Source organism: Lithobates pipiens, unplaced genomic scaffold (genome assembly GCF_037356315.1).
Source record: "Lithobates pipiens isolate NorthernLeopardFrog02 unplaced genomic scaffold, aLitPip1_a1.2 Scaffold_3, whole genome shotgun sequence".
NCBI classification, from domain to species: Eukaryota; Metazoa; Chordata; class Amphibia; order Anura; family Ranidae; genus Lithobates; species Lithobates pipiens.
In genome coordinates, this window is record NW_027507790.1 from 85,318,870 (window position 1) to 85,463,048 (window position 144,179).

Here is a 144,179-nt window from a genome sequence, read left to right on the forward strand (position 1 = left end):
TCTTGTCCCATGAAGACAGAAGGAAGAAGTGAAGGTCTCTTGAGTGGAGCTGTGCCTAGACTATGGCTGGTATACCTGCCGACATCAGACCTAGGGTTCTTAACACCTCCCTTCTAGAGCGTGATGGGGTTTTTATCAAATCCCCCACTGAGGAAGCTAATTTTGCCACCTTGTCCTCTGGCAAGAAGAGCTTCTGCAGCCTGGTGTCCACCCTGTAACCAAGAAAGGTCTTGACCTGTTCTGGTTTGAGAGAGGATTTTTCCATGTTGATTATCAAGCCCAGATTTCTTAGAACCGACTTTTGCTTTGTTGGTGTCTGAACTGACCTGAGTGGCTGAAGGCCCGGAAATCAGTAATTTGTCCAGGTATGGAATTAGGGATATACCCTGAAGATGTAGGAAGGCTATTGATTCGGCTAGAATTTCTGTAAAAAATCCTTGGGCTTGCTGTTAACCCAAATGGAAGGGCCACAAACTGCCAGTGAAAAATCTCTCCTCCCACTGCTACTGCAAACCTCAGGAATGCCTGATGATCCACATGAATTGGAACATTCAGGTAGGCATCCCTGAGATCCAGAGTCGTCATGAAGGCCTCCTTCATAAGGTTTTTTCGTACATAGTAGATACTCTCCATAGCAAACCTTTTGTATTCCAGAAACCTGTTCAGGTTTTTTAAGTTTACTATCAGCCGATACTTTCCTGACAGCTTGCGAATGACAAATACGTGGGAGTAGAAGCCCTGGTATTGTTGTTCCTTTGGTACTGGCACCACCACTCGCAGTTCCACCAATTCCTGGATACCCTCCAGGAGGGCAGCTTGTTTCAGGACATCTCTGGGGGGGGATGAGTTAGGGTAATCATATGGGGGGGGGGGGGTTTTGCCGAGAGCTCCAAGCGATAACCTTCTCGCAGGGTCTGGCAGATGTAACTGCTGTCCGATATTTTTTTCCCACTGAGGGACAAAGTGAGACAGCCGTCCGCCTACCCTGATCTTGGCGTCACTTGGTTTCTTTGGTTCCAACCTTGGGGGGAAGAAAACAACACACTGTTCCTTTGTTTTTCCCTTCCATAGCCCAACCTCTTATTAAGGCCACACAGTCTACCCTTTGACATGACATCTCCTTCCCAAGCCTTAATCCAAATAGCTCTCCTAGCTGAGTTGATTAATGAGGCTGTTTTCGCCAAGGGCCTTGCAGACTCGACTGCAGCATCTCCAAGGTAAGCTACAGCTTTTCCTATCACTGATAGGGAGTCAAGGATGTCACCCATTTTGGGTTCCTGAGCTAGGTGTTTTGTCAATTTCTTTACCCAAAAATCTGCATTCCTAGCGACGCAGGCTGCTGCTAAGGCTGGACCCATGGCTGATGTATTAGCCTCCCAAGCTTTTCTGAGAAGGGATTCTGCACTACGGTCCATCAGATCCTTGATACTCCCTGTGTCCTCAAAGGAGAGGTCAGACAGCTTGGTGACTTGAGACAGTGCGGCATCCAATCTTGGGAGCTTAAAAAATGTCTCTTCATCAGTCTGATTAAAGGAAAACCTTCTTTTCTAGGTTTTCTGTCTGGGGATTGATGGAGTGGAAACACCCTGGATTGAGCCTTGCTCAGCCTTCTGTATACCTTGTCTTGTCACTCGAGGGGCTTCTGAAATCTGCTCAATAGCATATATTGCCTGTAGGAGTCCGTCCAGATCCTCTACTGTAAACAGGTGTCTCCTTAGCCTGGACTCTTCCTGAGTAGGTCTGGATCCAGCTCTCCATCTGCCTATCTGGGCAAGAGGGAGTGACTGTGAGGGTAGGAGAAGGGCACTTGGTCCCCCTCCAGAGTGGCTTTCCTGGGAGGATGTGCCCTCTCTAGGGGTGAGCTCCTCTGTCTCAGGGTCCTGGGCTACTGACTGCCCGGTGGCATCACGGAAGGCTTTAACTGTTGCCAGCATTTCCGTTTGCATAGATGAGAGAAATTTTTTCATCAATGCCAAAGCCTCTTTTCTAGAGGTCGACCGATATATCGGCCGATATTTGCCGTTTTTTAATTAATCGGCAACGGCTGATTGAGCTGATAAAAAGGCCGATTTAGAACAGCAGGACTTGGAAATGACTTCTGTAATAGAAGTCAGTGTAAGTTGCCTGAGTCGTCATAGAAACGTCTTTCCTCCTCTCTGGGCAGGCTGCCAAGAAAAGAACAGAAAGATACAATGTTTACACTTGAATGAATGAAATCATCTCAGTGTGTAGAAGTTCTCAGTTTAACCATTTAAAGGCGAAATCTTTTCTGACACTTGTTGCTTACAAATAAAAATCCAGTATTTTCTGCCAGAAAATCACTTAGACCCCCCAAAAAGTATATATATTTTTTTAGCAGACATCCTAGGGAATAAAATAGCGGTTGTTGCAACATTTTATGTCACACGGCATTTGCGCAGAGGTCTTTCAAATGCATTTTTTTGGGGGGAAAAAAAAATACACTTAAAGCGGGAGTCCGCGTTTTTTTTTGTTTTTTTAAAAGCCAGCAGCTACAAATACTGCAGCTGCTGACTTTTAAAATAGTGACACTTACCTGTCCAGCGTGCCCCCGATGTCGGCACCCGAAGCCGATTTCTCGATCGTCTCTCGGGTGCTGCCGCCGCCATCTTGGGTATGGAAATCAGGAAGTGGAGCCTTTCGGCTTCATTTCCCGATTCCCTACTGTGCATGCGCGAGTCGCGCTGCGCAATAAGGATGGACCCGCTGCCTCTGGGATCTGTGTGTTTCCCAGCAGGCAGCGGGGGACTTTCGGAAAGGGGCGTAATCTACGCCTCTTTCCGCAGAGAGCTATCCCGGAAGTGGGTGCAGATACCTGTACTGTACAGATACCTGTACTGGAGGATTCCAATGAGCGGAAGGTCCACTTTAGGGTGGACCTCCGCTTTAATGATTTAAAAAAAAAAAACTAAAACAGTAAAGTTAGTCCATTTTTTTTTTCGTCCAAAACTTTTGAGTACTTGTTTTTATTTTATAGGCTGCTTGCACACTGGAGCGGGCAGGCGTTGATGGTAAAATGTTGCTAGTTTTAGCAGTGCTTTACCATAATTTTAGCGGTGCTATTCGGCTGCTAGTGGGGCGCATATAATCCTAGCTAGCGGCCGAAGAAGAGGTTAAATGCGCCCGTGAAGCACCGCTGCCAAATCGCATTGCATACGCTTGGGCAGTGGTGCCCATTAAAATCAATGGGCAGGAGTGGTGGAGAAGCGGTATACACCACTCCAAACGTGCTGCTTGCATCGCCTCAGTGTGAAAGCACTCCGTCTTTCACACAGACTGCAGGGGAGCCGTTTTGCAGGCACTTTACAGTCGCTATTTTTAGCCCAAAAGTGCCTAAAAAAACGCCCCAATGGGAAAGGTGTCTGTTAGGTCTTATGAGATGAAGGGGGATAAAAGAATAAAATAAAAATAAAATAAAAAAATCGGCCTAACATATCGGCATCATATATCGGCCATCGGCCGCCATGATTTCTAAATATTGGCATCGGCATCGGCCAGAGAAAAACCCATATCGGTCGACCTCTACTCTTTTCCTGCTAATTTATTTATGCATTTATAGCAGAAGAGCTTTGAGTGGGACTTGGGGAGTTTGTCCTTACAGTACCCACACTTTGAGGAGCTATGCCCTGTAGCGGCAGGAAGGTGTTTATCTGAGGCCTCCTGGGTTCCGCTGGGGGACTCTGTAAGATAAGAGACACAATATGCAACATTATATGCTTTCCCCCAAACTGCAGGCTTGTACTGGGGAGGGAGGAAGGGTAAGGTAAAGCTCAGCCTGTCCTGACTCTTCCCAGATTCCTGTCACCAAGAATCTGGGATTTCTTACCTCTTCCCCACCTCCCTTTCCAAGGGGGGTTGTACTCACCAGGCCCCGACCTGGATCTGCCCGCAGTAGTCACTTTCCCTTCCTCTTGTTCCATGAGGAGGTTAGCAGGGTCCTGGGCTGCTGGTACCGCTGGAGGGGCAGGTACAGCCGGCCAACCGCTTCTCATCGCCTTGCTCTGCTCTCCACTCTTCTCCCCGCCTTCTTAATACTTCCAGGTTGTGCTGTGACCCGGCTCCGCCCACTTCCCGTAATGCGGTCATGCTTCAGAGCGAGGCTTGGAAGGCAGGACTTTATGAAACTCAGCAATGAGGAGAGTGGCTGACGGTGGAGGTTCAAACAGCCTCAGAGATGGCTTGCATTCCCTGTGCCCAGAGTGCTGGTTCTAACTTGGAGGCGACCTGTTAGAGAGGACAAGCCTGCAAGTTAGTTCAGCTTCTCTAAAACCTGTCTCAACAGGGAACCATTAGACCCTCCCCGGTCATTCGGTCTTGCAAAAAAACATGCTGCTGTGTTCTGGAGAAACACAATCAATACTGAGGATCAAAGGGAAGGGTGGGAACATATAACAAAGCTGTCAAGTGATTGTGTTTCCTGTGGGGAGGAGCTCTCATCTCTCAGGTGTGCTGTCCTGGAAGGTGATAGAATGTCTGTTTGGGGGAGGTTTTGAGAGTTCAAGGTGATACCCCCTACTTACAATTCTAAGGCTGGATTCACACCTATGCATTTTTAGTGCATTTTGCAGATTTGTGCTACAGTCCATTTAACATTGTTTCCTATGGAACACGTTCTGTAGTGCAAATCTGCAAAATGCAATAAGCGCTAAAAATGCACAGGTGTGAATCCAGTCTAAGACTAAAATTACTAGAGGAGATTGCTTCCCACTGTGGGAGAAAAGACCCCCAATCTTCCTCCCAACATGGACAAACTGACTTGTACTTTCTAAATATTGCAGGACTAAAGAAAGATCCCACACAGGAAAGGGGGAGATTCTGACTGGCCTCTGTCTACACAAGGCCTTAAAAAACCTCCCTATAAATGGATCTGTCGCTAGCTGTTTTTCTACAAAAACACTTAAAGCAGATACCTGTCCTTTCAGGGTACTAAGGACTAGGCTTTTATCTGCCCCTGCCTGCAGAAATTCCAAAACTGCTTCAGAGCTGTGTACATCAAAGGAGCTTTCTGAGCACCAACTATTGAAACGCTTCCACACCTTCCAGTAGGTAGCCTGCATTTCACTCTTTGTAAAAAATGCAGCCTAAGCCTCCCCAGCTGACCAGGCTTTGGTTCCTTAGCGGAGTCTCCCTGGAGGAAACACCATAACTGAGGGGCCGGCAGGAGGATGAGGCTTAAATCTTGGATTGAAGGCGGTGTTTCCTAAGAGGGGAGGAGCCAGGGTCTCTCTATGGTGGCTGTCCTGAAAGACAGATTTGGGAAAATTGCTCTTCCTATGCCCTAGATGTCAGGAAGCGATTTTGAACCCACAAACTTTTCTTAGCTTAATTGGTAATTACTTTTTTCCGTCTGCTGTAGGATCAAGTACTGTTTCTAGCCCCGGACCGAAAAGTAAGTCCCCTGTGAGAGGGATAACGCATAACTTGGTTTTGGACGTGCTGCCACTGCCAAGTTTTGAGCCATAAAACCCTCCTGACGGAATTGGCTGGAACCGAGGACCTTACAGCCATCCAGACTGACTCAGCTGATGTGTCTGCGATGTAAGCAATGCCCTGAAAGACATAGGGAAGGAAGATAGAACGGATTCCTTTGATGCTCGTTCCTCAAAGTGGGTCTGTGATTGAGTCAGCCACCATTGCGGGCCACCACTGTCACCACCATGGCCAGCTTCAAACTCTCCACAGTGGAATCCCAGGACTTTTTCAAAAGAGAATCCATTCTCGTGTCCATAGCATCTGACAAGACCCCCATATCCTCGAATGCTAGGTCAGTATGCCTAGATACCTGGGAGAAGGCTGTGTCTACTTTTGGATTTTTATTCCAAACTAACACTGGATAATTTGAAAAGGGAAACCTGCACTTCAGTGTCCTCGAGAAGAACGGTTTCCATTCAGGCTCGCGCCATTCTTTTTTGATTGCCTCCACCAACACCTCATGGACTGGGAACATCCTTCTCTTCTGTTCTCCTAGGCCCTGGTAAATTTGGTCATGGAGTGATAAGGGTTTTTTATCTGCTTAGATCCCCAAGGTAGTATAAATAGCTCCCAGGAAACCCCCCACTTCTTCAAAGGAGAGTTTGTATTGAGAGGGTTTACTCGAATGACCTTCCAGCCCTTCTCCCTCCGATTCTGCCTGGAAGCCCGATGCCCCACTGTCCAGCTGATCCTCGGGTTCTTTCCTGGAGTGCTCCACTCATAGATGGAAACACCAGTGTTGCTGGTGCCAGGCCCTGCTGTACTGGAAGAGGAGCAGCCTGAGGCTGTGGAGCCTGAAACCTTGCAAAAAGCATTTTTAAGGACTCAAAAGGTGCTAGCAAGTTCTTTAACCAATGCCACTAGATCACTACACTGTGCTGTGGGTCCACAGTGCAAAGGTTTATCAACCAAAAGGAAGATGCTAGCAATAAAACATTCACAAGAAAATCTTAAAGCAATTAGCACCAGTGGTGCTTACTCAAACTCCATCAAGCAATGGGTGAACTGTGAATCAGATATTTTCGCATCACTATTTTAACAGTCCTTTACTGGATAAAAATCACCAATGCCAGGATCACAAATAATGTATCATTTCCCAAAGAGACAAAAGCTGAATACAGTGGCTTAGTGGTAAGCATTCCTGCCTTGCAACACTGAGGACCTCGAGCAGGACACGACCTGCATGGAGATTGCATGCTCTCCCTGTGCTTGTGTGGATTTCCACAGGTACTTTTTTCCTTAAATCCAAAGTCATGTTGGTAGGTTAATTGGCTTCTATCTAAATTGGCTCTAGTGTGTGTGTTACAAGGACCTTACATTGTAAGTTCCTTGAGGACAGGGACTGATTGAATGTACAGTATATAAATTGCTGGTGCTATATACAGTGGTGTGAAAAAGTGTTTGCCCCCTTCCTCATTTCCTGTTCCTTTGCATGTTTGTCACACTTAAGTGTTTCGGAACATCAAACCAATTTAAACAATAGTGAAGGACAACACAAGTAAACACAAAATGCAATTTGTAAATGAAGGTGTTTATTATTAAAGGTGAAAAAAATCCAAACCATCATGGCCCTGTGTGAAAAAGTGATTGTCCCCTAAACCTATAAACTGGTTGGGCCACCCTTAGCAGCAACAACTGCAACCAAGCGTTTGCGATAACGTGCAATGAGGCTTTTACAGCGTCCTGGAGGAATTTTGGCCCACTCATCTTTGCAGAATTGTCCTAATTCAGTTACATTAGAGGGTTTTCGAGCATGAACGGCCTTTTTAAGGTCATACCACAACATCTCAATAGGATTCAGGTCAGGACTTTGGCTAGGCCACTCCAAAGTCTTCATTTTGTTTTTCTTCAGCCATTCGGTGGTGGACTTGCTGGTGTGTTTAGGATCATTGTCCTGCTGCAGAACCCAAGTTCGTTTCAGCTTGAGTACACGAACAGATGGTCGGACATTCTCCTTCAGGATCTCTTGGTAGACAGCAGAATTCATAGTTCCTTTTATCACGGCAAGTCTTCCAGGTCCTGAAGCAGCAAAACAGCCCCAGACCATCACACTACCACCACCATATTTTACTGTTGGTATAATGTTCTTTTTATGAAATGCAGTGTTCCTTCTACGCCAGATATACTTGGACACACACCTTCCAAAGAGTTCCACTTTTGTCTCATCGATCCACAGAATGTTGTCCCAAAAGTCTTGGGGATCATCAAGATGTGTTGTGGAGAAATTGAGACGAGCTTTGATGTTCTTTTTGCTCAGCAGTGGTTTTCTCCTTGGAACTCTGCCATGCAGGCCATTTTTGCCCAGTCTTTTCCTGATGGTGGAGGCATGAACGCTGACCTTAACTGAGGCAAGTGAGGCCTGCAGTTCCTTGGACGTTGTTGTGGGGTCTTTTGTGACCTCTTGGATGAGTCGTCGCTGCGCTCTTGGGGTAATTTTGGGCGGCCGGCCACTCCTGGGAAGGTTCACCACTGTTCCATGTCTTAGCCATTTGTGGATAATGGCTCTCACTGTGGTTCGCTGGATTCCCAAAGCTTTGGAAATGGCTTTATAACCCTTTCCAGACTGATAGATCTCAATTACTTTCTTTCTCAATTGTTCCTGAATTTCTTTGGGTCTCGGCATGATGTGTAGCTTTTAAGGATCTTCTGGTGGACCTTACTGTGTCAAGCAGCTCCTATTTAAGTGATGCCTTGATTGTGAACAGGTGTGGCAATAATCAGGCCTGGGTGTGGCTAGAGAAATTGAACTCAGGTGTGGACAACCACAGTTATAGTATGTTTTAACAAGGGGGGCAATCACTTTTTCACACAGGGCCATGATGGTTTGGATTTTTTTTCACCTTTAATAATAAACACCTTCATTTACAAATTGCATTTTGTGTTTACTTGTGTTGTCCTTGACTATTGTTTAAATTGGTTTGATGTTCCGAAACACTTAAGTGTGACAAACATGCAAAAGGAACAGGAAATGAGGAAGGGGGCAAACACTTTTTCACACCACTGTATGCCTGTAACAAATATGTGCCAAGGTGTACAGACAAGAAGAGTAGCCATGCTGGGGTTACTGTTTGCTACATATGAGGTACCTACTTTCTACTAAAGTACATAATAGTTAAAGACTGTCATATATTGTTTTTAGCCATCTGCATCCATTGGAGAGATTTCCATTTACAGCCTATTACTAGGTCATGACAGTAGGCATAACAGTAAGTGAGTGGAAATTTCTCAAAGTGAGGAAAAATCTCCTGTTGGGGCTCGTTCACATTAGATCATTTATCCAAAAAGGGAATAAACTGCTTGCTGTAAATGTTTTTAAAGTGTTAGCTGGAGTTTGGCTTCAATTTGTTAGTGTATTTAAATTTGCTAGTCCATCTAAATGCCCCTCCTCCCAGACTGACAGTGTTGCTGTCTCAAATGTGCCCCCTGTGCTCATCCATCCAGAGTGGGAGCATGCTAATACAGGTGTTGTGATACTGGCCAGATAACCAGGTGAAAACCGAGTGGGGAAAACCCCAATACATCCACATCTAATGATTGGTAAGCTGCAATAGATTACATTTTTGGTTTGGAATTTAAAGTAAAAGTAAAGGGAGAAGGTTTTTTTTATCTTGATGAGGACTGGGGACTTCTTCCAGGCCTTGACAATGCTTTGTTTTGCTGCTAAAAACAAATACATAGCCAATTTTTTCTGGTATAGGGAAAAGCCCGGGATTGAAAAGAGCCATCTGGGCATCTTTGGGAACAAAAGAGTTTGGGGAGACAAAACTCTGGACAAGAGCGCTGTAAGTTTAGGGCAGGGCCATCATAAGAGGGGTCTTCAAAAGGTTTCTTCACTTTTTTTATCTTTAGAGTTATAAAAAAAAAGTGTGGAAGCTTTTTGAATAACCCTTGTATTGGATGAGTGCTGTATCACCCTAAAGATTGCATCCCTTAAAGCATCTGTCATTGTAAGTTAGATTGGCACGGGAAATCTGGACCAATAAAACATTTAACATTAGACACACTTCAATGCAGTGGAGAAACACTGCCTTACTGCAGACCAATGCCATAGCGGCAACAGCCAGTCTTAGTGCAGACCTGTGCCATTCATAGCAACCAGCCTTGGTGCAGATCCGTACCACAGAAGCTAGTATTGGTGTAGACCCGTACCACTGAAGCCAGCCTTGGTGCAGACCCGTACCACTGAAGCCAGCCTTGGTGCAGACCCGTACCACTGAAGCCAGCCTTGGTGCAGACCCGTACCACTGAAGCCAGCCTTGGTGCAGACCCGTACCACAGGAGCCAGCCTTGGTGCAGACCCGTACCATAGAAGTCAGCCTTGGGGCAGACCGGTAGCACTGAAGCCAGCCTCGGTGCAGACCCGTACCATAGAAGCCAGCCTTGGGGCACACCCGTACCACTGAAGCCAGCCTTGGGGCACACCCGTACCACTGAAGCCAGCCTTGGGGCACACCCGTACCACTGAAGCCAGCCTTGGTGCAGACCTGTACCACTGAAGCCAGCCTTGGTGCAGACCTGTACCACAGAAGCCAGCCTTGGTGCATACCTGTACCACAGAAGCCAGCCTTGGTGCAGACCTGTACCACAGAAGCCAGCCTTGGTGCAGACCAGTACCACAGAAGCCAGCCTTGGTGCAGACCAGTACCACAGAAACCAGGCTTGGTGCAGACCAGTACCATAGAAGCCAGCCTTGGTGCAGACCCGTACCATAGAAGCCAGCCTTGGTGCAGACCCGTACCATAGAAGCCAGCCTTGGTGCAGACCCGTACCATAGAAGCCAGCCTTTGTGCAGACCAGTACCATAGAAGCCAGGCTTGGTGCAGACCAGTACCATAGAAGCCAGGCTTGGTGCAGACCAGTACCATAGAAGCCAGGCTTGGTGCAGACCCGTACCATAGAAGCCAGGCTTGGTGCAGACCCGTACCATAGAAGCCAGGCTTGGTGCAGACCCGTACCATAGAAGCCAGGCTTGGTGCAGACCAGTACCATAGAAGCCAGGCTTGGTGCAGACCAGTACCATAGAAGCCAGGCTTGGTGCAGACCAGTACCATAGAAGCCAGGCTTGGTGCAGACCAGTACCATAGAAGCCAGGCTTGGTGCAGACCAGTACCATAGAAGCCAGGCTTGGTGCAGACCAGTACCATAGAAGCCAGGCTTGGTGCAGACCCGTACCATAGAAGCCAGGCTTGGTGCAGACCAGTACCATAGAAGCCAGGCTTGGTGCAGACCCGTACCATAGAAGCCAGGCTTGGTGCAGACCAGTACCATAGAAGCCAGGCTTGGTGCAGACCCGTACCATAGAAGCCAGGCTTGGTGCAGACCAGTACCATAGAAGTCAGCCTTGGTGCAGACCAGTACCATAGAAGCCAGGCTTGGTGCAGACCCGTACCATAGAAGCCAGCCTTGGTGCAGACCCGTACCATAGAAGCCAGGCTTGGTGCAGACCAGTACCATAGAAGCCAGGCTTGGTGCAGACCCGTACCACAGAAGCCAGGCTTGGTGCAGACCAGTACCATAGAAGTCAGCCTTGGTGCAGACCAGTACCATAGAAGCCAGGCTTGGTGCAGACCCGTACCATAGAAGCCAGGCTTGGTGCAGACCAGTACTATAGAAGTCAGCCTTGGTGCAGACCAGTACCATAGAAGCCAGCCTTGGTGCAGACCCGTACCATAGAAGCCAGGCTTGGTGCAGACCAGTACCATAGAAGCCAGGCTTGGTGCAGACCCGTACCACAGAAGCCAGGCTTGGTGCAGACCCGTACCATAGAAGCCAGGCTTGGTGCAGACCCGTACCATAGAAGTCAGGCTTGGTGCAGACCCGTACCATAGAAGTCAGGCTTGGTGCAGACCCGTACCATAGAAGCCAGGCTTGGTGCAGACCCGTACCATAGAAGTCAGCCTTGGTGCAGACCCGTACCATAGAAGCCAGCCTTGGTGCAGACCCGTACCATAGAAGCCAGGCTTGGTGCAGACCAGTACCATAGAAGCCAGGCTTGGTGCAGACCCGTACCATAGAAGCCAGGCTTGGTGCAGACCCGTACCATAGAAGCCAGGCTTGGTGCAGACCCGTACCATAGAAGCCAGCCTTGGTGCAGACCCGTACCATAGAAGCCAGGCTTGGGGCAGACCCGTACCACAGAAGCCGGGTACATATTGCCGTCCCAGCAGCCGGCGTGTCACGACCATGCAGCACAAGAAGAAAGCTCAGGCAATGCAGCGACAAGCAGCTCTCACAAACCCCGCCCCTCCAGCCTCAGCTGAGCGTAGGCCGAGCTCCCCCACTGGGACATTTCGAGCTACGTCATCGTGATCCTGGATCCTGCCGGGGAAAATAGGCGTGGCCCGGTGACGCTCCTTGCCACCAATCAGAGTCGTCCACATGCAGCGACCGTGAGCCTGGGGCAGCCTCGGAATAAAATGCTATAGCGGCTGTGTCCTGCTGCCACACTAGAAGCAGGAGCTGCGCAGGAGGAGACGGCCAGGTGTGCGACACGGCACAGACACAAGAAAGCGAGGCCCGGAGACAACGCTTCCTACGAGGAACCCCCTGACCGGGCGCTGTGCCGTCTCTTATCTCCCTATATATATATATATATATATTTGTGTGGTGGAGCCAGCCTTGGCCAGTCCCGGGCGCTGAGGTGCGTCCAGTCCCGGCAGAGTAGAACGGTGTGGAACGGCCCGGCCTCGCCAGCTGTGAGGAATTCGGGGTGGTAGGAGAAGGTTCTATCGGAGGAGGCGCCATCCTCTATCCAGAGACCGTAGCGGTGAGGGGCTCCTCGTATGGACAGTGAGCTGTGAGGAGGACACGGCCCGGGCCTATTGTGTGGACTGATCACCAAGGAGGAGGAGGGGAGCCAGGAGCCGGCCATGGAGAACGCACACACCAAGACGGTGGAGGAGGTTCTGGCCCATTTCAACGTGAATGAGAGCACAGGGCTGGGCCTGGAGCAGGTCAAGAAGCAGAAGGAGAGATGGGGCCCCAATGGTACGTCAGCTCAGGGGCCCCTCCATCACCTGATACGAGGGGGGAGGGGGATGATCAGGGTGTGATGGGCTCTGATCGGTTGCTGCCGCCAATGGATCTCCCCATTCATGTTACAATCTCCTCTCTCTGATCATCCACACATGGACCGGGATCAGAATGATCTATAGAGATTGTAAAGTGTATGGAGAAGGTTAGAAGGCTGGAGCAGCTGTGCATAGCGACCAATCTGCTTCTACCTTTCATTATTTTTTCATTTTTTTTTTTTTTTTAAGCTTAACTGGAAAGCCGGAAGTTAGAAGCTGATTGGCTGCCAAGCACAGCTGATCCAGTTTTGATGAGTCCCCTCACCCTGGGTGTTTGGATTTTTAGGTGGTTACTCCATCTACCTACCCAGGTTGCCAACTGTCAGTAAATATATAGGGGCAGCTTATAAAAGCAATCAATTTTATATCCCTCCATCAATGGTCGTAACAGATATGCAGTCTGCATGTCCCTAATGGCCCTAACACACGATCCGAATGTCGTATGACCGTTTTCGGTTAATAGTCGCGTATAGAAATTGAATAGCTAAATAAAGTCACAAAAATTCTCGTACGATAGAAAAAAAATCGGATGTGATGTCATGTGTTTGTAATGTATTTGTATTGAATTTTCAGACAACTATACTAACCAAAAACCGTATGATCTGGAATCGTACGAGGAAATTTTTTTTGTGAATGCCCGATCGGATGAACGGTCCTGATCGGCTGTTGAAAGTAGTGCACACAATCCAAAAATCTTACGATCTTTCCTCGGGCGACCATTTTCGTACAATATTCGGATCGTGTGTACGGGCCATAAGACTTGTATGGACAGATGTGAAAGTCACAGATTTTACAAGCTGCCCATGAATTTACTGACTGTTGGCAGCCTTGGTACCTACCTGTAGGAAAATGTAGGCCTCATGCACACCGCAGTTAACAAAAAAAAAAAAAAACCTTGTAAGTGCATTATTTATTTTTTATTTTTTTGTTACTGATCTGAACACAGTCGCATTGTTTTCAATAGAAACAGTCACACAGGTGCATAAAACGTGTACTGCGTTCAGATCCGTAACCAAAAATCTCGACTTGCGTATTGGAGATAAAAATCGGGATACGTTCATGCAAGTATTTACTGATCTTTTACATGCATAATAATAAGATCTGTTACATTTTTACAGCCATGTGAATGTAGCTAGGTTGTTTGTGTGTGTGATGGAGCAGCCAGGGCTGAATTACTGATGATTAAATCATCTTCTACCACCAGCTACAGGGAGAGATGGGGACAAAAGGCAAATTCAGCCACTCATCATTACCAAAGATTTGTACACGCCAGCGGTGCTAATCAGCAGCTGTTTGTGGTGTTGCCAGGCGACTGATTAAAAGATCACACAACTTTATTTGTATACTAGGGATCAGATGTTGTGTTTTATCCTTTGTGTGAGAGGGGGCCCGGGCTGCTCCAGGACACTGACGTGGTGCACCGGCTTCTCTGTGGGGGGAAACGCATCAAAAGAGATAATGTCAGCACTTCCTGTAAGGGCCTATCCCGGCATCTCAATGGGAGCCTAGTATCACATCAGCAGAAGATGGCTGCCTGGATGGAACCTCGTGTGTGAGAGAGATCGAGTACCAGAACCGGTTTCACCACTTCCCTGACATCTGCCGATTGCTGATCTTGGCTTTAATCCCTGTGCCTTTTCTTAAGAGTTGCACAACATCCTGTCTTCTCTTATGTAGGCGGTGAATGTAGAATTGGCAGACCCGGGTGAATAAGCGTATATACTTGTTGGCGAACATGCCAAATAAAGATAATAATTTTTCAGTACAGATTTTTGTTGGTCACTGTTGGAGGGATAACCTATTTTTCGTGTGTGTTGTATACTGTAGCCAAAAGCTGTGGTATGCCTGCAGGTTTCTAACATTGTTATTTTTTAGGATTCCTTTTGTGTACGTTTTCATTGAGGTTGTCATTGTTTGTTTTTAAATAGTGTGTGTGTGTGTATATATATACACACACTGTGTGTGTGTGTGTGTGTGTGTGTGTGTGTGTGTATATATATATATATATATATATATATATATATATATATATATATATATATATATATATATATATATATATATATATATATATATATATATATAATTATTCTAAAAAATGTTTTTTTATAAAGCTACTGCAGGTACCAACAAAAAAATATGAAGCTTTTAAAGGTACACTAAGACCTTGTTTGACCTAACTATATAGTACCGTGAGTTTAGAAACCTACTAGGTTAGTAATGAGATATTTCTATTACTAGCTGAGGACATATAGTTGTAGCCTGGAAAAAAGCAGGCAAGTAGACATACCTGGTGAAGATCACCTGGGACTTTGCTCATTTACATAATTGACCTAATATTTTTTTAACTTATTTTTATTTTATTTTTCCCTGTGCTCCTTGAACCATTTCGGGAACAGAGCTACCTGCAGAGGAAGGTAGGTGTTTATTTCTCAGCTATGTTTTATTTGTGCTTCTGTGTTGTCCTTAAGTCATGGTGACAAGTGTTTATCTTTCTCCATAGGGAAAACATTATGGGAGTTGGTGATTGAACAGTTTGAAGATTTATTAGTTAGAATATTGCTACTCGCTGCCTGTATATCGTTTGTAAGTATATTGAGAAAATAAAATCTTGGCATCTTGTATTGTTGGATGTGCACTGATGAGATAAAAAGTGGCAACACTAGAATTGAAAAGCTAAATCTTTCCAGAATGTTCTAGAAATGCTGTGTGGTGTTCGTTCTTTACTTTTTTTTTTTTTTTTTCCCCCTCCTCTTCTGGGAATGTTTGATCAGTGAGTGTTCTAGGCTGAATTACACTTGGTGGCAGAGTGGATGATTTGTTGACTTTTTTTTTTTATGTATTCCTTTTGAGCCAAAACAGAATTACTACTAGAATGTGTACTCCTATAATTCCTTTTCCATGTATGCTTGTACTACAAATGAACAGAGAGGTTGTTTTAATGAATGATCAAGAGATAAGTATAGCAGGTACAGGAAGTGTTTTTTGTTTTCATTGGAAAGCTTTTTTAGGAGCCCTGGGCTTTTTGGGCTCATGCACGCCAACATTGTGCAGTAATCTTAGATTGCTGTGTAATAATATAGGCTTGTGCCAGATTATACAGTGTCTTGTATTCCGAATATTGGCTAAATTCAGAGTTTTATAAGGATCTGTTCAATTGAGTAGGAATAATCTTGCTCATCAAGAACCCTCCTTCACCTACCAGGCCATGTGTTGTGAAGCAGTATATAGTGGCATGGATATATCAGCACAGATGAATTGTAGTTGGTGAAACACCTTCCGGTTCAGTAGGTCCCCATGTAGTACCAATGCTAGTCTCCCTGTGTCAGTTTGATTGTAAGTGTCCTGTACACAGTGAGATTTACTATAGATTTTACCAAAACTATCACAAAGAGAAATATCCTGTGTTAAATTTGTCATAAACCAATTAAAAATTTAATGTATAAGTAATCCCAATCAAAAAGACAGTCTGTATCCCACATAGTAATACAAAATAGCATGTATGAAGAGAAATAAATAGTCCCGTAATTCATAAAGTTACCAAAACCATGAAAAATCGGTCCCATTGCTGGGGTAAAAAGGTGCTTTACTTGTGCACCAAAACATCAAAAAATCTTCTGCTTCAAGTGATCACCAAGATGTTCTCCACAAAGAGGGATCTTGGAATTCCTCTTAGTGGCGTACATTGGTGATCACTTAAAGCACAAGATTTTTTATGTGTTTGGCGCACAAGTAGAGCACCTTGTTTTTCCCACCACCTTCATTGTGACTGAATTTACACTGTTTTATGAACTTAATGAATTAGGGAATATTTTATTTATCTTCATGTATCAAGAATGATTGGTTTTAAGGGCTTCAGTACAAAAACCTGTTGATTCCTCCCCCCCCCCCCCCCCCCCACTAAGCAGGCAGATGATAGTTCCGTATCCACTCACTGTGCATACCCAGACCTGTCGGAGCCCTACTCTCCTCTATGGGAAGATTGGATGAAAAAGGACTGCCTGCTTTCCCCATTTTTGTCTGATCCACCAGATGGATGGAAAATAGGGTCTCCATCTGTCTGGATTTCAGACAGGATCGGATAGCAGTGGGTGTAAGTGGACATGGCGCCACTGACATCTACCTATCCATAGGGGTGAATGGGTGCTCCAATCTGGTCCACCTGAAAAACTGATGGGTGGACCTGATCGGAAAGTCTGTTTGAAAAGGGGCCTTACTAAAACTGGAGGGGGCAATATCTGGTGTAGCTGTGCATGGTAGCTAATTGGCTTCTAACTTCAGCTTTCAATTAAGCCTTGACACCTAAATCTTAGAAGCTGATTGGTTCCCCTATGTAGAGCTGCACCAGATTTTTCACTCTCTAGTTTTAGTAAATCCCAGTGTCTATTTATTTTTATTTTTTTACAGGGATCTATGCACGATGCAAACATTAGTTACAATCTGTGATGCAAGGGCAGTTTGCTGCCATTTGTTACGAAACTTGGGATAAATGCCTAGTTACAACCATTTTTAATAGTGCAAGTTTGCTTAACTACACAAAGAGAGACCTAGCATGTTTTTGAGTATGGATCAATCTTGGTTTACCTACTAAGTTTAGGTTCACACTATTGCAGGTTTTGCGTGCCGCATTTGCGTGGGTACACCAGCCCATTGTTTGACGCTGTACATGTAGGGAACTTCCCCACGATACACAAGGATAGCGGCATGATTGACACGTTTTACGGAAAAAAAATTGCTTAATCGTCTATAATAGCGTTTTTTTTTTTTTTCTTGTAAAATGTCAACCATGCTGCTGTCCTTCTGTATCGTGAGAGTGTGTGATGTTTGTTGATTTTACACAATAAAGCTGTTTCTCAAGTCTGGAGTGTGTTCACCCTTTTTTGTGAATATTGCCTGTCACGCCCATACCAAGTACTGGACCAGCACCTTGTTCTTCAGAGAGGCGATTGTCTCACCTGGAGCGGTGTTGCTCTCTCATTACTGCCAGAATTATAGGCACCCCCACGCATCTGCTAAGTTGTAGCCTATTTTGGCCGCAGGTACTTGTGCGTTTTACATGTGCTTTGGCACTTGCAATGGTGTGTACCTAGGCTAAGAATACATTTTTGTTATGGTAACCATTTAATCCTACTTGTACAGTTTTGTAAACTGAGGTTACCATACTTTGAAGGAAAACAAATGTTCTAATCCTGTCCTATGTTTTAAAAGGTACACTTCGGGATGCTTACCCACAGCTTTTTGCAGCTGGGCTTCTGTTCTCTGACTTCTAGAAGCAGTGCTAGTCACCAGACATAAAACATCTCTTCAGGGTCACAGACCATAATCTGTTTACACCCCAAGCTTGCACTTCTACAAGGCCATTGCAGTCTCCAGTGCTAGATGTGAGCATTGGATATGCAGGTTTACACCTGTTTTTTGAATACTTTCCTGTAAACCATTTATAAATTTTATGTCTACTTTCATAAAACTGGTTTAATTTTCTCAGTTAAATCCAACCTGCTATAGTTTAGGTTGCTACACACTTCCTTTTTAAAGGAGCACAAGCGACTGTGTCTAAATGTGTGAGGGTTATTTTTAATTTTTTTGTATGGCCAAAGCTTGCTTGCACTCCTGTGACCCACAGTCAGCAGTCAGTGGACTAAAACTCACTGTCAGCTGACGTCACAGAGCTGCTTCAGTCACTTGATGTATCTCAACAATAATGTCTAGATCCTCCTAAATGCCTGACCAGCAGCTGGCCCAGCCTCTAAATGACCCACTGAGAGCCTGAGCCAGCCGCTCCAGTGAGAATTGGAAGAACAGAGCAGAGAGCTGGTGACTGATGGAAACCATTCTAGGCTTTAAAGTGGGGTACCCCTAAAAAAAAAAAAAAAAAAAAAAAAAAAAAATGAAAAGGCGGCAGCTACAAATACTGCAGCTGTTGACTTTTAATAATCGGACACTTACCTGTCCCAGGGTTCAGCGATGCGGGGGAACAAAGCACCCCCTTGTTCCCCCCTCCGCTCGCGGCGCCGTTATTCATACTGTGGGCACCCAGCTGTGGCTTCACAGCCGGGAACACACACTGCGCATGCGGTGCAGGGCGCCGTGATATGCTGCACAGTCATCTGGGACATGTGACAGGTCCCAGATGACTGTGCGGTGCGAAGGGAAGTGAAGTCACCAGCCCGGGCAAGGAAGAAGGCAGACTACGAGGGACCCCCAAGCAACAGATATTTAGAGGTGAGTAAAACAATGTTTTTTTTTTTTGGGTGGCAACACCACTTTAAGTGAGTCTAAGAAATCAGCGGTCACATGGTCGTTCAGTTCTCAGGCTTATAGCCAGCAAGGGAGAGCCAATGCTGCAGCCCTGTAGATTAGTATGTGTGCTTTGTTTTTGTTTTTTTTGTTTTTTTTCACGTGCCACATTTTTGCTTTAAAAGGATATTAAAGTCATCGTGTTTTTGTTTTTTATTATTATTTATTTATTTTTATTGCTGGACCGCAATTGCACATTGCATGACTCCACTGTGACTGCAGCGCTGTTTATCTCAGTGGGCAAGTTTGAAAGGTGTGCCACTTGCCAGTGCAGCTCAGCTGTCTGGTGTGTGTGTGTGTGTGTTTGTTTTTTTTTTTTTCCTTGCATCTCTCTAGCGGTGGCGGTGCGTCCATAAGGGCACATGGGCGCCACACCCTCTATGACCAATGAATAGATTCATGCATCGCTGCCACCCCCCATTCGGGCGCCTGACCCCTTTTCGGGAGTCCGAATTACAGTAGCGGGGTTTACTTTTTTGAAGCGCCTGATTAGAGCCATTGGTGCTCGCAGTTCACCCAGCTATGGTAGAAAAGCAAATGAATATTCTCTTTTCTAACACTGAACTGCCTCTGTTACCTGTCACCTGATTGGCTGAAATTACAGGTGCTGCGATTGGATGCCTGTCAGGTAATTTATTACCTTGCATGTTTGTTCTGAATCTACATTTTGTTCCTTCTATAACTAAATGGTTCTTGTCAGATGGCTTTAGCTATGTTGATCATGTAACCTGCTGTGGACTGTTATACAGTATATGTAAACTTAAAAAAAAAAAAAAAAAAAAAAAAAAATCCATGGCCTGATATGCATTAGAATGTTCTACCGTGTCCAACTCCAGCAAAAAGTGTTTTTTGTGGATAGCAGGGAAGGGTTAGAGCCTCCTGTCATGTTTTGATTGCTCTGCATGAAAGGGCCCGGAAGTGATGAAGAAATCGAACTAGGACAATGACTGCAAAAAAATCTATTTATATTTAGCTTGGTGGGAGTGACAACGCTCTAGCCCTATGCACAATGGTGTTTTAACTTTTTTTTGTGTCAAATTTCAAAGGCTGTGACAGGTTGAAATGTGCTGCAATTTGATGCACAGGGGATAAATATCCAGTATACATGAAGCCACCTCCACTCTATTTAAAAATGTTTTTAAAAAAATTGACTGGACTCCACGAATGTGTGCATGTGGCAAATGCTACAATGAAGTGTGTGTGTGTGTGTGTGTGTGTGTGTGTGTGTGTTTTTCTTCTGCTTGTTAGAAGGTCTGAAAATCGAATGCAAAATAAAATGGGCACTAACAGTATCATAAATATCCCACAGTTTAAACTATGTCAACAAATTTTAATGTCTTAAAAGCTAGCAAAGACCATGCCTGCTGCATTCTCAATTTGTGCTAATGTTTTTCTGTCTTTATTTCAGGTGTTGGCATGGTTTGAGGAAGGTGAAGAAACCATCACAGCCTTTGTAGAACCTTTTGTAATTTTACTTATTTTAGTAGCAAACGCCATTGTGGGAGTGTGGCAGGTAAGAAAATATTTGTTAAAAATAAAAAACTTTGTTTTTGCATCCTGTTAGCTTTTGAAAAATTAGTAATTAATATTGGATTCCAGGCCTAAACAAGGCACTCAACCGAAAAAAATAAATAAAAATAAATCGGTGAAGCTAAGTGAGATCTCCTCTGCCAAAAATACACTTGCCTACCTGTTCCCAATCCCCTGAATAATGTACACTGAGCTGCACAAAATATCTACACATCTAAACTTTTTTTTGAAGGTTTCAAATGTGGAACCTTATTGTTGAATTGTTTTTGGTGCAAAGTTTTCGAGTTTCAAGGCAAGCATCCTGATGCTTGCTTTAAGATGAATGTGTGACTTTCTTGGACAAGCATGCAGAATGGGAATGAAGATTTTGGTGGTTGAATCCTTGTCCTAGTTCAGTGACTTTAAGTCAGTGGTCATCAACCCTGTCCTCAGGGCCCACTAAGGCTGGATTCACACCTATACATTGTTAGGGCTTTTTGCAGATTTGCACAACAGAACGTGTTCCATATGAAACCATGTTAAATGGACTGTAGTACAAATAAGCAAAAAGCACTAAAAATGCATAGGTGTGAGTCCAGCCTGACAGGCCAGGTTTGCAAGATAACTGAAATGCATCACAGGTGTTATCTTGCAAACCTGGCCTGTCAGGCTGGATTCACACCTATGCATTTTTAGTGCTTTTTGCATATTTGTACTACAGTCCATTTAACATGGTTTCATATGGAACATGTTCTGTTATGCAAATCTGCAAAAAGCGCTAAAAATGCATAGGTTTGAGTCCAGCCTGACAGGCCAGGTTTGCAAGATAACTGAAATGCATCACAGGTGTTATCATTTGCTGCTCAGTGAAATCAGTATTCTAGTCTGCATCTCCCCAAGGTAACGCATAAACCTGGAAAGGTAATGCATGAAGCTGGCCTGTTAATGGGCCCTGAGGACAGGGTTGATGACCACTTATTGTAACACAAATGGAACGGAAACCTTGTGGCTTGAAAATCTAAAATTACAGCAGTAGTAGCTTCCATTTCTCTTAAATATAGTTTTAAGGTATAAAGCTAACATAATCAAGCACATGTAATGGCTGTAAAGGATTATCAGTTCAGAAGTCAGAACGTTTTTCAGTGTAGTGCTTACAATGACAGCTACTTTCTGTTGATCTTACATTTTCCATCAAATGATGTAACTTCCTCATACTAAAGTGTTTTGCAATCGGCCATGTTATAAAACCGTATTTTTTTTTTTCCTGTCTCTAATGGTGCCGCCCCCCCAAATAAACATACAGTATATTGTAATAAAGTGTACTTATTGCATGTTAACCCCCCTTTCCCCAGATGAAGGTTTGTCAAAAAAAGATTAACAGTAGTCTGTATTTTCAAGTCTAGCAGCCATTCACTATTGTGGTTAGCTATGTCACACTGCATAAACAATTTCAAGCGAGAATCTGCTGGAATAATTTTGTGTTTGAGTGGAAAATACAACATTATTTATGATTATCCTACTGTATTTGGCTCAGAGTGACAAAGTTTTACATGATTGGTCACATAGTCTTGGCACAATGTAAATTAAAATGATGCTTTTAAGTCCACAAATGTGTATGACTATCATTACAGATAACAACATTCAGGTACCTTTTTTTTTTTTTTTTTTTTTTTTTTTTTTACTTGTCTTTATATTGGTCTCTAGGGAGTACCCTGGGTCCTAAACTCAGGCTAAATGCATAATCTTGACTTTCATCTAAGTTGAGATGTTAAACCACTTTAATGCTTGCCCCATCACCAAACCATTTCTACTCTTCCCCCCCCTTGCTTCCAAACCTCTCTGTTCAAAGAAACACAGTACTTCCAGGAATTGGGCAGCTTCTGACTCGGTCTTCTTCCTCTCATGTAATGCACTGGTGCTTCACACTTGGCCATTCAGGTACCCAGCTTGCTGTCACATAGGACAGGGTCCTCTAGCCCTGTATACGCTGAAACTTGCAGCTTATACAGGAATTCCTCTTTTCACTTTTGGTGGCTAAACAGATCAGTAGAAGAGCAAAGGAAAGGTACATGTGTGCAGATAGTCGGGCAAGGTATTAAAGTAAAATTGCATATACAAAGCACTGGACTCACTTTAGATCCTGCCACCTGTCATTGGTTGCCAGTGGCGAGCCCATTTGACTGTTGACTGACAGATGGTGGGGCTAAGGCCCAATAGCAGTGGATCTTAAAAGAGAAGTTGAGAATTAATTCATTAAAAAAAAAAGTTCACCTAGATCAATGCAGCAATGGTCCCCCTGCCCCCTCTAAGACCAAGAATTGAGCACTCAAAGACCACTGATTGCTCAGTTCTTGGTCTTCACTGAGCAGAGAATCGGTGACTGTCAGTCACTGGCTCTCTGCTCTGCCCCTCCAGCACTTGCAGTGCAGGGGGCAGGAGCAGCTGGCTCCAGGGTCTCAGCAGCTAGCTGTGGATCCCAACATTAAAGTTAGGGTCTCTCCGGGGTCTGGACTGCCTGGGAAACGCCCGCTGTGAACTGAATATGCGTCACAGGAGTGCAGAACGAAGGTCTTCATCTTCGTTCTGAAGCCTGAACCTTTTTTTACCTAAATGCATTCCCTGCATTAAGGTAAAAAATATTTAGGTAGTAGAATTGCAAGAATTAGGATGGGGCACTTAAGAGGATCAAGAAACACTGGCAAGGGACCCAAGAAGAGGATATTCTGAGCTGCTCTGTGAAATTCCATTGCACAGAGAAGAGGAGTATGAACCTGTTTATTTAAAAAAAAAAAAAAAAGACTTTGGAACCTCCCAAGGCACAAAGGAGTGTGTAAGGGGGAGGTTGCTATAAATTAGCAGTTGGCTTGCCATCTAAGAGCAGACCTCTGCACAATGCCTTCTTCCTTTTGCCTATGAGGAGAGTGAGTGTGTTCCTTTCCTCCAATCGGCTTTCTTTTCTGTATGCCAATAATCCACTCCCAGTGCTAACCAAGAAGAGAAACTTTAACACAAAGAGCACTTTCTAAAAGATATATACAGATGAAGACAGCAGATATACATCCAAAACTTTTTATATAGAGAGATTTGTTTCATCTTTAGAATGGTCTTGTGTAAAATATGCTCGGTCTATTTGCATACATTTTCAGCAGTGTTGAAAACTGGGAACGTTCTGCATGTCCAATCTTTGTAGTAATACAATGGGGGGGGGGGGGGGGTTAACAAGTATTTGATCCCTTGCTGATTTTGTATGTTTGGCCACTGACATAGAAATGATCAGTCTATAATTTTAATGGTAGGTTTATTTTAACAGTGAGACAGAATAACAAAATCCAGAAAAACTCATTTCAAAAGTTATAAATCGATTTGCATTTTATTGAGTGAAATAAGTATTTGATCCCTCTATCAATCAGCAAGGTTTCTGGCTCCCAGGTGTTTTCTATACAGGTAACAAGCTGAGATTAGGAGCATTGAAACCTTAATGAATTGGAGAGGATCTGCAAAGAGTGGGACAAAATCCCTCCTGAGATGTGTGCAGGACTAGTGGCCAATCACAAGAAACCTCTGACGTCTGTGATTGCCAACAAGGGTTTCGACACCAAGTCTTGTTTTGCAAAGGGGTCAAATTCTTATTTTGCTCTAAACTTTGAAATGCGGTTTTCTGGATTTTATTTATTTTTATTTTTTGTCTCTCACTGCTAAAATAAACCTACCATTAAAATTTTATAGACTGATCATTTCTTTGTCAGGTGGCAAATGTACAAAATTCCCCCCCCCCACCCCCCACCCCCACATACATGCACTGAAAATGATGTGATGTTTATGGCCTCCCTTGAATATCCCCTTAATCTTAGTTGACCCCCGACTGGTTTATACACTTTGGGCAGAGCATGTTCTCTTTAACATAATAGTAAGATGCCCACCGTTGGATTTCATGTAAAAATATCTTCTTTCAGGAAAGAAATGCTGAAAATGCAATTGAAGCACTCAAGGAGTATGAGCCTGAAATGGGTAAAGTGTATCGACAGGACCGAAAAAGTGTCCAGAGGATTAAAGCCAGAGATCTTGTTCCTGGGGACATTGTTGAAGTTGCAGGTGAGGTTTCACTTTGGTAAAGGGAGGAATTGCACCTAAAAGGGGGCTTGTTAGTAAGAGCTTCTCAAGTAACAAACCAAATGGCATAATTACGCTGCAGTTTGTTTTTTGAAAACTTTTTTTTTTTGTTAGCTGAATTGCATGTTTTCCTGTATATTACTTCATCTTCAATGCTTCTATTTAGAACTGACTGTTTTGGTGCTCTGATCCCTATGTACACTTTGAATTTGGTAAATTTATTGCTTGAAGCTAAGCATTCTGCATGCCTGAAGCTTTAATATGTCTATAAATGTCAGATTGCTTTTAAGAGCAGACGTTGCTACGATTTATTTAATGTCTGCCACACTCACGTTAAGTTGCTGATGTATGTGGAGTGTATTGCTAATACCTTTTATGCTTAGTATTGTATGGACTTTGCCATAGAATTTGTGGAGAGATGTCCATGTAGGGAAATGGAGCACCTCACACAGGGATGCATATCTTGAAATGAAATTCTAGGCCGTATGCCAATGACATTTGTATGTCGAAACCTGTTTGCCTTCTGTGACAGTGGTGAAAATGACTGACGGTCATAGATTTGTTTTATGATGATCACAAGAAAGCTCTTTGGGTGTCGCATGTGTGTGGGGTTTTTTTTTTGGGGGGAATATATATATATATATATATATATATATATATGGTCATATTAAGTAATTTACTGTAGTTCTGAACACATGGCTAATGTTAGTGGTGCAGGACTTAAAAAAAATAAAAATAAAAAAAAACGCTATTCTGTAACACTAGCCTTTTTATAAGAAGGTTGCTTTAAGGACCGATTACTTAGAAAAAATGTATAATGTTTGGGGATTCTAACGCCATGGAGAATAAAATGGCGGTCATTGCAATACTTTGTCAAACCGTAGTTGCGCAGCGGTCTTACAAGTGCCCTTTTTTTTGGGGGGGGATTGACTTTTTTGAATAATAAAAAAAAAAAAAAATAAGACAACAGTAAAGTTAGCCCAATTTTTTTTATATTGTGAAAGCTAAATTTACGCTGAGTAAATTGATACCCAACATGCACGTTGCGCATAAAATTGCGCCCGCTCGTGGAATGGCGTCAAACTTTTACCCTTAATCTCCATAGGTGACGTTTAAAAAAAAAAAATCTACCAGTTGCATGTTTTGAGTTAGAGAAGGTCTAGGGCTAGAATTATTGCTCTCGCTCGAACAATCGCACCAATATCTCACATGTGGTTTGAACACCGTTTTCATATGCAGCGCTACTCATGTATGCATTCGCTTCTGCGCCTGAGCTCGTCGGGATGGAAAATTGTAATTATTAATATTATTTTTATGTTTTTTATTTCTCGTGTGCTTGGTAGTTTCCTGATTCTGCCAGTGCTACTGTGTAGCCTTTTATCTTCTCTACCAGGCTTGCCCTTGTTCCTGAATTTGCAGCAAAATTGTCTGCCACATCTAATTTAGCCCCCCCCACCGCCCCCATCCCATATTAATGACGTCCTTACGCCAGCGGTATGGCTCCCTGGGCATTGTTAGCTCGAGAATGGTTCTTTGTATGCAGGATATGTCCACCTGCTGCAGAGGACCAGTTTTTAATGTTTGGGTGCAGATTTTTAAAGCTGAATTTCTAAATATACAAAAAAATGCTGTGCGCATTTTTATGCTGATTTTTGGTGTCATTTGTGTATTAATGCAGATGTGTACCGTTACCCGGCATGCAATGACTACTGCATCTGGCCTATGTGCAGGGATTTCCGCTCATTGGTTTGCCACTGATACTTTTTGTGCCCGCCCCCTGTGGTAGGACTTGCCAGGTCCCTGTCCCAACTCTACTGTATGCACAGGATATATGCAGCACAGTCATGATTTCACTGCTACTTTTTACAAAGAAATATCTGGGGTTTCAAAGGAAATTGTTGCACACAAAGTGGCTATAGAGGAATATATTTTAAATTTTGCTGCCTGTAATTTATCTTTAAAGTAAAACTAAAGGCACAACTTTTTTCCATTTTGGCTATAGTAAGGGCTTGTTTACACCTGCTTTGCTCTCTAAAGAGTGATCAACGTTCAGGTCACTTTTCAGAAAATATGACAGCTAGTGAGGTGTCTATTTTAACCCCCTGATTACCATATCACAGGGCTCGACAAAGCCCAGGCGCCAGGTCGCCAATGCGACCAGAAATCGCAACCTGGCGCCTAAGCTGCCACCAGCCCACTCACTATTGATGTCCCAGACCTGCAGCAGCATTAACACTGACTGCCGTCCTCCTCCCTCCTCCACACTCAGCGGCGCCATGCTAAGTAGGTGAAACTGACAACCAACGGAGAGAGGAGGATCTGTCAGATTTCGGGGTGGGCGGGACCCATCAGCTTTCAAACACCAGCCAATGGTATCTGGGCGGGCTGCTACGTTTATGTGGCCCTGCCCCTTTTCTTAAGCAGTCCAATAGTTGGCTGGTGTTTGATAGCTGCTGAGTCCCGCCCACCGGCCGGGCCGCGCCCACCCCGACACCAGGCTCAAATCTGACAGATCAGCCTCTCTGTTACTTGTCAGTTTCACACCCTGGCTGGGTCCCACCCATTCCGACATTAAGCTCAATTCTGACAGCTCCTCTGTTACATTTCAGTAACAGAGTGCTCCGTGTGAAACCTGCCACCGCCAATCGGTGCCACCTGCCAGTGTCAGTAGTGTCACCTGCAGGTTCCAACCAGTGTCACCTGCCAATGCCAACCAGTGTCACCTGCCAGTGCCATCTGGCAGTTCCACGTGCCACCTGTTGCCAGCCTTACTCTTTCTGGTCAGCCCATAACCCTGATGTAACAGCGTTTCATTGGAGTTATTGACTGGGTGCTCCATTGTGAGTTAGGGATAGGGGATGAAAATGAGTGACCTTACCCCGGGAGATGACAATCCATACCACTTTAAGAGAAAAAAAAACCTGGCTCCTAACTTTTTTTAACTGGCTCCTAAATTCAAAGCAAATTTGTCAACCCCTGCCATATCGCCATGTATGCTGTGTGCAGTTGCAGGACTGTTGCTGTGCAAACCCATTCAGTACTGCCCAATGAACATGATGGGAGTACAATTCCTGGCACAGGCATGAAGCAAAGCATCACAGCCACGGTATGTATACAGCCCCAACTGCTGGGTAGTAGTTTAAGGGTGGTTAAAAATGTCTCAACGCAGGGTTTTACCACCCTCAGTCGCAAGTGTAAACAAGCCATAGGGGAGGGATCCTAGCCCCTGTCAAGTGTGTTTGTGTGTGTGTTTGTGTGTTTGTGTGTGTTTGTGTGTGTGTTTGTGTGTGTTTGTGTGTGTGTGTGTGTGTGTGTTTGTGTGTGTTTGTGTGTTTGTTTGTCTTTTAAAATTGGGAAAATTTGTTTTTGTGCATCCATGCTAATGTCCCTAAGGTATTTATTTTACAAAAATGTAGCTAGACAGGTTTTGGTGGGGAGACTAAAAGGAACCAAAAAGGCCTACTAAATCAGTGTGAAGTACAGTAAAACCTAAATCGAAAAGGGTTTATTCCATATTGTGGTATAGTTGTTGGACCCATGCAAATTTTATTCTTCTTTTGGCAGCTGTGTACCCAGAACCTCTGTTCTGTAGCACAGGTGGAGCCTAATATTCTACATAAACTTGGACTGAGAAATAAGGCTACAATTGCTGACCTTTCCTTTTTAAAGAGGAGCTCCAGGCTCCTTCTGAAAAAAACTAAGTCAGCAGCTACTAATATTGTAGCTGCTGACTTTTAATATAAGGACAATTGCATGTTCAGGGGTCCTGCAATGTTCCCACGCAAGCAGATTCTTCAATCTGCTTTAGGTGCAGGAGCCAGCATCTGTCGTAAGGGAAACCGTAAGTAAAGCCTTGCAACTATGCTTCCTTCTGCCTATGTGGGAGTCGTGCTGCACCTTGCGATTAGTCCCATAGTCTTCTGGGACCTGTGGCTTTTAATATAGGGACACTTTCCTGTCCTGGGATCCAGCAATGTCCCCACCCAAGCTGATTCTTCAAACACCTGGGTGTAGACACCGGCATCTCTCTAGTAAGGGAAACGTGGTGTGAAGCTTTCTAGCTTCACAGCCTGTTTCCTACTGCGCAAGTTGCACTGTGCTTTGTGAAAGGATCTGTAGTCTTTTGGGAACTGTAACGTGTCGCAGAAGACTGCTGGAGTGGGGCGAATTTCTAACTCGCTGTGGAAATCTGAGCCAGAAGTGGAGCTGGTACCTATCAAAACTAGGTAGGTTATACCAGGGGTTGACAAATTTGCTTTGAATTTAGGAGCCAGTTAAAAGAGTTAGGAGCCATTTTTTTTTTCAGCTCCCGGGGTAAGGCCACTCATTTTTACCCCCTATCCCTAACTCACGATGGAGCACCCAGTCAATAACTCCATTGAAACGCTGTTACATCAGGGGTATGGGCTGACCAGAAAGAGTAAGGCTGGCAACAGATGGAACTGACTGGCACTGGCAGGTGGCACTGGTTGCCACTGGAAGGCACATGGAACTGCCAGATGGCACTGACAGGTGGCCCTGGTTTGGAAGTGGCAGGTGGCCCTGGTTTGGAAGTGGCAGGTGGCCCTGGTTTGGAAGTGGCAGGTGGCCCTGGTTTGGAAGTGGCAGGTGGCCCTGGTTTGGAAGTGGCAGGTGGCACGCATTGGCAGGTGGCACTGGCAGGTGCCACTGGCGGTGGCAGGTGGCACTGGGTGGTGGTTGCAGGTGGTATTGATTGGCGGTGGCACTGGTTGGCACTAGCAGGTGGCACTGATTTGTGGTGGCACTGGCGCTGGCAGATGGCACTGGTTGCCGCTGGCAGATGGCACTGATTGGTGGTGGCACTGGCAGGTGCCATTGGTTGGCACTGGTAAGTGGCACTGGTTGGTAGCAGGTGGCACTGGTTGGTGATGGCAGGTGGTATTTATTGGCAGTGGCACTGGTTGGCACTAGTAGGTGGCACTGATTGCCGGTGGCACTGGCAGGTGGCGCTGGTTGGCGGTGGCAGGTGGCACTGGTTGGTGGTTGCAGGTGGTATTGATTGGAGGTGGCACTGGTTGGCACTAGCAGGTGTCACTGATTGGTGGCAGGTGGCACTGATTGGCAGTGGCACTGGTTGGCACTGTCAGGTTTCACACGGAGCACTCTGTTACTGAAATGTAACAGAGGAGCTGTCAGAATTGAGCTTAATGTCGGAATGGGCGGGACCCTGCCGGGGTGTGAAACTGACAAACAGAGGCGGATATGTCAGATTTCAGCCTGATGTCGGGGTGGGCGGGACTCGGACGGGTTGGGTGGGGCCCGGGCCAGGGTGGGCGGGACTCGGCAGCTATCAAACATCAGTCAACGATTGGGCTGCTTAAGAAAAGGGGCGGGCCACATACACGTAGCGGACCGCCCAGATCCCATTGGATGGTGTTTGATAGCTGCTGGGTCCCGCCCCCTACCCCGGCCGGGTCCTGCCCACCCCGACATCAGGCTGACAGATCCTCCTCTCTCCATTGCTTGTCAGTTTCACACACTCAGCGCGGCGCTGCTGAGTGTGGAGGAGGGAGGACGACGGCAGTCAGTGTTAATGCTGCTGCATGTCTGGGGCATCTATAGTGAGTGGGCTGGTGGCAGCTTAGGCGCCAGGTCGCGATTTCTGGTCGCATTGGCGACCTGGCGCCTGGGGTTTGTCTAGCCCTGGGTTATACTGCTAGTTGACTGCTTGTGTAATCCCTGTTCCTGACATATATACCAAGCATTCAGATTAGGAATTCTTAATTAAAGTGGAATGCTGCTGTATCTGAGCACCACAAGCAGAGAACGCCATTTCAAGTGGAATTAAACCCAAAACCAAAAATGTTTTATATTGCAGCTTATCCTTAGATTTTTTTCCCTTCAGTTTTCACCTGGTTATTAGTAACACCTCTCCTGTATTACAGTGCCCCTACTTTGGATGAATGAGCACAGGGAGCATCTTTGGACAGCAGCACTGTTGGTCTGGGGGAAGAGCAGTGTAGGATCCTAGTACAAACCCATGTGAGCAGGCCCTCCAGGAAACTCTCTCACCTATACTGGACCAATCATCTGCAGCCAATGGGTGTGTATACATGTGGCTGCAGGACAGAAAATGCCTCGACACAGGTGATTGGCCCAGTACAGTGACCGTTTTCCTGGTGGGTTGGGACTAGGATTTAAACACACCCTGTACTCCTCCATAATCACGGGACTCATTTTTTAGGTGGAACAAAACCTTCCTATCCTTTTTACCTCCTGTTTCATTTGTAACTGACATGTTGCGGCACGTGATCAGCTATGACAACGGCCATTTATTGGTTTGTCCGTTTTGTTTGCAAGCGCAAGCAAAAATGACAGTTGTTGTTCCTGGCATGCCAGGAATGTAACTGGTTTTGAAACTGTTAAATTGATTGGTTTAGTTCTGCTTTAAAGAAGACAAAACCTGATTGGGAACTAAAACATGCCACCGCTATATAAAAAGTTATTGAAGAATTTGACAAGTAGAATTTTTGTTGGCTTGTAGGGTATGGCTTTACTTTGATACTGTGCCATAGAGTTCAGCCAAATACGGATTTTTGCAAGTGATTAAGTATCTATTTTACATTATATGCATTGCCTGAGGTAATTGGGCATATTTTGGTAATGGCCTTTGTGTGATTTGTTGATTATTGCTGACATCGTAATGGGTAAAATGTGCCGATGGAATTGGAAAGAATGCAATTTGGATAACCCGCTGAACTCTCATCTTATATCGCTGAGGCCCCGTCTAGTGGGAAAATGCACCACATGTTCATTTTTAATGGTACCTAAATATGGTGCGGTTGCCGTGTAATTGCATTGCGTGAAGCTTGTCACCCAAAAAAGGTGCAGGAGCTTCTTTTGGGCTACAAGCTTCGTGTAATGCAGTTTGCGATTGCCCCGCAATTGTGCAAAATCACAATGTGATTAGGTGCCATTAAAAATAAATGCACATGGTTCGTTTTGCCACTATTGTAATGCGCTTTGGAATTTGTGGGCAGAATTGCAACGATTCTGCTGATGATCCCAAACCATGAGCTCTGAACAGGGCCTGAAGACCATCTTTCCTGTCTTTGGGCACTCTAAGCAAAAACTTTCTTGTGTGGTTATCAAGAGGAAGCTGAGTGTGTGCAGAAAAACATCCTTCATTCAACATTTGGTTCATAAGTCTATTACATGGTTAGGCAGCAGAATTCTGCATGTGTGATTTATAGTGCTAGTGAAGACCAGAGCTGAAAAACACTCAACTATATTAAGCTGTGGAGTCGCTTTCACCCTCCACTGGCTGCTTTAAGCTGTATTGCAAATCTTGAATCGGCAAGTTTACGTTTTTGCTCTCTGCGTTACACAAATGGTGTGTACAGTTTAGTCACATAATAGGCCTTTGTTGCAAGCTTTTCATTTAAATATTTGCTAGAGGGTTTGTGATTTATAGATATGCATGGAGTTGAAGAGAAAACATAGTTACAGTGAGGGAAAAGAGTATTTGCTCCCATGCAGATTTGCCCACTGACAAATGATCAGTCTATAATTTTAATGGTAGGTTTATTTTCTGTTTTCAATATTTTTATTGAGGTTTTCACAAAAGAGAATACAAACTTTATTAGGAACAAGTAGAGTATAAAATCTATATGGATATCCAAATGTGCAAACATGTAGCTACACCTACAGTGTCCGTTCTTTTAAGTATAGATCTTTACTGTCTCTAAAAATTATACTGTAAACAAAGAAAGGAACTACCAATGGGTCAAATTTTGGTGAGGCAGTCCCATCCCTATTAGACTCTACGAAGAAAAATTCCCCCTAAATGGGTGGGATTTTAAATGACCACCAACACCAGACAAAGGTTCACAATGTATACAAAATTTTATTAATAATTACAAAAAATACATAGTACCACCAGAGGGGCAGATAAACTAGAGCATGTCCCAATGGCGTATTGACAGATGGACAATTACATAAACGAAACAAATCCAAAAATTTTTTTTTAAATGATTAAAATACATGTGGGTGATATTAGAAGCGTTTTTTTAATCATTTAAAAAATGTTTTGTTTTTTGTTTTTGATTTTTCGTTTATGTAATTGTCCATCTGTCAATACGTCATTGGGACATGCTCTAGTTTGGATGCCCCTCTGGTGGTACTATGTATTTTTTGTAATTATTAATAAAATTTTGTATACACTGTGAACCTTTGTCTGGTGTTGGTGGTCATTTAAAATCCCACCCATTTAGGGGGAATTTTTTCTTCGTAGACTAAAAATTTTACTAGCTCATCCGTATGAGGTATCCGCAATTCTCGTTTAGAACTTCAGATGTGACCTAAATATAATACATTGCAAGTGACCTTCCGCTTGTGACTTTGTATGTTGTAGATGCACTTATTGTCCACTGTATGTATTAACCAAAGGGGGTGAACATCTGCATATTGAGGATACCACATCCATTGGCTCCCCAAGGTCAGATTTCATTCCGAAGAAGTAGTCTCTGTTCAGGGGTTATAAGAATTAGGCCAGGCTACCCTCCTAAAACTACAGCAAAGACCAAGAGAAAAAAAAAAAAAAGTGGGAAGGAGGAGAGAAAGGAAAGTAGGAAAGGACCCCGTGCTCCAATTTCTACCATCAACAGCTCTAATCGGGTATAGATGGGGATCTCCCGTCTAAATATTTGACCCCTGGGTCCCAGACTTTATCAAACATGTGCATTTTATCTTGTAAAATCGATGTCATTCGCTCATTAAGTGTAATCCATGAATGTTTGTGCTTTTAGTTGTGTGACTGGCAAGGCAGCCGTTTTTCAGGATTTTGCAATAATAATTTTTGCTGATATAAATGTGATGAGACGTCTCTGGGATTTCAACGCTATCTCCACCTTACTGCCCAGCAATGCCTGTCTCTGGGATTTAACGAGGTTCACTTGAGTGAGGGTGTCGATGAAATTATACACCCTAATCCAATAGCGCCTTACCTTAGGGCACTACCACGACACATGGTTCCTTCCTTTCTGCATCCGCGGAAAAACAAAAGGGATTCTGCTGGAACCATGTACCTTCTCAGAAGCACTTTATAATTGGCTTTTATTATTGAAGCATTTAGAAGCGACCTTGAGGCCCCTTAGGCTATAATATGCCATTCATCTAATTCAATAGTCTCCTGGAGGTCCACCTCCCATTTTTCCATGTAGCCCTGTTTAATAAAGAAATCGGCCAAGATGGTAGTATACATTTCTGAAATATGTCCTCCGATTTTGTCGAAATTCTGACACAGGTATTCCATCAGGGACATGGTTGTCAGAATATCAGAATTTCGTGATCTAGTGCTTTAAAAAGTGCATTATCTGTGTGTATCTGAAGTATTTCCGAGACTGGCATTTGATATTTCTCCATAAAGATTTTTCTTGTTAATATTCCCTTTATGATCGCATAGGTCAGCTATACGTAGGAGTCCTTTGTTGGTCCGCCAATCAAATGTTCTGGGGGTGAGGCCTGGGGTGAAATAACTATATTTCCAAGAATAGGTTCAAGTGGGGTATGCTTATCAAAAAAAAGCTTCCCCCTGAGTGGGTGGGATTTTAAATGACCATCAACTCCGGACACAAATGGACACAATAATATACAATTTTTATTCATAAATTACACAATGTACATAATATTACCAGGAAGTGCAAATGGGCTAAACAATGTCCTCCTGGTATATTAATAAATAAACAAACATGTATACAGAACAAAATATGATTAAAACAATGCTTGTCCTATATCGCCCACACCCGACGTGTTTCCAGTTGCTGATAATTCAGAACCTTCATCAGGGGTGAACAAACTTGATGATATAGCAATCTAGTGAGGCGTAAGTTCGAGGATCAAAATACCTGCCATTTAGAAAAATATAAGTATGTCTGAAGAGTACTTCAAATACTATTGAGATGTCAACCAAGTACAGGATATCCTGCAAATTTACTTCCAGATCAGTTAGAAGGATTCTATGGCAAGGGGGGTTTTTGTTTCTATGTGGAACATTAATTGGAACAAAAAATGGCTATCTGGATGTTTCAAGTCCACCTTCATGTGTGTGTCAAGCTGAATTAGCATGTATATGACTTGCACCCAGGGTTGCCTTGTCCCATTCCCAGGAAATAAGCCCATAAGGAAAACTGGAAGCTGTAGTCCAACCACAAATTACAAACGGCAAAGCAGTCCTCTATGTGCAGCGTATGGATGGCACTGTGGGGTATGCTGGGATTTAATACCATCAGATTTTGTTAACCAATCCCAAATATTCGAGGAGAGTGCAGGGCATAGAATTGGGGGGGGGGGGGTGCATTCCTTAGGTGATAACCATAGGTGATAACCATAGGATATATCGCCCTTCACCTGCATCCATATAGGGTGGGACTGCGTAGAGTGAAACCTGGCTAATTGGAGCAACTGTGCTGCATATTATTGCAAATCCAGGGTCCCTCAACCCACCTTTCCTCTTAGGGGTGAATAATGTACCCTTGTTCACCCTAAGCCTCTTATCCCCCCCCCCAGATAAGATACAAGTTTTTTATTCTGAAATGCCAAGTTTCGATTGGACAATCGCTACTGGTAGCGTACAAAATAAGTACAATATTTCTGGAAGAGCATTGATCTTTACAGAATGCAGTTGCCAAACCACGACAGTGGGTGAAGCAGCCATCTGGCTAAATCAGGTGTTAACCGTTGGTATAGTGCAGGGCAACTTTTGGCGTATAAAGTCGGATAATGTCGGAATGAGATTAATGCCCAAATATGGGAGGGCCTCTGTGCCATATGAAATTATAAAATTGTTTAAGCGTATTTTCCTTTGAGAGATGTCCATGGCCTGTGACTTGTCTTGATTTATTTTAAGACCTGAGGTTGCTGTAAGTGGTTTGAGTATTGCATATAAGTTGGGGAGGGTGGTGACCGGCGACGAGACATCAAGATGTCAGATGAAGATGGGGCTGGCCGATCTCTGGAAATGATACCCGGCTGCAATAGCAAATCTACCTCCTCATGGTGGGATTTGCGCTGATCAGTAAAGAATAGCCAAAATGGGAAAGACTGCAGTCATATTTTTATCTGGCGGTTCAGTATCTGCTGTAAGAGGTTTCATATTTCAGCGTTTTTGCACTGTGGAAGGGGCAAGATCTGCAAACAGCTGAATGGGAGTCCCAAATAGTGTCAAATCCTGGCGTTTCCTTGAGGCCGTCATTAATTTCTCTTTAATCTTGTAGTGTGGCTTCATTATTGTAGCTCGCCGAAGTCCATCTGACCTGGGGGCAGTCAGGGCCCTATGAACCCTATCCATCTCCAACTGATGAGGTGAGATGTCTGGGATCAGTTCTTTCACGTGAGCGTGCATAGCTCCTTCCAGGTCTGTGTGGGTTTCTGGTACACCTCAGACCCGTACGTTCTATCAGTGAGACCTATTTTCCAGGTCTATTTTTGAGTGGGCCTCATCTAATTGTTCCTGGAGCTCTGCAGCGACTGACATTTTTGATTTGACTCTGGCTACTGTTCCTTCCACTTTTTGGTTTCAGTAGTGTTTAATCTGAGACCAAATGTATATCCTGCTTAATGTCAATAGTTATGATGTTATGAGTCTCCTGCATAGGGAACAGGTTGGGGTGAGGATTCCCCATGAGCAGGACTAAATTGGCTGAAGATTGAGTTAGCTAGCTCTGCCACGTTTTGGTCCATGGAGGAGCCTGGATGCTCTGATAGCTCCTGTTTTGGGGAACGAAGGCAGGGAGATAGTCTCACTCCAAGAGTCCCCATCCTGAGCCTCTGAGGAGTGAGAGGAAAAGGAGTCTCGTATGTCTGCCCTGGGAGAAATATCTGCAGCCTGTGATGAGCGGGCTGTCTGCTGTGCTTGGCCATGTGTGTCTGGCTTACCCGGCACCATCTTGCGTGAAAATGTTGGCTCAGGGAGTGAGGGCCAAGCCGGTCCCTGACGGTTATTCTATGTGTTTTAGGGGGAGGTCCCCCCAGGCAGTCTGGTGACCTGCTGCTCGTCTTGGGATGTCTCCCGTTCCTCCTGCGCTAATTTTAGCCTAGATTTGGTCGGCAGTGTGCGGAGCGCACTTTTTTTGGTAGGTTTATTTTAGCATTGAGTGACCAGAATAACAAAAATATCCAGAAAAATCTATTTTAAAAAAGTTTTATAAATGGATTTGCAATTTAGTGAGTGAAATAAGTATTTGATCCCTTATCAATTAGCAAGTTTCCTGGCTTCCAGGTATGTTCTATACAGGTAACAAGCTGAGATTAGGAGCGCTCCTAATCTCAGTATAAGACACCTGTCCATAGAAGGAATCGTCACATTTCAAAATCTCTCCACCATGGCCAAGACCAAAGAGCTGTTCATGGATATCGGGGACAAGATTGTAGGCCTACACAAGGTTGGAATGGGCTACAAGATCATCTCAGTTTGGTGAGAAGGTGACAACAGTTGGTGTGATTATTACCAAATGGAATAAACAAATTAAACTAAACTAAATTTTTCTCAGTCTGGTGCTCCATGCAAGATCTCACCTTTTGTGGAGTGTCAATGATCATGAGAGCAATGAGGAATCGGGAGAATCTTGTCAATGATCTCAAGGCATCTGAGACCATGGTCTCCAAGAAAACCATTGGTAAGAAAGTATGCCTTGAAGGACTGAAATCCTGCAGGTCCCCCTGCTCAGGAAAGCACATGTACAGACCCGTCTAAAGTTTGATAATGAACATTTGAATGATTCAGAGGAGAACTGGGTGAAAATGTTGTTGTTTGAGACAAAAATCGAGCTCTTTGGCATCAACTCGCTTTGTTTGGAGATGACGGAATGCTGCCTATGACCCCAAGAACATCATCCCCACCGTCAATCAAGGAGGTGGAAACCTTTTGCTTTGGGGGTGTTTTTCTGCTAAGGGGACAGAGCAACTTCAACGCATCAGAGGGACAGTGGGCGGGGCCATGTACCATTTATATTGTAAAGCGCTGAGTAAATTGCTGGTGCTATATAAATCCTGAATAATTATAATTATCTTGGATGAGAACCTCCTTCACTCAGGGCAATAAAATGGGTTGTGGATGGGTATTCCAGCATGACAGCGACACAACACATGGCCAAGGCAACAAAGGAGTGGCTCAAGAAGAAGCGCATTCAGGTTCTGGAGTGGCCTAGCCAGTTCCCAGACCTAAATCCCATAGAAAATATATGGAGGAAGCTGAAGGTGGTTGCCAAATGTCAGTCTCGAAACCTTACTGACTTGGAGAGGATCTGCAAAGAGAAGTGGGACAAAATCCCGAGATGTGTCCCAACTTGGTGGACCAACTACAGAAACTTATGACCTCTGACTGCCAACAAGGGTTTTGCCACCAAGTACAAAGTCATGTTTTGCAAAAGGATCAAATACTTATTTTGCTAATTAAAATGCAAATCAATTTATAACTTTTTTTTTTTTTAAATGCGTTTTTCTGGATTTCATCTTATTTTTATTTTTGTTCTGTCTCTCATTGTTTAAAGCAGAGTTCCACCCATTTAAAAGTAAGCGGCTACAAAAAGTGTAGCTGCTGCCTTTTTAATAATCTGACACTCACCTGTCCCATGGTCCCAGCGATGCAGGCACAGTCTTGCTCCTCTCTACAGCACCGGCCATCTGTCTGCGCCCAGCTGTGGCTTCACATCCGGGCACGCACTGCACGCTGTGAATGGATGGGCAATCTTCTGGGACCTGTGACATGTCCCAGAAGATTGCAGGGAGGGATTATTGGGGGGGGGGGGGTGAGCTTCCTTCTGGAGCCAGAGGAGGAAGTGGGAGCTTGGCTTGTCATTTGTCAGTGGGCAATTAATACACATGGGCTACTAGATGATGGGTATAACCTGGAAAGTTATTGCAGGTGTTTAAAGTGGTTCTAAACTCGGGGGGGGGGGGGGGGGGGGGACCTGAAAGACAAATAATGAGCTATTATGCATCGTATGCTAGCTTATTATGAAATACTTGCCTTTAGATAAAAGCCCCCGCAGCAGTCCCATCACACTGCTGTGACTGGCGACATGTCTCCCGGCGTTCTTTCTGGGCTTGCGGGCTCTGGCGCTGTGGCCAGAGCTGCGATAACGTCACTCTCACGAGTGTGCCGTTTCTTCAGTGTGTATGTGCTGATGACGTCCACACAAATGCGGATACAGTGACTATCTCCTAAACTGTGCAAGGTCACAAGGTTTACGGTACCTACAGGTAAGCCTTATTGTATGCAAATCTCAAAATAAGCTATTACTTGTAATTGCATAAGGACTCCCTAGGGACTGCTTGTACTACAGGGACACGGTGTAGAGAAGTTTGCTTTTTAATGTGGGGTCATTTATCTCTCATAGTAGAGTTGTTTGTTTTGTTTTTGTTTGTTTTTTTGTAGATATTTATTTTTTGATCTATGATGTTACAAAATGTAGGTTCTGTTTTGGTTCTGTTTCAAAACTGGTGCGAAGTAAAAACTCTTGAATTCTTGGGCAACTTATTTAGTGCTTGAAAGGAAGTGGTTGGATGATTTGATTAGTATGAGTAAATTTCAAGGAAACAACAAATTGTGCAGTACTAATGCTGTAGCGCTCACATTTTGTCTGTGGTTTTTATACATGCTGCGCCAGAAATCTTTAGATAACCCTCTAAACCTACAACATCCCCAGCATACCCGTCCTAGAGAATTAAAAAATGACACCTGCCTGGAGCAAAGCAGAGGGATCCTATCAATCAGATTTTACTGGCGTGATGGTTACAAATTACAGCTGCAGTACAGTGTAAATGAAGGCACCCATAGAATCCACTCATTCATTTCTGATCACGGCCATTTAATTTGGAGTGTTGGAAGAGTAGCAGATTATCTCTGTAGGAAGTGATCTGGTTAGTAGGTTTATTCACTTAAGCCGAGTAAACTGCACTTTGCAAGTGCAGTTGCTCCAGAATTTAATAAATGAGGTAAAGCTCCACTTTGTAAAGCATACCCAATCACGTGCCAGGAAAATAGAAAAACAGTATTTTTGCTTGCACATGATTGGGTGAGCAAAGCTTCTGCTCACTTACTAGGCTCTGAAGCAACTACACTTTCAGAGTGCACAGTCTACTTGCCTTTTAGTAAATCAACCCCAATCCCTTTTACTCCCGGTGAACTATTTTTAAATCTCTGTCTTTTGTCTTTTTTTTTTTTTTTTTTTAAGTTTCTTTACTTTCAAACCTGATGCTGCTGGTCTGTGGAGTTGTTGTGCTCAGACCTCTTTTGACCACTGTGATGCTTTGAAACTGCATTTTGCCTGCCTTAAAAATGCCCACATTGGAAACCAGTAGTTTTGTAAAAGTGGACTGATATCGAAAGTTTTTTTCTGCTTATTTACAGTAGGATGCAAACATAGATGGTTATTTGTTTCTCTTAAAGGCTTACGTTTTTGGGCCCCACTGCCTTGCAGCCCAAGTCAGTGACTTGTTGCAACTAGCCTAAAATGTTGAGCGACTGTTCATTTTCCTATTTTATGGAGTCGGTGCTAGGGGTGAATGATAAACCTCAACAATACATAATGCATAAAAGATAAAATCCATTGGTGTGTATGGGCTTAGAAGTTGAGGACCTCGACAAATTGTTCTTGCACTTTTTTTTATTGATGCGTTTAGTATGGGCTTCCTTAACTTAACGCACGTTAAAACTTGTCAGCGCACTGCAAGTGTGAACCCAGTCTAATGCTGGCCATACGCTACGAAAAATTGGCCGGAATTCAGTCATTCGTTTTTCGGCCAGCTAATGGGCACAAAATCGCTAATCGTTTTTGAGCCGAAAAAAAACAAAGGACAAGTTTGGAAATGTCCCACTAAATGAACGCTAAATTGAAAGATTAATGTTTCCCATCTGAACTGTTTACACTAGGTATATGTAAAAAAAAAAAAAAAAAATGTATTAATCTTATGTCCACTGAATTATTTATCGGTCATTACATGATGGTACTATCGTTTTAAATGTCAAAAGGACAAACTTTTGCTAAAGTGGAGAAAAGGGAGGGAAGAAATCTTTATTATACAGGATTGATATAGCGCCATCAATTTGCGCAGCACTTTACAACATGAGGGCAGACAGTACAATTCAATACAGGAGGAATCGGAGGGCCCTGCTTGTTAGAGTTTACACTCTAGGAGGGAAGGTCAAGTGATAGAAAAGGTAATAGCTGTGGGGGATGATCTGATGGAGAAAGTAAAAGTACAGTTGTTAGGTGGGGGCCGGATAGGCTTCTGTGAAGAGAAGGGCTTTCAGGGATTGTCTAAAAGCAAGCAAAGTAGGAGATAAGTCTGACAGATTAGGGTAGGGAGTTCCAGAGGATGTTGGAGGCTCTGGAAAAGTCCTGGAGGTGAGCATGTGAGGAGGCAACGAGGGAACTAGAGAGCAGGATGTCTTTGGAGGAATGAAGGGAATGAGTAGGTTGGTGTTTTTGAGACTAGGTCAGTGATGTAGCTGGGGGCTGAGTTGTGGATGGCTTTGTAAGTTATTAGAATTTAGAATTTTAATTTGTTGGGCGAGTGGAAGCCAGTGGAGGGATTGACGGGTAGCAGACACTGAGCGGTTAGTAAGGGGGATGGGCCTGGCAGCAGCATTCATGATGGGTTGAAGGGGGGATCGCCTGTGTAAAAGTAATCCCATGAGCAGGGAGTTGCACTAGTCGGGGACATGGGATATGACCTGGGAGTTTTGTGGTGTCATTGGTTAGGAGGGGACATGTTTTGGAGATGTTGCGGAGGTTGAGATGGCAAGATCTTGAAAGTGTTTGGCTGTGGGACCGAAAGGATGGCAATGTTTTCTTACTCAGAGCTATGATTAAGCACTTTTTATAGTGTGAAACGCGTCAATTTTCTTGTATTGCTTTGCTGTGGTTTGTACTGTGTGATCCCAAGTTTTAAATAAAAGGCACAAGAAATTTTCTCTGGAGTGCGGCTGTCCTGAGGGTTTTTTTTTTTTTTTTTTTTTTTTTTTTTTTTCCCGCTCATCCTCTTCTGTATATGCACTAGCCAGCAGCTGGGGCTCTTTGTCTCTAGAGAAGTATTTGTCTGGATGGATCTGCCCGGAGCGGTGGTGTTTCTCTTTCCTTATGGAGACCAAAGGCGTGGAGGGTTGTGTGGGGTTTTTTATTTTATTATTTTTTTTTTGAGGAGGAGGAGGACCAGGCGTTGTAGCTGACAGAGAAGTATAACAATAGACCAAAGGAGGCTAAACAGATCAGTGCTGCCAAAGCGCAGAAAGAGAAGGAAATTGCTAAATCTATTAAGGGAGATGAAACCTTCTTTAGGTACATTAGTGATGAAAGGAAAAAATACGAGATTGCTAAAATATAAACTGGGTACAACACATATGTTGAGGGAGACCTGTATGTAGCAAACCATTACTTATGTTCAATCTGCTCAGAAATAAATTTTACGAACAATAACAAGTTGGGGAATCGTATTGGTTCTAGTAATGACGGTTAATTTTTCGGATTTCTGGAGCCAGAGGTAGCAGAGGAACTGGCTCGATTAAAGCTTAGAAAAAGTAATGGGTCTTGATATTCCGGAGTTCTAGAACTTTGAGATATTGTTGTTGGACCATTTGCAGATCTTTTTAATCAATCTCTTCTAACAGGAGAAGTTCCCCATAACTAGCAGACCGCTAATATTATGCCTATCTACAAGAAGGGCAGTAAGGTAGAACCTGACAATTACAGGCCAGTGAGTTAAACGTCAGTTGTAGGCAGGTTTTTTCCTCTGAAAATCGAGGACAAACCGCACCTGTGTGTTATAAGCCAATATCTATCTTTAACCAACTGGGGGAGGGGATGTCATGCTGGCCATCCCTTCTCTCCTGGCCCTGGGACAGCCTGACGAGTTTTTGTATTCTAAAGATTTAAAAAAATCACTGCCGTCTCTTCACATAGATCCTTTTGAAATGTCATAGTAAGTGTTATAGTAAACTGAAGCCCGCAAATACCTAATCTTCCCTTCCTCCTTCCCTCCTTCCCTCCCTTCCTTCCCTCCTTCCCTCCCTCCTTCCTTCCTTCCCTCCCTCCTTCCTTCCTTCCTTCCTTTCCTTCCCTCCCTCCTTCCCTCCCTCCTTCCCTCCCTCCTTCCTTCCCTCCCTCCTTCCCTCCTTCCTTCCTTCCTTCCTTCCTTCCCTCCTTCCCTCCTTCCTTCGCTCCCTTTCCTCGCTCCCTCCCCTCGCTCACTCCCTGTGACCAGCTGGAAAGAATGTAGTATTTTCAGGCTTTGGTTTACAATGACAGTTACACAGTGTAGGCAGAATCTATAAGCAGGGACAGGTAGTGATTTTTCTTTAAACTTTAGAGTACGCTGGCAGTGCTGTCTCAGGAGACTAGGGTCTCCTGGGAGTGCAGGGGGCTGTGTAATGTACAGGGGGGGGGGGGGGGGCTTTGGAATGTAAAAGGGCCTGTGGAAAGTGTGTGTGTGGTTTTTTTTTTTTTTTTTTTTTTTTTTTTTTTTTTTTTTTCCTTTGGGGGGGGGGGGGGTACATTGTTAGCCAGCACTACAGAGGAAGAAGATTTGGGGGTTCTCATTTTAGATGATTGCAAAATGAGCATACGGTGACCAGTCAGTGGGAAAAGTGAATAGAATTCTATGATGCATTACTAGAGGGATCACCAACAGGAGGAAAGAGGTCCCGATTCTCCAATGTAGATCTTTAATAAGAAAACCCTATATAGCTCTTTAATGAGACCTCATTTAGAATACAGTGTTAATTTTTGAAGCCCTTATTGATAAAATAGAACGAGTCCAGAGATGGGTAACAAAAATGGTAAAAGGTTTGGGGGTCAAAACAACATTGAGAGCGACTTCAGGAAAATAATGGCTACAAGTGTGGAAGAAAGACGAGAAAGGGGAGACATGATTAAAACAGTTAAATACATCAAGGGGGGTGAATAAGGTTCAGGAGGGTGTGGTGTGGGGTATTTTTTATTTTTTTTTTCCCCCAAATTTGAAACCATGATCAAGAACACGGGAACAATACCTCTAACTGGAGGAAAGTTCAAAACTAATCTTGGAAAGTATTATTTTACTGAAAGGGTAGTTGATTCTTAAGGCCCATACACACGATCAGACTTTTTAACAAACATGCAAATTAGCTGTTTTGGAGCAACATCTGACTGTGTGTACGCTCCATCGGACAAACTTTTTTGGTTTTCATCTGACTTTTGTTGGCTGTGCGAACGGACAAACTTTCTGGCAACAAAAGTCAGATGGAGCAAAGTCTGATCGTGTGTACAGAAAACCATAGGACTTTTGTACAAAGTACAAACAGGCATGCTCAGAACCAATGCAAAAGATCAGACAACAATACACAAGTTGACCAAAGGTGGCGGTAAAGAGCAGAAAAACTACATGATTTGGTGAAAGTTGCCTGAAAAAGTCCTGCTGTATGTATGCAATACAAGTTCAGGGCCGACGCCCTTTGTACAAAAATCCAAGGGAAAGTTTGTACAAAGTCCTATCGTGTGTATGAGGCTTTAGAATGATCTACCAGCAGAGGTAGTAAGATAGCCGACAGAAAAAGGCTTCAAACATGTTTGGGACAAACATAGATTTATACTCGGACAAAAAAGTTAACGGGTATAATAGGAATTGTTTTTCCCTTATGTAGTCTTGGGGGTTACACTTTAATTTCACATTTCTGCAAAAATTCTGCCATGTTACAACAGTATCAAAATTAGATTTTATAATGGTGCTTTTTTTATCTTTTAAAAAATCAGTCCTTGACCTCCAGTAAAGTGACTTTCCCCTAGGGCCTAGGCCAAGATGATACTATTGGTATGCTGCAAGCAGGAGGAAACATTTACCAATGCTCCTCTCTCCTAGTAAACGGACTGCAATATTGTACCTGTGCAGCAAGCATTGTTTCATTTATATCGAAGCCCTGTCCTTCAGTGGACATACAAAAATAAAAACATTTTAAGTATGTGTTGTGAATTTATGAAATGCAATTCAAATTAATGCTAAATTCTTTAATTCTTTTTTTTTTTTTTCTCCCTCTTTTTAGTTGGTGATAAAGTCCCGGCAGACATAAGGCTAACTTCTATCAAGTCTACAACTTTAAGAGTAGATCAATCAATCCTAACTGGTATGTAGGATGAGGTGTTTGTGTGGGGGGTGGGGTTTTATTTATCTTTTTTTATTTTATTTTTTTGCATTCCTTTTGAAGTCTGGGGCCCAAAGTGCTTGAAGATCGTGTACTTTTTCAAGCTTCAAGTCACACTGCTCTGATGTGAACAGGCAAAGATGAAAACCATGGGCTTTTTTTTTTTTTTTTTTTTTTGAGTGTTTTGGAGCTTGGCGCTATAAACCACCCAAGTATGAATGGGACTTGACAGAAGAAATATACTGATTGATTAAAAAGATACTAGCTTTTGTGGAAAATCTTGTATTAATACTTTCTTTAGGTGACTGAAAATGTTCCCTTATGTTCTAGGCGAGTCTGTGTCTGTTATCAAACACACTGACCCTGTCCCTGATCCACGTGCCGTTAATCAGGACAAAAAGAACATGCTCTTTTCTGTAAGTACATACAGCTGTTGTCCTCAGTAGATAAACGTGAACCTCTAAACTTCTTCAGGTGCAAAATTGGTCTTATTTTTCGGTCCATGACCCCATTTGCTGCACTTTATTTTATTTTTTGTAAAAAAATTATTATTTTTTTTTTTTCTTCTCAGGGTACAAATATTGCTGCTGGCAAAGCAATTGGAGTAGTTATAGCAACAGGAGTCAACACTGAAATTGGGAAGATTCGAGATGAAATGGTAGCAACTGAGCAAGAGAGGACTCCATTGCAGCAGAAGTTGGATGAATTTGGGGAGCAGCTCTCCAAAGTTATCTCTCTAATTTGTATCGCTGTCTGGATGATCAATATTGGACACTTTAATGATCCAGTTCATGGAGGCTCTTGGATCAGAGGAGCCATCTACTACTTCAAAATTGCAGTTGCCCTTGCTGTTGCTGCTATCCCTGAAGGTTTGCCTGCGGTTATTACTACTTGTTTGGCTCTGGGTACTAGAAGAATGGCCAAGAAAAATGCTATTGTCAGAAGCTTGCCATCTGTTGAAACCTTAGGTTGTACATCGGTCATCTGCTCTGACAAGACGGGAACTCTAACCACTAACCAGATGTCTGTGTGTAGGGTAAGAGGATATCCATATAATATTAAACCTCAATGTATGTGATGGTGTTGCATCTGCACTTTCTTTTGATATTTTGGGGGAAAATGTGTTTCCATTACTATGAATGCGACACTGGCATGATTTTTTTTTTTCCTGCACTGTCAAGGTCACCTTGAATGTAAGCTGTATTTCTTAGGTGGGGGGATTGAGTGAGGAAAAAAAAATCCAATCGTACTGTGCCAATCAGCCAAGCCTGTGGTGCATTGTCTTGTTAAGTGAGTCATGGATGACTGGTCAATTTTATGGTTCTATCCCTCACAGCATTCTAAACAGATGAGGATGTGACCAAGCTATTGTGAGACACATAGCATTTAACATTTTGTTTTTTTTGCTCGGAGGGGCAAACCCTGGCAGAATAGTTGGAAATAATGGATGTGATTTTTAGCTTCTATTCAATGCTCTGCTTTTATACTCTGGCTCAGAATTTTGATCATAAACAACAAATGTTTAGTGTAGTAGGTTACATAATTGCATTTCAATTCTGATGTGCTGTTTTGTTTGACTTAATCCATTGTAAGCAAAAAAGGTTACCTTTCCTCACAAGAGTAAATGCTGATCAGTATTCAAGAAGAGACTAGTTGCAGTGTTTCATAACTGCTCTAGTCAGACTTGCAGGGCTCTGTGTTTCCGAGGAATGAAGCCAAGAGACCTTGGCAATTAAGTATTAGATCCTGTTGGGCTTAATTTGTGTCTCTTGCTGTTTTAAAGGAGTAGGCTGCATACTTTTGGTGAAGAAAAATAATATTCATGGTTTTTTGAGAAGTAATGTTTTGGAACTACTTTGGGATTGTTGGTGAAAATGACTTTATTCACTTTCTTCTCGCAAATCATGTCTTTACTAACACAAAGTTAAGTCTTGTTGGGAATTTTTTTATGCAGTTTTACGTGTTGGATTTGTCAAGAATCTTGGAGATGGGCATTATTTAAGACTTGTAAAAACTTTTGGTGTACTTTTACATTTGCCGTTCACTGTCTGATGCTAGCAACAGTTTAACCACTTAAGCCCGAAGGGATTTGCCCCCTTAATGACCAGAATTTTTTTTTTTTGCAGTACTGCGCTGCCTTACCTAACAATTGTGCCGTCATGCAATGCCACAAATAGAACTTTTTTGCATTTAATTTTATTTATTTATTTTTGTGGTGGTGGTATTTGATCACACTTGCAGTTTATTTTTTTCGCTATAAGCAAAACAGAGTGACAGCTTTTTGTTTAAAAAATTCCATTCTGCTATAATACATAAAAAAAAAAAAAAAATGAAATTATTCATCAGTTTATGCTGATATGCTTTTACATATTTTTGGTAAAAAAAAATAAAAAAATCGCATTAGGTGTATATTGATTGGTTTGCACAAAAGTTATCGCCTCTACAAACTACTGGATAGATTTAGGGACTTTAATTATTATTTTTATTTTATTTTTTAATAAAATGCTTTCAGAGTAAAAAAATAAATAAAACCGAAATCTATCGTTAGATTTATTTTAAGATGCATTAATAATTTAGTTTATTCCGCATTAAATGGTACTTGGTTTGGTTATGTGCCACGAGGCTGTATATTCTGCAATATTTAAGTTTTTGGTAAAAGGATCAGTTCACACCAGATGCAGTTCCGTGCGCTTTTTTTTTTTTTTTCCTCCTGCACTAAAAAATGCATGCACAGTGTTTTCTATGTATTCCAATGGCTCTAGTTCACACCATGCAGTCAGTTTCTGGTGCAGAAAGCGACCGGAAACTGACCAGAACTGACTGTATTGGTGCAGAAAAAAAAAAAACTGAATGGAGCTGCATCTGGTGTGAATTGGCCCTCAATGAATCGAAGCTCTGCAAGCTGAGATACCATGCACTGGCAATTTTATTGTTTTAATTAAAGACAATAATTTTGAGTAGTTCTCCAACTATAGGTTAATAAGGCTAAAATCTGTTCCGATATCGCTGTTTCACTAACCTGACGGCTTATTATTCTAAACCTTTATTTTGTTTGTAAATATTAAAGATTCCAACTATCAGCGAGAGTTAGTCCTCACATTTTAACCACTTGAGGTCCAGGCCATGGCCAAATGACGGCTACCGCGCGGACCTCAATTTCCGGGAGGCCGTCATAGGACGTCCTCCCCTGTAGCGCGCAGGGATTGCGCTGTAATCGGAGTCACTGAGACTCGGGTGATCACCGATCCGAGTAAGGGGCCGGCCCCTTACCATGTGATCAGCTGTCAACCAACTGATTACATGATGTAAACAAAAGCTCGGTAATTGTGTTTTTTTTTTTGTTGTGTGTGTGTGGGGTTTTTTTTTTTCCTCACACTGACAGCGTGAGGGGAAATAAAAGCCGATCACTGGCTTACTTTAAAGGGACATCAGTCCTGAAGAGGAAGCATCACAGGCACCTCATCTGTGCCAATCAGTACCCCCTTTAAATGCCACCTGCCATTGCCCACAAGTGCCACCTATCGGTGTAGGCAATCAATGGCCATCACTGCCGCCCCGTCAGTGGCCATCACTGCCACCCCCCTGCCCCCCTTTACTTACCTGAGACCATTCACCTGTGTGCGCTTCCCCCGGCATCGTCTTCTCCACGGAGTCTGGCCGTTGATTGGATAGATTCATAGCCACGCAAGCTATTGGCTCTCGCTGCTGTCAATCACTTCCAATGAAGCAGCCTGCCGGGGGCGAGACCGAGTCATACACTCTGTGTCTATGGACGCAGCGTGTATGACGGGGAGCGCGCCCACAAGCTAACCCCCTCGGGATAGAGATTCCCAGAGGGGTTGGATATTGCAGGGAGGAGCCAAGACAGCCGCCGAGGGACCCCAGAGCAGAACGATCGGGGCCACTCTATGCAAAACTAACCTTTTTAGTATCCCTTTAAATTTAACTTTGACAGTTCATTCAAGGTATGCCTTGAATGTAACCATTTAAGCAGTTACAAGTATGCTTATGTTGGCTCTCGATGGGACTGTTCTATCGAATTGCTGGTGTCATTGCTGATCACATGTGCAGCACCATGGCACCGCAGATCAATCGAAGGCTAAGATGGCAGCTTCTTTTGGCTGTAAAGGATAGGAGGGTTTCGCTCCTCTTTAAGGTTGAGGGTGGCTTCAGTACATAGGGATTTGTTGCATCCATTCAAATGTCTTTGACCAAATATAGAACTTGTATATTCCTGCCAACAACAACCCAAATAGAGGAAGTGTTTGTCTAAAGATACTCCTGTGCCAATAACTAATAGATTATTTTTTTTTTCTGCATGGGCACATTTAAGCTATTGTATTTCTGAGTTAGACAGTCAGTATTTATATTCCAAATGATTATTTTCAGGTTTAAAATTAAATTTTGTACACAAATATATTTGCCTTTAACAGGTCAGTTGAAAATTTAAGGCCCATTTACACTGTAACATTGTAAGGCAGGTGTAGCGACGCATGTGCACAATTTCCCCATAACAAAAATGTGGTGTGCCCATATTTGCGATGCAGTGCGTCCTGAAAAAGCGAGTATTTCTGTTTTAGTACATCTAAGACCCATAAAAGGCAATGGCAACTCATTAAAATGCGTACACATGTGGTGTGTTTGTTTTGTTTTCGATGCCATTAGCAACATATATTAACAAGCTTTGGTCAATGGCTGTTAACTCTATCCACACAAAATCCTGCACAAAAACATGTTGGGAATGCATGTGCATGGCAATGCACCTGCATAGACCTAAATGGGCCCTTAAAGGAGAAGCCCAGCCTAAGCTTTTTAGGCTGGGCTTCTCCTATGGGAAACAGAAGTGCAATTTAGTTTTGCACTCCTGTGACCCATTTTCAGTGGAGAGAGGTCTGAAGTCGACTCTCCACTGTAACTGCCATCAGTCAAGGCAGCGTGCCATCCCAACTTCCAAATCTGGACCCGCCAGCTGCCTTGATTGATGGCAGTCTTGGTGGGCCGCTGAGACAACCTCTCCCCGCCCCTCCACAGCTCAACGCTCCAGTGAGCATGGAGGATCAGAGAGGAGAGACGCTGACTGTCAGCAGCTTTCCTCTCAGGGATCTGTGAGAACCCAGCCATTGATGATTTTTGGCTTGATTCTCGGTGCAGAGATGCCGGGGGACAGCTGCAGCATTCGTCTGATGTTGCATCCACATAGGTAAGTATGAATCCAAAAAACAAAACCCACAATTCTCTCTTTAAGGCCGGGTTCACACCGCTGCGATGCGGGAACGCTGCGAATCCGCGGCGTTTTCCCGCATCGCATTACTCCCTCCGTCAGTTCACACTGCCCTATGCGGACGGCTGGGAGTGTCAATAATATGTTAATGACACCCCCAGATCCGTAGGCTTTCTTTTTTCATCTGGTGATCCAGATGTGTGTGCGGGAGTAATGTATGCATTTGCACCTAAGCACGGTGGGACGGAGGCGCTTTAATCCTTTTTTTTTTTTTTTTTGATTGACATCCCCTGTGACAGCATGAGTCATGACAGGTCCTCTATTAGACTCCAAATCTCTTCTCTAGCCTCCATGCAGCCAATCAGACACAGATCGGTCTGATCGACTGTAAATCAAGAGGTGGAACCAGAAGTGGTGAATTACTCGTCACTCCTGATTTTCCAGGGTTACAGAGAGAGAGAAATGGTGCCAGTTCCTCTCTCTCTGTTCACTGCAGCAATCGCCGGGACGGTAGAGCCTGGAAAGGTGGCAGGAGGGGGTGGGACCCCTTTCTGCCAACCACAGAAGTGATCAAGTGGTTAATTAGCCACTTTAATCACTTTTGTTACAAAGGGAATCGCAGGCATCATCCCAGTATAACTACTGAAACCCGAGGACGTGCACGGATGTCCTACGGGCAGCAAGTAGTTGAACCCCAACTAAAGATATTGCTGTACAAAGATAAATCGCTGCTGTGTCTCAAACATTTCTGAAGAAATTTTCTCTGTAAACGGGAGCTTTTACAGCAGGACACAAGGAGAAACTGGGCGAACTAGGTACCTGCATAACCAAAAATTACTTCCCTTTTTTTGGGTGGAGCTCCGCTTAATTCGTCCCAAAAAACGAGAATAGGGAGAAAATCTCTTTAATGGAGCCCTGGATAGTTTTTTTTTATTATTTATTTTTTTACCACTAACAGGTGTTTCTAGTCCTTCTGTTCTAGCCAAAACAAAAATTAATTTTTGGTATAGATACTTCTAAGTTGCTTTGTTTTTATACTTTTTAACCTGATCTGAAAGACTGAGTAAGCTGTCACTGTCTTTTTAAAGTGGAGTTCCACCCGCTTTAAAGTGTAGCTGCTGACTTTTTTTAATAAACAAACATTTACCTGTCCCACGGTCCAGCAATGCGGGCGCCTGGAGCCTCGCTCCTCTCCCTCTCTTTTCTGCGGTGCCATCATGGCAACTGTGGGCACCTGGCTGTGACCGCTTATGGCTTCACGGCCAGGCATGCACTGCGAGTCGCACTGTGTACTGCTATTGACCAGGCAATCTTCTGGGACCTTTGATGTGTCTCAGAAGATTGCTGGCAGGGAGAGGCCGCCTACGGGGAGAGGAGGAGTTGCCTAGCGGGCGAGACGAGAAGGTGGGACTGGACGTCCCTCTAAAAAAGAAGGTACCTACTTCTCTGCCACCTAAGGGGGTAGTGGTCTGGATCCATCTACGTGCCCCCTCTCCCAAAATCTGTGACAAGTTAAAGGGCAAGTTCACCTTTAGGGCATTTTCACACTGAGGCACTGGCCGCTTCTAACACAGCTGAAAAAAGGTGCAACGCGCTGTTACCGAAGCCCTTTGCCGGTGCTCTGGCAGATTTGGCCATTGATTTAAATGGCATGGCACTTGCTGTCAAAAAAAATCCACCCACATGGTAGCATCATTCATTCACAGAATTCTGTGAATGGGAGCGCTACAACTACCATCAGCCATTGCAGCTGGTGGCATGTAGTTGTCAATGAACTTCCAGGGCACTGATGAGCACTAAAGGTTTGTTTTTGTTTTTTGTATTTTTTATTTCCTCTGAGGGGAAGAGATCAACCACCTTGTTACAAATGAGGTGACTGCACAAGCTTTTTCTATTCTAAGTAACAGTGTTTTAGCTTCGTGTGTGGGTTGTGTTGTGTTTTTGTATTTTTTTTTTTTTTTGCGGCTTTATTGGATCTCAGTTCTTACACGGCATATGACTCGGAAGCTGATGTGTTGGTCAGGAGAATTTCACCTGTTGCTGTATCCATTTTTGGACCTATCCTAAGCTGGGGAAAATGATAGCCTAAGGTGGAAATGTAAGACCTATGTGATTGTATAGGAGCATATAATCAGAATGTTTAATTTATTTCAAAACGTGTCATGTACACGTCTGTATGTTCTATATATGTAAGGTGTTATATCATTTTGTTTCATCCTGTTATTAGCATTTCTCAAGCAGCATCATTTAAGACAAACTGACGTAAAATTTTGGAACTAAATATGATAAGTACATTTATTCTTAAAAGGTGAATCAACTGATACTTATTTTTTTTTCTTCCTACAGATGTTTATTGTTGATAGAGTTGAAGGTGATAATTGCTTTCTGAATGAGTTTTCTGTAACAGGCTCCACTTATGCTCCCATGGGAGAAGTGTAAGTCCCTTTTTAAATCTTCTTTTTTTTTTTTCTTTTTACTTTCAAGTGGATTGGTTTGCCTACTTACACCTGAAAATAGTTTAATGTCATTTCTTGTGGTCATTTTTGAGAGGAGCTGTGGTGGTGGGGTACTCTCCTATTAAAGCAGTAATAAACCCAAAGGCAATTAATATATTGCAGTTTACCTGTTCTTAGATGTGATGGCTGCATTTGTTTTTCTTTTTTTCTGCTTTGTTTTCCTTATTTTCACCTGTGATCTGGCCAGCAAGTCTATTTTTCAAAAGCGCAAGCTTTTACAGATGTAGCAGTTACAGGATTGAGACAAACCATTTACAGCTGACGGGGGTGCTTTTTAGTTATTTAAAAACTACCGTAAAAGGAAAAACTGTTGCTTTAACTGCTTATAAAGTATTAACTAGAGTTTGACTTCAACTTGTTAGTGTAGCGAAATCTAACTAGTCCATCAAACGCCCTGCCCAACAGACTGACTATGCTCCTGTCCAAAGCTGCCCGGTGCTCCTTCATCCCGAATGGAGGTACTCTAATATAGGAGGTGTGCCACTGGCCCGATCACGAGAATAGGAGTTAGGAAGGGGGTAGGAGCTGCTTTTTTAAGTTTAGTTAGATCATGACATTCCCTTCATCTGCACTTATTCATGTCTTGTATCTATGTGTCTGAAATGAGAACGGTCTGTGTTAATCCAGAGAAAATTAGATTTTAAACGTTTTTCAGCATACTTGTTGCTGTTGGTTACTAGATGTTTTGGAAAATAATGGCTGTGGGTGATTCAGCCATAATTTGCTTTTTGATAGCATCATGCGTGTGCCTTGCATTCTGTGTGTTAACAGTACCTCCATGCACGGTTTAATTTGTAAACACAAGGCCTTGTTTAGGACTATCCAGAAATTAAGTTGGAGCAAATTAACTTTTACTTTATTTTATTTTTTTACATTCATGCTGACAAGCAGTTGGTAATATAGAGAATTTTTTGTGTTTTTTGTTTGTTTTCCCATGTTAATAGGCTGAAAGATGACAAACTAGTGAAATGTCACCAGTATGACGGCCTAATAGAGCTTGCCACCATCTGTGCACTTTGTAATGATTCATCTTTGGACTTCAATGAGGTTTGTATGATATATTTTATATACCTTTTTTGAGTATATGCAAGATGTAAAGTATTACATCATTTGTAACTGCTGCATTGCTGTTGATATTAAATAAAACAAAGATAAAATGCAGGTTTTTTTTTTTTGTTTGTTTTTTTACACACGAACAGCAGGTTGCACAGGAAAAAAACTGACTGCTCCGGTAGGAGCAGCTGCACTAACCACGCTGAGCTGTTGTGTTCAGATAGGGGGACGGCCATTGGCCGAGAGCGCTGATCGGGAGTCAGGCGGCTGCTGGTCTTCCAGCATGCACCGCTGACGTACACACAGGCCAAATGGTCAGCCTCCCTTTTATTTTTATTTATTTTTTTTTTTTTCCGGTCCCTGTGTACAGAGCTTTAGGCAACCAAAGATAATGCCATTTTTTTTTTTTCCTGCAACAAAGTAAAACCAACAGCACTATTGTCTTCTGCCAGTGGGGAACCTTCCCTGGCAGGAGAACACCAATGCTCACTGCTGGTGGCTATAGCCACCGACGGTAATCGCATGCAGAAAATCCTACAGACTAGTTTTTGCTGAAGGAGATTGATAGATCAACTTCTGTACAGCAAACCTGCCCATAGATGAATTGAACCTTGGTTAATCACTGCTGAACTGACAGATTCAATCCATTTATGGCTGACCTTACTATCACAAACTTTTATTGACATGCTCTCCTTGCCAACTGGCAATTGATTTAAAAGGATATCCATGTAAGTGTCAATTATATTGTACGTTTTGAATATGCCTGACCTTTTTAAAATGCTGCAATTTATTTATCTTTCTACATCTATTTTCTACATATAACAAATTTATCGTCACTTCTTTTCTATTAAATGTAGGCAAAGGGCGTTTATGAGAAAGTTGGAGAAGCTACAGAGACTGCTCTTACCTGCCTGGTTGAAAAAATGAATGTGTTTGACACAGATCTAAAGGGACTCTCAAAAATAGAGCGTGCCAATGCTTGCAACTCGGTTAGTCTCACGCGCGTGTTTGTTTTTTTTTTTTTTTTTTTTTTTTTTTTTGGTTTTGTTTTTTGTTCTTTATAGGGTTATAACTGCAAACCGCAGAGCCATGTAACAAAAGGTTACTGTTACTGGTGGTTAGTGTGTATCTTTGCTTCTACAACTAACTTGTTTGTTTATAGGTTATTAAACAGCTGATGAAGAAGGAATTTACATTGGAGTTCTCAAGAGATAGGAAATCTATGTCTGTTTACTGCACGCCAAACAAACCAAGTCGCACTAACATTAACAAAATGTTTGTCAAGGTAAATCTCCTTTCATACAATACATTATTTCCATATTTCTACTTGCTGCAATATTTATTTTTTATTTTTTTGTTTTTAATGCTGGTCATACTATCAATACTAACTTTGTTTCTTCTTCTTCTTTTTTTTTTTTTTTGTTTTTTTTTTTTTTTGTTAGGGTGCTCCTGAGGGTTTAATAGATCGTTGTACTCATATCCGTGTTGGAAGCACAAAAGTACAATTAACACCTGGAATTAAACAGAAGATTACGAGTGTGATCAGAGAGTGGGGTTCAGGCCGAGACACTCTGCGCTGCTTGGCTCTGGCAACTCATGATAACCCTCCACGGAAAGAAGATATGAATCTTGAGGAATCTGCAAATTTCATTAATTATGAGGTAAAGTATTAAGTGCATGCTTATTTTTTTTAGGGGTCTGTCGATTTATCGCGTGTGTTTGTTTTTTCTTCTTTCCTCCTCCTCCTCGGGGCCAATAATGACTTTCAGCTGCCTTTCATGCCTTATAACAAGTGTCGATATTATGTACATTTTAAAGTTTTTTTTGAAAAATAAACCATTTCTACACATTTGGTATAAACATGTTTTGTTTTTCCCAGTTTACTTTTAAGGTTTGAAATTTTATAAAGTGCTTGAAAAATAATGGCTTGCCAAAAAATGTCAAATACCTAAAACTGCTCGGTGACCAGTATCAGTAACCAATTTATTTTAAAAATTTGCGATGTGATCGTAAATGAATAAATGATTTATAAATGATGAGCATCTCATACTTACCTGCTCCCTGCAATACTTCTGCACAGAGCAGCCCGCTTCTGTGGTCTCCCACAGACACTACTGACTCCACCACCACCACCCCACTGCCAAGTGCACACATGGCAAGCTACTCATGCGGGCTCGTTCCTGAGCAGCATGCTCTTTGGCCATAGACACTCAGCAGGGCTCTCTTCTCGCAGGCTGTTATGGACAGCAGCAGGAGCCAATGGTTCCCACGACTGCCTGCATGTCCAGTGACTAGAGAGAATGAAGAGAGTCGCTGCTCTCTGTCACCGTGCTGGAGATCAGCACTGTGCCAAACATTAAGTATTTAGGGAGTGGTCTGTGATCCTAATCTTCTATCCTAATCTTCTACCTTAAAACCACTTTAAATCATGCTGCAAGAAGTAAAGAGAGATTATGTAGTTTTATACCAGTGATCGTATTATGATATTGGGTGAAAACATTTTGCGATCAATGCCAAAATCTTGTGTGTGTGTGTGTAATTTTTGCCTGTGTAATTTACTGTATAGTTAGAAGGATCCAATTACCTTTGAGTATGGTTGAGGGGTAATATGCAAGTTGGATCTAGAAAGTATTGTCTTGCAAGCAAGTGTTAAGAGTATGTGGTATCAGGATAGGGATATCTGAGTAAAATAAGGGGTAGGGGGCATTTGGGGAAAGGGAGAATGCGGATGGGAAGGTAAAGTGATGTCATTGCCCTGCCTCTTCACCTTGTCCAATTATAGAACACTTTGCATTTATTCAGAAAATGCAAAGCATTCTCTAAATGTCACCTGTGGGGGGCCAGGAAGTGGATATCACAGAAATAGTGGCGTTTACTTCATTGATTTTCCAGAGACATCAGCCAGGAAGGTATATACATAGTTATGCTTAGTTATACTATACCAAGCTTGACCATTGTAATGATCTATAATATAGCCATGCCTGGAATTATTTTTAATAAAGCTAATGTTGTGTTAAGTTTTTCTGTGCTCTGGTTGAAGCTAATTGTCTTTTAATGTACTTCTACCTCCAGACCAATCTGACTTTTGTTGGCTGTGTTGGAATGCTGGACCCACCTAGAACCGAAGTTGCTGCATCAGTGAAAATGTGTCGACAGGCTGGAATCCGCGTGATTATGATTACTGGTGATAACAAAGGAACAGCAATTGCAATTTGTCGGCGTGTTGGTATCTTCCGTGAAGATGAGGATGTTTCTCAGAAGGCTTTTACAGGTCGCGAGTTTGATGAGTTGTCTCCTGCTGCACAAAGGGACGCTTGTATGAATGCACGCTGCTTTGCTCGTGTAGAACCTTCACACAAGTCCAAAATTGTTGAGTTTCTGCAGTCCTTTGATGAGATCACAGCCATGGTAAGTTAATGAACATTAGAAAATACTATTATAGGGTCATAAATCTTTCATGATTCTATCACGGCTGTGGAATATTAGTAAGCGTTCTGATATGAAGGGTTTACGATTTGTTTCATTTGTCTAATAAAGATTCCCAAATCGCATTCTGTGTCACCAAAATCTCTAACCTCAAATACATTATGACCATTTTTGGTTTTAGACTGGAGATGGTGTCAATGATGCCCCTGCCTTGAAGAAAGCAGAGATTGGAATAGCTATGGGATCTGGGACAGCAGTGGCCAAAACTGCTTCGGAAATGGTGCTGGCTGATGATAACTTCTCCACAATTGTGGCTGCTGTTGAGGAAGGGCGAGCCATCTACAACAACATGAAGCAGTTTATTCGTTACCTCATCTCTTCAAATGTCGGAGAAGTGGTTTGGTATGTATCAGTCGAAAATGCTGTTTTATTGGCACGGTTTGCATGGGTTTGAGTTGGCTAACTTTTCCTGAAACGCTGCCCTTTTTATATTCATCCTGCTCTTTACCTGTAACGCTTTGGCTTGGTATAGATATCAGTCATGCAGTTCACCTTCGGGAAAGCACAAAGTTTCAGGGCAGGTTTAAAAAAGGCAAATATACCCAACCACTGTATATACTTTTTAGAATGGTGTGTGTGTGTGTGTGTGTGTGTGTGTGTGTGTGTGGGTTTTTTTTTTTTTTTTTTTTTTGTGGCTAATATGTTTTGGGAGAAATGCCTTTTTGAAGTTTTTAATAGCAGATATTTTACTATATGCTTTTTGTCCAATGTAGCATTTTCCTGACAGCTGCCCTTGGATTTCCTGAGGCATTAATTCCTGTCCAGCTGCTGTGGGTTAACTTGGTGACTGATGGTCTTCCTGCAACTGCACTGGGTTTCAATCCACCAGATCTGGACATCATGAACAAGCCACCCCGTAATCCTAAGGAACCACTCATAAGTGGTTGGCTCTTCTTCCGGTATCTTACTATTGGATGTGAGTGTTTTCTATTCTTCGGTGGGGCAGGCGGGTACATGGCATTTGTGTATTAGACTTTTTTGGCTTAACTGTTCTGTGTAAAGGCTTCTCTGGCTCTTGTCATTTGTTTGTTTTTACATGGTGCATTTCTCCTCATGTAGTTTTTCATTTTGTACAAATTAATTTTGAATCTTATTGAACAAAGTCAATAGGGAGTCTGTCAGTATTATCAAATCGCATAACTAGTAGTAGTTGGTCACATTCAGCTAGATTTTGTAGACTTTGTTTGACTTTGCTCAGTAATGTTGTGGACGTTTTTGTAGCGTGTTCCAGCCGCTTAAAGAGACACTTCAGTCTCATGTGCCAAAAACTGTAGCTGTTAACTCAATAAACATGTACTTACCTGTCCAAGGATTCAGCACTGTCCTCACCCATAGTTTCTTTGCCAGTGTTCAGGTCCCCAGCGCCGGTGTTTTAACTGTGGGCAGCTGGCTGTGGCTTCACAGCCAGCTGCCCACTACGCATGCACGAGGACGCTGAGCTTCGTGAAGAGTCCTGCACCCTTTTGGGACCTGTGCCAGAAGGCTGTGGGCAGAGAGGGGGAAGGAGAACTTCTGCTCACATCACCAGGATGATCCGAGTGGGAGGCGGGTACCTGCCAAAACTGTCAAAACCCCTCCCACTTTCAGTTCCAAAGTGTTAGGAAAATAGTCCAGCATTTATATCCAAACCTTGATCCAGTTATGGAAAGGCAAATGTTGTCTAGGGATTAGATGGTCGGTGTGGAATTTTCCCTGTATTGGTTACACGGTCCCATCCTTTATCACAAACGCTTCATATGCAATTTTAGGTGTGTGTGTGTTGTGTGTTTTTTTTTTTTTGTTTTTTTTGTTTTTTAACATGAATGAAGGTAGGAAATGTCAGAACACCACGGTAGAGATGTTAAAAACATTTATATTTGGAAGAGAATACTCCCCTATGTTCAGTACCGTAATAGTTGTTACAATTGGATGTGTAGTGGCTCTTGACTGCAGAGAAGTGGCTTGGATAAGCTTCAAAATGTCTTCAAACATTACAGAACAAGTCTGGCTGAATGTCACCAAATACTACTAGATATGTCATATCTTGGGAAAAATGAGAACCTTTGCAAACATCAAATCACAATTTTCAATTAAAAGTATCTCTATTTTTGCCAATGACTAAAAAGTCACTAATGGCTTAGTCTGCAGTCTAGGAAATGTATGCTGTGATCTTTGTCTACCTATGAATTGTGAGTTTTTGACCCAATTAGAGACTGCATTGAATTTTTTTTCTTTTTTTTTTTTATGTTCAATTAGACCTTGCCCATAAAAAGAACAGCATAAAGCAAAGCCTACTTATGCAACGAGCAAATATCACTACACCCAAGTCCTTTATACATATGTGTATATATACCTGCAAAAACAAATTTTCACATGTAAATCCTAAAAAAAAGGATTGAAAGCTATGGGCTGTGTTCGAATATCGCAATGTATACTGACTTAACAAATACCTTTTTGCTTGTTTTCCTCTCTGTTTTGACTTAGGTTATGTTGGTGCCGCTACAGTTGGTGCTGCTGCCTGGTGGTTTATTGCTGCTGATGATGGACCAAGAATCACTTTCTATCAACTGGTACTAAATATAATTTTAGTTTTAGCGGAGGAAGATTTTAAACTTTTGCATGTAGATACTGCATACTTTTTAGTACTGAACAAGTACCTGTATGAATGTTTTTTGTAAAGTGATCCTGTGGTTTATTTATTTATTTTTTAACTATTTTGGTATCATTTGGTATTTTTAAAGCTGGCCATACACCAGCAGACTTTGTTTTGACAATTTTTGTTTGATTTTCTAATATTGTGGTCAAATTGATTTGTTTTCGATTGTAGTGACAAAAAATTTGAAGCAGAAGCTAACCTTTTTCTTGGATAAAAGTTTGTCTTGCTGCCAGTTTATTGTTGGTGATTCTTGCATAGAAAAGGGGGGGGGGGGGGGGGGCGCATTGAAAGCAGACATTTTAGTGTATGCAGTCTCAATCCTCCTCCTTTTTGGATCCAGCAATATACTGTAACCAGTTTCTCGTCAGTTATTTAACTATTTTATTACATGTATTGCTATAGCACCAACAATTTATGCAGCACTTTACATATAGTATATTGTACATTCACATCAGTCCCCTGCCTAAAGAAACTTAGTCTAAGGTCCCTAACTCACATTCATACATACCTAGGGTCCATTTAAATGGGAACAAATTAACCTACCAGGATGTCTTTGGGGTGTGGGAGGAAACCCATCGCACACTTTCTGAAATTATGTAGGCCATTCCTGTCACATTATCTTGGTTTGTAAACCTGTGTGCTTGAATGTGCCCCCATGACACTGGTTGCTATAGCTCAGCAACAAATAAGTATTTTGCTCATATCTGTACACCTTTCTAAAAACTGAATTTTTATCTTAAAAATCTTTTAATAAAAACTTACTGCGAGTAAAAATATATGCAGGCTCCTTTGAATAATTTGACTAGCGATTGTGTCTGCTAATTCGGTGTTCGTGTTCCTTTTTCCTTCCAGAGCCATTTTCTTCAGTGCAAAGAGGACAACCCAGAATATGAGAACGTTCAGTGTGAAATCTTTGAGTCTCCTTACCCAATGACGATGGCGCTGTCGGTCCTTGTCACTATTGAAATGTGTAATGCTTTGAACAGGTAAACTTAACTGAACATCAATGGTTAATTCTGGTCTATTATTTACAGCCAGTATCTGAAATTCCAGTATAAGACTAGCTTTCTGAAGCTCCATATTTGTTTAGGCTTGCAACCCCTACCTTCTTCCTCCTAGGCTACAAGCCTAGTGATGAGTCAATCGGGGGCACGCTTATGTGGGATTGACTGCAACTATAGATGGAGGATGCATCAGCCTAGTATGTTCTCCTCCTAAAATTAGAAAATGTATAATATACTCACAACCTGTGTATAAGCTCATCAGAATAGATCAATGTACTGAATGCCAGGGTTCTTGCATATCAGCTCAACACATCTCATGGAGAAATAGTATAAGTCCAGAAGGCTAACACGTTTTGGGGAACTTGTCCTCTTCATTGGGGCTTTCAGCATTCAGTATCTCGATCTATTCTGATGAGCTTGTTTGTGAGTATATTATGCATTTTCTGATAATGTACTAGCTTGGTGTGCCCTCTGTCTATTTATGGTTGCAGTTGTCCAGACTTTTAAGATATGTAGAAGGAAACTAAATGCCTTTTTAATCAGTACCACATTCAAGAGCGGGAGGCTTTTTTGTCTTATCTTGTGGCATTGGAATGAAAATGTGTCCACTACCCCAAGTAACGTCAGTAAAGATGTTGGTTGTGACAAGAGGCATGTCCTGGAACTTTATGGAGCATGTCCACAAAGTATCCTTGTTCAGTGTTGCTTTTCCCATTTTGGTTTCACTTTGAAGTGTCATTAACACAAAGTTTCCGTTAATGGAGATGCACTTCCTATGTGGAAAACAGATGGCTGAGGAAATTTGCAGGTTTTCTTAATAATGACCTGATGCAATGGTACATGTGGTCCCACAATGATTTACTGTATGCTCAGTTTGTCTCCTACTGTATATGGAAACCTGGGCTTCAAGGATAAGTTCACCTTTTGTAACATGTTACACCCTGAATAAGGGTGTAACCTGTTACTGTTGCAGCAGACCTTGTACCCCCACACCTAATCTCCTTTTGTGTCACATCATTTATTCACAAATTTCAGTGACCTGATGAGCGCTTTAGGTAGTTCATTGATGCTTCCTATCGTGTAATTGCCTGCCCATACGAGGTCCAAGCAGACATTGCACTTGATATCTGATGGGGAGTCTCTCAGGTGGAGAAAATGTACCATTTTAGGAAAAGAAAATAAGGTAATTTGAAATTGATGGCAACACCACATTTAAAAATAAATAAATAAAAGGTTGGTACAAGGCAACAAAAAGTTGGCAAAGTGGTAATAAAAGTAGAACATTTTCCAACTAATTGGGCTAATTGACAACAGGACAGTAACATAATTGGGTAAAAAAAGCATCTTTAGAGTGTCAGTGACTCAAGTAAAGATGGGTAGAAGTTCACCAAACTGAACAGCTGTTGTCGAACAATTGCAGAAAAATGTTTTGCAACGTAAAATTGCAAAGACCCAGCACATGTCATTGTCTTCCTCTCTCTCTGTGGGAGTTTGGATATTTCTCATGTGCCACATTAAAGTGGAAGGAAATTAGCAGCGCAGCTTCTGTGGTGCTTGCCGCTGTCAGTCACCTTCCAACATGTTAAAAAAAAAAAAAATTGCAAAGACCATTAAATATATCCTCATCTACTGTACATAATATCAAAAGAAATCTGAAAATCTGGAGAAATCTGTGTGCAAGGGACAAGGCTGAAACGCAGTATTTGATGCCCATGATCTTGGGAAAAGGGGGGGGGGGGGCATAGATGGCCCCACAAAAAAACTGGCATGAACTCAGGAATACTTCTAAAAATCATTGTCTGTCAACACAGTTTGTCAAGCCATCCAAAAGTGCAGGGTGAATCTCTATCATGCAGAGAAGGGGCCATATCTAAACATGATCCAGAAACTGAATCATATTGTCTGTGCTCAATTCAAATTGTCTGTTGAAAAGTGGAAAACTGTTATGTGGGCCAGACGAGTCTAAATTGGATTGGATTATTTTTGGCAATCCTTGACCCCGCATTACCAGACTAAAAAGAAGGACCTTCTGGCTCATCAGTGCTCAGTTCAAAAGCCTACATCTCTGATGGTATGGCAGTACATATGGAATGGGCTTCGCGCACATCTGGAAAGGCACCATTAATGCTAAACAATATATTCTGGTTTTAGAACTGCAGTGTCTCCCATCCAGATGTCTTTCAGGGAAGACCTTGCATACTTCAGCAGGACAGTGCTAAACTGCATCTGACAACAGCATGGCTTCAAAGTAGAAGAGTCTGGGTGCTTAACTGGCCTGCCAGCAGTCCAGACCTTTCACCATTTAAAAGTATTCGGCACATCTTGAAACAAGAAATACAACAAAAATATGGACAGCATTGCTCTGGTTTTCTTGATGAACATGGCCCTGTCCCAATTATTATTTTATTCTATTTTTTCACTTTGAAGTGTCATTAACACAAAGTTTCCGTTAATGGAGATGCACTTCCTATGTGGAAAACAGATGGCTGAGGAAATTTGCAGGTTTTCTTAATAATGACCTGATGCAATGGTACATGTGGTCCCACAATGATTTACTGTATGCTCAGTTTGTCTCCTACTGTATATGGAAACCTGGGCTTCAAGGATAAGTTCACCTTTTGTAACATGTTACACCCTGAATAAGGGTGTAACCTGTTACTGTTGCAGCAGACCTTGTACCCCCACACCTAATCTCCTTTTGTGTCACATCATTTATTCACAAATTTCAGTGACCTGATGAGCGCTTTAGGTAGTTCATTGATGCTTCCTATCGTGTAATTGCCTGCCCATACGAGGTCCAAGCAGACATTGCACTTGATATCTGATGGGGAGTCTCTCAGGTGGAGAAAATGTACCATTTTAGGAAAAGAAAATAAGGTAATTTGAAATTGATGGCAACACCACATTTAAAAATAAATAAATAAAAGGTTGGTACAAGGCAACAAAAAGTTGGCAAAGTGGTAATAAAAGTAGAACATTTTCCAACTAATTGGGCTAATTGACAACAGGACAGTAACATAATTGGGTAAAAAAAGCATCTTTAGAGTGTCAGTGACTCAAGTAAAGATGGGTAGAAGTTCACCAAACTGAACAGCTGTTGTCGAACAATTGCAGAAAAATGTTTTGCAACGTAAAATTGCAAAGACCCAGCACATGTCATTGTCTTCCTCTCTCTCTGTGGGAGTTTGGATATTTCTCATGTGCCACATTAAAGTGGAAGGAAATTAGCAGCGCAGCTTCTGTGGTGCTTGCCGCTGTCAGTCACCTTCCAACATGTTAAAAAAAAAAAAAAATTGCAAAGACCATTAAATATATCCTCATCTACTGTACATAATATCAAAAGAAATCTGAAAATCTGGAGAAATCTGTGTGCAAGGGACAAGGCTGAAACGCAGTATTTGATGCCCATGATCTTGGGAAAAGGGGGGGGGGGGGGCATAGATGGCCCCACAAAAAAACTGGCATGAACTCAGGAATACTTCTAAAAATCATTGTCTGTCAACACAGTTTGTCAAGCCATCCAAAAGTGCAGGGTGAATCTCTATCATGCAGAGAAGGGGCCATATCTAAACATGATCCAGAAACTGAATCATATTGTCTGTGCTCAATTCAAATTGTCTGTTGAAAAGTGGAAAACTGTTATGTGGGCCAGACGAGTCTAAATTGGATTGGATTATTTTTGGCAATCCTTGACCCCGCATTACCAGACTAAAAAGAAGGACCTTCTGGCTCATCAGTGCTCAGTTCAAAAGCCTACATCTCTGATGGTATGGCAGTACATATGGAATGGGCTTCGCGCACATCTGGAAAGGCACCATTAATGCTAAACAATATATTCTGGTTTTAGAACTGCAGTGTCTCCCATCCAGATGTCTTTCAGGGAAGACCTTGCATACTTCAGCAGGACAGTGCTAAACTGCATCTGACAACAGCATGGCTTCAAAGTAGAAGAGTCTGGGTGCTTAACTGGCCTGCCAGCAGTCCAGACCTTTCACCATTTAAAAGTATTCGGCACATCTTGAAACAAGAAATACAACAAAAATATGGACAGCATTGCTCTGGTTTTCTTGATGAACATGGCCCTGTCCCAATTATTATTTTATTCTATTTTTTTCTTAAAATGGTACATTTTCTCAGTTTAAATTATTTGATATGTTTTCTATTGTGACTAAAATATGGCTTCTAAGAGTTGAAAATCATTGCATTCTGTGTTTTGTCAATTTTACTCAGCGTTCCAACTTTTTTGGACTTGTAAAGTACTAATACTGTAGAGGCCTAACTGCTTGAACAGGTGTCAAGGATATGCAACCATTTTCAAATTAAATCTTATTTTACTGTATTATTTAATGTCTGTAAAGGGTCTCCTTTTGATATGTTTATAGCAAGAACTAATCTCATTTAAGTGGACTTGGTTTGTAATGTAGAAGACTTTTCACTACTTTTTGTGTTTCAAACCGCTTCAGCATTCCTGTAATATGTATTGCATAGCACTGTTAGTCTAGAAAACCTGTGGTCTTGTATTGCAGTCCATTATACATATTCCTTGTTCATTACATGTAATTTGTACTTCTGATAAGGTATCGGTTTCTCGCAAAACTAACTTTTTTTTTTTTTTATATATATATATTAAAAAAAAAAATAAAAAAAAATGGAATTATCTGACTTCCACATAATGGTTTAGATTTTCTTTTAATAAGAGTGTGATTCTTAATTTGGAATTGTGTGTTTTGCTTTATTACTGTATTTTAATGATTTTAATGTGCAGTAAACAGTGTTAACATCCCTTCTTACAATTCATTTCTCAGCTTGTCTGAAAACCAGTCTCTTCTGAGAATGCCTCCATGGGAAAATGTGTGGCTTCTGGGCTCGATTTGCTTATCCATGTCCCTCCATTTCCTAATTCTTTATGTTGAACCATTACCTGTGAGTATACCTGCCTTTTGCAGAATTTGCACTTCTCTTGCACATTTCAGAAATGTTCTCACTGACTGTTTTTTAATTTTGTTCTCCATTTTCTATAGCTCATCTTCCAAATCACTCCATTGAACCTGACTCAGTGGTTGATGGTGCTGAAATTCTCATTACCGGTCATTCTTCTGGATGAGACACTTAAATTTATTGCCCGTAACTACTTGGAACCCGGTAAAGAGTGTGAAAAGCCTGATGCCAAACCGTGCACTTTTTCAGCATGCACTGAGGGAATTTCTTGGCCGTTTGTGTTTATTACCTTACCTCTGGTTACATGGCTTTACAGCACCGACACTAACATTACTGAGATGTTTTGGTCTTGACTGACGTTTTTTATGGAATGGAAATGTTTAACTTAACCAATTCATTTTTTGTTTTTTATTGTTTAAAGCAACTGTCTATTTCTGCTGAAATTTCACATGAACATAGTGCTGGTGAAGGCAAGTTTTTGTTTCTCATACTAGGTCTGATTTTGCTTCCCCCAAACACACACCTCTTGACTCGATTCTGGAGAAGAGGTGCCTCACTTTTTTTTTTTTTTTTTTTTTTTTGTTTTGTTTTTTGTTTTATACATATACACTTAGTGTTCATGTACAGAGAATTAACACTATTTTATGCAAATATTTTTTGTAGATGGGGAAAAAGCATGTACAGTGTTCTGTTTCATAATATTCATTCTCGTTTAAAAAAAAAAAGGAAAAAAAACACCCAAACACAAGGAAGTGAAAAGGAACTTTAATTTGATTAAATGGACATTATCTGCAGAAAAATAGTAGCAGATTTAGGGAAAGTGATTACATGTCTAAAAATACAACGCATGATCTGTCTTTCTGCATGGTCATTTGGATTTGGTTTGATATCATTAATGCTGTCTTCTTTAATGGGCTTTTTATATAGCCATAAGCCATTTTTTTTTCCTGCACAAAGCAGATAACTGCTACCTCAGTCAGTATTTTTGTTTTCTAGGCTCTCATTTCATTTTTTTTATTTTATTTTTTGTTTTGTTTTTGTCTGTTTACACTGTTTTCCATAAGAGGTATGCCTGTTGCTTGTGCAGCTTATTCTACACCCATCTAGTTCAAATAAAATTTCTCCCATAGATTTTTAAGTTTATTTATTTAAATGTCTAATGTATTTTATTGTAAGACATTTTCATTTTGCCAGTGTTGCCCATATCATGGGCTATACTTCTCATCCTAGACGAAAATAAAAACCATTTTAATGGACAGAGAAACCAATGTCTTGTCTTAAACTGCTTTATCACCCAAGTTCCTTATCCCCCCCCCCCTTTTTTTTTTCCTGCATTAGAACATACTGTGTGAATGTGATCAAATAATTTGCACTGCAAAGATAAAGTTGGATCTTCTTTCATTTGTTGGCACACAAGCATCCACCTATTATCATTGCAGGTTATTCTGCTAACTTGTATTACCAGAGTTGGGGAGTGTAACTTTGTGTATTTAATTTTTTTTAACTTGTAAATAGAACATGACCAAATGAACATATTGTATAGATCTATTTTTATTTGAAAGTGACACTAATGACCATCGTTTAACTGTTAGAGCATGTTTTCAGGTTGATTTCCGTCAGCCTCCAAAGTTTAGATCATTAATCGTCCTAATTGTGGTGTTTTTTTCCAAATGCATTCCAACACTCATCAACTAAAGTGAGTATTTATTGCCTTTTAAACACTCCGTCGTAGCCAGTTCATGTAACATTGCCAGAAATAACAGTCTGTATTGTTGCTAAAGAATAAAAGTGGTTAAGTTTCCCATTGCTTTGAGTCTGTCCTCAACATTTCATACACATGTACTTAACAGGCCAATCACCTTTGTTGTCTCAACACCCAGTTTTCAGAATAAGAGTGCAGTTCTTTATGATCCAACAGTAATTTTATTATGGGTCTTCTTAACATCCAAGCCAGTATTTCCAGTGTTTGGCTACTTTTTCTCTTATTTCTTTTACCAAATAATTAAAACTGATACAGAGGTACTTTCTAGGGCCAGTTCTTCTTTTAGATCGGGGATCTGCAGTTAGCGGACCTCCAGCTGTTGCAAAACTATAAGTCCCATCATGCCTCTCTTTGGGTGTCATGCTTGTGGCTGTCAGTCTTGCTATGCCTCATGGGATTTGTAGTTCTGCAACAGCTGGAGGTCCACTAATTGCATATCCCTGTTTTAGATTCTCTGCTGTTCTTGAAGAAATGTTCACTTGTTGCTCACAACATAAAGAGATTTTCAGTATGCTGTTCTAGACTTTCAGGTACAAATTTTTAAAATTGAAATCTACTTTCGGTTTAATGTCTGGGAATTTGAGAATTTCTTTAGTTATGCCCCACTGATGCAGTGCGGTTTGACCTTTTCTGTAACCAGTGAGGTTACAGAAAGCGCTACAAAACCAATGGACATAGAACTCCGTGAGGAAGCTCAGCTAACCTCCACCAAGCTTGCAGGTACTGTATGCTACACCCGCAGTGTGGTCAAACCGCAACATGTCATTGTGAATGCTTGCAAATATAGCTTGCAAACTCGTGACCGAATTGATTGTCACATCTCAGCGTGAAAGTCAGTGGGAAATGTTCTGATCCGGTAATGCATAAAGAGATTCCTATGGGAAGATCTCTTCATCTGCCTACAGAAATGAAGAAATCAGACAGATTTTGCTATAGGTAGATGCAGGAAAAGTGTTACCCATCACTTTGAAAGTCTGCAAATAAGATAATAGTGGTAGATCAGTGAGCATGTAGCATTTCTAGTTTAGTTCACTGTACTGTGGGTGCTGAAAGGCAGTTAAAGTGGAAGTAAACTCCCCAATCGTTTTCAGCCAAAGAAGCTGCCATCTTTGCCTCTGTTTAATCTTCAACTGCTATGGTGCTGCACATGTGATTCGTTATGACACCAGCCATTGGATGGTTTGATAATTTGGCTGAGAGCACAGCCAATGTGTAGTTGGCATTCCCGGCATGCCTTTTTTTTTTTTAACTGTTTAAATCGATGGGTTTACTTCCACTTTAAAGTGGAGCTAAATCTTCCCTATCCTTTTCAGCCAAGGAAGCTGCCGTTTAGGCGGTTTTAACCCCTGCTAGCGGCTGAAAAAGGGTTAAAAGCGCCGCTGCGGCGCTTTGCCGGTGGTATAGCCGTGCTGTCCCATTGATTTCAATGGGTAGGAGCGGTGAATATTCCGCTCCTTTCACCACTCCAAAGATGCAGCTAGCAGGACTTTTTTCACTGTCCTGCTAGCGAACCGCAGGCTTTCACACTGGAGTGAAAGGGGGGCGGTTTTTTCAGGAGCCATTGTTAGCGCTGTAGCGCCTGAAAAACGCCCCAGTGTGAAAGGGGCCTTAAACTCTGTTTGACCTGCAACTGCCATGGTGCAGCACATGTGATCAGTTATGACTCCAGCCATTTGATGCTTTGACAGTCATATGTTTGACATTGTAAAAGTTACATTCCTGGCATGCCAGGGATCCTAACTGTTTTTTGTTTTTTTTTAACTGTTAAATCGGTAGGTTTCGTTCTGCTTTAAATATGAATTTTCCTTCTGCATGGACACAAAGGATTCAAAATGTAAATCCTTTTATGTTCAGCAGGCATAACTCATGTTCTTATTGATCATTTGACATGGATGCTGCATCCTCTGGTTGACTAGTTACTCATTTGGGCCCCCTTTTTTACACAACATTCTGCTGTAACATCAGTTGGCAGGATGCAGCGATATTCAATGGCACCCTAACAAACCTTGCCATTGGACATGTGCTGCAGGGTGCCACAAAGCATGGTAACAGTTCAGTGTGTTACAAAAGAATAAATAGTACATGCACCAAGGCACGGAACGCGTGTGTGCACTGGTTCAGCACAACAGTATGAATGGGGCCTTATATAGACTATATTGTCAAAAGTATTGCGACACCTGCCTTTACATGAACTCTAATGGCATTGCAGTCTTGGTCCATAGGGTTCAATATTGAGTTGGCCCACCCTTTGCAGCTAGAAGAGCTTCAACTCTTCTGGGAAGGCTGTCCACAAGGTTTAGGTTTTGTGTGTCTATGGGAGTGTTTGTGAGGTCAGGCATTGATGTTGGACAAGAAGGCCTGGCATCTCAAAGATGTTAGGTTGAGGTCAGGACTTTGTGCAGGTCAGTGAAGTTCCACCATTCCAAACTCGCTCATCTGTTTTCATGGACCTTGCTTTGTGCACTGGTCCAAATCATTTTGTGGAGGGGGGGGATTATGGTGTGGGGTGGTTGTTCAGGGGTTGGGCTTGGTCCTTTAGTTCCAGTGAAGGGAACTCTTAAGGTGTCAGCATACCAAGACATTTTGGACAATTTCATGCTCCCAACTTTGTGGGAACATTTTGGGGATGGGCCCCTTCCTGTTCAAACATGACTGCGCACAAGTGTACAAAGCAAGGTCCATAAAAACATTGCGTTTGGGGTGGAGGAACTTGATTGGACCTGCACATAGACCTGACCTAAACCCAATAGAACACCTTTGGGCTGCATTAGAGCGGAGACTGCAAGCCAGGCCTTCTCGTCCACATCAGTGCCTGACCTCACAAATGCGCTTCTGGAAGAATGGTCAAACATTCCCATAGACACACTCCTAAACCTTGTGGACAGCTTTCCCAGAAGAGCTGTAGCTGCAAAGGGTGGGCCAAATCAATACTGAATCCTTCAGGCTAAGACTGGGATGCCATTAACGTGCATGTGTGTAAAGGCAGGCGTCCCAATACTTTTGACAATATAGTGTAGTTAAAAAGTCACTCCACCTTCCTCCATTCAGTTTTACTCAAGTGATTATGGGAGCACTTGTCAATTCTTATGTTATAGCAGTATGTTAACATTGTATGTTATTGTGACTCTGTTGAACATGGCTCTTAAGATGTTGATTCATTGTTGCATTCAGAAAAAATAACATGCTTTTATATAAAGTGAAAAAAAAAATGCAGCTATATATGGACCAGGTCAGTAGCCTTAAGCACAGGGCTCTATTTAATTGCCTCAGCAGGATGACTCGAAATGTGAGATGGCTCTTCAGACATATCAGTGTGCAAATTTACAGCTTTCAGTGGCTGTGCATTAAAAGCTGACTTAATATAAGATGGCTACAATCTGATCATGAAGTTTAGTAATGTTTTCAATCACCAGTCTAGTATTCTCATGCATTGTGGGCAATACTTGGCAAGGCTCAGAATGTATGGGCATAAATGTCTTATGGGAGAATATGCCATATTTTTCGGGTACTTTCACACTGGGGCAGGGCTGGAGTTGGCAGTAAAGCCCCGCAAGCTGTTATAGCGACGCTTTTCAGCTGTTGGCGGGGTGACTTTTAACCCCCGTTGGCGTCCGAAGAAATGGTTAAAAGCGCCTGTGTTGTGCTGCTGAAGAGCTGCCCATTCATTTCACTGGGCAGGGCGATTTTGAGAGCAGTGTATACACAGCTCCCGCACTGCCCCAAAGATGCTGCTTGCAGGACTCTTTTTCCCATCCTGCAAGCGCAGTGCCATTGTGTGCTATTTTTAGCACTAAAATGCCTGAAAAGTGCCCCAGTGTGAACGGGATCTTAGTCTTTACTGTGGCAGACTATGGAAGAAGTGTTTTATTTAACTCCAAAGACCTGTCTGCTTTTTTTAGGCTGCATGGGCTGTTTTTGGAAGAGCGTTAATGTGATTTGATGATTGTAAAAAAGACATGCTTTTAGTTACCAGGAAGATGGGACTTTAATTCCAATAATGAAGGAAAAAAAAAATGCTTTTAAAGGGTACTCGCAATATGTGACTAAGAGCAAAATCCATCAGTAAAACGGTTAATGTGCAAGTGTATTAACCACTTCCATACCGGGCCAATTCTGGCATTCCTCTCATACATGTAAAAATCCAATTTTAATTTTTTGCTAGAAAATTACTCAGAACTAATATATATATATATATATATATATATATATATATATATATATTAGTTCTGAGTAATTTTCTAGCAAAAAAATAATTATTTTTTTTAGCAGAGACTATAGGGAATAGAATGGCAGTCATTGTAATTTTCTATGTTGCACAATATTTGCGCAGGAATTTTTAAAACGCTACTTTTTTTGGGGGGGGGTGGGAGCCCTTTTAGGAATTAAACTCCAAAACACTAAAATTGGCCTTTTTTTTTTATTTTTAATGATTTTTTTAATATAATATGAAAGATGATGCACTGAGTACATAGATACCTAACATGTCATGCTTTAAATTTGTGCACACTCCTGGTAAAATTTGGTACTTAAAAAATCTCCATAGGCTACACTTTCTTATTTATTTATTTTTTTTATTTATTTTTTTACAGGTTAGCAGTTTAAAGATGCAGAGGAGGTCTTGTGCTAGAATTATTGCTCTTGCATTAACGTTTGTGGCGATACCTCACGTGTGGTTTGAAAGCTGTTTACATATGCAGGCGCAACATATTTATGCATTCGCTTCTACGTGCGGGGGCATTTTAAAAACCATTTCGTTTTTAGCTTTGCACTTTACCTTTTTAATTCTATTTCTTTTTTCATCACTTTTATTTCTATTACAAGGAATGCAAACATTCCTTGTAATGGGAATAGAGTATGACAGGTCCCCTTTACCCCAGAGATCTGGGGCCTAGGAGTTCATCGAATCTCTCCTCTGGAAAGCATGAAAGCAAAAAAAAAAAAAAAAAAGCAGCTCTGAGGGATCATCTGGTCTGCGGTAACCTCTATGGTAAACAGACACCACTGGCGGTTTTATTCTCTGCCGGCCGATCGGCAATCAAGCCGATATGATGAGGGCTTTTACTTTGCAGGGAAACGCCTGCTGAAACAAAAAAATATCTGAATGATGCCCGCAGCTGAAAGGCATCTTTCAAATATCTCTACTCACAGTCCAGGACATATGACGGCCTACAGGCTGGAAGTGGTTAAACCACAAAACCTTAAACCAGGCATTTTTAATTGTCAAGAGTAATAAGACTCCCCTTGCTGCCTTTGTTGCTGCTCTTCACAAAATTGGGGAAAGTGCACACACAGTGCAGTAGAGATAAAGCTTTAATATTAAAATCAAATACAAAATTGGTGACTCAGAATTTAAAATGGCTTGTACTCAATGCTGCCCAGCATGAACGCCACTCTGTTTTCACACTTGTAGTCCTGGATAGCAGCACTATCCGATGGAAGAGTGTCTATAGCTGAAGGATAGACCAGTGCTCTGTAAACAGGCATGGCGTGTTGCAGGAAATTTCCTGGACAACGTCACCTGTATGGTGGGCATAGCCATACCCACCGCACTGCCCGTATGTGTGGTCACCCAGGAGGTTTAATGCAACATGCTGTGCCTGTGTACAGCATTCTGGTCTCTGGAACACATTATTCCACTTTTTAGCAGCAAGCCTAAATGAGTTGTGTGGGTTTTTTTTTTTTTTTTTTTGTTTTTTTTTCATGGTACACCGTGAATGCATCCGGAGCTTGAACAAGGCTGCAGGAAAATGTATATTTAAAAGTTAATTATTCTGTATCAGCATTTCATTTCAGATAGTTGGGTGAACTTTATTTTTTTTTTATATTTAAGAAGATTTAAATCGCAAGCCTTGAGCACTGCCCAGACTTATTGTGGTCAGAATTTGATGACCGCCACTGATTATTGTGATTGCAACGCAATTTTGCATTGCAATCACAATAATCGGTGGCGGTCATCATATTCTGACCGTTTATATCGCTAGCCTTGATCGCTGCCCAGACGTTCTATCTGCTTCACCACTATTCCCCAGTTTTGTGACGGCAGCTCAGGCTATTTTTCACTGATTCAATCATGCATGTCTGAGACTCTTGGGGGGGGGGGGGGGGATATATATGTATGTATGTGTGTGTGTGTGTGTGTGTGTGTGTGTGTGTATATGTAAATTTTTTGCAACCTTATATTTAAATGGCTTGTAATGTACAACAACTTGTACTTTGGCATTTGTAGCCTTTGCTACACTAGCCTTTGACACACATGCATATTCTTTCCTGGTTAAGAAAGGTATTGTACATCCAGTAAGGAACACTAAGGCAGATGTGTGAAGGTTTCTTGGAAAGTCCTTATTTAATTTTCAAACCCTTAACTGCACAGTGACAGGAATGTAATTGATGGCTATGGGCAGCAAACAATTTTTCCTATAGCACAGGTAAGACGCTAGGCCTTCAAAAAAAAAAAAAAAACTGCCCCAACTTGGAAAACATGTTTTAATCTTATGCAGCTGGATCAAAGAAAACCATCTTGTTCATAGCAACCATGGAGGGGTCATTTTTCTATTCAAATTACTAACACCTACACTCTTCTTTGTACCCTTGTATCAATAATAATCAAAGCCTCGTCTCTAAGCGAAAAATAAAAAGAACCCTAATGTCATTCTGCACAATGGTTCTGCAGATGTTCTGAAAAATATGTATTCAACTTTAATAGAACACCAGAATGTGCTGCGGATAATTGTGCTGATTTTCTAAAGAAGTTGAAAATCTTCACACAATACATGAAACCATCATATGTTTATGGAAATATCTGAGTAGTCAGAACTTCCAATCACTATCCTACATCTGTCTGATCAATAGGCACCCAGACAGTGCTGTTTAATCTGCTATATTAAAGTTCATGCTAAACGTTTCAGCGGTTCGCAACCCGTTTTAATGCTGCTGCTTGGAGTCCAGATTTGTTGATTGTGTGTACTGAAGTTATCCTTTTTATGAGAACGTTTTATGGCAATTTGAATTTCAGGATAATTTTATGCCTTTTAAATATTCAGTCCTCCCAAAAGTTATTTCTTTGTTAAAATCTGGTAGGCTAATGCCGCGTACACACGACCGGACTTTTCGACATCAAAGGTCCGACGGAACGATTTCGGCCGACCATTCGATCGCGTGTGGGCTGCAGCGGACTTTTGATTTGCAAAAATCCGACAGACTTTAGAAATGGAACATGTTTCAAATTTTTCCGCCGGACCCAGTTCCTACCGAGAAATCCGCTCATGTGTATGCTAGTCCGACGGACAAAAACCGTCACGAGGGCAGCTTTTGGCTACTGGCTATGAACTTCCTTATTCTAGGCCAGTTGTACGTCATCACGTTCGAATCCGTCGGACTTTGGTGTGATTGTGTGTGGCCAAGTCCGTTCATTCGGAAACTCCGTCAGTACTCCGCCGAAAGTCCGTCGGACCTAGTCCCTCAAAGTCCGGTCGTGTGTACGCGGCATTAGTCAGCTGCTGACTTTAAACATTGCTCCCTACTTTTTTGCTCCACATACTCTTACATGGTGGGTGTTCAAACAAAAATAAAGGGTATGTAAACGCAAATTCTAATGTTGTGTGATCTCCCATTTTGCCTTTTTAAAGTGGTAGTAAAGCTTTTAAAAAAAATAAAATAAAAATAAAATAAAAAAATTCTACTTACCTGCTCTGTGCAATGATTATGCACAGAGCAGCTCCAATCCTTTTATTTTCAGGTGCTCCTGGCTTCTCCCCCTAGAGCAGTGCCCCAGAGAAAGCCACTTGCCCTGGGGGCAACACTGCCGGCTTGCTCCCAAGCCGCTGCTCCTACCCATCCATAAGACACCTAGAGCTGTGGCTAAATTAGATTTACTGGCATGATCAACAGGATGTTAAGGGTATTGATAGACTGCATAATATATGTATTTCGTTTTGCCCAGAGTTTCTTTAAACACTTCTTGACCTGCCACCATCATTATACTGCATTAAGGTGGCTCGTTCCCGCAAATCGCTGTAGATTGAACTCACTTTTGTGGGGGCACACTCCCATTGGCCAGCAGGGGGAGCCAATCAGCTGGTCCAGCGGACTCTGTCGGCAACCCGCGTTCGTTCCCTTCGATTGTGTAAACAAGGCAGATCTCCATTCTGACACGGGAGAGCACACAGATCCTGCCTTTCTGCTATGCAGGAAGACAGATCTGTGTTTCCCCCCCCCCCCACTCGGTCTCCGTTTGAAAACACAAACTGGGAACACATTTAATCTCTTGATCACCCCTGATTTTAACCCCTTCCCTGCCAGTGTCATTAGTACATTAACGGTGCATATTTTTAAAGGGTCAAATGTCAGGTGTTCAATCTGTCCACCGCAATGTTGCAGTCCCACTAAAAATGACTGATCGACGCTATTACTAGTAAAAAAGAAAAAATGCCATTTTGTAGACGCGATAACATTTAAGCAAACCAATCAATATACGCTTATTGTGATTTCTTTTATTCCCCCGCCCGCCCCCCAAACAATATGAAGCAGAAAACATACATATTTTTTAGTTTTCTATAAAAAAAAAAACAGAAGGTAAAAAAAATGATTTTTATTTTTTTTCTCAAAATTGTCACTCCGTCTTGTTTTGGGTTTTGTGTCGCATGACCGTGCAATTTTCAGTTAAAGCAAGGCAGTGCCGTAAATTCTCCCGTGGCTGAAGTGATTATTATGGCAATTTTCCACCAATCTTTTGGTTGATCTGGGTGCCCTTTTAACAGTGTATATCCTTTTTTAAATCAAAAGCTGGTTGAAAATTAGCAATGTTTCTGGAACAAATCTTAGCTTTGTCCTAACAGAATTCATATATTTAAATTTAGGTACTGCCACAGATGTTTTACACATGGGCTTTTTGGGAGGACATTTATGGTGGTTACTGCAGTTCATGACACGAGTGTGGGGTGTGTTTTTTTTTTTTTTTTTTTTTTTTTTTTTTTTTTTTATTATTTTTTTATTAAGCTACTGGACTTCTACAACGTTCCGTTGCCAGAGAAGAAAAGTTAGAAGGGGTTCACATACTACTACAAAAAAAAAAACTCCAAGGTTCCAAACCTTTACCACCTTCCATACTTTGAAAGTGAAGTATGGCCAGAGCTTTTTTGGGCTATACTTCTATTCCAAGTCACAGGAGTGAACTTACTCCTGTATACACTGTTCCTGCAGCGGTGCTTTGTGGGTGCATATAACCCATTTTCGGCTGTTGGGGTTAAAAGCGGCTGAAAAGTGCTGCAAAAACCTACAGTATAGCGGTGCTTTACCGCTGATGCCCCAGTTTGAAAGTAGCCTAATGCCCCGTACACACGACCAGACTTTTCAACATCAAAAGTCTGACGGAATGATTCCGGCAGACCATTCGAACGTGTGTGGGCTGCAGCAGACTTTTGATTTGCAAAAGTCTGACAGACTTTAGAAATGGAACATGTTTCAAAATTTTCCGGCAGAACTCTGCCGGACCCAGTTCCTACTGAGAAATCCGCTCGTGTGTGTGCTAGTCCGATGGACAAAAACCGATGCTAGGGCAGCTATTGGCTACTGGCTATGAACTTCCTTATTCTAGTCCAGTCGTACGTCATCGCGTTCGAATCCGTCGGACTTTGGTGTGATTGTGTGTGGCCAAGTCCGTTCATTCAGAAAGTCCGTCAGAACTCCGTCGAAAGTCTGTCAGACTTAGTCCCTCAAAGTCTGGTCGTGTGTACGCGGCATAAGAGTTTCAATTTTGTATGCATTTAGGCAGGCCCTTGCACTACATGGTTTTGGTAAATCTGAAGACAAAAATCTGCAGAAAATCGAATAGTGTGTATGGGGCTTAAGAATGCCGTTTGTTCAGTTCAGTCATGTGATCCCCTAGTTCTCGGTCTTGGAGACCAATGTAGAACAGCTGCAACAAAAACGTGAGTATGTATATAATTTTTATTTTATTTTTATTTATTTTTTTATATAACCCCAAGCTTCTTTTAATTATCTGTTCCCTTGCTGTAGAAATTCTACAAACTTCCTGCCCTAGTTACACAACTGAGAAGTGAGTCGGCAAAGAAACATTGGCAATAAAATTTTTGATTTTAAACATTTATTAAGGATTTAACCATTTGCCACCAGGCGACATACCATTTGTGGTTAGACCTGGATGATGCCTCCCCATGCTGGCGCGCAAAGGCGAAAAGCACATGTGTCCATCTATATGTAAATGGTGATCGCACCACGAACGTCAGATTGAAAGCAATAATTCTATCAGACCTCATTTGAAAGCAATAATTCTATCAGACCTCATTTGTACATCTAAAGTGGTAAGCTGTAAATGTACATAGGTTGTCACTATTTACCCGACGTAGCATCATCTTTTATATTTTATCAAACATTTGGGTATTATAGTGTGCTTTTATGCATTAAAAATCATTGTGTGTGTCCCCCCCCCCCCCCCCCCCTCCCAAAAAAAAATTGCAACACGCACAAAAAACAAACCAAACATAATGGTTGTGGGAAAGTAATTTTCATGCAAAAAATACAGATTTTTACATGTATGTAAGAAGTGTCAGATAAAGGTCCGATCTTCAAGTGGTTAAGATGCAATATATAGTAGATAAATCCAGTGCAAGAAAATAACACTGTTAATATCAGTACACCAAATATTTGTTAAGAACCCAGCACTAATATCAAAATGGCTCGTGGGAAATTTTACACTATTCTGTCTTTAACTAGTTCCAGACTTTGGGCATACTAGACATGCCCAAAAAACACCATTGTATACAGGACTTGTGTAGCAAGTCAAGTGTCGCTGCCCTGCTGCTGGGACCCTCCCTCGCCATATATAGCAATTGTCTGCTCTGATTAGACAGGATTACTGAGCACTCTGAGAAAGTGTCAGCAGCTGCAGATGTCAAAAAAAGCAGTCTGAATCTGTGTTTATAAACACTGCTCCAGATATGGAAAGCTACAAAGTAACAATGCTGTTTTTGTTTCATTTTGTTAATTTGTCTTTGATCGGCAAATTATAACAGTTAAAGGAACCTGACAAGTAAAAATAAAATGATTTTAAGAATGGATTCACTTTTTGGTAAAAAATAATTGCACCTCCTTTTGCAGGTATAAAATGTGCATTTTGTTTTAGTCTGTAAAAAAAATTGCACCAGCGATCAGTAGATCTGCTGGTGCCATGCAGGTCTCCCGCAGATCTGCCAATGTATCTGCTTGCCCCTACATCCCGTACGGGTAAGCCGATATAATTTTGACAGTAAGCATGAATGAACTACTATGGCGCTCCACAGCGCCGTGGTAGTTCATTGAAAACTACAAATTGACAGTGCTGCAGACGGAGCCCCGCTCCACCACGTTTTTTTCAAAATTGTGATGGCGGGTGGGAGAAGAACCCCCCCACTAGCTGCTACAGCTGGGATCTGGGAGGTGTCGGGGCTGGCCCGTTCGTAACACGTAACACGTTACACACTGAATATGGATGAAACATTACGAAATGTGAACTTATCCTTTTAACCCTTTGTTTTAATTCAAACTATTGTCGTCATTTAATGTTTCTTCTGTTGTTTTTTTTTATTTTTTATTATTACAGTTAATATTTAAACTTATTTTTATATATTTTTGTTCCTTTAAAAATGCACAAAATTGATAAAAATATATTTAATTAGGAAGTATTGCAAAATTTATAATCGGAATCCTAATTTTAGCGTAATTTTAAGCAGGACAGAATAAAGCTTCATATACACGGGACATTGTTCTACCTCCTCTTGAATGATTTAACCTCGACAGCTAGACACCGGCGTCTAAAAAGCAAATGCCCAACTGCTCCTAAATGTCTGTTTAGCAGCATCAGTGTACATGAGGCCTAGGGTGCACACTTTTTTTTTTTTTTTTTAAATGAACACTTCCCACAAAAAAATGTGTGATAAACAGCCTTGTTTTGTCTGTAAACAATTTATATGTATTACCATGTTGTCTTTAGTAATGACAAGGAGATTGATCAATAAACTGGTCCATAGCAGAAATGTAAAAATTGCTCTGGTCTATAGAGCCTGAACAGGTGTGCCAGGCGAAGTTGTGGCTGGAGTTGAGTTTTACTCACTCTTGTTCGTTTTTAAAATTGTGCTCGACATTGACTTGTGGTTTAAGATGTATTTATGATGTAAGCCACAGAGCATTAGATGGTCCTAAAAGCAGCTATCCCACTTTTACTGCTCATTCTGGTAATTGTAGGATATAAAAACATTCACAATTTAGGAAACTTAATGCTCAGTCTTGAGAAGAGTTTCAGTTTCAAAAAGGCAAAAGGTGCATCTACAGGTACAAGTTGTTTTAGCTCTTTTTGCTCCATCTGGAATTTTTTATTTTATTTTTTTTGGTGAACTTTAAGCTGCACCGCTGTTTCCTAATGCATTTAGTTACAGCTGCTGGTACAGCTAGCTGCCTTCTTTAGAAGTGCTAGTGAAAGCGTTTTTGCTAGAAAGAGGTTCAAGCCTACTATGTCCATAAATGGTTAGAGTAAAAGCAAGCATTCCTAGTGACCAAGCTGTGTTTAACTGCACAGTCTGATACATTTAAGCTGCCAGGAAAGTCTTGTATGACTTTTTTTCCATTGCATTTCATCAATCTTTCATACTATTTTACCTAATTACCTCCATTTTAAGTAAGAAAAAATGCATTTTAATTTGAAACCTATTTTAAAACGTCTCGAGTAAACAAGTTGATAATATTCCTTAGAGACAAACCATAATTCCTTCATAATGGGATTTGGGTATCAAATTAGTACTAAACTGTGTGGTGGAAACTATTGTACATACACAGTCAAAAAGGCCAAGGTAAATGCAAGTCATGATCCTAATAACGTGCACTAGATTAGGCCATTGGCTTGGACCAGTAGTCTCTGGAATAGCAGTAATAACATCCTGGTTCGATTTTGTAGTCCCCTTATGCAAAGCAGTGTGTTATGAGGCACAGGAAGGAACTAATATTCACCAATACCTTTTTGCTGCCAACTGCTAGTGATGAGCCACTGTATTTTAATAATTATAAAACCTCTTAACAGTGTATAAAGAAAAATAAGGTCACTTGAAGGAACTGCGTGTGTTTATTTTTTTATTTTTTTTTCTTCTCTCTGTGGTGGTTGGAATTTTATACGCTTACTGTTCCATATCTTTATGGCCATGTTTCTTATACATGTGTATGTTCTACCGTGGTCATCTATATATCAGCCTGTCCCTCTTCCATAACTACTATATAGATTATAAAAAAAAAAAAAAAAAAACATAAGCCGCTTTTTTTTATTTTTTTCAGTTCATTAGCTTAAATATGTAATGAGTATTTTTTTTATTTTTTTTTCTTTTGAGATTGGTTTTCTTGTTGAACTTTATATGTTGAAACTGATGCCTGGTTAGTTGTTATACGCAACAGAGATGCTTTTCCTTTCACCAGTTTTTATTGCAGTGGTCTGATTGACAAATAGCTAGATTTTCTATGGATGGCTAAATGAAAGCAATATGTTCAAACACTGATATGTTTGAAGTCCATCTCACATATTTCAACAAGAGGCAAACTGCCCTATTGGCAACTGTTTACAAATACCTGGTTTAGCCCTGGTTCACGCCAATGCGAGTTGTCATGCGATATGACAGTTCAAAATCGCATGACAAGTAGAACCCAGTTGCTGGCAATAGAGCCATTCAAATCTTGTTGCAACTCAAGTCGCAATGACTTTAAAAAGGTTCCTACACTTTTTTTTTTTTTTTTTTGAAGCCCCCTTAGTCTCATAAGACATAAAGGGAAATTCTCTATCCTTTGTACGTGGCATTATGGTGTCACATGACTTAACCATGTGACACTGACGTTTTGGATACAACCAAATATTTAGCATTCATCACAAAAAGCAAACTAGGGATAAGGAGTATTTTCTGACACCAGAAAGCTCTTAATTTTCAGTAGTGTGATTTGTAATTGTGGACCCAAATACAAATTGACCATGATATACACCTCTTTCTTACATACGAAGTACTGGTTCTTTCGCTGGTAAAAGTCCTGTGATTGTGTTATACCATTCAAGCACATGTCGTTTTTGTGAGTCTATGTAACTAGGGGTCGACCGATATAATTTTTTTCAGGGCCTATACCAATCTTCTGGCTGCCTTTTTTTTATCAGGTGCTGATATTACATAGTTACATATTGGGTAAGAGTGAATGAAAAGGAAGAAAAGAACGGCTGCACACCCCAGGAACATTTCATCGATTTTATTCCAAAAAATAGCAATAAACAAGCCAACAAAGACGGCATTTCCGAACCCAGGATGTGACGCGTTTGTTTCACACTGACCTCCGTGCTTCTTCAAAGCACTAAAGAAGCACTGAGGTTAGTGTGAAAAGCACTACCTTAGAACTCCAGATGTGGCCTAAGCAGAGTTTTTTTTTTTATGCATGCTAATATTCTGCTGGCTTTGGTAGCTGCAGGTTGACATTGCAAGCTATTACTCAATCTGTCATCTACTAAGATCCCCAGATCTTTCTCCGTCCTGGATTCCCTAGCTGTTATCCGCCTAGTGAGGAGCTTGCATTTGTTTGTTTTTTTTCCCCCCCAGTGCATTACTTTACATTTTTCCACATTAAACCTAATTTGCCATGTATTTGCCCACTCCATTATTTTGTTTGGGTCTTCCTGTAAAATTTATATATCCTGATGTGAAGTTATTGCCCTGCTTATTTTTGTACCATCTGCAAAATCTGAGATTGAGCTATTTAGCCCATCTTCTATATCGTTTATGAATAGAATTGGTCCCAAGGCAGAACCGTGGGGCACCCCACTTGGCACTCCATAACAGTCTGAGTACATGTTGTTTATCACCACCCTTTGGACACGCCCCTGTAACCAATTTTTTTTTTACCCAAGAACAGACCTTATGGTCCACTCCTGCGGACTTCAGCTTGTAGATTACGCCATTCTGGGGGACTGTATTGAATGCCTTTGCAAAATCCAGGTATACTAAGTCCACAGGCCTCCCCTTATCTAGATGGCAGCTCACTTCCTCGTAGAATGTTAGCAGATTGGTCTGGCAGGAACGACCTTTCATAAACCCATGCTGATTATTACGTATGGTATTTTTTTTCTCATTACATTTTTGGATATAGTCCCTTATCCTCCAATTTATTAACAACTGATGTTAGCCTGACTGGCCTGTAGTTTCCAGGGATTTGTCTCTGTCCTTTTTTTAATATTGGTACCATATTGGCTTTTCTACAATCGGCTGGTACCAGCCCTGTCAGTATGCTGTCCACAAAGATTAGGAACAATGGTCTGGCTATAACCTGACTGAGTTCTCTGAGGACTCTCGGTTGTAAACCATCTGTGTTCAATGCATCTAGGATTTCGTCCCAATTGATATGATGGAGTAATGACCACAGTTTAGAAAAACTGTCTTGTTTGGAATTTTAGTGTTCTTGGGCTACTCATGTGCCTCCTTTTTTCTATGTTTGTTTTACTTTAAATGTGATAATCCAATGATCGCTAGATCCCAGTTTGTCCCATATTTATACATCAGATCAGACTAGGATTGTTCATAATTAATCTAGCAAAGCATGCTTTCTAGTTGCGGGATTCACCAATTGAGACATGAAGTTGTCCTGTAATACATTCATGAAATGACGGGCCTTTAAGGCGTGAGCTGTCCCCTCCGCCCAGTCAATATTGGCATAATTTTAAGTCCCCCATTATGATGACATTTCTCTGCCTTGCTGCCATTTCTAACTGTGATGGTAGATCCCACTCCTCCTCCAGGTTGGGGGGGGGGGGGGGCAATAACATACCCACACTATTAATTTCCCACTTCTTCTCTTTGCAGTTCTACCCATACTGATTTCACCCCTCGTCCCATTCACAATGTTGCTCCTCTCTACCACCCTTGCATAATTTTTAACATATAGACACACCCCTCCCCCCTCTTCTACCTTCCCTGCCTTTCTGATACAAGGAATACACCTGGATATTTGCCAGCAAATCGTGTGAGCTGTCAAACCAAGTTTCCTTTATATCCACCCCACGCACTCTGTCCAGGGGCCTGCAATCGTGTCACGGAGTGGCAGAATGGGGAGAAGCCTATGTAAGCAAGGCATTTCCCTGTTCTGCCTAGCAACATGACAGATCTACTGTTCCCTGTGTTCGTGAGCAGTGGTCTGTCATGTTCTAGTGAGACAATCCCCCCTACAGTTAGAATCACTCCCTAGGACACGCTTAACCCCTTGATTGCCCCTACATGTTTAACCTCTTCCCTGCCAGTGCCATTTACACGGTAATCAGTCAATCATGTCAGTCATGATAAAAATCACAGATCGCCGCCATTACTAATAAAAAAAATAATAAAAAATGGCGGGGAAAAAAAAAAAATATATATATATGTGTATATATGTGTATGTGTATATATATATATATATATATATATATATATATATATATATATATATATATATATATATATATATATATATATATGTATATATATATGTGTGTGTGTGTATATATATATATATATATATATATATATATATATATATGTGTGTGTATATATATATATATATATATATATATATATATATATATATATATATAATATGTGTGTGTGTGTGTGTGTGTGTGTGTGTATATGTGTGTATATATATATATATATAAAAAAAATATTGCTTTTTTTTTTTTTCTTCAACATTTGTTCTTTTTTTGTTTATAGCGCACAAAATAAACACAGGCGATCAAATACCACCAAAAGAAAGCACTATTTGTGGGGAAAAAGGAATGTAAATATTGTTTGGGTGCAACGTTGCATGACGTAGTGCTGTATCGCAAAAAGTGCTCTGGTCAGGAAAGGCGGTAAATCCTCCTGGGACTGAATTAATTAACTTCCCCTTGGTTTTACTCAGGCTTTGTTTTCAAATTTATCCTAGCATTCACCCCAGGATTGGAAGTTGCAGCTGTATTATCACTACTGACTCCACTATTACCCTCTGTCCTAGGCTCACTGCCTGCTATTGCTTCCTCTGGCCCCTTCCCCAATACCGTGTTTAAAAGCTCCCTCCAACTTTGTGGACATCTTTCTTCCCAGTAGGGCTGTACCATCCCCATTAAGGTGCAGTCTGTCCTTACTAAAGAGCTGGTAACCAACGCAGAAGTCAGCCCAATTCTCCAGGATCCCGAATCCCTCTTTCCTACACCAATTGCTCAGCCACTTGTTCAGTTCCCTAAGCTCCTGCTACTTCTCTGGTGTGGCTTGAGGTACAGGAAGTATATTTTAAAGTTTTTTTTTTTTTTTTTTTATCACTTTAATTGCTGTCGCAAGTAAACATCCCTAGTGACAGTAATAGGCAGTGACAGGTACTCTTTATGGAGGGATTTGGGGTCTATAAGACCCCAAACCCCTCCACTGCAAGTATTTGAAATGCCAAGATCAGTGTTTTGAATACTTTCTATTTTTTTTTTTTTTTTTTAAACTGCAGCCGTTAGGATGAGGGTAATCCGGATGGATGTCATGACATTGCTTCCGGGTTACTAGATCTGAGACTTGAACAAACAAACTGGCTTTGTTTTGGGTCTCTGGCGGACGTGTTGACTGGTCATTCGGGCTTCCCGGTGGGAAAGGAGATCGGGGCTGAGTGGCAGAGGAAGGGGGGCATCCCCACAAGCTACTAGTGGTAACGGGCAAGCGGCTATTTAGCTGCATCGGTTATTACAAGAAAGCCGACCATCCTCTATAAAGAATGGTACCAGGGTGGTGCCTGGAGCTGCAGGTATCGCCCCTGGTACAACCACTTGAAGCAATATTGTTACCAATACTGATTCTTCAAAAAAAGTGAATATCGGCTACTGATAATCGGTCGACCCCTATATGTAACTAGTCAGGCCAGAGCTTAATGGTTTCTATACACAACCTCAGTCGCGATGGACATTATTTACCATTATTTCACTTATTAGCAGGATATTAATGTTACTCATATTATCCAACTTCATAGCTTATCCGGGAATTTTAATTAATGGCCTGACTCCAGAAGTTGTGCTTATCGAATGTAGGCTGTAATCCAAGTTGCATGATTTTCAGTAAATCCAACTTTATGCTGTACTAATTATAAAATAATCACAATATGCTCCACTGGCTTTTGAGCGGATAACTGATAAAATACAGCTCTTGTATTAAATCTAGTTTGGCTCACAATGCTGAGGTTGTTTTTTTTATTTTTTTATTTTTTTGTTAAACATTTTGAGGTAAAAAATGTAGCTTTTGAGGTAAAAAAAAAAAAAATGTAGCTTTTGTCCACAACCAATTTCATCTGTAATTTTTCTGTTGTGAGTTAAATATGTGCAGTGCCTCCAACTTGTATACATCGGATTCCTGTATGACCAAGGTCACCATGTCTCACCTGTGATCATATCAAAGAGATCCTGAGAACCTACCATTTGCTAATAATCTGAACAAATGCCATAACAATGTGTAATAAATTACCCATTCACTTATTTTCATTCTTAACATCGCACACCTCTACTGTTCAAACTGGGAAAATTAACGCACTTTTTTTCACCTACACCTTGACTAATGAAAATGTTTGCCATTTTGAAATTCACTGTGCACCTGAATGCTATTAACCTTGGTGGTGGTGTATATTTATGATTACACAACATTACTGTTACATTTTTAAATGAAGAAAATCATTGTGTTATCAGAAATACTAGAATAGAATTTTAGGTGTATCTTTTACTTTTTTCAATATACAATATTCACCATATACCGGTAGTATATTTTGGACTCGCTTGCTGGAGAGTTAAATCTACGCCATCTATAATGGCAAAATGTCATAAAATCCCATATTTACAAGGACAGCAGGAGCTGAATCAGAATGCCAGGTTTGCTTTTTTTTTTAAATAGTTTTTGGCCAGCTTTGCTCAAACAAATTTACATGGCAGAGCAGTCTGGCTGCTGGGGATTCTGTATCTTTGCTACATACTGTAAGTGACATGGTCTTCCTGCACTGATACAAGCAACTTCCCCTCTGCTGCTGGACAGAAATGGGGTCTGTATGGCATCTCTGCCATTTGGGAAATGCCTTTTATATTAAAAGAACAAAGCGTTCTTTGATTAGAGGTATTGAAGCAGACAGATGACATCACCACATTTACCTCGGTCAATCTTCTATTCAGTCAAAAAAAAAAATACAAGGTTGTTCCTGAAAAGTGCTAATGCCATACAAGCGACACTCTTTCCAACAGCAGAGGGGAGGTTGCTTGTACCAGTGCAGGAAGACAGCCCAGCTTTTACTGTGTGGAAAACCTAATAAAATCTATTACAGCATCCTCAGCCACTAGACCATTCTGCCAAGCTGGCCCAAATTAACTATTTCATGTTAAAGGAAACCTGGAGTTCCTGGTTCATGGAGAACCCTTTTCTGCATGTGTTTAAAAAGAAATTCAGGTTACAGGCTAAGATGGAAAAGGGTACAGGGCAGCGTACCATCTTTTTTTTTTTTTTTTTTTTTTTTGAATAAGTCGATCTGGCTGTAGTTCAGCAATCGGTTTTAAAAGCACTCTGTAAACTACTTCAAGTGTACCTGCATGGTCTTGAGTGTGAAAAGACGACTCCTAGGCTTCTTTCAATGACATGCAAAACAAAAGCCAAAAAAACTCGGAGGAAAGCATTTGGGCCTTTGTAAAAACTGGATTATGTTTTTGGCAGATTTTTATCTGCTCTTCTGTACCTATCTTAGACACACTCCTGTACCCTGACCTTCTGTAATAAAACACATGTATCTGGGTGTCTACCGAAGGAGCCCTTTGAAACCCTACTTACGTTTTGTCATAATTTTGCCTTTTACATTTTACCATTACATTTGTTTGCTAAAAACAAACCTAAAGTGACGGTTTATTATTCCCATAGCTGTCAAGTTTATCAAAATGTAGATATTTCTACTGTAATGATGAAGGCTCCTTCCTCTTCATATTATCTTGCATACTACAGGTAGGTCAAGGATTAGTAGATGGTAGTGTGCGCCCAAATTACTCCTACAATTGTAATCGTATTTTCCTCTTAAGGGGAAGTATCCAATTACTGTAGGAAAACCCATGCAAAAAAAAAAACATTCATGGCAGTTTTGATGCATTATATACAATTACATACTATACTTCCCTTTTTTAATGTAGTATAGAAAAGGTTACAGATTTGTTTTAAAACTTTATATAGTGCTTTTAGATCAGCAATATGATTTTCTGTTGTACAATTGAAACCGTCATTCTACAGCCTTCTAAAAGCTGATATGCTATTTCTTTTTCCTTTTCAGAACAACTGGAGTAATCCCCTCCTTAAACAATTGTGCAGAGATGTAAGATTGCTTTGTTGCGTGCATGTGTGTGTTTAGAGGCAGTTAATGGGTACAGGAAAAGGCATGTCTATTGGGCTTTGAAAATTTGCTAAACTTAAAAATAAAAAAAATACACAGCAGCAGAATTAGATTCTGTGAATTTGAATTATTCAGTGCACAGTGAAGATGCAACATATATTGAATGCATATTCATCTTTTTGCTGTTTGAGGGGCACCCAGATTCCTATGAGGTATTTGGACCCTCTAACATCAAATGGACAAAGAAGAAATCTTGAGCAGCCACGTTTGTGTTTCGCCATGTAAGATGTCATTGATTCATGTACAATATCATTGTAGTGCATGCTTTCAGTTGTAAGTAGCCAAATGTCGTCTGTATTGTATCATTTCCTTTATAAACAGCATGTACAATATGCACTTGTTCTATTTATAAACTCAATCAAAAGGTACAGATGTTGAATGTTTAAAATGTAAATCTCCAAATCACCATTTCATAAGTTTTAGGTTTTTTAAACTTGTTTTAAGTGTGCAAATATCATTTTTACACTGTAATAATGTAACTTATTAAATTATAAAGCAGATAACATTTTGGTGCAATACGACTTATTGTGATGCTTCTGTTACGAGAAAACAATGTCAGTTACTGCAAACGCATGTTTGGCCTTTAGGCAATTGTAAATAAATTCAGTTGTTGCTGACATGAGCATCATACAGACATCATGGTTTCAGGTAAATAAAAGTTTGTTCTACTATAGACTTTTATGACTGAGTTGTCTTTCTTGTACAATTGGGTTTTAATGTGTTACTATAGTATCTCAGAGCTGGCCTAGTGCACATTTTATAACCTGTGCCATAAACATGGGATGGCATTCCACACCCAAATTTTAATGGCCAATTAAAGTCCTCCCTCATCTCCTTATAGGCTACCCCTACCCCAACATGTTATCATTTTTGCTTGGAAATGCCTTTTATATGCATTTTTGTCATCTACTGAGGGACACACAACTATAGGATAATCTGACATTTAGGTTATACCGCCATCTACAGTTGTTTTGGACACTGACAAAGCAAAAACATTACGCCAGCTCCTGAATACTTCTGCATCCAACTGTCATACATCAGTCTTTTGCTGGTCTTGGGAGGATTGAAATTTTTCTCAGCTGTGGAATCCTTAAAGTATAACTAAAGGCAAAACTTATTTTTTTTTTTTTTTTTAGTTTTGAATAGTGGAGAGATATTGAAAAGCTTCTCGGTTTTTATTGCTGTCTGTGCCCCCCATTTACCTTCTCTAATTATGCTGTTTACCATTCTCATTGAAAGGAAAAAATCCAAATTTTGTCACTAGAAAAGTAATACAGGGGAAGTCTTCCAAATGGGACACTAGTTCTGGTGACCTGAGTGTCCCCAAAAAATCCCCTTAATTTGTAGGGTTTTCCTCTCCCTTCCTGTTTGGCTATGGGACAGAAAGTGAAGGGAAATCTCCGCAATGGGACAAAGATGAGGCAAAAAATTTGACTGGGTTTAGAACGCTCTCCCTTACTCTATCCAAAAATAGAAAAGTTTTGCCTATAGTTCTACTTTAATTTTATATTTTCTGCAAATTTTTGTATTTATTCAACATAGCTGCTGCAACGTGGATTTTTTTTTTTTTTTGTAAATTCAATCGAGCACAGCAAAAGAAGCGCATTTGAGGTCTTTGAAGCTATTTGGATTGGTGTATCCTCAGCAGTAGCTCCTGGAGGCTCTACCTGAATTCTGCTGAAACAAAGATTGTGGGGATGGACTGGAATGGGACCTTTTTAGACTTTGGGCTCTCTCTGGCGTTTTTCAAATCTTAGTGCAGTGTTTCTCAATTCCAGTCCTCAAGGCGCCCCAACAGGTCATGTTTTCAGTCTTTCCATTATTTTGCATAGGTGATATCGGTTTCACTGCCTTCATAATTATTACAGCGATTTCATCTGAGGGAAATGCAAAAAACATAACCTGTTGGGGCACCTTGAGGACTGGAGTTGAGAAATGCTGTCTTAGTGTGCTGTTGTAACAATCTCCAGGTCCAGAGCTGTTGTACAGGTGTGACTTAGCCTCTGAAGACTAACTTGTGAGTGAGCCTATGGTTGCGGCAAAAATAAATCTGGTAAGTTATCCTCAGCGACTTAAAGTGGTTGTAAATCCTCCCCCACAACTTTGTCCCATGTAAATCAACATAAAAAATCCTAATGAACACTGCTTGTAGATATCTCCTTGCTTAGTATTGTTGTTATCCTTGTTGTTCTGTAGAATGAAGTCACTGAGCATGCCCAGATCTCCCCAATTTACGATACACTCTCTATGTGCTTATCTATCTGTTATCAGGACTTCCTACGGCACACCACTGAACTCTGCTAATCACTCAGAGCTTCCTTCTACACACCATGTGACCTCTCATACAGTCTAAACTTGGCCATTACTGCAGTCTTATCAGCTGAAGCTGATAAGTCTGACAAAGGGAAACATTAGACATCGGCACAAGTAAATACTATGAAATAAACAAGTAAGCTATGAACAGGGAAGCAGGGTTGCCATAGAAACGTTGGATTGAGAAGGAGGCTTGGTTATAGGAAGTGCTCAATGTAAGGGCGGAAATGCACTCCACTGTGGACTCAGAAAACAATACTTAAGATGGCGCTGCCTAACCCCTGGAAACAAGTTTTTTAAAGTTTCTTTAAACAGTAAGTAATATGTGATTTGGGCTGGATTACAGTGGCTATAGTCTGATAATTACTTATTATAATGGACTAAATGAAAAGAAGCAGCAGAGTGGGAGAGTTTACTTCCTCTTTAACTCTGCACTGTAGAGCTTTCCAGACCTTTGAGTATGGTAAGGTGCAAAGGGTTTGTCTCCCATGTCCAGAGCCATGGTGTGACCCAGTCTCTGAAAACTTGGTGAGAGAGACATTCAGGCCCAAATGTGGGTATTTCCTGAGTTTAGCTTCGGAATTTCTATCCACACTGGATTGGTATGTGACCCTCATTCATCCAACTCTGCATTATAGTGTTATCCAGACCTCTGGTACTTTTTACTTAAAAGGCAGCCTTTCTCAACTGTGGTGCCACCACAGAATGTTAATATTTACAATGGCAGGAGGATCAAGTAGCTTGATCCAAGCCTACCTTAATAAAAACTCTGCTCCAGTGCATGGCTACCCACCTGCATCTTATCAACCAATGACGTCAGTTGCTGTAGAGCACGTCTGGTCCCTGAGCAGAATTCCCCTCATCTGCCGATGGGGAGGTATGGGTTGAGACTAGTTCCCTGTGGCTCTCTTCCCCAGAGTTCAGGAAGCTTTATTTTGCCTCCCCTATGCCCCTGCAGAGTATTATTGGGCAGGATTGCCCTAGAGCTGAACAGCTTCTCTTTGGTCAGCCATAGGTGGAGGGTGGGTCCAGGGTAGTGTCCACTTGCTTCCCTTGTTGCACAGCATCCAGCAGCTCAAAATACGGAGAAGAGAGCAAACCTGAATGTAGGGGCTGAAAGGGAGACATTTCCCAAGCAGGAATTTGCTCTGCTCATTGATTACCCCACTGCTGCATACTCCCCCGTTGCTGAATACTGCTCATTGACTGCCCCGCCGCTATGTACTGCTCACTGACCGCCCCACCACCAAATACTACTCACTGATTTAAATCTTTTACACGATAGCTCTGCATCACAAACTACTGAACCCTGTTTCAGACTACATTTTAGGCTTCTTGCACAGGGGCACACTTAAGCATACACCCATGCAAGGGCCATATTTTGTACTTTTGCTTTGCTTGTGACACATCACAAAGCATTTGTCATAATCTGAGCATGGTACAACCTCTAAGAACTTGCATACCAAGTGAACCTGGGAGGATAGGTATGCTGGATGTTCACAGATGAAACAGTTGTACATTTTTAATATACCGTACATAATGGTTAAGGCTGAAACAACAAACTGCTGATGTCATTAACTAGGTAGAGTGTGGCACACAAGAACTTGCTTTTGATGGTATTTTGGAATCATCCGGTGCCCAGACTAGTTTCACTGCTTGCCTAAAGTGGCTTGGTTGTCTTCAGCTGCCTCATCAGCATCAGTTGCTTGGGTTTTTGAACACACAAGGCATTGCTTCATATTGGGCCTAGCTGCCCCCACTACATAGTACAGAATGTCTTTACATACAGTGTTAAAAATAATTATTTGCAGATTTTGTACGTTTGACCACTTACAAAGAAATGATGGGTCTATAATCATAGGTGTATTTTTAAATGATCTGGACAAAATATCAACCAAAAATCAAGAAAAAACACAGAAGGTTTTAAACGGTTGCAGATCAGTAAGTAAAATCAGTATTTGATCGCCAAGCAAAACATGACTTAGTACTTGGTGGAGAAACCCTTGTTGGCAAGCACAGAGGTAAGATTTCTTGTGGTTGGTTACCAGGTTTGCACACATCTCGAGAGGGATTTTGGTTCACTCTTCTGTATATCCTTATAGTTCCTAAGCTGTCACTAGGCAAGTAGAAGTTTCAGCTCCAGGCATACATTTTCTATAGGATTAAGGTCTGGAGACTGGCTAGGCCACTCCATGACCTTAATGTGGTTCTTTCTGAGACACTCCTTGGTATATTTATATTTATAATATCCTTGGTATATTTTGGATCAATTTTATGCTGGAAGACCCATCTTAAAGCCTCTTTCACGGGATGGATCCGTGATGATCCGCCCATGGACATCTGCTTGCTCAGCGGGGATCACTCTGTCAATCCCTGCTCAGCAGAAAGATGACAGGTCTGTCTCTGCACACTGTGCAGGGACAGACCTGTCAGAGCGCCGCTCTCCCCTATGGGAGATCGGATAACGACGGACCGCAGAGTCCGTCGTCATCCAATCCGCAGACGGATGGAAAAGTAGGTTTTTCCTCCGTCACACTTATTTGGTTCAGGTGTCAGCGGACATGTCACCGCTGACATAGAGGTCTATGGAGCATCCATTCAGGTCCACCTAAAAAACTGACAGACGGACCCGAATGGACCGTTTGGATGAAAGAGGCCTAAGTGCTCTGGCTGAGGGGAGAAGCTTCTCATTCAAAATGTACAATATACGGCCCCTCAATGCAGCAAAGTTGGCCTGTACCTTTAGCAGAGGAGCCTTCCCAAAGCATAATGTTTCCACCTCTGTGCTTGACTGTAGGGACTGTTCTTAGGGTCATAGTCGGCATTTTCCTTCCTCTAAACACAGCGAGTTGTGGTAATGCCAAAGAGGTCAATTTTTGTCTCCTCACCACAACGCTTTCTCTCAATCTTCCTCTGAATCATTTAGATGTTCCTGGGCAAACATCAGACAGGCCTGTACATGTGCCATCTGGAGGAGCAGGACCTTGCGCGTGCTGCAGGAGTTTAATCCATGGCTTTGTATTGTGTTATCAATGGTTTGTTTGGTGACTTTGGTCCCAACTGCCTTGAGATCATTCACAAGCTCCTCCCATGTAGTTCTGGGCTGATCCCTTACTTTTCTCATGATCATCCTTACCCCATGAGGCGAAATCATACATGGAGCTCCAGACTGAGGGGAATTGATGGTCATTTTGTATTTCTTTCATCTGCGATTTAATTGCTCCAACTGTCTCCTTTTCACCAAGCTTCTTGCTGATGGTCTTATAGCCCATTCCAGCCTTGTGCATGTCTACAATCTCTTGTCCCTGACAACCTTTGACAGCTCTTTGATTTTACTCATTGAACTGCAATTCAATTTATAACAGTTGTATTGTGTTTTTTTTTGTTTTGTTTTTTATTATAGACCCTTCCTTTCTTTGTAAGTGGACAAACTTACAAAATCTGCAGGGAATCAAATAATTATTTTCGCCAATATAGATGCACAGATGTCTTGCATTCCAGCCCATACTCCCCTATTACCAATAACAGGAATTTTTTGGCTCACCTGGAAGAGACCTGGTGCCTGCAACAAACATCCTGGGACACCCATTACTTTAAGGTCATTCTTTCTGGAGTCTTAGCCCTTGTACACACGGTCGGAGAATCCGTCGGAATGTGTCCTATCGGACCGTGTCGTCGGATAATCCGACTGTGTGTGGTATGCATCGGACTGATTCCGTCGGAATATCCATTGGACCCAATTTTCCAACATGTTGAAAATATTTCCCGACCAACTGGTTCGATCGGACATGCTCCGATCATGTGTAGAGAATTTTGATCGGACCAAGTGCCACGCATGCTCAGATCAAATTCCTACATCAAAGCTATTGGCTACGAGCCTGAAAGTAGTCCCATCGTAACAAAATTACGTCATCCCATTCTGAATGATCGGATTTTTCGACAACTTAGTCCGACCGTGTGTATGCAACAGTTTCGGACAAAATCCGATGGATTTGGTTGTCGAAATCTCCGATCGTGTGTACAGGGGCTTATGCAGGTCAGTGAAGTGAGTCTCATCCCTCACAACCATCATACTCATGATTTCCACGTTGGATTATCATTAATTTTTTTTATTGGTCTGTATGCAGAAACTGCAATTAAAATCTACCCAGAAGAGTTTTAAAAGCACCTTTTTGCATACTACAACCTGTACTGTGTTTTTGTCTCTCTTGATGTGCCTAAAGTCCCTGTTTACCATCTCCGATTACAATTCAGAACATTCACAGGCTTCTCCCGAGCAACCTGTTTATAAGCAAGTCCAATAAATCTTACAATAAATTTCATTCCTCTGATGCAGTGTGTCCAACCCTACAATTAGGGGATCAGCCTGCTGTTCAAAGCATTGGTTCTTATAGAGCTGTGGTTGCAAAGACCTTCCCTTTAGGTTTTGTTTGCAAAACCATCCTTTATGAGGACTAGAATCTACCTTCAAGTCAGGGAATTTCTCTATTAATGTGGAAGAGTGCTTGCTCTTTCCATCTTAACCACTTCAATTCTGGGCACTTTCACTCCTCTTCTTGCCCAGGCCAATTTTCAGCTTTCAGTGCTGTTGCACTTTGAATTGCCAGTTGCGCAGTTATACAACAATGTACCCGTATAAAATTTTGACAATTTTTTGAGACAGATGAGCTTTCTTTTGGTGGTATTTAATCACCACTGGGTTTTTTGCTGAACGAAAAAAGAAAAAAAAGTTTTGCTTAGTTTCTCTTATAAATTTTTGCAAATAAGTAATTTTTCTGCACTAATGTGCGCTGATGAGGTAGCACCGATAATCTGTGTTCATGTCCTGTCGCACTTGCTGGTTAGTGGCTCTGCTATCCTCACGCTGTGACAGCACGTTAGGAAAGGGATGCCGATAATCTGCAAGTTTGTCTTAATGTGATTGGACACAGCTGATCACATGGTAAAGGACCGCTGTGACTGGGCCTTTTAGTCCGATCACGGATCACGCCAAATGAAGTGTAAGGGACATCATGGACCGATGCTGTAGACGTCTTTTGACTATGGTGCAGTAATGAGGTGGTTAAAGTGAAATAAACCCATCAACTTAACAGTTTCCAAAAACAGTTATAGCTGTTATATTGGTTGTGCTCTCAACCATACTGTCAAACCATCAAATGGCTGGTGTCATATCTGATCACATGTGCAGTACCATGGCATTTGAAGATCAAAAAGAGGCCAAGATTGCAGCTTTCTTGGCTAAAAACGATAGAAGGGTTTAGTTCTGCTTTAACAAGTAGTGTTTGCCAACTGTGGTTGACTCAGTCATCTGCCTTATGAATATCAACTTGTTGGTATATTAACTAAGGATTTCACTGACTCTCACTTGAAATCTGCTCTAAGGTATCATTTGAGTTGTCTGGTATAACTGTCTGTCCCAGATTGGCAGGTGACTCGTGGCAGATTTGTATTCATGTTAGAATGGATTTATTCCTACAAAAGAGACCATTTCATTTCCAGGCAGATCCTCATAACCTGGAGCTTTTGGAATACATGCCTAAAGCCTTGAATTTCATCTTACATGGTTGCCTCCTGCAAGGGCCTAATGCCCTTTCACATGTATTGGGCCCTTCAGCTACGTGCCTGGGAAGCTGATCCCATTACTTTCAAGGTTTTGCAAGAAAACCTTGTTTACTAATTCATCCTTACATTTAATAGCCAAAAGTCTTAGGCAGGCCATACACGGTTCGAATCTCAGCCAATTCCTACTGATTCAAACCATGTATGGGCAGGCGGAATGTAACAAGTTGATCGATCAATCAACTTGGGTACAACCAGCATGCCAGGTTTTACCTGCGATTATCGATTACCTGTAGATTAGCTACTATAGCCACTTGCAATAATCGCTTTCTTCTCCTGGTGGAGACTGCTTACCCCACCCACCCGGGGTAGACAATGGCCCGGCAGGAGGGATTCCCACAGCAACACTGTCTGTGTTGATAGGGGAAACTAGCAAATTTTTGCTCAGTGTATGACCGGTCTTAGTGGCAGCTAATTCCTGGACATATTTCCTTGCCTACTATTCCTTGTGCCCCGAAACATTCAGCAGGCAATAGTGCCACCAAAAGAGACCCATTCAAATGAATAGGACTGCACCACAACTGCATTTTACGGTGTTAAAATTGGGGGCGAGGAGTCAACATATCGCTCTATTAAACCTGTAAAGAATGAAAATGGCACACAATTGCAGTTGTATCCCACAGCAAATTCTTGTTTAAAGTGTTACCAAACCCAAGACTCTGCATTCACTATATCTGGTCTCCCCCAGTACACAGAACATGAAAATGCAATTATTTTAGTAAATATTAACTGCTACATACCTGTTCTCATCAGTAGTATTGTATACCTTTTCTTATCAGCAGTATATAGTAATCTTGTGATTTGTATCAATGCCCGGCCGAGCACTGGTTGAAGCTTGTAGGAGTTTTCATTCTCTTCTGACTGTTCTATGAGGCTGCATGACTCCCGACCAGGGGCGTAACTATAGGGGGTGCAGCAGTCGCAACCGCAACTGGGCCCTGTGCTGCAGGGGGCCCATGCAGCCCCCTCTACATATGGCCGGCAGCAGCATAGGCAGCTAGGGGTACCAGTGCACCATGCACATGGGTGGCTGGAGGTGGAGGGTGACTAGCAGAGCGCCATGCTCGACTATCGCACTGGCTGCTCTTTAGTTGTGCATTCCCCGCATGACCTGTGTCCTCGGCTGGCTCCTCAGAGTACCCCTCTCCTGCTCCATGCATTGTCGCTCAGTCCGATGTCTGTTCTCCCCAGCCAGAGTCCCACCCAAACTGCACTGCATACTTCTCCCGGGTAAACAAACTTTAAGCACACAGATGCAGTGCAGCCCTATGAGAGCTGGCTCCCCGGAGGACACTGCAGGTTTGTCTGCCAGCCCCCCTCCTCTCCGTCATACACAGATGACGAAAGGTTTTTCTGGGAGATATGCTGATCGCCCGTCCAGCACACTGGATGGAGCCCAGGCCAACATGGATGAGTGCGCGGCCTGCAGCTTGGTCATGGTGAGTGAGAGGACCCCATCCCCCACACATCATTACTTACCCCCTCCATCTCCCCCTGGGGACAGGGGCCCCTTCTCACGTGGGGACAGGGACCCCATCTCCCCTGGGGACAGGGACCCCTTCTCACCTGGGGGCAGTAACTTCATCTGCCATGGAGAAAAGGATCTCATCTCTTCTGGGGATGGGGACCCCATCCTGCCTAGGGACAGTCCCCCAATGGGGCACCTAAAAAAAAAAAAATTACTGATGCCAGTGGTGGAACTACAGGGCTCACAAAGGTCATACCTGTGACCACGCCCTGGAGTTCCACCGCCGGACTCGGAGGGAAGGGCCCTGGCTGGGGTTCAGGGGGGCCCCTTCATTGTTTCTTGCATCGGGGCCCTGAAGGTTCTAGTTACGCCACTGCTCCCGACCCTCTGTCTGGACAGTTCTGACTGGCCCTGTGTTGAAAAAAAATAAAATACACACCAAACTGAGCATGTGCAGAGTGCCCCCAAGGCTCTGTACTGTCAGGAGATGGATTGGGGGACTGTGAAAGAAGAAGAGGATCAGAGAAGACAGGCTCAAACAGCCTTTTACGCAATGCGCAGAATTAAACCCTTAGATGAGTATATAACCGTGAGTATAACAAGCATGCTTTACTACATATACAGGCTGATTTTACTGTTGTAAAACCAGTCTGCATATGCAGCTCCAGGCTGGACTCCTGCATGCAATTGGAACTCCACTGTAGTGTTAAAGGCTTGGGCTTGCACAGACTGGCATCAGTAGGAGATACTTCATAATATCAAGATCTGCTCTGCTGTGCAATCGCACTGGCCCCCAGAATGAGGGTAAAGCCGCAAGGCTCCCCCCCCCCCCCCCCCAACCAGCTCAGGCTGCTGCTCTGTACTACTGTGTTTCCCAAAAAATAAGCCTGGGTCTTATATTAAGTTTGTCAACCAAAAAACACAGCAGGGCTTATTTTCAGGTTAGGGCTTGCCATTTTATGTGCTGTCTTCTCTCCCTCCCTGCCTGTCAGGAATCCCCAGTGAGAACATAGTAAACGTGCTTGTAAAATGCTAGTATCCTCTCTATTACTGTAGTATATAATGTAAAAAGTGTTTTTACTGTAATCTAATTGTGTCACATACCTTCCATGACCCCCCGGAGCGGTCTTCCTCGCCACAACCACTGCAGAGGGAGGGGGGCCCGTGATCCCCTGCTGACAGCTGGCAGAAGAGAGCAGCGGGGGATCAGCTGAGTGCTGCTCGATGCTTCCGTGACCCGCCTCTGATCGGTCTTCCCCGCCACAAGCATTTCAGAGGGAGAAAGCCCCCGAGATCCCCCACTGGCAGAAGAAGAGCAGCCGCTCAGTGATTCCATGGCTCGCTGGAGCTCTCTTACCCGCTCCAAGCACTGACGGGGGGCAAAATCCCCCGCTGACAGCTTGGAGAAGAGGAGGAGATCAGCTGAGCACCGAGCGGTGCTATAAGAAGCTATTTGACTCAATTATATTACAGAAATACACATCTTTTTCATTAAATAATACTGTAATAGAGGATTCTAGCAGTTTACAAGCACTTTAAACTAGGGCTTATTTTCATGGTAGGGCTTATATTGCAGCCCTCCTTGAAAATCACAGTAGGTCTTATTTTCAAGGTAGGTCTTACTTTTGGGGCAGCACGGTAGTAAGGAAGCCTGAACCTGGTTTGTATTATTTTAGTGAGACTGTTAGGCATGTAGGGCAGCCAGAGCTGACCAGAAGGGCCCTCACTCTGGGGGCCAGCAAGAGTGTAAGGGCAATGCTGAGCCAACAGCTAAAGCTGGAGTTCTTATTTGGGGCTTTGTCTTTTTCTAGACAGTTTATACATTATTTCCAGCAGACTTAAGCAGATGATTACTTTGTTTTGTTTTTTATAACTCATAATAGGTTGTAACAAAAGCTTCATAAAATAGCTGCCTTTTTTTTTTATATATATATCAAAGTGCAGCAGATAGCAATGACAGTTCAAAATGCCCTCCAGTCTGAAATAAAATAAATGAACAGGGCTTTGTGAATGGGGGTTAAAAGCTATTCAAATATAGTAACTGGAGCTTGAATTCCAAGACGCATTGTTTATTGCTCCCTAAGGTGTGTGGTGATCTGTGTCCCCTACAGCTATTAAATCAGCTGCTTCACTTATTCCTTGCCAAGGTCATACAGGTTGACACCATTCTCAAACATACCAGTGTCTTCGAAAACAAAACAGCAAAGACAGGAAAAACAAGCCTGAAATGATTTAATTAGTAGACAATAACCAGCTGTAGTAATTTGCAGACCTGAATTCTAAAGCTGGCCATGGATTCAAAATCAAACGATTCCTGCTATATATGTCAAAATATGTTCTGCGGGTGGTTCTGCTGGCAACCTTTCGCTTGACAAAAGTTGACTTTTCAACTTTTCAGAAAATTGTTGGCCAAACAGCTCCTGCATTCATACAGCATCTGCATGTCTTTTGAATTGGGTGCACCTAATGAAGTGGATGTTGTAATCCATAGCAGCTTATTAAATGAGGCACATCAACCTTTAGCCTAAGTCAGTGATGGCGAACCTTGGCACCCCAGATGTTTTGGAACTACATTTCCCATGATGCTCATGCACTCTACAGTGTAGTGGAGCATCATGGGAAATTTAGTTCCAAAACATCTGGGGTGCCAAGGTTCACACTGAAAGAGTTTGAAATCGTGCAAGTTCAGCTGAACTCAAAAGTAGTCGGCAAAAGTAGTGCTGGAACTATTTTTGGAATCAGTGTGGTGCTGCAAAGTCCTCGCTGCACCGATTCAGACAGTGCCACTGCCGGTGTTCTGTCGAGAAGTGCCCCCCATCAAGAAGGGCCCGGAACAGCGCAATAGCCGATTTGCTGATCAGCAGGGCTGATGTAACCAGGGCGCATGAGCACATCGTAGGAGGTATCTCTCGATGGGAGATACCATTTCAGAGGCACAATTTAAACCTATACCAACAGCGGGGGAGACCGTAGTTCTCAGATTGTGCTTCGCTGCTGCTGGAGAGCGCCTAGTGGCTGTATTGAAGGGCTGGTTTTGTCTGTGTTGCAACCCGCCCTCTAACACAGGCAAAACCGGCCTGTAACAAAGACAAAACTGATCAGAACACTGTAAAGCCACCAGCAACAGCGAGGCACAATGTGAGAACAACGGTTTCCCCCACTGTTTGTATAGGTTTCAGTTGTGGATGTGAAATGGTATCTCCCATCGAGAGATGCCTCCTAAGATGTGCACTTGCACCCTGGTCACGTCACTCCAGCTGATCGACAAATCAGCTGAAGTGCGGCTCCGTCCTGCACATGTGCGGGCACTTCTCGACAGAACACCAGCAACAGACTCCGATTTGGCATGCAATTTGACATGTCAAATTGCATGTTACATCAGCCCAATGTGAACAGGGGGCTGAAAGCCTCTTTCCCACAGGCTTTCCAATCAGGTCTGCCTGTCAGTGACCTGATTGGAGGTTCCATGCAGGTCTATGGGCAGGGAGAGGTAAACGGGCTTCATGAGTTTGTGATTCGGGTGGATGACTGGCCCTCATGATAGGAGGTCCAGTAGGTCTGGCTGTATCAGGTGCGACTGGAGACTGAGAGTGAATGAACCATGCTCCCTTGGGCCAGTGAGGTGCTATGAGTATCACAGCTGTCCTTTCTTCCCTGATTTTTTGGCTCACCTTTGGTATTAAAGCAGTCAGAGGAAATGCATAACACATCTGGTGTGCTTAGATTTGATTGAAGGTGTCCACTCCGATGTTGCCACCTGCGGGATCCAGTAAGAAGAACCTTAGCAGTTTTGGGTTTGTCTTTGAGACAAACAGATCTACCTCACGTACTCCCCAGGTTTGCGTGATCCACAAGAAGTTTGCTCGGTTTAGAGACCACTCTGTCTGTTTTATGGTCTTTCAACTTATGAAGTCTGCCAGTGTGTTGTCTGTTCCCTTCAGGTGGATGTCCAAGATTGATCTAATTTTTATCTCGACCCATGACAGAATTGCTTCTGTCAGGCTCATCAAATTAGGGGATTTTGTCCTTCCTTGCCTGTTCAGGTATGCCACTGTCGTGGCGTTGTCTGATTAAACCTGGACATATCTGCCCTGGATAGCTAGCTGCAATGCTCTCCATGCTTCCTCTATGGATTTTAATTCCCTCATATTCTAGGAGGCTCGAGACCTTCTGGAGTTACATCTCCCCTGTGTACAGAGATCCCCCATGTGCACCCCCCATCCTAGGGTACTGGCATCTGTGGAGTTCCTCACAGGGTTGGTGTCCATCTGCGTACCGGAGCCGATTGAGCCACCACTGAAGAGATTGTTTGACCAACCAAAGGAGGAATGGACATCTCTAAGGATGATGGATCACCACCCCACTGGGTCAAAATGTGATTCTGTAGAGGCTTCATGTGGAGCTGTCCCCAGGTGATGGCTGGGATAAAGGACATCATCAGTCCTAGCACTGCCTTGTTCTCTTCCATCGGGAAGGTTTTGGTTACTCTGGCGTCTAGCACATAACTCAAGTATACCACCTCTGGCTTGGGGTCAGATGCGATTTTTCCATATTTACTATCCACCCCAGGTTTTGTGGATAGCAAATACTTGCGCAGAGGTTGTTTTCTAGGTTCTACACTGTTTCTGCAAAGAACAGCAGATTGTCCAGGTGTGGTACCACGCCTATGCTTTACTGTCTCAGGCCCTTTAGAGCTTCTGCCATAATCTTTAAAAAAAGATTCTGGGTGCAGAAGAGATGCCGAAAGGCAAAGATGTTTACTGCAGATGCAGGGTGGCCGTCGGCCCCTGAACCGTGAACCTTAAGTATCTTTGATTACTTTTCTTTATGAGTACATGTAGGTATGTGTCTTGCAAGTCTATTGTGGCCATGCATACAACCACCCTTCTGTTGAGTGGCTTCCTCGTTAAATCTCCTGGACTGATGAAAATTTGCCTTCCCCTGTTTAAATTGGGGGTACCCTTTTTTTCTTTGCTGCGGTCCTGTCCAGGACCGTTTCCAGGTCTTGCCTGAACAGCAAATTTCCTGTGACTGGGATCCCGTACAGCTTATTCTTGGAGGTGATGTTCTCTCCCATGACTTTCAGCCACAGGGCTCTCCTCACGAAGGCTGTTGCCCTTGAAGATATTCTTGCTGTTTTAGCCGAAGGCATCCACTAAGAAAGCTGTCGCTCCGGTTAGTGTAGGAATGGTCCTCATTAACTCCTCCCTTGGAGTGTCTCCTTAGAGCAACTCTTGTAGTTGAGACAGCCAGCTAAGAGGGTGCGAGCTGTGCAGGTGGAAGTTATTGCTGAATTCAAAATCGCTGCCCCTGCTTCCCATGCCTCGCATCATCAAAAGCTAAGTCGGTTTTGTTTGCGACTCTCACAAGGGAGGCATCCACTTTGGGACATTCCTTCCCCTGCAAATGGATACCTGTGCCTGACCACGGCTGGTATGAAGAGCTTCTTTCTGGCTTATCCCACTCCCTCTTGACTATGCTTTTAAAAATTGAATGCACAGGAAACATTCTTGGCAACAACCCCTTGTATATTTTGTCAAGCAGGGAAAGCTCTGCGGCTTTTTGCTCTTTTATACCCAGTGTGTCTGCTATAGCTTTTAGAAGATTACCCTTATCTTCTGAGAGAAATAGTGTACCCTCTGAGGCCGGGTCATTCTCCTCAGAATCTGAGCATAAGCCATCCTCGAAGTCTTGTTTAGAGTTATCCGAATCTACCACCTGTTCTGGCTGATCCACCTCTTCCCCGCTACCCAAGGGGATTCATACCTTGCTGGTAGATGGGGTACTGGTTTGGCTAGAGCTTGCTGGCACCTCCAGCTTCTCTACTGCTGAGCCTATTGGCCCAGTTGTGCTCTTTATTTATTTCCTTTTTGGAGGAATTAGGCATGTGCTTAAGGAAGGCTTGTGACTCTTTAGCCACTATTTTGTTTATGCACTTTGGCATAGTGGCTTTTTTCCACTCAGGGAAAAACAGGTGACTGCAAGAGGCGCATACCTTGCTGCTGGTCTTTGCCCTTTTTTCCTCTGGGGCCTATGCCTGCAATTAAGTAAAAAGAACCTGAGTGAGGTTGGTGGTGTACAATGCACCAAAGCAATTGTACGGTTTGTAGGTAAAGACAGTGGTGACTCCAGAGTGCTCTGGCTTACCTTGGAGCTGTCCTGATATGCAGGATCTGCAGGACAGGGTGGAGAAGTGTCTGACCTGGCCAGCCACCGGGATCCTCTGTTTAGAGAGCCCTTTTATCTGCTTCCTGCTCCAGCTCCAGCCCCACCCCCAGCTGACCCCGTGCGGGTTGGTGAACACACCTGCACCTGCCACGTCCTCCCTGGCGTCCTCCTTCCTGGAATTCCATTAGGGAGGGGAGCATTAAAGGCCTTTTGTAATGTTTAATTTTTTTTTCAAAATCCAGCCTGCAGCCGACCGGAAGTGATGTCACCAGAAAGGGACTCACTCTAGTGCTTGCCCTGGAGGCTCCAGCCTTCACCAAGATGGCCGCCGACCAGAACCACGTGATCAGAAATTACATGTCCGGCGTCTCGGTGCCATCTTGCTACACCTACCAGGACCGCCGGAAATGTCTGCGGGATGCAAGCGGGATATAGTCAGCGGGCAGGATGGGAACCTCTAAAGCATCTGGAGTGCAGGGTTTGGCCAGATGGCCCTCCACCAGGGAGGAGCGGTAGCTGTGGGGAAAAATGCCAGCGGGATGTAGCGCAGCTGGGGGGATAGTTGCATACCCCTCTGTAGGACCGAAACTTTAGAAGAGACTTAGGCTCAGATTGCTGCCCTTGCTCACCCTCCCAAAGCCCTGTGGGCTGAATGGGATGCTGGTCAGGGAGTCCCATGCAGAAAGCACAGAGACTGGATAAAATAACAAATGTTTGCAGCTCCTGTGGGTCAGGAGGAAACACAAAATAACTGAGGCACACAGGTAAGACTGACAAATTTATAATGTGTTTCCTGTTGCAGGAAGGAGGAGCCTTTGTCTCGGATGCGTCTGGAAATAAAACCTGTCAGCTCTGGTCAGAGACACTGTACTAACCAAGGTTAGTCCAGTGATCTCCCCCGCTGAGCTGTTGTGTTCTGATATGGGAATGGCCCCCCCACCAAAACACTCCAATCAGTGCTCTCTGCCATTGGCTGAGAGCACTGACCGGCAGTCGGTGGGATGCTGGTTTTCCACTTACACATGGGCAGAATGTCGGCCATTTTCTTTTTTGAACCGGCAAATGTGTCCTGACATTCTGTCTGTGTGTACGGGGCTTTACAGAGCACTTCTATGTTAACATATGCTGCAGCTGCAGTTCCCACCATGGAGTGCGGTGCATCCATATGCTGCAGCTGCAGTTCCCAGGATGGGGTCCAGTGAGTCCCTGTTCACCGGTTCAGGTGTGATTCAGATCTGAATTTTTTCCTGAATTCACACCTGAACCAGATCAAAGCAAGCACAAGATCCCTGTGGAATGCAGACTGCAGCCGCCCCGGACCTGTGTGAGCTGTCTCCATTGCAAGCCGGGCACACTTGCATGTCATGCGAATTGGATACAGAGAAACCTGCATCCAATCCGCACATATGTGAACCCGGCCTGAAAGGTGTTGAGACACAAACTGGCAATTTGGTTAGGTCTGTGTTTGCCACACCAATAAAAGTTCATTGCCACAATACTTACTGTATGTCCAGGGCTGGATTTATCATCATTCATTGTAGACTTACAGTATATTCGGCAGAGACAAAACAGGGGATGTTTTCCTGTACAGTTATTGACCAAAATGTTTTCTCCATCATAACAGAAATATAGTTATCTCATATACGTTTATTTATAATCACAATATTCTAGGCTGGGTAAGGACCAGAAAAGCAAGGAAATGCTCTGTGATGAAGGGGTGATGCCAGTTGGCGCCAAAGGATGTGAGGCTCCAACACTAGAAGTCCGGCCCTGCTTATGATCAAAGTGCTGTATCTTTTTTTTTTTTTAAAGAAAAAACAAGTTTATTTGTAATGAAATACAACATATAGACATAGTACAAATTATGTAGTACAATAGAAGGACATGAAATAAACACAAACGCATACAATGTCCTGGATATCCAATGAGCTAAGTGCATTTATGTGTGCTGCAACCTTCGAAAAATGATCCCCAGATAGTATTCCATTTTACTGCATTATGGACACTTTAGTTTATCTGTCACTATACAATATGACATGTTTCCTGTGTGAGAATCAAGATGCCACTCGACTCCAAGTGTACTCGTGGCTATACTTGCCTATTCAGGGCATCTATCGGAGGTGCCAAGCCACCTGTCCCAAACTTTGTTGTATCTGGCTGGACAGCCCCTATGGCGGTACATAACTTTCTTGTATGGTAGATTTATATTTATTTCCCCCATCCAGGCCTGGATAGTTGGGGGGGGGGGGGGGGCATTACACATCCAGTGTTTAGCTATCAGCTTCCTGGCACTGAAGAGGGTCTCATAAAGGAATGTGGCTAGGAATGTATCAATTGTGGTGTCTGGGAGTAGGCCCAGTACAAAGGCTTTGGGGTCCAGTTGTATGGGAGATCCCATGCGATCGTGCAAGAATTTTATAATTTGTGTCCAGTAATCCTGGATGATCGGGCATGTCCACATCAGGTGGTAGAATGTGCAGGGATGGCCTTTGCACCTCGGACATTGTAGGTTTTGATCGGGATGATATTTGGCAATTCTTGCTGTGATAAGGTAAGATTTGTGTATAATATATAGTTGGGTCAAACGGTCCAAGAGTCTAAGAGAGACCTTTTTAGTGTTTTCCAGAATCTCAACCCAGTCTGCTTCTTCCATTGGACCTACATCCTCTTCCCATCTATTCCTGGCTGTATCTATGATCCGTGATTCTGATCGCTTTCTTAATATATTATATAAAGTGGATATCAACTCGGAGGGGTTTTCACCTATGATAACATCTACCATGGATAGTGTTTGCGAGTTTGGGAACCCATCTGCAAATTGGGTCTGGAGGGCATGTCTCATTTGAGATACCCTCACATATGTTATTTAGATATGCGCAAACTCGTCCTGTAATGACTGGAAACTTCTTACTCCAAGTGGGGTAATTACCTGGTGCAAATACAGTATCCCTTGGATGCCCAGATGTGGATGCCCAGAATTAGCGACAGTTTCCTTAATTGGGGGTTGTGCCACAGGGGTGTGTGCGAATGAAAAAAGTCAGCACCAGTCATTTTGAGCGCAATCTCCCATATGCAATTATGGTGGGATAATAACAGATTACGACTATCCGCTCCTCCTCTGCCCCCCCCCCCCTCTAAATATTACTTGTAATCGGGAGTGTGTGCTGCTGTTTGGCCTCTTGCATGTCACGGTTTGGTATCTAGTTCCATCTGTTTTTAGGAGGTGATAAAAATGAGACAATTGGGAAGCTATATAATATGAATGGAAGTCTGGCATAGCCGCTCCCCCCGAAGTGGTCTGGTTTTTAAGGGTATTCCATGCCAACTTATGTCTACTGGATCCCCATATGAAAGTATCAAGATTGCTGTCAAGCGTTTTGAAGATTTTTAGGGGGATTAGTACCAGGGAATGCCAAAACATGTACAGGAATTTTGGCAATAAGATCATTTTAGTTAGATTGATCCTTCCCATCACTCCTAATGGGAGTCGGGCCCAGGATTGCGTTCGGGTTTTCAGATAGGTGAATACCGGTTCTATGTTATTGATAATATATTCTAGGTGTTCTCTGGTAATCTGTATTCCTAGATATTTTATAGATGACACCCTTTGCAGTGGGAAGGAAGCAGCATCCCTTGTTGGTGGGGACAGGTCTAGGGGTAAGATTTGTGACTTAGACCAGTTTATGCATAGTCCTGAGTACTTTCCGAAGGCTTCAATAGTTTGAAGAGCAGTTTGCAGAGACAGGCTTGTATCCTCTAAATAGAGTAGCATGTCGTCCGTGTACATGTTTACTGTCTACATCAGGGAGCCCGATTGGAAACCACAGATGTCTGGCTCCATTCTAAGTGAGATGGCAAGTGGTTCTGCGGATAGGGCATAAAGTATTGGGGATAATGGCAGCCCTGCCTAGTCCCTCTCTCCAGAGGGAAGGAGTCCGACATTCCGTTCACTGCCACTCGGGCCTGTGGGGACAAATATAACCTAACCCATTTAATAAAATTTGGACCGAACCCGAAACCCTTTAAGCACTCCCACGGCTACCCCCACTCCAAAGTGCTGTATCTTAGTGTATAACTTAAAAAAAAAAAAAAATTGTGGGTCATCACTATAGCTGCAATACTACACTACACTGGTTATATATCCAAACTAAGCGTTGTGAAAAAACGATTATAGAATGATTTATTTAGTGTTATGACACGTTACATTCCCAGATATTTTTAACAGTTCTCAGAGATCTATTGCTACGAGCATTGATATATTACCCAAGTGTTACAATGTTTTTTTTTTATAACAACACTCAAGAGAGATCCGGAGACAAGGAAAGTCATATGCAGTGCTAGCACAAGGTCCTCTAGCAAATCAAGGCTAGGATGCCATAGTGCACCCCTCCCAGCTCTTTAATTTGGCGCTAATAAATAAAACATTCTAGAGTTAAAGTAAGTAATTAGGGTTAAGCACACATTTTATTCTGTGATTTGTCCTCTTTTCTACAGGTACTAGAATTTCTCTGTAGTAAATAATCCCCAAATTGGATGCAGCTACCAAGATCACGGGTTTCAGGTAAACTTCAATGTATTGCCTCCCAGCACTACTTAGCACTGCAGCACTTCATCAGCACACGCAGACATCACAGTTGTACAAGCTCCTTAAGTGCTACCAACAACTATGTCTTTTAAACGTCTCCCAGACTGCATATCGATTGAATAAATAGTTTAGGAAGACCTCCACATTACATAGATTTGGTCAGTCAAAAGGCTTAGGAGGTTGTGCAATCCAGTTGTAACATGCGTAGCCAGATTTAGAGGGACTTGGGAGAACGATTATTGTTATTTATAAAGCTTTAAAGAAGCTGATAAAGGAGCATTGGGGTTCAATTACTAAAACTTGAGAGTGCAAAATATGGTGCAGCTCTGCATAGAAATCAATCCGCTTCCAGTTTTTTTTTGTTTTGTTTTTTTATTAAAGTCAGAGAAAACACCCATGCATGAATCTTACCTATAGGTAAGCCTAAATTATGGCTTACCTATAGGTACTGTAAATAACTCCTAAACGTGCACTGTTTAGAAGATATTTACTGTAGATTCAGCCAGTGACATCCCTGGTGCATCGGCTCTGAAGAAACTGCATACCTTCCTTCAAAGTCCTGTGCCGTAAACGGTAGTTCCCATGCGCATGCCCACTCACATAGCTGGAGACTGTGAACCCGGAAGGAAGACGGGTGAAGATAGAAGCGCCTTAAGCGCTGTAGGGCTTCATTTTAAGGTAAGTTATGTGATGCATACTAGAACATTATGCCATTGCCTTGCAAGTAAAAAAAACAAACTGCAGTTTACTACCTACTTGAACAAGCTGAGGTTGGAAACTGATTGGCTAACATGCACAGCTGCACAAGATGTTGCACTCTCCAATTTTAGTGAATCAACCCCACAGAGTCCTGCGAAGGTCACACTAGAGGGACTGTCTTAATAAACAATATTGTTACTCTTTGTATTTAGTTGAAACCAAGAATATAGCAAGGTACAGAGGTTTTAGTTATCTGCACTCATTACACACAGATAAAGCCCAGGGGTTTGTGGATACTATCAGGAATCTAGAAGTTTACAGTAAACAGCGCAGCTCTTAAATTTATGTTTGGACAACAAAAAACTGCAACATTTGAAAAAGAAAACCATATTCATTTCTGTTAACAAAGCGCTCCCTAGCAGTAAACAGTGTCATCAGTATACATTCTTGTGACACATTTTGACCTTTGATCCATAGTGTCCTTAGTATTTTATCACTAAATAAAACCACAGGTGAGTTTGAGATAAACGTCAATAATGCTCTCCAGTTATACTGACAGTGTTGCTAATTTACTATCAAGCAATTTTCCTATAAATCAACTAAATGTTTATCCAATGGGAGCATTGGAACTGGAATGTGGCAATGCCCCATGATTCCAAGTGTCAGGCTCCTCCAGATGTAGCTAGAGGTTCCTTGAGCTGTGTCTTATTGGCCTACAATTTAATGGTGCCTGCATATTTCTAGGGACAATGTTGACTGGTAACTTGGCTCATACAGTTCACCCTTTCTAGGTCTGCACATTTCTAGCAGAGTACATTTTCCACTTTCCATCTTGGGCAATTTCTCAGTGCATGTAGAAAGTTGTAATGTTCCTTTGGTTTAGTCACCTGAGTTCCAATGTGTTGGGCATATGTTCATAAACCAGCATTCCATTTAAAGACGGTATTCACCATCTCTATTTGTCCTATTTACCGTTATCATCGAAAGTGACCGTAAAAGAAAATCCCAAATTTTGGGTTGACATCTTCCAATGGAAACCCTGGTGACATACGAGGAATCCCTCACTTTGGAGAGGTTTGCTTTCACTTCCTGTTTTGGCTATGGGATAGGAAATGAAGGGTATTTCCCCAATGGGGAACATATGGCAAAAAAAAAAACCAATTGGTTTAACTTTATAACCCTCTTTATTCTATTCAAAATAATAAAAATAAAAAATATGTTGCCTTTAGTTACACTTTAAGCCACTAAACCCTTATCTGCCCGTATCCTGATTAACCTTCTCTTTTAATGACTTTATGACTTCATGCCCCACCTTTATTTTTACTTCATCCAAGCAAAAGGCAAATACTAGTGTTTGTGTGGCTTTTACAACAACCTGCTACAAATAAATAGCAGGTTGCTAATAAAAAATGTTTCTTAGGTATTTATGGACTTTACAACTATTTAAAGTATATTTTTTATTATCATATACATACCGTATATCCACATACCTGTGAATGTATAGGTACAATATCTAAAAGCAGGAAAAAAATAATCAATGAACAAAGAACCTCATTGTAAATTTAGAACAATCCCATTTGAACACTCTGGCAACGGTATAATTTCTGAAATACAGTCATTATATTTAAGATGCTGCAACCTGTGCATTTAAATTGTACTTGAGCATTCCCACCAAATGTATACATTGTCCACACCCAGATTCATGTACTGGAATCAGGTCACATCCTGTAAAATATAACACATACAGAATTAAAGAGGTACTGAATTCTGGAAGCTGTGCTCCAAAAAAAGGCAGATAGATGATAGGACTAGTCTCCAGCAAGGCCATAGATATTTATCCAATGGGAACAATGGGACTAAAATGCAGCAATGCTCCATTATCCCATTTGGGAGCATTCTTCCTGCTGACTTCCGATTAACTATTTTTAGCAGGGGGTTCCCCGAAACTGTGAAAATTATTTCAAGGGTTCCTCTAGGGCACATATGTCAAACACAAGGCCTGCAGGCCAAATATAGCCCACCAGGCTTTGACATGTGGCCCTCGTACCCAGTTTTGCTGCCAAAATGTGTCTAAACTCTATTTCATCAGCTGCGTCTCTCTGCTTCTGATCCCCGCTCTGACTTGTAAACATAGAAACATTCAGTGTTTACAAGGGACAACTTTGCTCCCAGCAGCTCCCAAAACTAACAGATTCCTGCATGCACTCAGCATGGTAGGCACAGATCTCCAGAATCGGAGAAAGAGAGGTTGCACACTGTTCATAGCGCACCCCTGAACCATGCATCCTGTACATAATGCACTCCTTAAATCTGCACTCCTGTACCCTGCACTCTGTATGTATTGTACCACAGATACAACCAGCCCTTTGAGGGCAACCATACTGCTGATGCGGCCCACAATGAAGTTTGACACCTCTGCTCTAGGGTAAAAAGGCAGAGAAGGGGCGCTGTAAGGAATGTTTGAGATTTATTTATCCTATGGCTGCATCTTCAAAATAAAATATCATAGGCGGGGATTTCTGTCATCAAAATAAGTATCCAGCACAAAACAGAAAAGATAAAGTGCCGTATGATACTTATTTCTTATGAAGTTTCATTTTCTCCATCTACCGATAATGTGAGAGGATACTATACTGACCACCAATACTGTATACGTTGGCATTACACTGGTCACCAACACGAGGGTATTATGCTAACCACAAACTGACGAGGATGCCACTAACCCCCAATGTAAGGGGGCACTACAGTGACCATCACGAAAAGAGGGCACTACTCTGACCACCAATAGGAGGACACTCTACCAACCACCAATTTAAGAGGACACCACTCACCACCAATATAAGGGGGACTACACAGACATCACTGTAGGTGAATACCACTGGCCACTAATGTAAGAGGACACTAGTGCTAATTCAATGTTCCAATTCTCTACAGGCCAACCATGAGGACATTACAGTGACTACCACTGTATAGAGCACTACACTGACCACCAATGTAAGAGGGCATTTCTCCAATAACCACCAACTTGAAGGGGGAGTTATTCCCTGGCCAACAATATAATGTGCTGGATTGTAATTTAGATTTGTAATTTAATTAATTAAAGAAGTAATGTAATAGGAGTGGCAATACCCCAAGGTGGGCAGGAACATCTAAAATTCCAAGGTTGGCAGGAACTGAGTCAGAACATTTTTTGGTGCAATAGTGTACTTGGCTCATACAGATCATCCATTTTAGGCCTGCACATCTCTAACAGGGTAAAAAAGCAGTTTGCCCTACCCATCTAGGGGATTTATACTTGGTGTACCAAAGCAATCTGGGCAAACTCTTTCACCCTTTGCACCCATCAACCCCAGCATGCTCTGTGTGGCTATGATATCTGAATTTGTTAGGATTATTAAATCATTCAGTACAATTATAGAGCCAAGAGAGGAAAGTATAAACCTAATCCTGGGAACGATGCCAGGGGGATTTCAGTCCCGGGGAGCCTCTAGAGATTGAAAAAAAAATGGGTGACTGAGCTCATTTGACTTGCCAATTACGAATATAATGTTAGCAATAAGAATCGGATTAACAGCAAGTGATTAAGGGGCATAAATGGTAGATGCAGTCAAAGGACAACAGAATCTATCAGTGCATGTAGAAATTTATAAAGCTGTTTTTGTTGTAGTCAGCAGAGTTCCAATGTGTCAGGCACATGCTCATTAACCAGAATTTCACTTAAAGTATAACTAAAGGCAAAACTTTTCTTTTTAGTTTTGGATAGAGTGGCGAGGGATTTGAACACTTGTCAGCTTTTATTGCTGTCTGTGTCCCCTTTAGGGAGATACATCATCTTTATTTTCCCTCTTTACCATTATCATTGAAAGTGAAAGTAGATGTATAATCCCAAATTTTGGGTTGACATCAAAACAATAATAGAGAGGAAATCTTCCAATGGGGACACTAGTTTTGGTGAATCTCCGGGATTCCTTCATTTTGGGGAGATTTCCTTTCACTTTCTGTTTTGGCTAGGGGATAGGAAGAGAAGGGAAATTTCCCCAATAAGACACAGATGGGGGTTATAACCCTCTCTTAGGCTGGCCATACACTGAGCTAATTTCTTCCTTGCAACCAGGGGTTGCAGAAAATAAATTCACTAGATTTCCCTGTCAACACAGACAGTGTTAATGGGGGAATCAGTCCTGCTGGGCCATTGTCTTCTCCCTGAGGGGGACAGGGGGAGCCGTCCTAGCCAGGAGAAGACAGTGATTATCGCTAGTGGCAAAGGCAGACGCTTGCAATAATTGCAAGAGATTTCAGCAGGCTGGATGTACCCAAGTTGTTTGACCAATCAACTTGGTACATTCAGCATGGCCATTAACGTTTTGAATCTCGGCTGGTTCCTGTTAAACTGGCTGAGATTTGAACTGTGTATAGCTGGCCTTACTCTATCCAAAATTAAATAAACACATTTTGGCTTCAGTTTCACTTTAAGTTGTTGCCTTCAAACCCTTATCTGCCTGTATCCTGATGAACCTTCTCTTTAAATGACTTCATGTCCCACCTTTATTTTTACTTCATCCAAGTAGGCAGCAAATAGTGTTTGTGTGGCTTTTCCAACAACCTGCTACAATTAAAATGTGTCTTAGTTATTTATGGAAATTACAGCTATTTATAGTATATTATTTATTATCATATACATATATTCACATACCTATCAGAGTATAGGTACAATATCTGAAAGCAGCAAAAATAATAATAATAATATCAATGAACAAAGAACCTCATTGTATATTTAGAACAAGTGCCATTTTAAACATGCAACAGCATAATTACTGAACTGCAGTCATATATAATCAAATCAAAACAATCAAATGTATACATTGTCGACACCCAGCATTAAAGAGGAACTGAACCCTGGAAGCTGTGCTCCAAACAAGGCTGCCAGGACAAAGTACTAGTCTTCAGGAGGGCCGTAGATATTTTTTTTTCCTGGAGTTTGGTAAGCCTTGGGCATCAAGAAGAAAATAATTGGGTGACACTTATGCCTGGTAAGTTATTTTGCATTCAACCCAGCGGGCTGACCAAAAAAATATATTAAAAAGTCTCTGTACTTACTATGCAATATTAGTACAGCGATATCCCCGCTGTACTATTGTGTTTTGACACGTGGACTGCCCCTACACCAGAACACATTGGTCAGCACTCGCAGCCATTGGCTGGGAGAGCTGATTGGATGCCGATCAGCTGCTGGTTTTCTAGCATGCTTTTTCCATAGAACTTGGTTGTGAGATCAGCTTCTGTTGGACAAGGACCTATACACATGGGCCGAATGTTGCCAGGTTTCTACTGTACTGGCTTATTTAGGCAGATATTCAACCCATGTGTACGGAGCTTTGCAGTGCACGGCAGGGAAACAGTGGGAGGGGTTTTACCTTTCAGCCAACTCACTGTGTACATGGCAACATATGCAGCAATGTACCCCAAAATATTCTTTAATCACTGTACCACAAGTAGGAGTCCAACAAACACATATAAACCTAAGCACAATTATTTGTTAAAAAAAAATCATACTTTTATTACTCATGTTTTCTGCACATACTGGTATCCTACCTTAACCACTTTCAGACCGGACCATTTTGCTGGTAAATGACCAGAGGTCTTTTTACACTTTGGCACTGCGCTGCTTTAACTGGTAATTGCACGGTCATGCAATGTTGTACCCAAACGAAATTTGCGTCCTTTTCTTCCCACAAATAGAGCTTTCTTTTGATGGTATTTGATTGCCTCTGCGATTTTTATTTTTTGCGATATAAACGTAAAAAGACCGCAAGTTTTGAAAAAAAATGATATTTTCTACTTTTTGTTATTAGAAAAATCCAATATACTCAATTTTAGTCATACATTTAAACCAAAATGTATTCAGCCACATGTCTTTGGTAAAAAAAAAAGTCAATAACTGTATATTTATTGGTTTGCGCAAAAGTTGTCACATCTACAAACTAAGGTACGTTTTCTGGAATTTACGCAGCTTTTAGTTTACGACTGCCTCTCTCATTTCTTGAGGTGCTAAAATGGCAGGGCAGTACAAAACCCCCCCAAATGACCCCATTTTGGAAAGTAGACCCCATAAGGAAATTGATAAGTGGCATGTTGAGCCCATTGAATATTTTATTTTTTTGCCTCAAGCGATTGAATAATGACAAAAATTTTTTTTTTTTTTTTTTTTTTTTACACAAAGTTGTCACTAAATGATATATTGCTCACACATGCTATGGGCATATGTGAAATGACACCCCAAAATAAATTCTGCTGCTTCTCCTAAGTACGGGGATACCACATATGTGGGACTTTTTGGGAGCCTAGCCGCGTACGGGGCCCCGAAAACCAAGCACCGCCTTCAGGCTTTCTAAGGGCGTAAATTTTTGATTTTACTTCTCACTACCTATTACAGTTTTGAAGGCCATAAAATGCCAAGATGGCACAAAATCCCCACAAATGACCCCATTTTAGAAAGTAGACACCCCAAGCTATTTGCTGAGAGGCATGTTGAGTCCATGGAATATTTTATATTTTGCCACAAGTTGCGGGAAAATTACAAACTTTAATTTTTTTTAATTTTTTTTTCACAAAGTTGTCACTAAATGATATATTGCTCACGCATGCCATGGGCATATGTGAAATGACACCCCAAAATAAATTCTGCTGCTTCTCCTGAGTACGGGGATACCACATATGTGGGACTTTTTGGGAGCCTAGCCGCGTACGGGGCCCCGAAAACCAAGCACCGCCTTCAGGCTTTCTAAGGGCGTTACAGTTTTGAAGGCCATAAAATGCCAAGATGGCACAAACCCCCCCCAAATGACCCCATTTTGGAAAGTAGACACCCCTAAATTTAGGGGTACACTAGTGAGACTAGGTAATAAATGGCGGGTGCCCTGAAACTATAAAAAAATAACTAACCAACCAGCGTCACCTGTAACAGTTATATGGTGATCACTGGTGAAAGGGTTAACTAGGGGGCAATCAGGGGGCTTTATGCGGTAGTATATGGGGGTCCCTGGCGCTATAAAAAGCTGCGGCGAACCTAAATACCTACCTGCCTAACTAGCGTCACCTGTGACACTAATACAGCGATCAGAAAAACGATCGCTTATTAGGCTGGGTTCACACTGGAGCGATGCGGGAACGCCACGAATCCGCGGCGGGTTCCCGCATCGCATGCCTCCCGGCGGCAGTTCACACTGCCCTATGCGAACTGCTGGGAGTGTCAGTGAAATGTTAATGACACCCCCAGATCAGTTCGCATATCGCAGTGCGATCTGCAAACTCGGATCGCATGGTGTGAACACCCATGCGATCCGATTCTGCTGCGGACCAAAAAAAGGGTCCCGTGCGAGTTTGCGGCGGGTGCAACGCGAATTCAGCCATACTATCTGTATGGCTGAACTCGAATCGCACAGAGATCGGATGTGATTTGCACTGCAGTGCGGTGCGAATCACATCCGTTCTCATAAACCGCTGCAATGTGAACCCAGCCTTAGTGACACTGGCGACGGGGGGTGATCACGGGGTTAAACCTTTATTGGGGGGGTTAGGGGGGTACCTTAGAACTAAAGGGGGCTAACCCTAACTGCCCTAACAGTTATTACAGTCACAAATGACACCCGCCGGGTGATCAGGGGGTTAAACCTTTATTAGGTAATAAATGGCGGGTGCCCTGAAACTATAAAAAAATAACGAACCAACCAGCGTCACCTGTAACAGTTATATGGTGATCACTGGTGAAAGGGTTAACTAGGGGGCAATCAGGGGGCTTTATGCGGTAGTATATGGGGGTCCCTGGCGCTATAAAAAGCTGCGGCAAACCTAAATACCTACCTGCCTAACTAGCGTCACCTGTGACACTAATACAGCGATCAGAAAAACGATCGCTTATTAGGCTGGGTTCACACTCGAGCGATGCGGGAACGCCACGAATCCGTGGCGGGTTCCCACATCGCATGCCTCCCGGCGGCAGTTCACACTGCCCTATGCGAACTGCTGGGAGTGTCAGTGAAATGTTAATGACACCCCCAGATCAGTTCGCATATCGCAGTGCGATCTGCAAACTCGGATCGCATGGTGTGAACACAGGAGAGGAAGTGATGTCACGAAGGATTTCCATTCGTCGGGAGCGATCGCGAGGGGGTGGCCATGAATGAATGGCCGCCCCCTCATCCCGGATCGCTCCCGAACGAATACCGACCGCCGCAGGCACCGGGGGGGGGCCCGTCCGGGCCCCCCACCCGCGGGAAGGCAGGGACGTACAGGTACGCCCATATGCCTGCCCGTGCCATTCTGTCGACGTACATCGTCGTGCGGCGGTCGGCAAGTGGTTAACCACCTCCGGCCCAGCCTATTGTAAAATGACAGCCGGGTGAAGCACTACTATTACAGGAGGATGTCATATGATGTCCTCCCACTCGTGTGCCTTGTGCACATCCTAGGTGGCAGGCAGTGGCGCAATCTTTCACCCGCTGTGTCCAACAGACACAGTAGAACACCAATCGTACTAGGCTGGCCCTGGTACCATGTGATCACTGTGACCAATCACAGCAATCACATGTCAATAGTACACAATGGCTTGTCATTTGTAGCCATTCATTGGTACTATTGTGATTTCACAGCACCTGTATCGTGATAGCTGTATCCGATCACAGCTATCACAATAGTACCCAATGGCACATGAATGGATGCCATTCGCAAAAATTATTTCTTATAATAGTGATCAGATCCTCAGTGTAATAATCAATCATAGTGGGAATAAAATCCTGATTAATTCCCCCGAGCAGTACACTGTCACTATGGTGATAGTGTACTGCTCTGGTCACAGTATGTAAAAGAAATTATTGTAAAGAAAAAAAAAGTAAAAAAGAAAAAATATCTAAAAAAAAATTATTAAAAAAAATGTCCCTGATCATCGCTAAACCAGTCATATGAAGACACTGTACTGCTTTGGTGACAGTATGTGAAAAAAAAAAAAAAGAAAATTCTTCATTTTCCAAAAAAGTGACAAAAAATTACAACTTCAAAAAAACTCACCATGCCACTCACTAAATACCCTTAAGGCTGGATGCACACCATCACCACATCCGTCTCACAGAGGGGGTCCAGTGCGTCCTGGTTCATTGTTTCAGGTCTGATTTCAGCCCAAATTTTGGGCTGAATTCAGACCTGAAATGGACCAAAAGACGCACAAAACGCACTGGACCTGCTGCAGAGATATGGTGTGAACCCCTGTCTACTTCCCAAAATAGGAGTCATTTGGGGGGTATTTGATTTGGGTTATTTTCACCAAAGAAATGTAGCAGAATACATTTTGGCCTAAATTTATAAAGTAAAATTATTTATTTGAACACAAAGAAATTTTTTTTTTTTTCAAAATGGACGGTACCTTTTTTCTAAAATAATAATAATGATATAATAAATAAAATTCATTTATATAGCAAAAAAAAGAGTGGTGATTACATTAATATTGAAAATCATGAATCAAAATGTAATATCACCAAAAGAAAGCTCTATTTGTCTCAAAAGATATTTGAAATTTCATTTGGGTACAAAGTTGCATGACATGAGTAATTCTCATTTAAAGTGTGACTGCACTGAAAGCTAAAAATTGACATGGGCAGGAAGGGGGTAGTTAAATAAATATTTAATTAGCATTATCACTGACTATTGAACAACCAGCAACTTGTGTACAATATATCATAAGAAGTGTAGTGGTCAGGAGTATGAAACACACACACAGGGAACAGGAATGCGTAATGCAAAGGGTGCAGAAGTCAGAAGCTCATAATGAAAGAATATTGAGGTCCTAAATGTGGAACTCACAAAATACAGAGGCATAGAGCATGTAATGCACAGAGCACTGGGGTCTGGAATTGTTAACAAACAGAATGCAGGGGTCAGGAGACCACAATGAAAAGGTCAGTTGACAAACTACAAGAAAAAATCCTCCCTAGTACAGCTTTCCCCATGTATAGCTTCTTCTCAGGACAGATCTCTCCCCTCCCATATGAAACCTACTCACCAGACCAGGCAGTTCAGAGTGAGCTCAGTGCCAGGTAGTCTTTCATTGACTGTGTCATGTCACCAGAGCTGAGGGGGAAACTATTGAGAGACTCCTTCGACCTAAACTGCTGCCTGTATATGAGGGCTCTCAGGTGTCAGGAGCTGTATCTGCAGGGCTTCAGATGCGTAGCAACTGTCAGCACTAGCTAAACAGAGGACGCTGTGAGAGGTTTGGACCCCTTTATTTCCTTTATTTTTTACATGCCTCTGGTCTCCAGTATTGTCTGTGATCTCTCTGCAGATATATTTACTCCATTACTGACTTTTAATGCCTTGTTCAGTGTTGTGTCTATGTGTGGAGGTGGCCATTTTGTTAGGGGTAGGACTTTGCTTCCTCATGTCAGTCTCTGGCAAGCAAAACAGTCAGCAGCACAATAGCGACATCAAATCTCACTCCAAATTTCCTAAGACTAGCAGTCATAGGCTGCATAGATTTCACAAAGCAGATAGGTCCTGTTTATATTTGTGGTTGCGGGGGGTTTAAAACAGGCGGTTGAGCCCCCCCACCCCCCCAACCAACCCATTAATTTGCAAAGACGGTTGTACACATTCTGCAGCAAAAATGATCCCCCCGTGAATGGGGTTGCACTCCAACTGCCCTGCAACCGCATGCATTTACAGGATTAAACAAGGTATGACCCAAACCACTTTTTTTATGAGGACCAATCCACTGCAGATCTATTTTCAGAGGAAGTGTAAATGTATATAATTTTACTATAGGTATACAACCTGTACAAAAAAAAAACTTTAATACATGACAAAAAAAAATCTTGATCGCTTTGGGTTAACTAAGGAAATAGTACAGCAGGTGATTGATTCAGCCCATAAGGGATGAGTGACTAGGAGGAGTTATCCATTCCATATAAATTTCAGTTTCAGCTATAGTATAATGTAAACAGACTTTTTCTTTTTTTATTTTTTTTATTTTTTATTTAAAGAATGCAGATTATACAAACATATAAAAAACGACATGACAATCAGCTGGAACTTACAATAATGGATCATGAGAGCTCACACCAGTCCAAATATACTGTTAAGAATAAATTGATGAAGTCTATCCAAACATACTGAAGGAGTGATGCGATTAGCCGTTATCAACTATATGTGTCCAAGAGCTCCAGTCTAACCAACAATGCTATCTACTGAGCAGGAGGGAATATCTAGGTACCCAAAACATGTTGCACATATATCTGTGCTGCATTCGTATTCTGGGCGATCACGTGTAGTAGGGCACCCCCCAAAGGGAGGACTATCGTGTCCCAGGTTACTTAATGAAATTGACTGGAGCAAGTCCCTGTCGTTTTAGGTTATGGAGCTCGCACCCATGAGGCTGGGGGCGGCACCAAGCTGAGGTATCGCATTCAGGAGGATTTTCATTTTTATGGGGAGGAAAGATGAACGACACCCATGGTGTCACGAGAGAAAAGAGGGGGTAGCTTATAAGAAAGAATAAGGATGGGGAGGGAGGAGGGGGGGAGGATAAGGTGAGGCCCCGGCGAGGCCGCCGACCCAAGGCCCCATTGCCCCTAAGGGACTGTCTGTTCATGTGTAAGATTTGTAGCCATCTGAATATCGAAACAGATCCCAGTGTGACCACCGCGCACTATGTTCCTCCTCTCTTTCCCCTATAGCCGCCGTTAGACGTTCCATACGCTGTATATCGCTAATCCTGGCAAACCACTGCATCACTGTCGGAGGGGACCTCTGCTTCCACATACTGGGAATACATGCCCTGGCCGCATTGAGAAGGTGCTTCAGCAAAGATTTACGATAGCGCCTACTGGACATTGGGGTCAAATTCAATAGTATTGCCGCTGGGTTGTCTTTCAGATCAATATCAGTGAGTTTATGGATGATTCCTAGTACCTGACTCCAGAAGTGCGTCAGAACTGCGCACTCCCAGAAGATGTGTAGAATCGTGCCACTCTGAGTTCCACATCTCCAACATAGGGGGCTGTGTCCTGGGAATATCGACGCTAGCACCGAAGGGGTCCTGTACCAGCGCGTCAGCACTTTGTAGGAGATTTCTTGGTATTTGCTGCATAAAGAGGACTTATGCGCAAAAAATAGGATTCTACTCTTCTGGTCATCAGTAAACTGGACATTAAGATCCCTCTCCCATTTCCTCAGGTATGGGGGATCATCTAGGGAAGCGCTGGTCTGCAAAATATTGTATGAGTAGGAAAGGGATTTCCGGACCGGTTCCTCTCCCATACACAGATCTTCAAAAGGTGTGCGTGGTCTGCGAAAGCCTGCCGCATCCGGCAGGGATCTGAGAAAGTGCGAAAGCTGTAAAAGTTTCCATCTTCCTAGCGCGGTCAAGCCCAAGCCAGGGTACATGTTTGAGAGGTCGTTCCAATCTGAAGGTCCGGAAAATGAGGAGGCCCTAACGATGCTCTGCTCTGGTCTGATCCGAAAAGACCTGTCAGAGAGCCCTGGCAAGAATTTCGGATGTCCAATTATGGGTGCCATCGGAGAGGGAAAGCTGGGCGTCTTGGTAAATCTAAAATATCTGTGAAGTTCCTGTAGAGTGGTTTCTATTAATGGGTGGGAAGGGAAGGAACTAAGAGGCCCCCCTCCACTCCATGGCAAACCTTCAAGAGGTGCTAGTACCGATTCCTGTTCCAGACTGACCCAAAGCTTATGTGATTTATGCCGGCACCAGTCCACTGCCCTGTTCATATGAACTGCTGTGCAATATAGCGCAGGGTCAGGGAGACCCATCCCCCCTCTAAGTTTGGGTCGGTGCAACAGGGAGCTTTTAAGCCGCGCAGGCTTGCCTTGCCAGATATATTTGGTCATTATCGAGCGCATTTTATGGAAAAAAGTCCGTGGTAGCCTCACTGGCAGTGCTTGTAATAGATAAAGCAACCGTGGCATGATATTCATTTTCAGTACGTTGCTTCTACCAAACCAGGAGATTGCTAGGTTCTTCCACCTCTCTAAGTCTGAGGAAAAGGTGGTCAGAAGTGGCTGAAAATTAAGTTGATAGACAAGGTGCAGCTCCGATGGGATTTTGGTGCCTAAATATTTAATCGCCTGGGGAGACCATCGGAAGGGAAAGTTGCTGCCAAGAGAAGCCCGGGAGCTGGGGGGTAGGGAGACATTTAGTGCCTCAGATTTCTGGAAATTAATTTTGAAATCTGAGAGCGTCCCGTAGTGGCGTATTTCCGACATCAAAACTGGTAATGAGGTGTGGGGATTGGCGACATAGAATAGCAGATCGTCTGCGTATGCCGCAACTTTGTGGTGGTAAGTGCTCGTTTCGAGTCCTCTTATGTCTGGGTTGAGCCTAATATGTTGTAGCAGGGGTTCTAGGGAGATTATGAACAGGAGTGGCGAGAGTGGGCAACCCTGCCTCGTTCCGTTACTGATCTTAAATGGGTTGGAGGCAACCCCATTCACTCTGACCGATGCGGAAGGGCAAGAATAAATGGCTGAAACCCAGGACAGAATGGAGGCTGGCATTCCCATGCGTCGTAGGGTGGCCAACAGAAAAGTCCAGTTGACCCTATCGAACGCCTTTTCAGCGTCTGTCGATAGTAGGATCAAAGGTACATTAAGGTGTTTGGCCCTAGCTACCACATCAATCGTCCTAATTGTGTTGTCTCGCGCTTCCCTGTTACGGATGAAGCCGACCTGATCTAAAGGGATTATACGTTGGAGGACAGACCCTAATCGTTCCGCCAATATTTTAGTAAATAACTTCAGATCGCAATTTAGTAGAGAAATAGGCCTGTAACTGGCGCATAGAAGCGGGTCTTTCTCAGGTTTTGGGATAACCGATATGCTGGCTTGCAGCAGGTCTGGTGGCATAGTATGATCATCCAGTATTGCGTTAAAGGTTGTGATGAAGTGGGTCGCCAGTTGAGTCTGGAAGTGTTTGTAGTAGGCGTTGGTAAAGCCATCTGGACCTGGTGCCTTTCCCTTCGGAGCCCCGGCTATAGCTTTTGAGAGTTCCTCCACAGTTATAGGCCGCAAAAGCAATTCCACCTCCTCCTCATTAAGCGAGGGCAAGTCTGCCGCTGCCAGATAAGTCTCAATAGCATCCACACTACCCTGGGGACGGTCTCCTACGGGATGGGAATGTAAGTTATAGAGTGTTTCGTAAAAAACCCGGAAGGCCTCCGCCATTTCCGCCGAGTCATGAATTTTATGTCCCGTGGCGGTGGATAGGGTCGGAATATAGGAAAGGTTACGCTGGGTTCGTATGGCGTTCGCTAGGGCTCTACTACATTTATCCCCGAATTCGTAAAACGTTCTGCATACCTTTAAAAGGTTGTTCCTGGAGTGGAACAGAGAGTGTTCTCTAATCTTCTCACGGAGGTTAATTACCTCTACTTCGAGGTCCCTATCTGGGCGGTGCTTATGGCGTTTTTCGCATTCGTGTAGCTTTGCCAGCAACTCGGACAATGTTTTCTCCCTGGCTACTTTGAGTCTATGTCCATGTTTTATGAACATGCCCCTTATATAACATTTATGCGCCGACCAGATTGAAAGGGGGTTAGGGACCGAGTCCTTATTACTCTCAAAGAAGAGTCCAAGTTCCCGTACAATGTCCGCTCTGACCTCTGGGTCACGCAGAAGGGACTCATTTAGGCGCCACGTAGCCGTTTTAGTTGGTGGACGTTGTGTATTCAAGGTAATGGAAATCGGGGCATGGTCTGAGAGCGCAATATGCCCAATCTGAGCTCCCATGACCAAAGGGATCGTATCATGGGAGATCAGGAAAAGATCGATCCTGGAGTAGGAGCCATGCACCGGAGAGAAGAAGGTGTAGTCCCTCTCCCGTGGATGGAGAACACGCCAGATGTCAACTAGCTGATAAGAATGCAGTAGATCCCTAATGCGGTCTCGGACCCTCAGGGAGAGGGCAGAAGAGCCCGTCGATGAGTCCCTCCTGGGGTCAATAGTGAAGTTGAGATCACCTCCCAACACCAGCGTTCCTTCCGTGAAGGAGGCCAAAGCAGCCAGGCAAATGTCAAGAGCTGGCAGTTGGTCCACATTCGGCAGGTAGAGGTTTGCGAAGGTATAAGTATGCGACTGCAGTGTACCCTTAACAAAAAGGTATCTGCCTTCCAGATCAGCATGGACGTCCTTCAGCTGCCAGGGCAAAGTGTTGGCCATGAGTATACTCGTGCCCTTTGATTTTGAGGAGGATGAAGCACTGTGGTACGCCACTGGGAAACGCTTATTGGTAAGTTTGGGAATCTTGTCTGCCCGAAAATGGGTCTCTTGCAAAAAGACCACTTGCGGTCTCTGTCTCCAGAGATCCGCCAGGCAACTGGTGCGTTTCTCTGGGACAACAGACTTTTTCTAACCGGCTGTAGGGAGCAGTGTTAATTTGGTCGCCTAAAACCGACTAAAACATTTGAGTCTACTAACTTAAAGCGGAGTTCCATCCATACATTTTTTTTACATTACTGTGCAGCAAATGATATAACTAATGAGATTAGGAGAATTTTTTTTTTTACTTACCTTTTAATCCCTGTTTCTATGTGGTCCCTTCCTCACTGTGGCTCCTGACATCACTTCCCTCGGCACCTCTGCTCACTACTGCTCCTGGGAGATGTGTGTCATCATTTCCCAGGAGTCAGTGGGCAGCGCCAAGGGCTTTGTTGCCATCACAATGGGGCGAGCATTTTCGCTGCCGCCCGTTGTGATGGCAACGGGAGAACTTTACAGCCCTGCGAGCCTGTCATACTGCGCATGTGCGAGAACAGGTGATGCATGCTGTTCAATTATTTGCACCATATCCTGGAACTGTATGCTTGTGGGCTTCACAAGATGGGAACGGCCAGGAGAACAGAATATAACTTTATTTTTTATAGTAAAGCGGACATTGGGGGACGAATTTTAACAAACAAGTGAGTGTTAGAAGTGAATGTTCTGTTCTGAGAAATGATTTCAAATAAAAAAATGAATAAATGTCAGTGGAACTCCGCTTTAATACCGTTTTAGTCGACTAAAGTACGACTAAAACTAAAACAATTGAGATGACTAAAATATGACTAAAACTAAAATGGGACTAAAACTAAAATGCAATTTTAGTCAAAAGACTAAGACTAAAACTAAATTCAAATTTGACATCAAAATTAACACTGGTCTGTAGTGCAAGTTCATACCTCAATATCATAAATAATAACATTAGATTTTTAACTCCAGCACTATATAATGAGTTTGGAAATCGTAGACAAATACTTAAATAATGCATTACAATTTAAATCTACCCATTCAAATTTAGATAGTTTAAACTTTTTTTGCCCTGACTATAATAAGGAAAATAGGCACAAAACCACTATACACCCCCTTAAAGAAGTGTTGTTACCCTACTCATTAGAGGCACACAATGAAGAACATGGGAGATCCTCTCTTACTTTCAAAGCATGGAATTCCTTCAGCCTTCTCTAACAGTTACACTTGACTCTGCAAATATTTAATTTCTAACACGTTTACATATCTGGAAGCCAAAGGCAGAGAGAGTAAAACAAAAACCTAAGCATGTCTTCCTTATTTGGTGCTATATAGCTTTATGTGCTTGTCTGCTTCAGAGAAGTGGACCAGACCGAAGTGCATTTAAACTAAAGTATTCATATACATTATGCTCGGCAGTATTTACAACATTAACATTACACTGACCAAAACCTGGATGTAAGAAGAAATGGCAGTTTCTTTTATGTAGGCTAATTGTTAGCCAACATTAAATCATAATAATAGCAAATATTGTGTAAAATACATACTTAAAATACTCTCTGTAAGTTATCAAGTAAGATTTTGTTCTTACAGGAGAATGAGAAAATACAGGCAAGAAAAGCTTTTATATTCTGTCTGTACAGCTGTGGCTAAAAGTTTTGAGAATGACACAAATCTCTGCATTTCTGCTGTCAATCAACTTCTGGGCCACATCCTGACTGATGGCAGCCTGGGGAGTTTCCTGGCGATGTACCCCAAATTTCATAGTTTTGTTCCCCAAGCCACTTATGGCAGGGTGCTCCATCATGCTGGAAAAGGCATTGTTTGTTACAAAACTGTTCTTGGATGGTTGGGAGAAGTTGCTCTCGAAGGATGTTTTTTTTTTTACCATTCTTTATGGTCAATTGTTCTAAGGCAAAATTGTGAGTGAGCCCACTCCCTTGGCTGAGAAGCAACCCCACACATGAATGGTCTCAGGATGCTTTACTGTTGGCATGACACAGGACTGATGGTAGTGGTCACCTTTTCTTCTCCGGACAAGGTTTTTTCTGGATGTCCCAAACAATTGGAAAGGGGATTCATCAGAGAAAATCACTTTAACCCAGTCCTCAGCAGCAGTCCAATCTCTATACCTTTTGCAGAATATCAGTCTGGCCCTGATGTTTTTCCTGGAGAGAAGTGGCTTATTTACTGCCCTTCTTGATACCAGGCCATCCTCCAAAAGTCTTCTCCTCACTGTGTGCGCAGAAGCACTCACATCTGCCTGCTGCCATTCCTGAGCAAGCTCTGTGGTGGTGGTGCTCCGATCCCGCAGCTGAATCAACTGTAGGAGACGGTCCTGGTGCTTGCTGGACTTTCTTGCGTGCCCTGAAGCCTTCTTCACAATGCAGTGGAAATGTTATTTATGTGATTAAATTCATTTTCATAGCAAAGAGGGACTTTGCAATAAATTATAATTCATCTGGTCACTCGTCATAACATTCTGGTGTACATGCAAATTGCCATCATAAAAACTGAGGCAGCAGACATTGTGCATTACCTGCATTAGGCAGATTAGTGGACCTGATCATTATCTTATACAAATTTATAACCTTTCAGGTTTTGGCAGGTCCACATTTATAAATCATGGGCTCCTATACAGACTGCCTGACAACCCCCCCTATAATTGTCTCCCCATACACTCCCCCTGCATCCTCCAATACCTCAACCTCCTATATCCACAATACTCCAACATTCTGCACCACACATCCCTTGTTATCCTACATTCTGTAACCCCAGGCCTCTTTTGTAGTGGTTGTCATGGTATCCTGTGTTGCTGGGCATAGTTTACTTCTCAAAACGTCCCGCTCTGTGAGCTCTGCCTGAGTTGTTGTAATCAAAAGTGGCTGAGCAACAAGAGAGAAAGGGACCAGGTAATGGTGTATTTTAAGACTCAAAGATGGCCACAGGCAGCAGGCCCTATTGCTTCAGTAGGGGAGTCGAGTATATGAAGGCTGGTTGTATCACCATATTGCGACCTTGGTAATTGGGGTTAAATATACAGTAAGTCTTTGATACTATTACCTTTGCAAGAATACAATTCGTTTTCCATGTATAGTCTACTGCACATGTATCAAACACCAGGTAATGCATTAGCTGGTGCATTAGCTGGGAACTTCTGGTGACATCACGTCCGGTGTTTGGCGCACAGGCCACGGAGTTGTGTTCCAAGCCGGTGTCCAAGAAGATTTTGTACCCGGGAAAGTTTGGCACCATCATATGGAGTCCTGAGCCTGGTGTAACACCATCCAGAACTGGAACTTCCTGGAAATCGGAGATCCGTAGCTGTAAGCCCGTCCTCACCACAGGAGATCCATAAGACTTATTATACTTCTTACTGACGTAAGAGCTCTGGGAGCATTATGCTATTGCAAAGTCACATAAATTGTGTTCAGAAGAATCCCCTCCATATCGATCTATCTATTTATATATGTATATATATATATATATATATATATATATTTTACACTTTTTAGAAGAATCGTTTTACTTCATTTGGATATTTCGGACTTTGCTCACTGTCTTCACTCAGTGGCGTTGCTAGGCGGGTGCGGGGGGTGCGGGCCGCACCCGGGTGACACCCGCCAGAGGGGTGACACCCATGGGTAGCGGCACCGCTAACACCGCCCGCTGCCCTCGCGTCGCAGCTGTGTCCCTCAGTGGTGCGGAACAAAGCCACCTCCCTCTACTCTCTGTTTACATCCACAGAGGAGGAGGAGCCCGAGCTCAAGGGACACACATCGCTGTGTATATCTGCTGTTCTGAGGTCTGTAAGAGGGGCGTCTATACTGATGGGCTGTCTGCACTGAGGGGAGGGGGTGTCTGTATTGCTACGGGGTCTGCACTGAGGGAAGGGAGTGTCTGTACTGCTGGGGGGTCTGCACTGGGGGGTCTCTGCACTCGAGGGGTCTGCACAGAGGGAGGTGTCTGTACTGAGGGGGGACTGCACTGAAGGGGGGTGTCTGTACTGCTAGGGGTGTCTTTACTGGGTGAGTCTGCACTTGGGGGTGTCTGCACCCAGGGGGTGTCTGTAATGAGGGGGGTCTGCACTGGGGGAGTGTCTATACTGCTGGGAAAGTCTGTACTGAGGGGGGTCTGCACTGGGGGTTGTCTGTACTGCTGGGAGTCTGCACTGAGGGGGGTCTCTGTACTGCTGGGAGTGTCTGCACTGAGGGGGGGTGTCTGTACTGAGGGGGTCTGCACTGAGGGGGGTGTGTACTGAGTGGGGTCTGCATTGAGGGGGGTGTCTGTAATACTGGAGGGGTCTGCACTGAGGTGGGGGTGTCTGTACTGATAGGGGGGTCTGCACTGAGGTGGGGGTATCTGTACCAATGGGGGTCTGCACCGAGGTGGGGGTGTCTGTACTGATTTTGGGTCTACACCGAGGTGGGGGTGTCTGTACTGATGGAGGGGTGTGCACTGAAGGGGTGTCTATACTGAGGGGGGTTTATACTGAGGGAGGGGGGGTCTATATTGATGGAGGGTGGTCTGTACTGAGGAATGGGGATCTATACTGTGGGACGGGGTCTGTAGTTAGTAGAGGGGGTTCTGTACTGAGGGGGGGTTATAGTTGGTGGGGGGACACCATTTTTTTCGCACCGGGTGACACCAACCCTAGTGACGCCACTGTCTTCACTGTTTTACTTATTTCATCATTTAGCACATTATTTACCTACTTATTATTAACTTCATTCATGATTTAGAAAGTTGCGCTGATCATTTTTATTCACATATAAATAGTACTGTTGAGTCACTGCCACCCCAGGCCGATAGAAGGAGCTGATGCTCCAAGCACGTAGCCTGCCAGCCCATCTTCTTTCCCTGTGATAGCTCCTCTGGATGTGATCCTGTGGCCCGTGACGTCACTTCCGTGCATTCCATGCTGGTTCCGGTCTCTCTCTTGGTGGCCAAAGGACGTTCTGCGGACCGACTATCAACACAGCCATGCACCAGGAACCCCTTTAGGACCTAAGGAGCCCCCAGTACTACCTATACAGATGAGCCTATATCCTTCTTACCTCTTGTGTGTTTGTATACCTTACCATTAAAACTCAGTTCTAATCCTGCACTTAGGTGGTGCTTCCCGTGTTCTACCTTTTATTTCTGTGTACAGAGTCAGCTCTCTGAGGACAGCAGCCACCCTTGTCATCTCAATACTATATTCTTGGACTAAGGTTTTGTCTATGGACTGTTGATCTCCTTATGATATAGAATCAGTAATAGTGATTTTTATTATTACTATTATTCCCTTTTTACTACACTGTACCTTGCGCTTACAGTTACTGTTACCATTATAGCTTTATTAAAGCTATCTCATATTTCTGGCACACATAAATGGTTTTCTGGGATTGCTACTATATCAAGGTGTGACCTATTTTATAACACTTAAAAGGTCTGATGGTCTGCCAATTTTCCACTGCACCCTGCCTTAATGCATACAAAAATCTATCCTCTTAATCATCTCAAAGCTACTGGGATTACCTAACCCAATTTTTTTTTCACTATAATTAGGAAAACTCCTTTGGGATCCAAGACAGATTAGAAAAACTATTAATAAAAATTCAAGGTTACTTACTTTACTTTTCTTGAATAAGTCAGTCGAAAAAAACAAAAAACACAGAAATAGAAGCTTTACAAATAATCACAACCAGATGTTTATGGTTGAGAATAGATTATAAAATGTCTACAATACTGAGGTCTTACATAATCCTCAAATTTGTAAAAATCATTGCCTCTCAGCTTTCAAGTAGGTGTTTGATAATAGGTACACATAGAATTTGAAGTATACTATTCCTCTAATCTTGGCCAGCACCCTCCAACTGGTTCATATTATATGTATGTAGTGACAAGCATTTAACCACTTAAGGACCAGGCCTCTTTTTCAGATTCAGTGTTTACATGTTTAAAACAGTTTTTTTTTTGCTAGAAAATTACTTAGAACCCCCAAACATTTTATATTTGTTGTCATAACACCCTAGAGAATAAAATGGCGGTCATTGCAATACTTTTTTTCACACCGTATTTGCGCAGCGGTCTTACAAGTGCACTTTTTTGGGAAAAAAATCACTTTTTTGAATTAAAAAATAAGACAACAGTAAAATTAGCCCAATTTTTTTTATATTGTGAAAGATAATGTTACGTCGAGTAAATTGATATCCAACATGTCACACTTCAAAATTGCGCCCGCTCGTGGAATGGCGTCAAACTTTTAGCCTCATAAATCTCCATAAGCGACATTTTAAAAATTCTACAGGTTGCATTTTTTGCGTTATAGAGGAGGTCTAGGGCTAGAATTATTGCTTTCGCTCTACCGATCGCGGTGATACCTCACATGTGTGCTCGCTTCTGCGTGCGAGCTCGTCGGGACGGGGTGTTTTTAAAAACCTTTTTTTTATTTTTTATTATTTATTTTAATTTATTTTATTTATTTTTACACTGTTTTAAAAAAAAAAAAATGGATCACTTTTATTCCTATTACAAGCAATGTAAACATCCCTTGTAATAGAAGAAAAGCATGACAGGTCCTCTTAAATATGAGATCTGCGGTCAAAAAGTCCTCAGATCTCATATTTGAACTTAAATGCAATAAAAAATAAATGTCATTTGAAAAAATGACATTGAAAAAATATACCTTTAAGAGGTATGGGCGGAAGTGACGTTTTGACGTCGCTTCCACCCTCCTATGGTATAGAGACGAGTGGGGGCCATCTTAGCCTCACTTGTCTCCATACCCAGCCATCGATAGGACCCGATCGCCTCCACCACTACCGACGGCTCCGGTAAGCGGCGGAGGGCGCGGGAGAGCGGCGGGAGGGGGGTGGCACCTCTCCCGCTGCCGATAGCGGTGATCTCGCGGCGAATCCGCCACGGAGACCACCGCTATCGCACACACGACCGGCGCCTGAAGAGATGGATATCTCGGTTGTGGCAGCAGCTGCTGCCGTTATCGAGATATCCCTCTTCAAAAAATGGACGTACATCGTTGTGCGCTGGTCGTAAAGTGGTTAAAGAGGAAGTCAACAATGTTATCTAATTTTTGTACTTTTGAAATCAAAAGCTGGCCATACACTATTAGATTTTCTAAAGAAAGTTCATACGAAAATTCTCAGTACATTTGGCTTGATGAATGTTGTTCGAAAGAAGTTCAGAATTCTATTTTCTATTTAAGAATCGATTTTGGACTTTCCAGAATAAAAAAACACATACACTGTTATGAAAATAATTAGAGAAAAAAATTCCATCCTGCTCCTTCGGATTTTCTAGTAACTGCCGTTGAAAAATGGCGATTTGATCCCACCACAATTGGAAAATGGAAGAAAACTTTCTTAATATGAAAAATTTTGAACAAAATTCTACTAGTGTATTGCCAGCTAACTTAAAGAGGGATTCCACCTACAAAAAAAATATTAAAAACCAGCAGCTATAAATACTACAGCTGCTGACTTTTAATAAATGGACACTCACCTGTCCCGGGTTTCAGCGATGCCGGCAGCCGAGGCCGATCGACCGCTCGGCCCTCGGCTGCTGCCGCCACCATTCTAGGTGAGGGAATCAGGAAGTGAAGCGAATCGGCTTCACTTCCAGGTTCCTTACTGCGCATGCGCGACTCGCGCAGCGCAATAGGAATTGTCCGCGCTGTCTCTGAGACCCGTGTGTGTCCCAGCAGACAGCGCAGCAGGACAGGAAATGGCGTAGACTCCCACGGGAGTCTATGCCCGGAAGTGGGTGTAAATACCTGTCTTTGACAGGTATCTCCACCCCCCCCTCCCCCCTGAAAGGTGCCAATTGTGACACCGGAGGGGGGGAGGATTCCGATCAGCGGAAGTTCCACTTTAGGGTGGAACCCCGCTTTAAGGTGACGACCACAGCAAGAGCAGGACAAGGATCACCTCACTGTCTCTGTCATCAGCAGTTGGTTAAATTGGAAATTTTAGTTAATATTTAATTTTCACGGTTTATTCTGAAAAACCAATAGCTTAAAACATGTACCTCATCACTGAAAAGTGCTGGAATCTTGGAGGGTTCAAAACAAGACAGCCACATAAGAATAATATATACATATATATATATATATATATATATATATATATATACACACACACACAGTATCTCACAAAAGTGAGTACACCCCTCACATTTTTGTAAATATTTTATTCTATCTTTTCATGTGACAACACTGAAGAAATGACACTTTGCTACAATGTAAAGTAGTGAGTGTACAGCTTGTATAACAGTGTAAATTTGCTGTCCCCTCAAAATAACTCAACACACAGCCATTAATGTCTAAACCTCTGGCAACAAAAGCAAGTAGATCCCCAAGTTAAAATATCCAACTTGGGCCCAAAGCGTCAATATTTTGTGTGGCTACCATTATTTTCCAGCACTGCCTTAACCCTCTTGGGCATGGAGTTCACCAGAGCTTCACAGGTTACCACTGCAGTCCTCTTCCACTCCTCCATGACAACATCACGGAGCTGGTGGATGTTAGAGACCTTGCGCTCCTCCACCTTCCTTTTGAGGATGCCCCACAGATGCTCAATAGGGTTTAGGTCTGGAGCCCTGCTTGGCCAGTCCATCGCCTTTACCCTCAGCTTCTTTAGGAAGACAGTGGTCGTCTTGGAGGTGTGTTTGGGGTCCTTATTATGTTGGAAAATTGCCTTGTGGCCCAGTCTCCAAAGGGAGGGAATCAATCTCTGCCTCAGTATGTATGGTTGAACTAGATGGACTTGTGTCTTTTTTCAACCTGACTAACTATGTAACTATGTTTGTCACAGTACATGCTGGTATTCATGGTTCCCTCAATGAACTATAGCTCCCCAGTGTCGGCAGCGCTCATGCAGCCCCAGACCATGACACTTCCACCACCATGCTTGACTGTAGGAGAGACACACTTGTCTTTGTACTCCTCACCTGGTTGTCACCAAACATGCTTGATGCCATCTGAACCAAATAAGTTTCTATTGGTCTCATCAGACCACAGGACATGGTTCCAGTAATCCATGTCCTTAGTCTGCTTGTCTTCAGCAAATTTTTTGCAGGCTTTTTTGTGCAACATCTTTAGAAGAGGCTTCCTTCTGGGATGACAGCCATGCAGATCAATTTGATGCAGCATGCGGCATATGGTCTGGGCACTGACAGGATGGCCCCCCCAACCCCTTCAACCTCTGCAGCAATGCTGGCAGCAATCATACGTCTATTTCCCAAAGACAACCTCTGGATATGAGGCTGAGCACGTGCACTCAACTTCTTTGGTCGACCATGGCGAGGCCTATTCTGAGTGGAACTTGTCCTGTTAAACCACTGTATGGTCTTGGCCACCATGCTGCAGTTTCAGGGTCTTGGCAATCTTCTTATAGCCTAGGCCATCTTTATGTAGAGCAACAATTGTTTTTTTTTTCAGATCCTCAGAGAGTTCTTTGCCATAAGGTGTCAAGTTGAACTTCCAGTGATCAGTATGAGAGAGTGAGACCAATAACACCAAATTGAACACACCTGCTCCTCATTCACACCTGAGACCTTGTAACACTAACGAGTCACATAACACTGGGGAGGGAAAATGGCTAAATGTGCCCAACTTGAACATTTCACTTAGGGCTGTACTCACTTTTGTTGCCAGTGGTTTAGAAATTAATAGCTGTGTGTTGAATTATTTTGAGGGGACTGCAAATTTACACTGTTATACAAGCTGTACATTCACTACTTTACATTGTAGCACTGTCTTATCTTCAGTGTTGTCACATGAAAAGATATATGAAACTATTTACAAAAATGTGAGGGGTGTACTCACTTTTGTGAGATACTGTACTTACAGTATATATAGTTTGTATTTTCCTGGAACATACCATAAGATTATCAGGCAAATGATAGCAAGTTTTTTATAGTTTCCATATTTAAAATGAAGAGGTTACTAAAGTTACAGGAATTCTTGTACGACAGAATAAAAATTCAGAAGTGACGTAATGTATTGCATTTGTATTTTTGGGCAAAAAGTGTACTGATTAAATGAAAATTGTACTATCTGGTATCGTACAAGAAAAAAATATGCCCCTTCGAATAATTTTGGATGAACTGACTTGATCGGCTCTCGAAAGCTGTGAACAATTAGATCATCGTGTGATCGCTTTGAAAGTGGTATTTTTCCTCCCATTTTCTGATTATGTGTACTAGGCTTTAAGTGTCATTTCTGTCTGCTGCTTTGTTCCTCTGCTATCAGTATGAATCACTCCTGACAAGATTTCTTGACACCAAGAGAAAAAAGGTGACAGGGGAGCGACATTCAGCACTCAGCCTGTGATTGACAGCTTCGACTCTGATCCTCTGTGCTTTGTGAAGGGGGAGGGGTGTGTCCCTTCCCTCCAATCAGCTCTCAGAGCTCCCCTCACTGAGCTCTGCAGAGTGTAATTTCAGCTCTCCACCCCCTTCTTTCTAACAGCTCAGACAAGCTTTATAAATTCTGGACTTTGAAGGGATGTAGACAAGACTGCAGATAAACAGGTACAAGTTGTGTAGGAGTATTTGTTTCATCTCTATGTATTACCTAAGGCCAATCACTTCACTGGGTATACGGAAGGGTTTACAATCACTTTAAAGCAGAAATCCAAGAACGATATACAGTGCCTTGCAAAAGTATTCACTACCCTTGGCTTTTTATCTATTTTGTTACATTACAGCCAATTCATTTTACAATTAAAGTTCAATGTTTTTTTTAATCTGAATTATATGTGATGGATCAGAACACAGTAGTCTAAGTTGGGGAAGTAAAATTAGAAAATTATATATACATAAAACTTTTAAATTAAAACTGATAATTGGCATGCGCGTATGTATTCACCCCCTTTGTTATGAAGCCCATAAAAAGCTCTGCTGTAACCAATTACTTTCAGAAGTCACATAATTAGTGAAATGATGTCCACCTGTGTGCAATCTAAGTGTCACATGATCTGTCATTACATATACACACCTTTTTGAAAGGCCCCAGAGACTGCAACACCTAAGCAAGAGGCATCACTAACCAAACACTGCCATGAAGACCAAGGAACTCTCCAAACAAGTAACGGACAATGTTGTTGAGAAGTACAAGTCAGGGTTAGGTTATAAAAAATATCCAAATCTTTGATGATCCCTAGGAGCACCATCAAATCTATCATAACCAAATGGAAAGAACATGGCACAACAGCTAACCTGCCAAGAGACGGCCGCACACCAAAACTCACAGACCGAGCAAGGAGGACATTATTCAGAGAGGCAGCACAGAGACCTAAGGTAAAATTGGAGGAGCTGCAGAGTTCCGCCGCAGAGACTGGAGTATCTGTACATAGGACAACAATAAACCGTACGCTCCATAGAGTTGGGCTTTATGGCAGAGTGGCCAGAAGAAAGCCATTACTTTCAACAAAAAACTAAATGGCATGTTTTGAGTTTGCAAAAAGGCATGTGGGAGACCCCCAAAATGTATGGAGGAAGGGGCTCTGGTATGATGAGACTAAAATTGAACTCTTTGGCCATCAAAGAATGTCTGGCACAAACCCAACACTTCACATCACCCAAATAGCACCATCCCCACAGTGAAACATGGTGGTGACAGCATCATGCTGTGGGGATGTTTTTGAGAGTCGGGACCGGGAAACTGGTCAGAGTTGAGGGAAAGATGAATGATGCTAAATACAGGGATATTCTTGAGCAAAACCTGTACCACTCTGTGTGTGATTTGAGGCTAGGACGGAGGTTCACCTTCCAGCAGGACAATGACCCCAAACACACTGCTAACGCAACACTTGAGTGGTTTAAGGGGAAACATGTAAATGTGTTAGAATGGCCTAATCAAAGCCCAGACCTCAATCCAATAGAAAATCTGTGGTCAGACTTAAAGATTGCTGTTCACAAGCGCAAACCATACAACTTGAAGTAGCTGGAGCAGTTTTGTGAGGAGGAATGGGCAAAAATCCCAGTGGTAAGATGTGGCAAGCTCATAGGGGCCTATCCAAAGTGACTTGGAGCTGATAGCCGCAAAAGGTGTCTCTACAAAGTATTGACTTTAGGGGGGTGAATAGTTATGCACATTGACTTTTTCTGTTATTTTGTCCTTTTTGTTATTTGAAGATTTTTTTTTTATTATTGTGAAGCAAAGTTGTGGACATGTTCTGTAAATGAAATGATGCAAATCCTCAAATAATCCATGTTAATTCCAGGTTGTAAGGCAACAAAAAACAAAAAATGCCAAGGGGTTGAATACTTTTATACTTTTGCAAGACACCGTAGCTTGGCACAATGTAAATATACATATGTGTTACCTGATCGGCCTATGTGGAAGCTGTAAATCACTGTAGTAGCCTGAACTATTACAGTGATGACAGCAGGACTGATGTGCTGAGCAACTGCCCTTTTGTATAATTACCACAAGGGGTCATCTGCTCATCTGTCATCATTCAAGGGACACTTTGCATTTCTCTCAATGAATGTAAAGTGTTCTCTGATTGGATGAGGTGGAGAGAATGGCAGTGATGTCATGATGAGACTCCTTGGTGAGCCCAATGTAAGAATGCAAAATATATCATCCCTGGAGATTAATTTAAACATGGTAATTCCCTTTTCATTGTACAAGTTCCAATTTAAGAAGTCAGATTGAGAGCTTTAACTCTTTCGCTGCTAGGCCTTGTGCTCCATTTTGTACACTCAGGTGGCCAAGCCATTTTTGGAATTTTTCCATTGCTTTTTTATTTTTCACTTATAGCTTTCAGAGTTTGTTAAAAAACCCCTCCAAACCATATATTTTCTGAAAGCACATGACTAGTAGAATACAAATAAGGTGCTACTGATTTTTAGGGCACAATGATATTTGCATAAATGTTTATCAAAACAATATTTTCATTGAAAATACATGAAAATCATTATTGGCAGATAAAAACACAGTACATTTTACAAAATTGCTACTAAATAAAAAGCGTAACCTGTATTGAGTTAATAAATAACAAATATTTGTAATTTTTAAATTACGCCTTTTTGCAAAATGGTGAAAACTGAACATACACAAAAATGTAAATAACACAATTTCACAAAAAATCCGAAGGTTTTCATTGTTCCCTTACAGCTTTCAGAGTTTGTTAATGAACCCCCAAAACCATATATTTTCTGAAAGCATAGGACCAGTAGAATAAAAAGAAGGTGCTACTGTTTTTTAAGGCCCCACGATATTTGCACAAATGTTTATCAAACAATATATTCGTGAACAATTTTCTAAAATCATTTTTAGCTGTATTGAGTTAATAAAAAACAAAATATTTGAAAATTTTAAATTATGCCTTTTTTCAAAATGGTGAAAACTGAACATAAGCAAAAATGTAAATAACCACATTTCTCAAAAAATCGGAAGGTTTTCCATTGTTCCCTTACAGCTTTCAGAGTTTTGTTAATGACCCCCCAAACCATATATTTTCTAAAAGCATAGGATCAGTAGAATAAAAGGTGCTACTGATTTTTAAGGCCCCACAATATTTGCACAAATGTTTACCATAGCAATATTTTCATTTTCATTAGCACAGCACATTTCACTAAATTCCTGCTAAATTCCTACTAAATATAAAATTTTAATCTGTATTGATTTATTAAATAACAAATATTTGTAAATTTTAAATTGTGCCTATTTGAGAAATAGTGAAAATTGGACGTATTCAAAAATGTCTTAAAAAATCTGGAGTTTTTCTTTTTTCACATACAGCTGCAGGGGATAGTGTTTCCCGGGGGTGGGTCAAATTGGGTGTGGGGAGGGGGTAATCAGTGCTGGGGGGAAGAAGGGTGGGAGAAGAGGATAGTAAAGGAGATGGGGGGGAGTAGTTTTAGGTGGAAGTGAGCAGCGGCAGGCTGAGAGGCTAGGGACAGGGAAGGGCAGCATGTGTGGGGAGCGGTCACATTTGGGGTTAATAACTCTGATCAGCGGGTTGTAATTCGCTGATCAGTTATGGAATTGTTCAGTCTGCTGAACAGTTATGCTATAAGTTTATGGCCATTGAAGTGACCATGAGCTTATAGTAGCGGGAGAATTGAGGTCTGTATGGTGTACGGATTTGGCTACCTGCGGGCACTTCTGTAGGTCCATATGTTGCACAGACCTGGCAGTGAAAGGGTTAATACACTGCTCAAAAAAAAACTGAAGGAACACTTTTTAATCAGAGTATAGCATCAATTATAAGTAAGTCAATTAAACTCCTGGGATATTGATCTGGTCAGTTAAGTAGAAGAGGGGGTTGTTAATCAGTTTCAGTTGCTTTGGTGTTAATGAAATTAACAACAGGTGCACTAGATGGGCAACAATGAAATGACCTCCAAAACAGAAATGGCTTTACAGGTGTAGACCACTGACATTTTTTTCCCCCTACGCCTCTCTTCTGACTGTTTTCACTAGTTTTGCATTCAGCTAGGATCAGTGTAACTACTGGTAGCATGAGGCGATACCTGGACCCTAAAGAGGTTGCACAGGCAGTCCAACTCCTCCAGGAAGGCACATCAATATGTGCATTGCCAGTAGGTTTTCTGTGTCTCCCAGCATAGTCTCAAGAGCATGAAGGAGATTCCAGGAGACATGCAGTTACTGGACAGGGCCAAAGAAGGTCCTTAACCCATCAGCAGGACAGGTATCTGCTCCTTTGTGCAAGAAGGAACAGGATGGGCACTGCCAGAGCCCTACAAATTGACCTCCAACAGGCCACTGGTGTGAATGTCTCTGACTAATCAATCAAAAACAGACTTCATGATGGTGGCCCGAGGGCCTGACATCCTCTAGTGGGCCCTGTGCTCACTGCCCGACACTGTGGAGCTCGATTGGCATTGAACACCAGAATTGGCATGTCCGCCACTAGCGCCCTGTGAAAGGGTCTGAAGAAGCCATGGAGAACATTATGCTGCCTGTAACCTCGTTCAGCATGACTGGTTTGTTGGTGGGTCAGTGATGGTCTGGGGAGGCATAGGCACAGACTTCTACAGGCTAGACCAGTGATGGCGAACCTTGGCACCCCAGATGTTTTGGAACTACATTTCCCATGATGCTCAACTACACTGAAGAGTGCATGAGCATCATGGGAAATGTAGTTCCAAAACATCTGGCGTGCCAAGGTTCGCCATCACTGGGCTAGACCAATGTTTCTCAACTCCAGTCCTTGAGTACCCCCAACAGGTCATGTTTTCAGGCTTTCCATTATTTTGCACAGGTGATTTCATCAGTTTCACTGCCTTAGTAATTACCACAGCTGTTTCATCTGAGGGAAATCCTGAAAACATGACCTGTTTGGGGCCCGATCCTAGGGTCACAGGCACCTGGGTGCAGAAGTATTTCTGGCACCCCCACTTGGGCGTGGTCATCTTACTAACTCCTCCTCTCCACTAAAGAATCTTTGTTACCCTGGGACCCTCCTATGATCTTTTAACAACAAGCAAAATACAGGAAGAGAAGCAGTGTACTCTAATGGGACATGGAGGGGGGTCTCTCTGATGGACACAGAGAGGGACACTGTTAGAAAGAGACCCCACTAGAGACTACAATGGGGTGTAATGGATCCTGGAGAGGGCTCTCTCTAACAGAGGTCCTCACTGCGTTCATTTGAGAGTCTATGTTAGAAAGAGTCCCCACCAGGCCCCATTGGAAACTACAACGGAGTCTAATGGAACCTGGAGGTGGGTTGATCTAACAGAGGCCCTCTCTGTGACCATTGAATGGTCTCTGATAGAAAGAGTACCCTCCGGGCCCCATGAGAGACTACAATAGAGAGTCACTGAACAATAGTAAAAATAAACAACACTATATTAATATTTGATGCCCAGGTCCAGCCCTAGAAGACTTCACTTACCTTAAATAATGTATACTGGGGCTTGTTGCTGCTGCTCCTCCTGGGGCTGGCTGCTGGTCCTGGGACCTGGCTTTTGGGACTGGGCCCTGGCTGCTGGGGGCAGGACCCTGGCTGCTGGGCCTGGAATCTGTCTGGTCTCATTTCTCAAAGCAGTTCTTTGCCCAAGTTCCACTTCAGAGCCCTTCAACTAAAGATCTTGTCCAGATAATATAGCTTACTGTTTTTGCTTTTTGTGGTGGCTGCAATCTCCAGTGTTAACCCTGGGCGGGTTATTCCTACCTCACAATTATGCAGTTCTCACCACAGAAGCAAGTCTCTGCGGCTAAAAAGGCGCTCTGAGCCAGTAGAGGGCCATTGGACGCAGGAAAAAATAGGATTTTTATATACAGCTTACCTGTAAAATCCTTTTCTTGAGAGTACATCACGGGACACAGGAGCTTCATTACATAGTGGGTTATATAGGCACTTCTGGTGATTGGACACTGGTTAACCCCCAATTAAGGAGAATTCCTCCCCTATATAACCCCTCCCATATGGGAGGCACTTCAGTTTTGTAGCAAGCAATAGGAAACCACATAAAAACCCAAGAGGGGCGGGAGCCCTGTGTCCCGTGATGTACTCTCAAGAAAAGGATTTTACAGATAAGCTGTATATAAAAATCCTATTTTCTTGATCATACATCAAGGGACACAGGAGCTTCATTACATAGTGGGATGTCCCATAGCAATGCTCAGATTGAGGGGAGGGAGACACAGATCATAATAATAGACCGCCATGGACCGGAGGACCTAAACTGCAGCTTGCAGTACACTGCGCCCAAAGGCGATATCCTCTTGCCCGGTCCTTATGAATAATTAGATACGGTTCCTTGCTGGAGAGAGCTGCTAGCTCTGACACCCTCCTAGCCGAGGAAATGGCTACCAAGAAAACCAATTTTTTAGTCAAAAAGAACTAATGAAGCCAGATGCAAAGGTTCAAATGGTTGCCCCTGCAAAGCTGAGAAAACCAAATTCAGATCCCATGGGCATACCGGAGGTTTGACTGGCGGTCTTATCCGCATGGCCCCCTGGATGAAAGCCCGCACCAGGTAATGCGATGCAAGTGGCTTCTGAAAAAACACTGACAAGGCCGAAATCTGCACCTTGATAGTGCTTACGGCCAAATTCATTTCTAGGCCTGACTGGAGAAAGGCCAAGATCCTGCTAATGACATACTTTCTAGGATGCCATTCCCTGAATTCACACCAGGAAACATATGCCTTCCAGATCTTGTAGTAAATAAGACTGGAGGCCGGCTTTCTGGCATTGACCAGAGTAGAAAGGCCTGGCCCCGAAAGCCCACGGTCCCTTAGAATGTGGGTCTCAGCAGCCAAACCGTCAAATTCAGACTGCGTAAAGCAGAATGGTAAATTGGACCCTGTGAGAGCAGATCTGGCCAGAGAGGAAGGATCCATGGCCTGCCTACTGCCAACTTAAAGATCTCTGCGTACCAAGGTCGCCTGGGCCAAGCCGGGGCTACCAAAAGCACCGACTTTGTTTCCCTCTTGATTCTTCCCAGGAACCGTGACAGAAGCGGGCACGGGGGGAAAGGCATAAATTAGATTGTACTGATCCCAGGGAACTGTCAGAGCATCCGACCCCTGAGCAAGATCATCTCTTGTCCTTGACACAAATTTGTCCAGCTTTCTGTTGAATCTGGACGCAAACAGATCTACGTCTGGAGTACCCCACCTGCGACATATGTTCTGAAAACACATTGGGGTGCAGAGCCCATTCTCCTGGGCACAACTGCTGGTGGCTCAGAAAATCCGCCTGCCAATTTTCCACTCCTGGAATGAGGACTGCAGAAAGGGATGTAACATGCCTTTCTGCCCAGGAAAGTATGCGATTCACCTCTTTTTGTGCAACCAGCCTCCTGGTACCACCCTGGTGATTGATATAGGCCACTGCTGTGGCATTGTTGGACTGAACCCGATCAGGGAGACCCCATAGTCTGTAAGACTTCTCGATCGCAGACCATTTCCCCTGCGAGCACGTCTCCTCCAACACTGCTCCCCAGCCTGTCAGGCTGGCATCTGTGGTAATAATCTTCCATGGAAGAGGAAGAAAAGTTTTGCCTTTCAGCAAATTCTCGGTTTGTAACCAAACGAGACTCTTGCGTGTCCCTGGGGACAGACACATAGTAAGATCCAAGGCCTGGGGCTTCCTGTTCCACTCCGCAAGGATGCATCTTTGCAGAGGCCTTGAGTGGAACTGGGCGAATGGAACGGCCTCGAAGGAGGCGACCATTTTCCCTAACAGTCTCATGCACAACCGAATGGGGAAGATCTTCTGCCCAGAATTAGGCGCACCAGACCCCCAATGGCCAAGGCCTTTGGCCTTGGTAGAAACACCCCACCTTGAGCGGTGTCGATGACCATACCCAGGTACTCCAACCTGGTAGCAGGCTGTAGGGACGATTTTTCTAGGTTTATAATCCAACCTAGGCGTTCCAGGAGGTCTAGTGTTCTGGTAACACTGTGGTTCAGGAGTGCTACTGTTTTCTCTATGAGAAGCAAATCGTCTAGATACGCCATGACGGCTATACCCTGAGCTCTTAGGTTTGCCAAGAGAGGGTCTAGAATCTTTGTGAAGACTCGAGGAGCCGTAGCGAGCCCGAACGGCAAAGCCACAAATTGAAAAAGGCGCGGCTCTACCGCGAACCTTAGATACTTTTGGTGTGCAGAAAATATTGGTACATGAAGATATGCATCCTTGATATCTATTGATGCCATAAACTCTCCCCCTTGCAGGGAGGAGACCACAGCGCGTATTGACTGCATTCGGAAGGACCGGATGCGTAAAAACCAGTTCAGATCCTTCAGATCCAGGATAGGTCTGACACCTCCATTTGGCTTTGGAACGGTGAAGAGATTGGAGTAAAAGCCTGAACCCTGTTCTTTTGGGTCCACTTCCACTATCACCCCCTGGGATAGTAAGGGATCTAATCCCAGGAATAGCGGTCTTTGTTTTACTGGATCCCTGGGGATCCTTGACCTTAGAAAGCGAGAAGGTGGAATCTCCTGAAACTCTAGCTTGTAGCCCAGAGATACCGAGGAGACTAGCCACTTGTCCCGGATCTCTTCCCGCCAGGCTTCTGCAAACTGCAGGAGCCTTCCCCCCACTCGGCCGAGCGGGGGGGGGCGCCCCTTCACAAGGAAGCTTTGGGGCTCTGCTTGGCAGGCTTTCGCCCCCAAGTCTTTTCCTGCCCCTGGGCCCGGCCTTGAGCCTTTCCTGTAGGGGGAGGTTGGGAAGGCTGTCGCCACTGCTTAGAGCTTGATGCTCCGGGAGAGAGAGAACACCTAAATGATGGACGTTTGCTCCTTTTGATTGGAAGGAGAGTAGATTTACCCCCTGAAATTCTTTGGACGAACTTGTCTAATTCTTCTCCAAATAAACGTTCCCCCTTAAACGGGAACCCAATCAAATGCTTCTTGCATGATAGCTCAGCTGCCTAATTTTTTAGCCATAGGGCCCTTCGCATGTGTATCAAAAGGAGAGACAAACGAGATGCTTGTTGGACAGAATCCAAAATCGCATCAATCATAAAACCCAGAATTTGAGGTATTTCTGCATAGTTCTCCACTTCCTCACTGGGAAGGAGGCCAAGCATCTGCTTAACTTGTTCCTTGAGGAACTGACAAAACCCCACGGCTGCGACTGTAGGTTGCACTACTGTGCCAGTCATGGAAAAGGAGGCTTTCAATAAGGTTTCCAGCTTCTTATCAGTTGGATCCTTAAATACCTGAGCATTGTCCAAAGGACAGGTCAGGTTTCTATTCACGCAAGAAACAGCCGCATCGACAGATGGGACCCCCCATTTCTTGGCAAAACTTTCCTAGAGAGGATAAAGCATAGAAAACCTTTTAGGAGGAGCAAACAGTTTATCGGGATGTCCCCAATCCTCATACAACAATTTATCCATTAAGGGATGAATTGGAAAGGAAAAGGCAGTCTGTGGGATTTTCCTGATTCCCAGGGAAGAAACAGAGGACGTAGCGACCTTAACAGCAGGCATTCTAAATGTGGTACGCACCAATTCAGTATTATACTGCACCTGTTTTCTGAGCGCCTGGGAGGAAGGGACTCTCTCCTCTTCCTCTGATTCATCCGACTGCTCATGATCCCTGTCCCAACTTAGGGATCTCTCCTCATTGTCAGAGGTGTCATCTGAAAGAGGAATCTCAGCAGAGGGAGGGGATCTACCCCTTTTTCTGCTATCTTTTAGGGAAGCTGAAATAAAATTCATGATTCTCCCTTCAAAACCCTCCAATGTAGCCCTAAGGGAGTCCTCAGTGACATATACCGGGGCTGAAATATTAGGAGAGGCTGCAAAACCTGACAGGGGCACTGACTCATCCTGTGAGGCTGGCTCCAGTCTTGCAGGGGGGATGGTAACCTACAGGCATTTTTAAAACCCCTAGACCTAGGCGGTGATTTACCAGTGCCTTTG

The 144,179-nt window shown here is 42.7% G+C and overlaps 1 protein-coding gene across 3 annotated transcripts; it reads left to right on the plus strand.

Moving 5' to 3' along the window:
- Window positions 1-11,879: 11,879 nt before the first annotated feature.
- ATP2A2 (ATPase sarcoplasmic/endoplasmic reticulum Ca2+ transporting 2) lies at window positions 11,880-88,349 on the plus strand. Of its 3 annotated transcripts, none has more exons than XM_077461992.1 (21): window positions 11,880-12,477; window positions 14,960-14,977; window positions 15,064-15,146; window positions 20,266-20,370; window positions 24,320-24,458; window positions 44,512-44,592; window positions 44,941-45,026; window positions 45,182-45,646; window positions 52,178-52,266; window positions 53,292-53,394; window positions 54,258-54,389; window positions 54,563-54,685; window positions 54,843-55,061; window positions 56,473-56,808; window positions 57,008-57,228; window positions 57,600-57,802; window positions 59,350-59,435; window positions 60,374-60,507; window positions 65,331-65,448; window positions 65,547-65,667; window positions 87,557-88,349. In XM_077461992.1, exons 1-21 carry the CDS (start codon window positions 12,360-12,362, stop codon window positions 87,568-87,570), a joined length of 2,994 nt encoding a protein of 997 aa, XP_077318118.1. In that variant the 5' UTR covers window positions 11,880-12,359; the 3' UTR covers window positions 87,571-88,349. The 3 variants fall into 3 exon arrangements, 2 of the variants coding, with proteins under 2 accessions (XP_077318118.1, XP_077318117.1); XR_013263880.1 differs by having other exon boundaries at window positions 11,881-12,477; window positions 65,547-67,159; XM_077461991.1 differs by lacking the exon at window positions 87,557-88,349 and having other exon boundaries at window positions 11,881-12,477; window positions 65,547-67,269.
- Window positions 88,350-144,179: the final 55,830 nt, after the last annotated feature.

What these genes read in the sequence shown, in the direction of transcription:
- ATP2A2 (XM_077461991.1), top strand. Translation starts at nt 12,360, where the DNA reads ATGGAGAACGCACACACCAAGACGGTGGAGGAGGTTCTGGCCCATTTC. An exon ending in AAAAGAACATGCTCTTTTCT is followed by an intron (nt 45,027 to 45,181) that starts GTAAGTACATAC and finishes TTTTCTTCTCAG; the next exon opens with GGTACAAATATTGCTGCTGG. An exon ending in CATCTTTGGACTTCAATGAG is followed by an intron (nt 53,395 to 54,257) that starts GTTTGTATGATA and finishes TATTAAATGTAG; the next exon opens with GCAAAGGGCGTTTATGAGAA.